The sequence below is a fragment of the Aquarana catesbeiana genome, linkage group LG06 (assembly GCF_042186555.1).
Source record: "Aquarana catesbeiana isolate 2022-GZ linkage group LG06, ASM4218655v1, whole genome shotgun sequence".
NCBI lineage: Eukaryota > Metazoa > Chordata > Amphibia > Anura > Ranidae > Aquarana > Aquarana catesbeiana.
This window is the reverse complement of record NC_133329.1, coordinates 53120462-53255482: the sequence shown is the minus strand read 5'-3', so window position 1 is coordinate 53255482 and position 135021 is coordinate 53120462. Positions and strand designations below refer to the sequence as shown.

General features: G+C 44.9%; 1 protein-coding gene across 1 annotated transcript; it reads right to left on the bottom strand.

Moving 5' to 3' along the window:
- Positions 1 to 60398: 60398 nt before the first annotated feature.
- Positions 60399 to 109706, bottom strand: LOC141148412 (malonyl-[acyl-carrier protein] O-methyltransferase-like). Its single transcript, XM_073635897.1, has 7 exons — positions 109596 to 109706; positions 78518 to 78678; positions 72270 to 72372; positions 71275 to 71385; positions 65716 to 65816; positions 63608 to 63745; positions 60399 to 61136 (listed from the first exon to the last, which is right to left on the bottom strand). The coding sequence occupies exons 1-7, from the start codon at positions 109704 to 109706 to the stop codon at positions 61046 to 61048; spliced, it is 816 nt and encodes a 271-aa protein (XP_073491998.1). The 3' UTR covers positions 60399 to 61045.
- Positions 109707 to 135021: the final 25315 nt, after the last annotated feature.

Genomic DNA, 135021 nt, shown 5'->3' with positions numbered 1-135021 from the left:
TTCTAATATGAGGCTTTTAAAGCAGATCTTCACCATTCCCACCCACTTCCTATCATCACCCACGCTGCTCCCCTTCCTCTCTTACAATCAGAACTTTTATTAATTTTTACCTTTTTTGAGGGGATACACCCCCCCTCCTGTATTATTGTCTAAGAGAGAATGGCTTATAAAGTACCCACAGCCCCCTGGGATACGCATGTTCTAGGAGGGGGCAGAGTATTCTATTGAACATATGCCAAGTCAACAGGGGGCTGATTTTCTCTTCCTTTTGCAGACGGCCCCCTGATGACACATCTGTGTGCCATGTGCATCATCAGGGGACTGGCCTCCTGATGACATCATAGAAGATGGTGGTGCAGGACCCAGTTTGCTGCACCGCTATGGCACATCCCTACAAAATACTGCTGGATTGGTGTAAGATAGGTGGGAATTTGAAAGGGGGGGGTGAGTTATTATTATTTATTATTATACAGGATTTATATAGCGCTGACAGTTTACACAGCGCTTTACAACATGAGGGCAGACAGTACAAGTACAATACAATTCAATATAGGAGGAATCAGAGGGCCCTGCTCGTTAGAGCTTACAATCTAGAGGATGTTGGTTAAGACATATGTCATCTAGCCCTTATCTTCCCAACCTGTTCCATTCATTGGATTTCAGTTATTTTAATCATGGAGGATCAGCATTACATGTGGGCTTTACCCAGGGTGGTCTGCATGCAAATACAGCCTACCTACGTACCCCATCTCCTCCTTCCTCCAACAAGGCATTTTGATATTTGCATAACTCCTCCCAAGAGCCCGCCCAATGTTTGCATCAGGGCTGAGGGCCCCTCAGAGGAGTAATGAGGCCGGGTGATGTGATATTTTCAGGAAGCCATGTACAGCACCCTGCTGGCTCCTCCCACCAGCCATGATCTGTCTGCATTGCACTGAGAAGCAAAATTAATGAATACTAAGTTTTTTTTGTTTTTTTTTTAAATAAATGTCATTAGCAAGTATGAGAGGGGGAAGCAGGAGCCAGAGAAGGAAAAATATCAAATTTCAGCATTTTTTTAGAAGCTCTGCTGTGCAAGCCATGAAAATCACATACAATCAAATAATGGTGAATGTCAGCAAAATACTACAAACATGCATGTTCTTCTGATTTTTTTTTTTTTTTTTTTTTTTTTTAACATCATTGTATTTCAGCCAGGTTAGCCCCCCCAAATCAAAAAATTTGATAAAAAGAAAAAAAAAGAAAGTATGCAGTTTGTTAGATCAGGCTAGATCAATTGTTGGTTAAACTACTGTAAACAGCGCTTGCCTCACCCCACCTCTAATAAGAACTTAATCAGCTTAATCAATAAGTTACACGGGTGAATATCAAAACAATTGTGACCGAGTGACAAATATAAATTAAGGACTCTAATATTACATACATTTTTTGGTAATAGTGACTTGATTTATACAATATAAAGTGACTTGTGATAATTTGTGCAGATACAGCAAAAACAAAGTGCTTGGTGCTCCAAAGGTGACTGTAATTCCACCACTGTGTGGTTCTGCACTCACAAGATGGGTTGGACTCCTCTGCCTTATGGCAGAAAGAGTCAACTGTATTTAGGTCTTTTGGGGGGCGGACATATTCCTCTGCGGTTTCCACCGGGCACTTCCGCTATGGGGTTGGCCTCCTACATTGACACTCAAAATCCAGGGTGTGCAGGCATGGAATATACAAACCTTTATTCAGCATAAGCATCTTATAATAAAAGTTCCTTTTAAAAAGATGTTAACAGCTCTGGTAAAAAATGTCCCTATGCAGCTATCGGTGTCTGTTGAGCAACGCTGTCTGCAGACCAGCATGTGTTCCAACATCCGTGCCGCATATGACATATCGGGACTTCAGGCTTGATGAGTTTCGTCATCGAGGTGCAACGTTATCAAAAGCAGGCCTGCCCGATATGTCATATCCGGCACGGACGTTGGAACACACGGTGGTCTGCAGACAGCTCGTGTCTTGTCTTGATCACAAGACAAGACACGAGCACCCGGTCACTAAAATTAATACAGGCAGCAGATGCATGTATGGACACACCTGCCTAGGTCTAAAGAAACACCAAGAATTTTACAAGGACTGTTTAAAATCACTTATGTTGCACTGAGCACCAGTCACAGTTTATTTCATCCAGTTTATTACAAGTGTCTGATAAATAATTTTTTATGTCAAACAATTTATAAGTATTATACATATACTATTTCAACCGCACTGTGCACAAGTCACGTATTATATGTGGTTTTGAATCTTTATTGAATATATGTAGCACAGTCACTTTGGACAATACCAATTGAGTATTTTCCCTATCCCTTCCACTCCCCCCCTCCCACCCCCACTCATAGTGGATCACCTTTCATATGGTTATTTGGTTTATATGCGATTTATATGGTATCCATTAGTCTTATTATTTAGGACAGCGCCACACCCACATATTAACCTTCTATTCACAACTGTAAACCTACCAAGACATGGCCCACCACCTAAACTGACAGGCCGGGTAAGGAGAGCATTCATCAGAGAAGCAGCCAAGAGGCCCATGGTAACTCTGGAGGAGCTGCAGAGATCCACAGCTCAGGTGGGAGAATCTGTCCACAGGACAACTATTAGTCGTGCTCTCCACAAATCTGACCTTTATGGAAGAGTGACAAGAAGAAAGCCATTGGTGAAAGAAAGCCATAAGAAGTCCCATTTGCAGTTTGTGGGAAGCCATGGGGGGGATACAGCAAACATGTAGAAGAAGGTGCTCTGGTCAGATGAGACCAAAATGTAACTTTTTGGCCTAAAAGCAAAACGCCATGTGTGGGGGAAAACTAACACTGCACATCACCCTGAACACACCATCCCCACCGTGAAACATGGTGGTGGCAGCATAATGTTGTGGTGATGCTTTTCTTCAGCAAGGACAGGGAAGCTGGTCAGAGTTGATGGGAAGATGGATGAAGCTAAATACAGGGCAATCTTAGAAGAAAACCTGTTGGAGTCTGCAAAAGACTTGAGACTGGGGTGGAGTTTCACCTTCTAGCAGGACAACGACCCTAAACATACAGACAGAACTACAATGGAATAGTTTAGATCAGAGCATATTCATGTGTTAGAAAGTCCAGACCTAAATCAAATTAAGATTCTGTGGCAAGACATGAAAATTGCTGTTCACAGACGCTCTCCATCTAATCTGACAAAGCATGAGATATTTTGCAAAGAAGAATGGGCAAAAATGTCACTCTCTAGATGTGCAAAGCTGGTAGAGACATCTCCAAAAAGTCTTTCAGCTGTAATTGCAGTGAAAGGTGGTTCTACAAAGTATTGACTCAGGGCGGTTGAATACAAATGTACCCCACACTTTTCACATATTTATTTGTAAAAAATGTTGAAAACCATTTATCATTTTCCTTCCACTTCACAATTATGAGCCACTTTGTGTTGGTCTATCACATAAAATCCCAATAAAATACATTTACAGTTTTGGTTGTAACATGACAAAATGTGGAAAATTTCAAGGGGTATGAATACTTTTTCAAGGCACTGTATACCAATGAGTGCACAATCCTAAAAATATGAAAACTATTTGACAAACAAATTGTCCACATTAATATTAAAAAAAATATTCATAAAATGAGTCCATACGTTCTCTTATGTAGATTCATGAATATCCATGCTTTTTTTACGGTAATGTAATCTCAAATAAATGACAAATAAAGCCTCTTACCAGAAGGGATGGATCTCAGATTTTAGGGATCAAACACGCTGAGTTACAATTGAAACCAACTGCGATGTTTCACTCCTTCAGCTCCACCGAGAGACCTTCCTCGTATTGTAAAAGTAACTTCAGCTGGATATAGAAATGCTTTGAATATACTCCCAACTCTACTGATAATCCTTTCTGCTTGCGTTCAGTTTAAGGCTCTAAGAGACTGGAATGTGGGGGGAGCTGAGGACTGGAGTGGGTGGGGTGGGGGGGCTGAAGACTAAGGGGACCCCCAGGCACGATAGTTAAAGGAATATTTCATTTTAATTGTTTCACTTTAAGCATCATTACTTGCATATAAGCCTTCAAAATGGGCACTTTTGATTACGCCTGTTCGGCTCCCATAGGCTTCAATGGGGTTCGCTGTTTGGGGTGTTCGGCCCATCCCTATTAGGGGGATTTACCCCCTCTATTTGTCCTGCTTTCTATTATCATTGAAAGTAAAAGAAAAAAAAATCACTAATTTTGGGTTGTCCCCAGAAAAGTAATAGTGTGGAAATCTTTCAATGGGTACATCAGTTACAGTCAGGTCCATAAATATTGGGACACAGACACAATTCTAATCTTTTTGGCTCTATACACCACTAAAATGGATTTGAAATTAAACAAACAAGATGTGCTTTAACTGCAGACTTTCAGCTTTCATTTGAGGGTATTTACATCCAAATCAGGTGAACGGTGTAGAAATTACAACAGTTTGTATATGTGCCTTCCACTTTTTAAGGGACCAAAAGTAACAGGACAGATTAACAATCATCCATCAAACTTTCACTTTTTAATACTTAGTTGCAAATCCTTTGCAGTCAATTACAGCCTGAAGTCTGGAAGGCATAGACATCACCAGACGCTGGGCTTTATCCCTGGTGATGCTCTGCCAGGCCTCTACTAGAACTGTCTTCAGTTCCTGCTTGTTCTTAGGGCATTTTCCCTTCAGTTTTGTCTTCAGCAAGTGAAATGCATGCTCAGTCGGATTCAGGTCAGGTGATTGACTTGGCCATTGCATAGAATTCCACTTCTTTCCCTTAAAAAATCTTTGGTTGCTTTCGCAGTATGCTTCGGGTCATTGTCCATCTGCACTGTGAAGCGCTGTCCAATGAGTTCTAAAGTATTTTGCTGAATATGAGCAGATAATATTCCCCGAAACACTTCAGAATTCATCCTGCTGCTTTTGTCAGCAGTCACATCATCAATAAATACAAGAGAACCAGTTCCATTGGCAGCCATACATGCCCACGCCATGATACTACCACCACCATGCTTCACTGATGAGGTGGTATGCTTTGGATCATGAGCAGTTCCTTTCCTTCTCCATACTCTTCTCTTCCCATCACTCTGGTACAAGTTGATCTTGGTCTCATCTGTCCATAGGATGTTGTTCCAGAACTGTGAAGGCTTTTTTAGATGTTGTTTGGCAAACTCTAATCTGGCCTTCCTGTTTTTGAGGCTCACCAATGGTTTACATCTTGTGGCGAACCGGCTGTATTCACTCTGGTGATGTCTTCTCTTGATTGTTGACTTTGACACACATACACCTACCTCCTGGAGAGTGTTCTTGAGAAGAGAGGTTGTGAAGAGTGTTTTCTTCACCAGGGAAAGAATTCTTTGGTCATCCATCACAGTTGTTTTCTGTGGTCTTCCGGGTCTTTTGGTGTTGCTGAGCTCACAGTGCGTTCTTTCTTTTTAAGGATATTCCAAACAGTTGATTTGGCTACACCTAATGTTTTTGCTATCCCTCTGATTGGTTTGTTTTGTTTTTTCAGCCTAATGATGGCTTGCTTCACTGATAGTGACAGCTCTTTGGATCTCATATTGAGAGTTGAGAGCAACAGAATCCAAATGCAAATAGCACACTTGAAATGAACTCTGGACCTTTTATCTGCTCCTTGTAAATGGCATAATGAGGGAATAACACACACCTGGCCATGGAACAACTGAGCAGCCTATCGTCCCATTACTTTTGGTCCCTTAAAAAGTGGGAGGCACATATACAAACTGTTGTAATTTCTATACCGTTCACCTGATTTGTAATGATGTAAATACCCTCAAATGAAAGTCTGCAGTTAAAGCACATCTTGTTTGTTTCATTTCAAATCCATTGTGGTGGTGTATAGAGCCAAAAAGATTAGAATTGTGTCAATGTCCCAATATTTATGGACCTGACTGTATGGTAACCTGGGGGTTTCCAAGGAATTCCCTTGATTTACAGGGATTTCCTCTCACTTTGTTTGCCTATGAGACAGGAAATAAAGCTAAATCTCCACAATGGGACACAGATGATGGGGAAAAAATAAAATAAAAAAATCTGACAGGGGTTGTAACCCTTCCTTGCTCTATCTAAAACGAAAAAAATAAAAAAGTTTTGCATATAATTCTACTTTAAGTCTAGATGACTTTAATGGTTCTCTCCACACTAATGTGATATTTTAGTCATAGATGGAGTCCGGCCAGCAGTCAGCCCCGTGAGGTCTTATATGTTTTGATACACCAAGAATATGATCTCCTGACTATAAAAATCTTTCACAAGTAACTTTCCCTGTCTACTGGGGAGTTTTGCATGTTTCTGCCCACCCTTGTGTGTTTCAGCTCTTCCTGTTACATTCTTCATAATATAAAACAAATATAAATCCCACAGGTATGGTGGAAACCCCTCATAATGGGCGCAGAAGGTGTACAGACCCAGGAACTCAGCACAGGGATAGTGGGATGCTGACATTTTGTTTTTGCAAGAGACCCATCTGAGTAGTCTGGCCGATATACATCTGGCAAAGAAGGAGTGGAAATGTGGTCCCTCATTTTGGTCTCTTGCGGCCGAGCCTTACAGCGGGGTTGTAGTCCTTTTTTCTGGTATGGTAACGCGCCGGTGGGTAATTGAGGTAGAGATAGGGAGATGCATGGTCTTAGACATCTCTGTGAAGGGGCAGGACCTGCACCTGATTAAAATCTATGGTCCCCAGACGAAGAGGGACAGGAAATGCTTCTTTACAAAGATTAAGCTTTTTCTTTTTATGGCCCAGCAAGTTATCTTTCGAGGTGATTTCAACACCATTACTAGGTCTAAAGACAGGAGAGGTTTCAGAGATAAGCTGGGCTATGACACCCTTTTCTCAATGCAATAGTTAGGGAAGCAGGTCTGGTAGATGCGCACATTAAGCACTGCCCAGACAGCATGGGGTTCACTTTTCAGCGAGGTAGTAGTCAGAGTAGGATAGATAGGTTTTTTTAAAGGGAGACTGCTTTTTCGGCACCTGTGTGTCAGGCAGTAGAGTTTTCTGATCACTGTATTCTATCTGTGACTCTGAATGCCCCAAACATGCCACCTAGGGGGAGGGGTATCTGGAGATTGAATTCGGCCCTCCTGGAAGACAAGAGAGTAAGACAATCCTTTGAGGATTTTTTTCAAGCACAGGTAACGTTTCTAGACTTTTGCAACAGCAAGTCAGAATGGTGGGAGCTTGTTAAACAGCGGACTGTTGGGCTTTTCAATGCCATAGGAAGAAAGAAGCAGCAAGATAAGTATATCACCTACCAGCGTTTGCGGAGGAAACTTTACCGCCTTGTTTCTAATGCAGGAGATTCTGGGCCGATCTCTGAGGTGAAGCTCCTCCTTAGGAGACATCAATATGACCGGCACGCCTCTTTGGTTCAGGAGAGGGATTATGGGAAATACCATTTGCCTGACCCTTACCAGAACTGTAAACAGAACGTAGCAGTTAAGACAGTCAATGGCCTGAGGGACAGTACGGGCTCTCTGACGAAGTCTAGGTCAGGGATCCAGGAGGTTGTCAGTTCATACTATGCCGACCTCCTGGGAGGAAGGAACTTTGATCGGACAAGGATGTTGGGTTTTTTGGACTCTACACCAGGACTGGAAAGTAATGTTCCTTTGATGAATTTGACAGATGAAATCACTGCAGATGAGGTAATCCAGGCTATTGATAAATTAGCCATCAAGAAAACGCCAGGGCCAGATGGTTTGACAGCCAAATTTTATAAATGTTTTAAGACGATCCTGGCTCCCTACCTTGCGGAGGTTTTTAATGGCTGTTTGAATGAGAGTTCTCTCCCTCCCTCCATGAGGCAATCTGCAGTGATCCTTCTGTCAAAGGGTAAAGATCCTTTGATGATTGGGAATTAGCGCCCCATTAGCCTTCTTAATGTCGATAGAAAGATTCTGGCAAAGATTTTCTTCTGGCGATTATCACCAGTTGCAGGCAGTTTGTTATCCTGCCACCAGCACTGTTCAGTCCAAGGTAGAAGCACTTTCTCAGCTGTGTTAGCTGTCCGGGAGGCCTTGGAGCATTGTAGGGCTGCTGGTTGGGGTACATTTTTGTTGACATTGGGTCAGGCTAAGGCCTTTGATCGGGTTAATCATGAGTACTTGTGGCTCCTTCTTGACAAATATGGCCTGGAGGGGCGTTTCATTGATTGGCTCAAGATTTTGTACAAAGGGGCTGAAAGCTTTCCTCTGGTTAATGGTTGGGTCGGGCAGCCTTTTGCGGTTGGCTCGGGTGTGTGTCAGGGGTGTCCATTGGGTCATCTGCTATATGTATGTGCAATCGACCCCTTAATTAGAAGGCTAGAGAGTGGACCATTGTGTGGGGTACCTTTGGGCATCGCTGGTGAGCCTCCTTTGAAGGTTGTGGCCTATGCTGATGATGATGTTTCTGTTTTTGTCTCTGGGACTGGGGAGGCGCAGGAGGTGGTCTCAGTGATAAGGCAGTATGCAGAGGCATCAGGTTCAAAGGTCAACCAGGACAAGTGTGAAGCTTTCTGGATGGGCATGGAAGGTGAGAGCTTTGTTCTCCCGGATGACTTCCTGGTGCCCCAACAAAAAATTTGAGTTCTAGACATTGATTTCGGCCCAGGTGACTATAGTTATGCAAATTAGGTGAGCAGGCTGGAGAATGCCGATGTCAAGGTGGCAAGCTGGAAAGGTTGGCCCTTTTCCTTGAGGGAAAAGGTTGATCTGATCAAGACATACCTGATTCCGATTTTTCTGTATGTCAGTTTTTTTTGCATTTTGCTAGTTTCTCTCTATACCAGGGTCTATAGTTATTTCTTCCAGCTGTTATGGGGGAACAGAATAAACCTTGTCAAAAGGAATGTGACTTACCTTCCTAGGCGGGAGGGTGGTCTAGGGATGATCAACCCTGTAGTCTTTTTCTCTCTGATGTCTGTGATGTATAATCTTGGTAACATGTTGGCAGAGAGACCGCCTGGGTGGGTTGGTATTTTCCAGTCCTGGTTTAGGCCCTTTCTGCGAGACTAGGAAAATGGTGGGCCAGTGAAAAGCCTGAGGGTCAAGCATGATAAGCTCCCGGCTTATGTTGCCCTGTGTTTGAAAATACGTCGGCAGTGGCATGTAACGGCAGGAGAATTCATATCTCTTTCAAGGAAACTTCTTGAGAAGCAGATCATGAGCTCTGCTTTTTGCGAGCCACTAGCCTTGAGGGATTGCCCAAGCCTGGTTTTTGGGGTGGGTTTGCGATTGATTAATTTGGAGAGAATCCCAATGAAGTTTAGGGATCAGGCTTGGCTTGCCTTTCATGGAAAACTATATGTGAAGGGAAACTTGAAGTTTCTTTTCACGAGTGATCGGGGCTGCCCGAGAGTGGAGTGTGGAGGAGTGGTGGAGTCCATGGATCACTTTCTACTTCAATGCCCTTTTAATATAGAGGTGTACAAGAGGGTGGGGAGGGCTCTGAGTATACCCTTCCTCCCCCATATGAGTTATGCAGAGTCGATGTATGGCATTCCAGACTCATCGGGATTATGATTTGGAAACACTTTTTTTATTTAGTCTAGTAGTCCATTATTTCACGTGGAGTGCACGGTGTCAGGTATCCTTACGGAGTAAAATCCTCCCTGTCGAAGTGGTGATGCAGGACATTCTGGGTGAGGTTGGGAAGATATAGGGTCTTGAGAAAGGCAGGTGGCAGCAGGAGGCCTGGATAAGGGCGTGGAGGAATATCAGGACTCTGTAGCTGCTGCCTGTTGATCTCAGGGTGTGCGGCTTTTCTTTGTATTCTTGTTTCACTCCCCTAGATTTTCAGATCAAATATATTTTTGATAAAAGGCTACATGCATGGTGACGGTGATGTTCCTTAGTCTGGCTCTCCCGTAGGGATTGTGTTGTGCGCAATTTGGTTTGCACCATTTATTATGTTTTTGTTTTGTATAGTCATATTCAATTATTTTGTAAACATGTTTTATTTATTTATTATGGTTTTATTGTATATAAGTTGTTGTTTGTAAGATTTTTCAATAAACAAAATGAACCCCTCATAATGGGTGCAGCAGGTGTACAGACCCAGGAACTCAGCACAGGGGTGGTGGGAACCCCTCATAAAGGCACAGCAGGTGTACAGACCCGGGAACTCAGCACAGGGATGGTGGTAACCCCTCATAAAAGGCACAGCAGGTGTACAGACCCAGGAACTCAGCACAGGGATGGTGGGAACCTCTCATAATGGGCACAGCAGGTGTACAGACCCAGGAACTCAGCACAGGGATGGTGGGAACCCCTCATAATGGGCACAGCAGGTGTACAGACCCGGGAACTCAGCACAGGGATGGTGGGAACCTCTCATAATGGGCACAGCAGGTGTACAGACCTAGGAACTCATCACAGGGATGGTGGAAACCTCTCATAATGGGCACAGCAGGTGTACAGACCCAGGAACTCAGCACAGGGATAGTGAGAAACTGCTATTCTGCTCCTTGACAGTGAGGTGTGAGGTCCTGGTACTGGTTCCTTAGCTCCTGTGCTTCCAGAGACCAGGGGCTAGAGTTGCTTCTCTGCCCCAGGAGGAATGCTGGATCCTGGGGAAGACCCTGGGGGGGGGGGCTGGATAGGCCTGTGGAAGATACAGGGCCTGGCCCAAGGAGTGATGAGTCCCTGTCTGCCTTTAGACAGAAGATTGTTGGTAAGCTGAAAAGTATTGAGAAGGAAGAGGAGAAATTGTTTTGATGGCTGAATTTAGGAAGAAAAAACAGATTCGTGCCCAGCTCTTCAACATGTCAGGCATCTGCTAAGCCCTCAATGGCGAAGGCCTCTGTCTCCCTCCTTCTGCAGCAGCAATGTGGAACATCTGAGCAGGAGGTTGAAGGTACTTGCATGCTGGAATTCATCTGTAAGCTGGAATCTCCTCCGGGTGCAGATTCCTCAGATGATGATGAGAAGATGGACACTGTTCCTCACCTTGTGAAACAGAGACCTGTAGCGAGAGCAAGATCCACCATGAAGTCTGCAGCAGCTGGGGGGCAGTCTGATCCCACCGTCAGCCATGACATCGCAAAGGTAACAACACAGCAAGCAGGTACAGTGTGTGTGCAAGATGGTGATGTGGACTTTATTAGTGACAATGGGCTTGCTGAGGGTTGTAGTGCTACGGGCAGTCAGCCCAGACCCATAGACAATGTACAGCATGCAATGCAGTCTGAATTACTTGCTGAAAACAAAGCTTCAGATGGAATTGGTGAGAGTAACTGTCAGCTTCTGGGGGAAGAGTCTGCAGTGAGGAGCTCCATGGACAATACAGAGACTTTGCCTGGACCAGACACAGTGGCTGTTCCTGTGAATGGTGGAGAAGATGCTGGGAGCAGTAGTGCTTCAACTCTCCAGGAGTCTGCAGTAATTAAGACTGTGATTGATCCCAGGAAAGAAGCTGAGTGTTCAGAGCAGGTGAAGAGGGCAGGTCCTGCCTCTGCTAATCAGAAGACTGCTATCCCAGCTGATTCAGACTCTCTGTCAGCAGGTTTGATTGTGTCTAAGGACAAGACTGCAAATGCTGGTTGTGTAAGAAAAACTTATGCTGGTATTGCTGCTACAGGATCTGGGAAGGGGGAGCAAGCCGGGAAGGAATATGAAAATGTTTTATCTTCTTCCCTGTTTAAAAGGAGGAATATTGTTCAGTTAAAATGGGAGGGAGGAGGAATTCCCCCACATAGGAGGGCAGTGGTGGATAAGATTTTGCAGATGGGGTTCAGGCCTGCAGATATATTTGCCTTGATCAGTCCAGCAGGTTCCTATGAGTATGATTTGTCCTTTATCTGTCCGAAGTCTTTGGACATATTTTGGGAGAAGTATGAGCACGTGTGTAGGGGCCTACCGGACTGGAAAGGGCTCATCCCCAAGCTTTTTTCACACCAGCCACTCATTAAAATGGTGACAGTTCTTGTCCGCAATGAGTCTATACCACTAGGGGATTTAACTGTATGGTTGAGGAGGTATGGAGATGTCCTGAGCCCCCTAAAAAAGATTTTGGACGATCGGGGAATATGGACGGGGGGATGGTCTGTACAGTTAAAATTAAAGAGATAAAGGGCATCTTGCATCCTCCTGTCCAGTGATGAAGTGCTCTCTGTGTCAGGGTATAGGACATTTGGCAAAGGATTGTAATATTATAAGGTGCATTCTGTGCAATGTGGTGGGACATCCTTACAGTCAGTGCCCTGAGGCAATACGCAACAAGCCTGAGCCCATGAGAGAGTTCTTCTGCCTGGACATGGAGGATGCTCAGAGCTCAGCAGCTGGAGTATCTGTAAGTCCATCTGAGTCTGTGCCAATACCCAATATGTCTGTGTCTTCCCAGTTGCCCCAGTATGTGTCAATACCCAGTATGTCTGTGTCTTCCCAGTCTGTGCATTTACCTAGTGTGCCAGTGTCTTTCCAGTCTGTAGGTATGGTTTCAGTTACCAAGAATGTGTCCATTCCTTCTGTGTCTTCTAAAATTGCAGAGGCAGCAACAGGTGCTGAGGCAGGTGCATCATGTGCAGTGCCAGTCCTCCTCCCAGGGCGCTGTAGGGCTTCCATTGAGGATCGTGGGGTGCAGAGGAGTGGGGAAAATGGTTTAGAGGCTGGCCTGGTGGTAGATAAGGGAAGGGAGAGTGGGGGGAAGTGGCGTGAAGGGGAGGATAGGTGTGGGGAGGCTGTTGACTCTGGTTTATCCAAGGATGATATGGAGTGATTAGAGGATAAAAGGAGGAGGGGCAAAAAGAAAAAAAAAGAGGTACAGTTACCTTAAGTCCTAAGGTTTTGCCTTTGGCAAATAAGTTTGAAGTCCTGTCAGATGATGATGATTCCCTGTGACGTCAGAAGGGGGTGTGGTTACATAACGGGTTACCCCGCCCCCTCTGACATCACAGGGAATGCCAAAGGGAAGTCCCTGTCAAGTTCCCGTGCGTCAGAGGGGGGAGGGGTCATTGAGTGGCCCCGCCCCCCTGTTATTTAAGAACCGTCACAAGAGGAGAAGCGTCATACAGTGGGAGCTTCTCATCATGCCATCATGTATGCGGAGCGGCCCGAGGAGAAGAAGGGAAGAAGATGCCGGCGCTGTGGAGGAAGATGCCGTACAAGAACACCGGAGGAAGAACCAGAAGAACCAGAAGAAGATGGAGGAAGAAACCGAAGGAAGATAGAAGATAGAAAAAAGAAGATAGAAGAAGCATTTAAATAAAGGAATTGTCAAAAACTGTCTTTTGTCATTTTTAACATTTTTGACAGTTTTTTTGTGAAATGGTAGGTACCCCCTTACCATTTCACACAGGGGGGAGGGCCGGGATCTGGGGGTCCCCTTGTTAAAGGGGGCTTCCAGATTCCGATAAGCCCCCTGCCCACAGACCCCCACAACCACCGGGCAAGGGTTGTGGGGATGAGGCCCTTGTCCGCATCAACATGGGGACAAGGTGTTTTGGGGGGGCTACCCCAAAGCACCCTCCCAATGTTGAAGGCATGTGGCCTGGTACGGTTCAGGGGGGGCACACTCTCTCGTCCCCCCTTCTTTTCCTGCGGCCTGCCAGGTTGCGTGCTAGGATAAGGGTCTGGTATAGATTTTGAGGGTGACCCCACGCCTGGTATGGAATTTAGGGGGACCCCCCACGTCATTTTTTTTTAAATTTTGGTTCGGGGTTCTCCTGTTGGGAATTCCCATGCCATTTTTATCAATTAACTTTTATGTGTATTGTCGGACCGGCAATTCATTAATAGCCGCGAGTAGTTTTAAATGACTTTTTTCCTTTGAAATGTCATTTTGCTGTCAGGCTGTTCTAAACACAGGAAACATGCGCCCCTTTACAGGCATACTATAGACACCCCCCAGGTACAAAATTTAAAGGAATATTACACTTTTATTGTTTCACTTTAAGCATTATTAAAATCACTGCTCCCGAAAAAATGTCTGTTTTTAAAACTTTTTTTTGCATTGATCCATGTCCCCTGGGGTAGGACCCAGGTCCCCAAACACTTTTTATGACAATACCATGCATATAAGCCTTTAAAATTAGCACTTTTGATTTCTCCCATAGACTTTTAAAGGGTGTTCCGCGGCTTCTGAATTTGCCGCGAACACCCCAAATTGTTCGCTGTTCGGCGAACTGGTGAACAGCCGATGTTCGAGTCGAACGTGAGTTCGACTCGAACTCGAAGCTCATCCCTACTGCCAAGTTAGTGCTGATTGGTTTGTTTCCTTGAAGGAGGTTCCCTCCTCCACTCTATTTAAAATGACTCAGCGGGTAAATATTTGATAGCGCCCTATGGGAGGGGCGAAACACGTCAACGCACGTCCGGCGGCACTGACCTCATTTCCAGCTCTGTGGAACGCATATCCGGGTCCATGGAATGCACGCCGTGAGCGGCGCCCGGATTAACCAGCCAATGCATTTTACATGCCTGTTTTTAACAAGTTTTGTAAGTACCAAATCACCTTTAGAATAATTTCATTTTAAATGGTACTTTCACTATCAGCTTTGTTTTATTTCCATTTCCTTTTGGGTACCTGTCACATCTACTGAGAACCTTCAACTAAGAATCTATTGATCTGACATGCATTCCACCTCTCCTGAATATACCTGGAGACCATCTTTTAAGCCTGAAGTGACCCCCAGACTGCAAAGCTGGGGGTCACCGCAGTCTGGTGAGTGGTGACCCATAAGGGGGTGTTTGCTTTGCACCTGAAAAGCTCGGAAGAATCTGTGTATATTTGCACCTGAAAAGCTTTGCAGCATTTGTGGTTTTCTTTCACCATGGATTCAAACACTTTTGAAATTTTTGTCACTTTATTTGGACTTTGTCTTGCTTAATATTATTTACATTCATTTACTTTTTTTTGCTTGCGAGCGTCACATTTATATATGTTTGTATATATATAACTTTTTTATGTTGTTTTTATCTATTATGGTTTTATTGTATATAAGTTGTTGTTTGTAAGATTTTCAATAAACAAAATTAACCTCTCATAATGGTCACAGAAGGTGTGCAGACCAGGGAACTCAGCATAGGGATGGTGGGAACCCCTCATAAGGACACAGCAGGTATACAGACCCGGGAACTCAGCACAGGGATGGTGGGAACCCCTCATATTGGGCACAGCAGGTGTACAGACCTGGGAATTCAGTGCAGATTAGAACCCCTGTTATGCTTTTACTGCTTTCAAGGCCTCCATTCGGAAGATTTCCTCATACTTCCTGACCAAGGGACAACCCATCACAGTACCATGAATTTGAATCATCTCCCACTCCATCCAAAACAAGAAGTACATGTTTATGGCTTGCATACATTTCTATAGCAAGTGGAAATTAGAATCAGACAAATGAATGTGAACTTACCTGAAGATGGCTGTATTCAGAGCTCACTCACCGTCTCAGTCTGAGGTACAACAAATACTTATTACATTTTTTATTATTAATCTTGCCTTTGGCAGACCTCTGTCCTTCTTCCACCCAAGCATGGGCGTCTGCAAGAGGGGGCAAGGGGGATCAAGTGCCCCCCCTCTGGCATCAGCAAGGTGACAGTGTGGGCAGTGCCGGCTAAACTGTGCTCGATGGCAGATGAACATGCACATCAGTACCCAGTCACAGATCACTGCCCAAGTCAGACCTAAAGTGCCCTTGCAGAGCTGCAGTGGGGTGCCGAGTGCTGGAACACTCCCTGCGCTCCTACACTCAGCTGAGAAGACATCAGTTGTCAGGAGGAGTGAACGCCGCCCCACAGATAATTTCTAGTCCCCACCTCCGACATGAAGTCATTCAGTAGTTGGGACAGGAAGAGGGAGGCACCGTGAGGGAGCATGCATGTTGCTGGAATTAGGTAAGTGAGCAATAGCAGACAGAGGGGAATATATGTTGCTTAACAGTGTAATGTTGCAGTGACTCTTTTCCAGTGCACTGGACTGGTTAATGTCTTGGGAACTGTGGTGGGTTTTATGATTAGGGGTTAATTAAGCCATTAGTCAGTAATATGCAGCATGAAGGGGTTAATGTACTGACACTGGCCACTAATTCAGCACAAGGCGTTAATGAACACTGCCATTGATCTCTAATGCATTACACTAATGCAGCAATACAAAGGCCACTACTGCATTAGTAATCAATAGCAGGTTCATTAACCCCTTGAGCTGAATTAGTGGCCAATGTCAGAGTTAATTCGCTCCTTCATGCTGCATGGTTTTAAATTAGTATATCACCACTGACCATCTATGCCGGGGCGAATATTGCAGCTACTGCACCAACGCTGGGGATTATTATTGCAGAAACTAAATGTGCAAAATGTGACAGTGGAAGGGGGGAGGGTTATTACCTTTTATACGATAATGACTAAGTCCCTCCCCTTCATGACATTATCAAAAGGGGCGGAGCATGGGTGACCTTAAAATGATGCCCCCCTGAAAAAAGTTCTGCAGGAGCCCATGCATCCAAGGCTGCTGTTAGAAATTATGGGGCCCCATACAGCCTTCCTGACGGGGCCCTCCAAGCCCACCCCCCCTCCCCCCTCCGAGGTACAGCAGTACAGGGGCGCTGACTTTATCCCCCTGCACCCAGAAAATGAAATAAAAGTCTGTCCTCTGCTCCCATCTCCTGGGCCCCCTTGTTGACATAATGGGGCCCAGGGAAATGTAATTTAAGTTATTGTAAGCAAGTAGGAGCCGGGGTGTGGTCTAGTAAAATCAATTTATTGATTGAGGCAGAATGTACAGTAAAGCTGCTTAGGGCCCCCATGTTTAGATGATGAGGCCTGGGCCCAATACATCAGGACCATTTGTACTGCCTTATCAGTGGCCCCGCTTCCATCTGTATAACTTTGGTGAACTTTGGATCAGACTGGCACAAAATTAATGAGACCTGGCATTGCCTTTGCCAAATACATCATCATTTACTGCAGATCAGTGGTCTGAACCCATTAATGTACAATTATCATTGGGTCTTGTACTTAAAAAGAGGAATGCTGCCCATTATAAAGAAAAAAAACACTAAAGGTCAATAAAATGACATAGATTGTCCAGTCACACAGAGGAAAGTCATCATGCTAAAGCCAAACCAAACTCCTGTGGACACTCCCTCACCTTATTAATAAAATCGGAAATTCGAAACCCCCAAAAATTTGAAAATCTGAAATAACTAATAACTTAACTATTACTAACTAATAAATTATAGGTATTGGAATTTCCTTTCAAATTTGGCTGTTAGTGAACGTAACGAATACTTATTTATCCGAAGTTACGAATTATCCGAAAAAACGAATGGCGTATCTAAACAAATGGAACGTAACAAATTAATAATAAACACAATATTAATAAAAACATTTTATCATTAATTTGTTTCATTCCATTCGTTTAGATACAGCATTCGTTATTTCAGATAATTTGTAACTTCAGATAAATTTGTATTCGTTACGTTCACTAACAGCCAATTTTGAAAGGAAATTCTAATACCTATAATTTATTAGTTAGTAATAGTTAGTAATTATTTATTATTTCAGATTTTGGGGTTTTTCGGTTTTAGAATGCCTGCATTTCCAAATTTTCAAATTCCGGATTTAAAATTTCCGATTTTTGGGGGGAATTTTTTAGAATTCAATGTTTTTCGAATTTCTGAATTTCCGATTTTTTTTTTTTTTTTTTTAATTTCCGATTTTGTTTTAGAATTTCCAATTTTTTTTTCAATTTACGAATTGCAATCATAACGAATGACCCAAAAAAAAGAAAAAAAAAAGAAAAAACAAATGAAATGAAAACTAATTAATTTTTCGGCAGTGCAAATGTCGAGTCCTGTTTGATTCAAAACTACTTGTTTTTTTCTGCCATCACTCTATGATCTGTATTGTAAGTATAATTACTTTGTAGCAATAAATACTTTATTATGGAGAGCACTATGTTTGTTTTTTTCTTCCTTTGTGTTTTTGAGCATTGGTTATCCACCAATGGGGAGACAGCCGTGTCCTGGCTATAAACATAAAATATTCTATTTTTGTTTTCTGGCTCTGTATTCATCACTCTATTAACCACATGCTGACCTGGCCATAGCCGAAAGACGGCTGGAGCGATCACTTGTAAACAAACCGGCGTCATGTCCGGTTCCTCTCTTCCTTCTCTGTACCGATCGGTACAGTGTGAGCGGAGAGGGGAGAGATCACTTGCTGCAGCGCTGTGGGCTGGATGTGTTGTGCCCACAGGGCTTATCTGTGCCCATTCCCGCACCAATCCATCCATCCTCAGAAATTCTCATCCATCCTCTGCAATACTCATCTATCCATCCCAGCAATACTCATCCATCCTCAGCAATACTCATCCCTCCTCAGGAATACTCAGCCATCCATCCATACTCAACTATCCTCAGCAATACTCATCCATCCATCCTTATCCATCCCAGCAATACTCATCCATACATCCCAGCAATACTCATCCATACATCCCAGCAATACTCATCCATCCCAGCAATACTCATCCATCCTCAGCTATACTCATCCATCCTCAGCAACACTCATCCATCCATACTCATCCATCCCAGCAATACTCATCAATACTCATCCAATGGAGCAATACTCATCAATACTCATCCAACCCAGCAATACTCAATACTCATCCATCCCAGCAATACTCATCCATCCCAGCAACACTCATCCATCCTCAGCAATACTCATCCATACATACTCATCCATCCCAGCAATACTCATCAATACTCATCCAACCCAGCAATACTCATCAATACTCATCCATCCCAGCAATACTCATCCATCTTCATCCATACTCAGCAATACTCGTCTATCCATGCTCAGCCATCCATACTCATCCATGCTCAGCAATACTCATCCATCCATCCTCAGCCATACCCAGTCATCCAATCCACACTCAGCCATACCCAGCCTCAGCCATACCCGACTCAGCCATACCCACCCATCCTATCCATATGCACCCAGCCATACCCACCCAGCCATATCCAGCCATCCCATCCATACCCACCCAGCCATACCCAGTCATCCAATCCACACCCACCCAGCCATGCTCAGCCATACCCAGCCATCCACAATCATGGCTCAACCATCCTTAGCCATCCCCATCCATGGCTCATCCATGCCACTAGAGTGGCATGGATGTAATATGTAGTCAAATTAGATTTGAAATTTATGCCCCTACAATGCCTGATGGTGCTCCCTGCTTGTTGGACCTCTGTATGTGGCCAGGGGTGTCATTTTTGCTACGTACATGCTGTGTGTTAGAAATATTGTAAAAATGGACAACTTTGTGTAAAAAAAAAAAAAAAAAAACAAAACAAAACCTTTATTTTCTTTCCACATTTTCCAAAAACTTGTAGAAAAAAAATGACATGTTCAAAAGATTAATTATGCCTCATAGATTATATGTTGGGGTGTTTTCTTTCCATAATGGGGTCATTTTTTGGGCGTTTTTATTGTCCTGTGTTCCAGGGCCTTCAAAAGTGCAAGATGTAGTCAAGAGTAACTACTAATTTATGCTCCTAGAATGCCTGAAGGTGCTCCCTGCATGTTGGGCCTCTGTATGTGGCCACGTTGTGTAAAAGTCTCACACATGTGGTATTGCCATACTCAGGAGGAGTAGTAGAATGTATTTTGGGGTGTAATTTGAAGTAATTGGGGTGTAATTTGTAGTAATTTGTAGTATGCATATGCTGTGTGTGAAAAATAACCTGATAATATGACACTTTTGTGAAATAAGAAAAAAAATCTTGATTTTGCAAAGAATTGTGGGAAAAAATTACAACTTTCGCACAGACCAAATAATATACACCGATTTGGATTATTTTTACCAAAGATATGTAGCAGTATAAAATTTGGCCAAAATTTATTATGAAAAATTACTAATTTGCTAAATTTTATAACAGAAACCTGTAATTGTCATTCAAAGTGTGAGAGCACTGAAAGCTGGCTAGGAAGGGGGTTCAAGTGCCCAGTGGTCAGGTGGCTAAAGTTTTTCACACTGCATAGTGCATTTTAAATGTATTGCCTTTAAATTGAATGCAAAGTCTATGCAGTGAATAGCTGATTGTTAAGGATAACAGTGGGTGCCGGTGTTCTGCCGAGAAAGTTCCCCTCGGTGGATAAGGACCCCCCTCTACTGCGCAGGCGCAGCGCTTGCACAGTAGGAGCCAGCGGAAATAGCCGAAGCCGAATACAATAGAAATCAGCTGTACACGGCGCCTGTAAGAGAGCCCCTCGCGGGCTCGCTTCGCTCGCCGCGCTTCGGGCACGGCCTCGCTTCGCTCGGCACTTTTTTATTCTCCCTCTATGTCCACTTGGATGGTGGGGCTTCAACCTGGACCCAGGGCGCAGGCGCCGTGTACAGCTGATTGAAGTTTTTCATCTTCGGCTATTTTCGGCGGCTCCTAGTCGTTCGTACTGCGCAAGCGCTGCGCCTGCGCAGTACAGGGGGGTCCTTATCCGCTTGGGGGAACTTTCTTGGCAAGACACCGGCTCTGTTATTTACTGGTTGTTAAGTAGCCGCCACCAACGCCCTTAACAACCAGTAATTGGCTGGTTGTTAAGGAGCTGGCACTCTATGAGTAAGCACTCAGTTTTGAGTGTGAAACGCGTCAGCTGATCCTGTACATCCTGTATGATTGTCTTGTACTTTTGATGGTCCTATCTCTACAATAAAGACAAGTTTTCTACTTTATCCATAGTGCGGCATCCAGATCTTTCTATCCAACACCTTGCTCCTTAATTGTCATGTGACCCCCAAAAATGCACCCTCGGCACGCCTACATTCCACATCTAATTTCTTGACTACCTATCACATTCGGAGGCCCTGGAGAACCAGGACAATGAAAACATCCACAAAATATTTTGGAAAGCAGACACTCCAAGGTATTTTCTGAGAGGCATAATGAGCAGGGGTGGGCTGTCCATTGTGGGCTCATGGGCGCCACCTCCCCTATCCACCACCCTCCTCATCCATGCGCCCAGCCCCTTTCAGGACACCGGGCGCATGAATTCCTATGAAGGGGGTGGGTTTTTTGAAGCACCTGATTTAGAGCCAGAGGCTCTAATAGGCTTCAAATTAGGGTGGGCAACACTGATCCTCTTCCTGGCCATTCAGGAAGTGGGTCTGATACCCGTCACCCGATTGGCTGAAAGGACAACTGATCTTATTGGACGCCTAGGAGGAGGGGAGGAGATGAACGGTGGAAGCGAGGAGAAGACACCAGAGCTGCTGCCTGATCTGCCTGCCGATGCCCCCACTGATGCCTGATCTCTACGGCCTAGATGGGGTAAGTGCCAGTGGACCAACAGACAGTGAAGGGGGTTTGAGGTGCTGTGGGAGAGGCTGCCACCACTGATAATGGGTCTTTTACAAATTTCATTTTTTACCACAAGTTTTTGAAAATTGCAGGAAAGAAAATTTAACACTGTTTTTAACGTTTTTACATGTGAGCCAATATTGTTCATTTTAATGCAATAAACAAAATTACGCTATATTGCTCTCTTTGCCATTTGTACTTATCCTCCCTGATGGCTTGCTGAAGACAACCTGTTTTTTTGATTGAAAATGTATACTTTACTTTGCAAGAAAATATACAAAAAAACAAATATTTTAACAGGGTACATTCCACTCTGTACTGCGATGCAGCGCATAAATACACTACATAACAATACATTTCCAAGCATACAAATAAATTACATTCATCTGATACCCGTCACCCGATTGGCTGAAAGGACAACTGATCTTATTGGACGCCTAGGAGGAGGGGAGGAGATGAACGGTGGAAGCGAGGAGAAGACACCAGAGCTGCTGCCTGATGTGCCTGCCGATGCCCCCACTGATGCCTGATCTCCATGGCCTAGATGGGGTAAGTGCCAGTGGACCAACAGACAGTGAAGGGGGTTTGAGGTGCTGTGGGAGAGGCTGCCACCACTGATAATGGGTCTTTTACATGCCTGATGTGTTGTGCACAGTAATAATACCCCAAAATATCATATCATGCATGACGTCACATTACCCTGAAAACATTACTTCAAAAACATGTCACAAAAAGTCATATACTGTCTGGTAGTAGCATTCAAATGGGCAACGGGTGTGATGGGGGGGTGGCGGAGGTGGGGTAGGGGAGGGAGAAAAAGAGTTCACAGGCCCGAAGCTTTATTGAACTGCCAAAGGATACACGGGGGAAAGGGTGGGAAGGGGTAAATCTTCAGACCGCCTCTTCCAGTACCAGTATGCGACAGTCCTTGATGGACATCCTCTCCTGCTGGTGGATGAGGCACTTGCTGCCACACCACAAAGCGTCCTTAAAGCAACACAGCACCCGCCAGGCACTGTCAATGTCCTCCTGTGAATGAGTTCCACAGAAGAGTCCGCTCAACACACCAAAGTGTGTGATAGCAGTCTGTGGTACAAAGTCTTTCAGTTCAGGTTCCAAGGCCCTCAACAGGTCCTGTGCAAAGGGGCACTCCCAGAAAACATGAAAAGCAGTTTCCTCCTGGATGATGCAAAAGGGGCAGTGTCTGTATCTGCACAGGTTTCTGGCATGCATGAATGTTCTGAGTGGCAACCCTCCTTGGATTGCCATCCATGCCAGATCTTTGTGCCTGTTGGCGAGTCTCTTTGAAGAAACATTCCTCCAGACCACTTTGCAAGTGGCTGAAGGGAGGCCTGGAACAGTCTCAACAATGTCCGATGCTCTAATCAACTTGTGGATAGTTTTTGGCTTCCACAAGTCGGGCTTCACTCCATGCAGCCCCAGCTCCTTAACTTGAAAGTGTCCAACTAGTACCAAGGGGTATCCCAGTTGTAGGGGATGGAGCTGTCCCATTTGTCCCATCCAAGGGACCTCCAAAGCGGCAGGAGGAAGAAACGGGACATGGAGTTACCTCCAGAGTCTACAGTTCTGTCCACCAAAGTCCTGCAGATGCAGTTGCAGGCAAAGAACACCCTCAATAGACTGTTGATGTCAGGCACGCCCTTACCGCCCTTGAGAGGTTCCTTGAACATAACCGCCCGCTTCACTCTGTCCATTTTGGAGTTCCAGATGAAGTGAAACACCACCCTGGTGATGGCCTTGCAGGTGTTAACCCGGGGGGGCCAGGCCTGGGCGAGGTACTGCAACACAGGGAGAATCTCGCTGCGGAGTACTAGTGTTTTACCTTCGATGGTGAGTTCTCGGAGGCTCCAAAGTCCAATCTTCTGTCTCATCTTGGCCAGTCTCTCCTCCCAGGACTTCAGGGCTGCGCCCTCAGCTCCAAACCAGACCCCAAGAATTTTGATGAAATCCGCCTTGATGCTGAAAGGAATGGGTGCAGAAGAAGGCAGGAACCACTCTCTGAAGAGCATGACTTCTGACTTCCCACAGTTGACCTTTGCCCCTGAAGCTTGGCCGAAGTCCTCACAGGTCTGAGCGAGTGTGTTGATGGAGCGCTGGTCAGCACAGAACACCGTCACCTTGTCCATGTAGAGTGAGCACTTGACCTCCCATCTGTCCGGTCCTGGTGCTGTAATCCCTCTGATCTCTGGGTTCCGTCTGATGCTTTGGACGAAGAGCTCTGTACAACAAACAAAAAGCAGAGGTGAGAGAGGGCAGCCTTGTCTGACCCCAGAGTGAATTGGAAAGTTGGTGACACAGCACATGGGACTACAGAGCCCAGCCATCCCTCCAAGCGTGTGTGGGCTCTCTAATGGGAATCCTGGATCTCTGGTGGTTTACTGAGGGCGAAGCATACTGCAGTTGGATATACAATATGTGGGACTACAGAGCCCAGCCACCCTCTCAAGCGTCTGTGACTTCTGTGACTTATGGGAGTCCTGGATTTCAGGTGAGTGAGAGGGCACACAGAGGGGAGTACGGATTGCACAGATGTTTTTTCCCAACATTTGGCACTTTATATTGCACATCTAAATAATAATTTTGGAGCCACACTGCAAAGTGTTTGAAGTTTAAACTTTTTATTTTATTTTGAATTTTCAATAGACTATTAGCATCTTTAGTATTATTTATATGTATTATGGTTATGATATTCTCACTATGGTTCATTGTTTGTGATAATGATTTATTAGCATAGCATGAGGCAGCGCTCCTATTTTGATCACATATTTAACCACTTGCTTACCGGGCACTTAAACCCCCCTCCTGCCTAGACCAATTTTCAGCTTTCAGCGCTGACGCACTTTAAATGACAATTGCGCGGTCATACAACACTGTACCCAAATGACATTTTTAGCATTTTTTCCCACAAATAGAGCTTTCTTTTGGTGGTATTTAATCACAGCTGGGATTTTTATTTTTTGCTAAACAAACAAAAAAAGATGGAAAATTTAGAAAAAAAAAATCATGTTTCATAGTTTGTTATAAAATTTTGCAAACAGGTAATTTTTCTCCTTCATTGATATGCGCTGATGAGGCAGCACAGGTGGGCACTCATAGGCTGAACTGATGGGCACGGACAGGCACATTTAAGGCAGCACTGATAGGCACAGTTAAGGTGGCGCTGATAGGCACAGATAAGGCGGCACTGATTGGGGACAGAAGGGGCGGCACTGATGGGCACAGATAAGGCGGTACTGATGGGCCCTAATGGGTGGCACTGATAGGTGGCATGGATTGGTGGCATGGATGGGTGGCCCTGATGGGCACAGATAGGTGGCACTGATGGGCGGCACTGATGGGTAGCACTGATGGGCGGCACTGATGGGCACTGGTAGGTGACACTGATGGGCACTGATAGGTGGCACTGATGTGGTGCACTGTTCTTGAGGCATTGATTGTGGGCACTGATAGGTGGCAGTGTGGGCACTGATGGGTGGCACTGTGAGCACTGATGGGTGGCACTATGGGCACTGATGGGTGGCACTGTGGGCACTGATGGGTGGTGCTGGTGGGCACTGGAAGGCGGCACTGCTGTCTGTTGCTAGGTGGCACAGGTGGGCACTGATGATCTGGTGGCGCTTGCCGTGATCGGGACTGATGTCGCCAGTGACCATCTTTTTTTTTCCTCCTCACGCTGTCAGCACGAGGAGAAAAAATAGCCGATTACTGGCTCTGTTGATGTCACATGATCAGCTATCATTGGCTGACAGCTGATCATGTGGTAAGGGGTCGAGATCGACCCTTTACTCCGATCTGTGATCAGGCAAGTCTCATAGACTCGCCGATCATAGAGCGCGCCGCGCGTGCCCTGCAGGGGGCGCGCAGGCCGCTCATGCACGGTGGATGGACGTCAATGGACGTCGTCCCGGCATTGCAGGTCCGCACTGTAGCCGTCATTCAGCTATAGCGCGGATCTCTAGAGGTTAAAGGCACATGCACTTTGAGAGCAGTAACCTTAGTAGATAGTTTATTTGGTAATTGTATTCATTTAAATAAAATATTTAGCGCAGGAATTCACAGATGCAGAGGCGGCTCTCTAATTAGGCAAATTAGGCGACCGCCTAAGGCCCCGCACTCACAGGAGCCTCGCGGCCGCCTGCTTGTGCTCAATCACTGATGTCGACGCTGGCAGCTCTGCCTACCCTCACTGGGACTCTGTGGCTTAGGGGCTAACTGACAAATCGGGTGCGGCCCGAGGAATATCGGCCCCAGCACGGAGGGGCTGCATCCTGGTCCGGTGGCAGCAGGTGCAGGGAGCGGGACAGTTAGGCCTCTAGGTGGCGGCAGCGGCCGTATGACAGCACCCAGCTCCAGGTGCCATCTCTACAAGGCGTGTGTGCTGGTGGCAGCATGTCCATGTGGGAGCCGCAGCTGGGCTGCTCCTTCAGCCTGCGCCGCTCACCCGATCTATCCGCACCTGCCTCCACCTGAGCTGCCCAGTGACTGAAGATGAAGGAGCTCAGCCTCCAATCTCCTGATGCCGCCTGGCCAACCAGAGAGAAGGTGAGTGCCCGTGCAGCCTTCCTGTGTGCCTGGATAAGAGGAGCGGTGGGCGGCTGCATATAGTGGAATTGATCTTTCTATATTCCTGCCACTGAATGTCTACAGGAGGGAGAGGAGGAGCAGTGAGCATTCAGCGGCTGCATGGAGGAACATAGAAAGATCAATTCCACTTTATGCAGCCGCCCACCGCTCCTCCTATCTGACTTCTTCTGCGCTCCCCATGCTCTCTGGCCCCTCCTTGTGCTCCCTGGCTCCTCTCCAATGCTCTCCACCCCCCTGCTCTCCAGCTCCCCTTGCTTTTGACTCGCATTCTTTCTGACTCCCCTCCTCTCAAGCTCCCCCACACTCTCCAGCCCCCACCCCTCCCATGCTCTCCACCTTCCCAGTGCTTTCTGCCACCACCCCCCAGTGCTCTCCAGCTCCTCCCTGTTCTTTGCCCCCCTCTCCTGCTCCTGCCCAGTGCTCTCACAGACTGGGACATGGAACACAGGAGTGTCTGCAGACAGGGCTAGGGATCTCTCTCACCTCCTTTCCCTCACCCCCCTCTTTCTCACCTCCTCCTATCTCTCTCTCCCACTCCTCCCTCTCATCCCTCTCTCCCCCCTCCCTCTTTATGTCACCCTCCTTTCTCTCACCCCTCGTCTCTCTCCCTCACACCACCCCTCTCTTTCTCACCTCCCTCCTCTGTGTCACCCCCAGTCTCTCTCACCCCCACTCACCCCTTCCCACCACTCACTCCCTCTCTCCCTCCCTCACTCCCCCTCTCTCTCTCCCCCCCTCTTTCTCCCCTACTCTCTCTCCCTCTCCCCCTCCCCCCTCTCTCTCTCCCCTCTCCCCCTCCTCTCTCCCCCCTCTCTCTCCCCTTCTCGCTCTCTCTCTCCCTCCTTCTCCCCCCTCTCTCTCCCCCTCTCTACCCCTCTCTCTCTCCCCCTCTTCCCTTCTCTCCCACCCCTCGTCTCTTTCTCTTTTGCACCCCCCTCTCTTCCACAACCCTTCTCTCTCTCCCTCACCCCCTCACTTTCTCACCTCCCTCCTCTGTCACCCCCAGTCTCTCTCACCCCCACTCACCCCTTCCCACCACTCACTCCCTCTCTCCCCCTCCCCCCTCGCTCTCTCTCTCTCTTTCCCCTCTCTCTCTCTCTTTCCCTCCCTCCCACCCCCCCTCTCTCTCCCCCTCTCCCTCCCTCCCCCTCTCCCCCCTCTCTCCTCCTCCCTCTCTCCCCCCCTCTCCACCTTCTCTTTCTTCCCCCTCTCTTTCCCTCTCTCCATACCTCTCTCTCTCCATCCCCCTTCTCTCTCTCCCTCTCTCCCCTCTCCTCTCTCCCCCCCACCTCTCTCCCCCCTTCTCACTCTCTCTCTCCCTCCCTCTCCTCTTTCTCTCTCTCTCTCCCCCTCTCTACCCCCTTTCTACCCCCTCTCTTCCCTTCTCTCCCACCCCTCGTCTCTTTCTCTCTTGCACCTCCCCTCTCTTCCACAACCCTTCTTTCTCTCCCTCACCCCCTCTCTTTCTCACCTCCCTCCTCTGTGTCACCCCCAGTCTCTCTCACCCTCACTCACCCCTTCCCACCACTCACTCCCTCTCTCCCCCTCCCCTCTCTCTCTCTCTCCCTCCCTCCTCTCTCTCCCCCTCTCCCTCCCTCCCCCCTCTCTCCCCCCTTCTCTCTCTCCCTCCCTCTCTCCTCCTCCCTCTCTCCCCCCTCTCCACCTTCTCTCTCTCCCCCTCTCTTTCCCTCTCTCTATCCCTCCCTCTCTCCCTCCCCCTCACTCCCCTTTCTCTCTCTCCCTCTCTCTCTCCCCCTCTATTCCCTCTCTCCTCCCCCTCCCTACCCCCTCTCTTCCCTTCTCTCCCACCCCTCGTCTCTTTCTCCCGCTCTTCCACAACCCTTCTCTCTCTCCCTCACCCCCTCTATTTCTCACCTCCCTCCTCTGTGTCACCCCCACTCACCCCTTCCCACCACTCACTCCCTCCCTCCCTCTCTCCCCCTCTCTCCCCTTCTCTCCCACCCCTCGTCTCTTTCTCTCTTGCACCTCCCCTCTCTTCCACAAACCTTCTCTTTCTCCCTCACCCCCTCTCTTTCTCACCTCCCTCCTCTGTGTCACCCCCAGTCTCTCTCACCCTCACTCACCCCTTCCCACCACTCACTCCCTCTCTCCCCCTCCCCTCTCTCTCTCTCTCTCTCTCTCTCTCTCTCCCTCCCTCCTCTCCCCCTCTCCCTCCCTCCCCCTCTCTCCCCCCCTCCCTCTCTCCCCCCTCTCTCTCCCCCCTTCTCTCTCTCCCTCCCTCTCTCCCCCCTCTCCACCTTCTCTCTCTCCCCCTCTCTTTCCCTCTCTCTATCCCTCCCTCTCTCCCTCCCCCTCGCTCCCCTTTCTCTCTCTCCCTCTCTCTCTCCCCCTCTCTTCCCTCTCTCCTCCCCCTCTCTACCCCCTCTCTTCCCTTCTCTCCCACCCCTCGTCTCTTTCTCTCTTGCACCACCCCTCTCTTCCACAACCCTTCTCTCTCTCCCTCACCCCCTCTATTTCTCACCTCCCTCCTCTGTGTCACCCCCACTCACTCCCTCCCTCCCTCTCTCCCCCTTCTCTCTCTCCCCCCCTCTCTCCTCTCTCTCTCCTCCCCCTTCTCCCTCCCTCTCTCCCCCTCCTCTCTCTCCCCCCCTCTCTCCTCTCTCTCTCCTCCCCCTTCTCCCTCCCTCTCTCCCCCTCCCTCTCTCCCCCTCTCCCACTCTCCGTCCTCTCTTTCCCTCCCCCCCTCTCTCTCCCCCTCTCCCTCCCTCCCCCCCTCTCTCTCCCCCTCTCCCTCCCTCCCCCCTCTCTCTCCCCCTCTCTCTCCCCCTCTCCCTCCCTCCCCCCTCTCCCCCCCTCTCTCTCCCCCTTCTCTCTCCCTCCCTCTCTGCTCCTCCCTCTCTCCCCCTTCTCCACCTTCTCTCTCTCTCCCCCTCTCTCTATCCCTCCCTCTCTCCCTCCCCCTTCTCTCTCCCTCTCTCTCTCCCCCTCTCTTCCCCTTTCTTCCCCCTCTCTACCCCCTCTCTTCTCTTCTCTCCCACCCCTCGTCTCTTTCTCTCTCGCACCACCCCACTCTTCCACAACCCTTCTCTCTCTCCTTCAACCCCTCTCTTTCTCACCTCCTTCCTCTGTGTCACCCCCACTCACCCCTTCCCATCACTCATTCCCCCCTCTCTTCCCCTTCTCTCTCTCCCCCTTTATCTCCTCTCTCTCTCTCCTCCCCCTTCTCCCTCCCCCTTTCCCCCTCTCTCCCCCTCACCCACCCCCTCTCCCTCCCCCTCTCTCTCTCCCTCTCACCCTCTCCCTCCCTCTCTCCCCCTTCTCTCTCTCTTCCTCCCTCTCTCCCCTTCTCTCTCTCCCTCCCTCTTTCCCCCTTCTTTCTCTTTCTCTCCCTCTTTCCCCCTTCTTTCTCTTTCTCTCCCTCTTTCCCCCTTCTCTCTCTTTCCCTCTCTCCCCCCCTCTCTCCCCCTCTCTCTACCCCTCTCTTCCCTTCTCTCCCACCCCTTGTCTCTTTCTCTCTCGCACCACCCCTCTTTTCCAAAACCCTTCTCTCTCTCCCTCACCCCCTCTCTTTCTCACCTCCCTCCTCTGTGTCACCCCCACTCACCCCTTCCCACCACTCACTTTCTCCCTCCCTCTTTCCCCCTCCCTCTCTCCCCTCTCTCCCCCCTCTCTCTCCCCCCCGTCTCTCTCCCTCTCTCTCCCCCCTTCTCTCTCTCCCTCTCTCCCCTTCTCTCCCGCTCTCCCCCTCTCCCCCCTCTCTTCCCTTCTCTCCCACCTTCTCTCTCTCCCTCTCTCCCCTTCTCTCCCACTCTCCCCCCTCTCCCCCCTCTCTTCCCTTCTCTCCCACCCACCTCCTCTCTCTCCCCCCTCTCCCTCCCCCCCCTCCCTCTCTCGCCCCTCTCCTATCCCCGTCTCTCTCCCTCCCTCCTCCTTCTCTCTCTGCACTGTGTTGGGATCCCCCCAGTCTCCTTCCTCCCAAGGCATGGGAAATTCTTCTCTTTCTCACCTCCTTCCTCTGTGTCACCCCCACTCACCCCTTCCCATCACTCACTCTTTCCCTCCCTCTCTCCCCCTTCTCTCTCTCCCCCCTCTCTCTCCTCTCTCTCTCTCTCCTCCCCCTTCTCCCTCCCCCTCTACCCCTCTCCCTCCCCCTCTCTCCCCCTCACCCACCCCCCCTCCTCTCTCTCCCCCTCTCCCTCCCCCCTCTCTCTCCCCCTCTCACCCTCTCCCCCTCTTACCCCCTTCTCTCTCTCCCTCCCTCTCTCCCCCATCTCTCTCTCTTCCTCCCTCTCTCCCCTTCTCCCTCTTTCCCCCTTCTTTCTCTTTCTCTCCCTCTTTCCCCCTTCTCTCTCTTTCCCTCTCTCCCCCCTCTCTCCCCCTCTCTCTCCCCCTCTCTTCCCTTCTCTCCCACCCCTTGTCTCTTTCTCTCTCGCACCACCCCTCTTTTCCAAAACCCTTCTCTCTCTCCCTCAACCCCTCTCTATCACCTCCTTCCTCTGTGTCACCCCCACTCACCCCTTCCCACCACTCACTCTCTCCCTCCCTCCCCCTTCTCTCTCTCCCCCCTCTCTCCCCCTTCTCTCTCTCCCCCTCTTTCTCCTCTCTCTCTCTCCTCCCCTTCTCGCTCCCCCTCTCCCACCCCCTCTCCCACTCTCTTCCCCTCTCCCTCCCCCCTCTCTCTCCCCCTCTCACCCTCTCCCCCCTCTCACCCCCTTCTCTCTCTCCCCCTTCTCTCTCTCTTCCTCCCTCTCTCTCTCTCCCTCCCTCTTTCCCCCTTCTTTCTATTTCCCTCCCTCTTTCCCCTTCTCTCTCTTTCCCTCTCTCCCCCCTCTCTACCCCTCTCTCCCCCTCTCTCTCCCCCTCTCTTCCCTTCTCTCCCACCCCTTGTCTCTTTCTCTCTCGCACCACCCCTCTTTTCCAAAACCCTTCTCTCTCTCCCTCACCCCCTCGATTTCTCACCTCTCTCCTCTGTGTCACCCCCACTCACCCCTTCCCACCACTCACTTTCTCCCTCCCTCCCTCTCCCTCCCTCTCTCTCCCCTCTCTCTCTCTCTCACTCTCCCCCTCTCTCCCCCCCTCACCCCCTCCCCCCTCTCTCCCTCTCTCTCCCCCTTCTCTCTCTCCCTCTCTCCCCCTTCTCTCCCTCTCTCCTCCCTCTCCCCCCTCTCTTCCCTTCTCTCCCACCCACCCCCTCTCTCTCCTCCCTCTCCCTCCCCCCTCTCCCTCTCTCGCCCCTCTCTCTATCTCCGTCTCTCTCCCTCCCTCATCCTTCTCTCTCTGCACTGTGTTGGGATCCCCCCACTCTCCTTCCTCCCAAGGCATGGGAAATTCTTAGAGGGGTGGGTTGCAACCTTGCTGGGTCCCAGATGTTTTATTTGCTGCATATGACTGATGGGTGAGGTGGGTGCCCTGGAAGTGGTGCTGATGAACTGTGTGCTAGATCCATGCATCTTTCTGCAGCCATTTTTATTGCTTGAATTTTTTTCCCCGTTATGGGTGTGAGTGGGGCCTCATGTGTAAGTTTCGCCTAAGGCCTCACAAAGCCTAGAGCTGCCTCTGCACAGGTGTGTTTCACACATTCACATACTTATCCATCATTCACATTACCTAGGGCAGTATTTCCTAGCAGCTTTGGATATTATCAGTTTCACCAGGAATAAAATTAAACACAGAAGAAATATTCACACAAGCTGACACAAGTACAGATACTGAAAGATGTCTTGATTAAAAACAACATTGTATAAACAATTAAGAACCTAGTGGGACCTAACTACTTTGTAACAATACAGCAAAGGCAAAAATCCTCCCCTGGCGGCACAGGTGGGATCTGAGTCCTAATGATGGACTTGAGGGGCATAATCTCCAGAAAGAATGGTTTGCATTCTTCAATGACCGTGAAAGGAAATAATTAGAACTCATAGTATCCAGAAAAAAAAACAGACATTAAAGAAAAATTAGGAACAGCATTGGAATCCTTACAATGCAAAGAAAAATTACAACACATGCAGGATTACGAGACCCAAAACAAAAAAAACAAGGAAATATCAAAGAGACATAAAGGATCACAAACAGGGAAAGGTATACTACACCCACACAATGTTCCACAGAAGACTATGTATCCAAAGATAAATGAGAATATGAGATCCTCACAAATGCATCCTCACTAGGGATGAGCTTCGACTCGAACATCAGCTGTTTGCCAGTTCGCTGAACGGCGAACAATTTGGGGTGTTCGCGGCAAATTTGAAAACCGTGGAACACCCTTTAAAAGTCTATGGGAGAAATTAAAAGTGCTAATTTTAAAGGCTTATATGCAAGTTATTGTCATAAAAAGTGTTTGGGGACCTGGCTCATGCCCCAGGGACATGAATCAATGCAAAAAAAGTTTTAAAAACAGTGATTTTAATAATGCTTAAAGTGAAACAATAAAAGTGTAATATTCCTTTAAATTTGGGGGGTCCCCCTAAATTCCATACCAGGCCCTTCAGGTCTGGTATGGATATTAAGGGGAACCCCGGCCAAATTTTTTTAAAAAAATGACGTGGGGGTCCCCCTAAATTCCATACCAGATTCTTCAGGTCTGGTATGGATTTTAAGGAGAACCCCGTAGCAAAATTTTTTAAAAATTGCGTACCAGACCCTTATCTGAACATGCAACCTGGCAGGCCTCAAGAAAAAGAAGGGATGATGAGAGCGCGCCCACCCAACCGTACCAGGCCACATGCCCTTAACATTGCGAGGGTGCTTTGGGGTAGCCCCCCAAAACACCTTGTCCCCATGTTGCTGGGGACAAGGGCCTCATCGCCACAACCCTTGCCCAGTGGTTGTGGGTGTCTGCGGGCGGGGGGTTTATCGGAATCTCGAAGCCCCCTTTAACAAGGGGACCCCCAGATCCCGGCCCTTCTCCCTGTGTGAAATGGTAAGGGGGTCCTCTTCTCGGGCCGCTCCGCATCCACCATGATGGGAGGCTCCCACTGTGTGATGCTTCTCCTCTTCTGACGGTTCTTAAATAACGGAGGGTGGGGCCACCCAGTGACCCCGCCCCCCTCTGTCGCACGGGGACTTGACGGGGACTTCCCTGTGGCATTCCCCGTGACGTCAGAGGGGGCGGACAGGAAAGTCACCATGCGTCAGAGGGGGCGGGGTCACTGGGTGGCCCCGCCCTCCATTATTTAAGAACCGTCATGGTGGATGCGGAGCGGCTCGAGAAGAAGGGAAGAAGACGCCGGCGCCACGGAGGAAGATGCCGGACGAGAACACCCAAGGAAGAACCAGAAGAAGAAGATGGAGGAAGAAACCAAAGCAAGATAGAAGAAGCATTTAAATAAAGGAATTGTCAAAAACTCTCTTGTCATTTTTAACATTTTTGACACTTTTTTTGTGAAATGGTAGGGGTCATTTTTGTACCCCCTTACCATTTCACACAGGGGGAGAGCCGGGATCTGGGGGTCCCCTTGTTAAAAGGGGCTTCAAGATTCCGATAAGCCCCCCACCCGCAGACCCCCACAACCACCGGGCAAGGGTTGTGGGGATGAGGCCCTTGTCCCCATCAACATGGGAACAAGGTGTTTTGGGGGGCTACCCCAAAGCACCCTCCCAATGTTGAGGGCATGTGGCCTGATACGGTTCAGGAGGGGGGGCGCTCTCTCATCCCCCCTCTTTTCCTGTGGCCTGCCAGTTTGCATGCTCAGATAAGGGTCTGGTATAGATTTTGAGGAGGACCCCACGCCATTTTTTTTTAAATTTTGGCCGGGGTTCCCCTGTGGGGAATTCCTATGCCGTTTTTATCAATGAACTTTTATTTGTATTGTCGGACCTGCAATTCATTAATAGCCACGAGTAGTTTGAAATGACTTTTTTCCCTTTGAAATGTCATTTTGCTGTCAGACTGTTCTAAACACGGGAAACATGCACCACTTTACAGGCATACTATAGACACCCCCGGGTACGAAATTTAAAGGAATATTACACTTTATTGTTTCACTTTAAACATTATTAAAATCACTGCTTCCGAAAAAACGGCTGTTTTTAAAACTTTTTTTTGCATTGATTCATGTCCCCTGAGGCAGGACCCAGGTCCCCAAACACTTTTTATGACAATAACTTGCATATAAGCCTTTAAAATTAGCACTTTTGATTATTCATGTTCGTGTCCCATAGACTTTAACGGTGTTCGCGTGTTCGAACAAATTTTTTGCCTGTTCGTATGTTCTGGTGCGAACTGAACAGGGGGGTGTTCGGCTCATCCCTAATCCCCACCATGAAACACCCAAATACAATATTCCGATACATAATACATATGAGTCACTGAGACAGGAATCCAGCCCTTATAGATCTGATGACACATCTAATTATGGTCAACAACCTCCACCTTACAGGACAGGCAACAAAGAAAATATAGAGGGAATTTTCATGGGAGGGGACACAGAGGCCCCCCATGGAGAGGAAATATGGGAGCGAGGGGCAGGGGTTACCATCAGGGTCCCCTGTATCTACCCCCTCCACCAACATACAGGGGCCCTACACACCAGGAGAGGAAAATGGACTACCACCATGGCCCCCCACATCAAGGGGGTTCCTATCAGGAAGGGAGGAATACAAACCATCACCAGGGACCACCATCTCAGGGGACTCCTGCTTACGAGGAGAGGAACTACCATTGTAGCATTTTCCCCTAGGGGACTGCTTGGATTTACCTGCTCATCTGCATCACCATGATCCTGTGAACCTTCCAACCCACATGACACTCTGGGTTCAGACATCATTGCAACACCTTTAAGCAATAAGACAGCACTCAATGCATTTGTGTTCGTTTAATGTTTGTTTACTGGAATACTTCAGTTAAGCTATGGTTGTACAAATAAGAAATGATTCAACTGAGTTTGGGATAGCAGCACAAGCTCAGCTGAATGACCACTTAAGAAATGTCAGTTGAGACAGAAGGTAACAGAATATTATATACACCTATGTACAGTAGAATACCACTCAGGCATAACCTGAAAGGATAAAACAAGTTAAGCAGCAATACTGACAATACTTCTTGAAAGAGAAACCCAGGGCGGCCTGTCTAACCTCTGATTCTAACGAGAGATGCAGCTAAACATGAATGGTGTAAGGGCCCTTTAAGTAGCAATGACAGAATGTCCCCGTTGCAGATCTGATGGTATTCATCGGCAGTCGGAGCTCACTAATTGTATCCAATAGGGTATAGTAACAGAGTGGTAGTATATCTTGTGATGACTGTAGCTAAGAGTTATGTACAGTGTTCAAATAAAGGTGCAGTGAAGTGTTCCCAAGTAGGGATGAGCTGAACACCACCCATCAGAACATGCGAACAGGCAAAAAATTTGTACAAACAAGCAAACGCTGTTCAAGTCTATGGGACATGAACATGAAAAACCAAAGTTTTTAAGAGGCTTATATGCAAGCTATTGCCATAAAAAAAGTGTATGGGGACCTGGTCTCGCCCCAGGGGACATGTATCAATGCAAAAAAAGTTTTAAAAATGGCCGTTTTTTCAGGAGCAGTGATTTCAATAATGTTTAACCACTTACGGACCGCCGCATGCGGATATATGTCCTAACTTTGAAGAGGAATATCGTTGTTATGGCAGTAGCTAGCTGCCATAACTCCGGTATCCTCTTCTTCAGCCGGCGGTCCGCTTTTCGATAAGAGTGGTCTCTGTGGTGGATTCACCGCAAGATCACTTTTATCAGCAGCGGGAGAGGGCCCCCCTCCCGCCATACTCCGGTGCCCTCGGCAGCGGCGGAGGCGATCGGATGTTGCCCCTTTCTGGGTAAGGAGACGAGTGAAGGGGGAAGATGGGAAGATGGCCCCCACCCGTCTCCATAACATTGCAGGGTCACTTCCGCGCACAGCTCTTAAAGGGACATTTTTTTAAATTGCATTTTAGTGCAAATATGAGATCTGAGGTCTTTTTGACCCTAGATCTCATATTTAAGAGGTCCTGTCATGCTTTATTTCTATTACAAGGGATGTTTACATTCCTTGTAATAGGAATAAAAGTGACACCATTTTTTTTTAAGGAACAGTGTTAAAATAAAAGGTAAAATAAATAAGAAAACACAATTTTTTAAATGCGCCCCGTTCCCCTGAGCTTGTGTGCAGAAGTGAACACATACGTGAGTAGCACCCGCATATAAAAACAGTGTTCAATCCACACATGAGGTATCGGTAGAGGGAGAGCAATCATTCTAGCCCTAGACCTCCTCTGTAAATCAAAACATGCAACCTGTAGAATTTTTTAAACGTCGCCTATGGAGGTTTTTAAAGGGTAAAAGTTTGTCACCATTCCACGAGCGGGTGCAATTTTGAAGCATGACATGTTGGGTGTCAATTTACTTGGCGTAACATCTTTCACAATATAAAAATATGCTAAAATTCGGTGTGACAAAGTATTGCAATGACCTCTAGGGTGTTAGGAAAAAAAAAAATTTAAATCAAAAATTCCTAATCAATCAACAAGTTATTTCACTCCATGCCTAAAAGATCCATGGCAATAATTACCTTAGTAAACATCCAGATACTGTTATTATTGTATTTGAAAAGGTTTTCATTAAAATCACTATATCAATGGATTTTCCATTTGTCCACTACATGGCACCAGTTTATAAAAATGTAGTGTGTTAATGCAGGGGTCTCAAACTGGTGGCCCTCCAGCTGTTGCGCAACTACAAGTCCCATGAGGCATTGCAAGGCTGACAGTAACAAGCATAACTCCCACAGGCAGAGGCATGATGGGACTTGTAGTTTTGCAACAGCTGGAGGGCTCTCAGTTTGAGACCCTTGTGTTAACGGATTATATACAAATTTTAGTTTTAACTTAATTTTAGTTTATTTTTAATTTTATGTATTATGAATTTATCTATTTCCGTTATGCATTTCCCTATTTGTTACCCTGTTTCCCCGAAAATAAGACCTAGCATGATTGTCGGTGATGGCTGCAATATAAGCCCTACCCCCCAAATAAGCCCTAGTCAAAGTCCTTGTAGGTCTTCTTTTCAGGGTAGGGCTTATTTTCGGGGAAACAGGGTAGGGCTTATTTGGGGGGTAGGGTTTATATTGCAGCCATCACCGTCAATCATGCTAGGTCTTATTTTTTGGGAAACAGGGTAGGACAATCTTGTCTAAGTTCTATGATATTTGGGTGTACCAACATGGATGTTTTGGTGGAGGTGAAGTCTGCACACAGAGGGGAGCACGGATTGCACAGATGTTTTTTTCCCAGCATTTGGTACTTTATATTGCACATCTGCAAACTTTTTATTTCATTTTGAATTTTCAATGGACTATTAGCATTTTTAGTATTATTTATATGTATTATGGTTATGATATTCTCATTATGGTTTATTGTTTGTGGCAATGATTTATTAGCATAGCACGAGGCAGCGCTCTTATTTTGATCACATATTTAAAAGGCACATGCACTTTGAGAGCAGCAACCTTAGTATATAGTTTTCATTTGGTAATTGTATTCATCTAAATCACTAACTTAACTAACTAACTTATTTAGCGCAGGAATTCACAGGTGTGTTTCAAACATCCACATACTCATCCATCATTCACATTACCTAGGGTAGTATTTTCTAGCAGTTATGGATATTTTCAGTTTCACCAGGAATAAAATTATTAACACAGAAGAAATATTCACACAGGCTGACACGAGTACAGATACTGAACAATGTCTTAAACAATTAAAAACATTGTACAGGGCCTTGCAAAAGTATTCACCCCCTTGGCATTTCTCGTGTTTTGTTGCCTCACAACCTGGAATTAACATGGATTATTTGAGGATTTGCATCATTTAATTTACAGAACATGCCACAACTTGGAAGATTTTTTCTTTATTGTGAAGCAAACAATAAATAGGACAAAAAAACAGAAAAAGCCAACGTGTCATAACTATTAACAGTCATAACTATTCACCCCTCTAAAGCCAATACTTTGTAGAGCCACCTTTTGCGGCTATCACAGCTCCAAGTCGCTTTGGATAAGTCTCTAGGATCTTGCCACATCTTACCACTGGGATTTTTGCCCATTCCTCCTTGCAAAACTGCTCCAGCTCCTTCAAGTTGGAAGGTTTGCGTTTGTGAACAACAATCTTTAAGTCTGACCACATATTTTCAATGGGATTGAGGTCTGGGCTTTGACTAGGCCATTCCAACACATTTACATGTTTCCCCTTAAACCACTCAAGTGTTGCTTTAGCCGAGTGGTTGGGGTCATTGTCCTGCTGGAAGGTGAACCTCCGTCCTAGCCTCAAATCACACACAGAGTGGTACAGATTTTGCTCAAGAATATCCCTGTATTTAGCACCATTCATCTTTCCTGCAACTCTGACCAGTTAACCAGTCCTGACTGCTGAAAAACATCCCCACAGCATGATGCTGCCACCACCATGTTTCACTGTGGGGATGGTGTTCTTTGGGTGATGTGATGTGTTGGGTTTGCGCCAGACATAGCATTTTCTTTGATGGCCAAAAAGTTCAATTTTAGTATCATCAGACCAGAGCACCTTCCTCCACACATTTTGGGAGTCTCCCAAATGCCTTTTCGCAAACTCAAAATGTGCCATTTTATTTTTTGCTGAAAGTAATGGCTTTCTTCTGGCCACTCTGCCATAAAGCCCAACTCTATGGCTTATTGTCGTCCTATGTACAGATACTCCAGTCTCTGCTGTGGAACTCTGCAGCTCCTCCAGGGTTACCTTAGGTCTCTGTGCTGCCTCTCTCATTAATCCCCTCCTTGCCCGGTCCTTGAGTTTTGGTGTGCGGCCGTCTCTTGGCAGGTTTGCTGTTGTGCCATGTTCTTTCCATTTGGTTATGATAGATTTGATGGTGCTCCTAGGGATCCTCAAAGATTTGGATATTTTTTTATAACATAACCCTGACTTGTACTTCTCAACATTGTCCTTTACTTGTTTGGAGAGTTCCTTGGTCTTCATGGCAGTGTTTGGTTAGTGGTGCCTCTTGCTTAGGTGTTGCAGCCTCTGGGGCCTTTCAAAAAGGTGTGTATATGTAATGACAGATCATGTGACACTTAGATTGCACACAGGTGGACATCATTTCACTAATTAGGTGACTTCTGAAGGTAATTGGTTGCACCAGAGCTTTTTATGGGCTTCATAACAAAGGGGGTGAATACATATGCACATGCCAATTATCAGTTTTTTTATTTCTGGAAAATAGTTTTATGTTTATCTTTTTCTAATTTTACTTCACCAACTTAGACTCTTGTGTTCTGATCCATCTAAACTGTTAGTAGGAGTTTGAGAAATAATGACTTTGCATATAATTCTCGCTGTTGGTTAGGAGTTTTGAAAAATTTTAGAAGCAGTGTTTATATTATGCTGCTATTGGGTCACAATTGCATTCAACGTGTCATGTAATTTTGCTATTGCTATGGAATATATCTGTTCTTCTGCATATAAAGCACATTAGAACTGCTCTCCCACTCAGGTCAGTCTGGTTAGTTGAGGTAAGTTGTTAACTTGCTGGACAAAAGTGTTTGCAGAATTGGATTAGCAAGATCAGGATAGGCAGTTATCATTTAATGCCTTAGGCCATTCCCATTGCCCAATAGAGCTGATTCAGCAATTTCAACTATTCACAAGGCATTCCTTTCTTTTTTTTTTTTTTTTGTTGCATGTGAATGGCTCGCCTTTTTTAGAATCATAATTTAAATCTGTCCCTAAAAGATGTTGATGGTGCAGGATATGCAGCTGCTACATAGGGAGTGTATCAGGAGGTAGATGGGCGTCCTGCTCTTTATGTCCATCTTGTTCTTTGCATTTATTACGCAAGTCCTCGCCTTTTAAAATAGAAAAGAAAAATATATTAATAGTATGAATAGTTGACATACAAATGTTTTCTGGTGCGGAGGCTTTTGTTTCCCTCCTGTTAAAATTCCAATTCTCTTGCAGGGTATATGGGTATGTATTTGGAAAAGTTGGCTGATCATATTCCCTATTTGCAAGTAGGGATGAGCTTCGAGTTCGAGTCGAACTCATGTTCGACTCGAACATTGGCTGTTCGCAAGTTCGCCGAACAGCGAACAATTTGGGGTGTTTGTGGCAAATTCGAATGCCGCAGAACACCCTTTAAAAGTTTATGGGAGAAATCAAAAGTGCTAATTTTAAAGGCTTATATGCAAGTTATTGTCATAAAAAAGTGTTTGGGGACCCGGGTCCTGCCCCAGGGGACATGGATCAAGGCAAAAAAAAGTTTTAAAACGGCCGTTTTTTCAGGAGCAGTGATTTTAATAATGCTTAAAGTCAAACAATAAAAGTGTAATATCCCTTTAAATTTTGTACCTGGGGGGTGTCTATAGTATGCCTGTAAAGGGGCGCATGTTTCCCGTGTTTAGAACAGTCTGACAGCAAAATGACGTTTCGAAGGAAAAAACCCATTTAAAACTACCCGCGGCTATTGCATTGGCGACAATACACATAGAAGTTCATTGATAAAATGGCATGGGAATTCCACACAGGGGAGCCCCGAACCAAAATTTAAAAAAAAAATGACGTGGGAGTCCCCCTAAATTCCATACCAGGCCCTTCAGGTCTGGTATGGATATTAAGGGGAACCCCGGCCAAAATTTAAAAAAAAAATGACGTGGGTTTCCCCCTAAATTCCATACCAGACCCTTCAGGTCTGGTATGGATTTTAAGGAGAACCCCGCGCCAAAAAAAAAAAAAAAAACGGCGTGGGGTCCCCCCAAAAATCCATACCAGACCCTTATCCAAGCACGCAACCTGGCAGGCTGCAGGAAAAGAGGGGGCGACGAGAGTGCGGCCCCCCCTCCTGAACCGTACCAGACCACATGCCCTCAACATTGGGAGGGTGCTTTGGGGTAGCCCCCCAAAACACCTTGTCCCCATGTTGATGAGGACAAGGGCCTCATCCCCACAACCCTGGCCGGTGGTTGTGGGGGTCTGCGGGCGGGGGGCTTATCGGAATCTGGAAGCCCCCTTTAACAAGGGGACCCCCAGATCCCGGCCTCCCCCTGTGTGAAATGGTAAGGGGGTACTTACCCCTACCATTTCACTAAAAAACTGTCAAAAATGTTAAAAATGACAAGAGACAGTTTTTGACAATTCCTTTATTTAAATGCTTCTTCTTTCTTCTATCTTCCTTCATCTTCTTCTTCTTCTGGTTCTTCTGCCGGCGTTCTCGTTCAGCATCTCCTCGCGGCGTCTTCTATCTTCTTCTCCTCGGGCCGCTCCGCACCCATGGCATGGGGGGAGGCTCCCGCTCTTCTCTTCATCTTCTTCTTCATCCTCTTCTCTTCTTCCTTCTTATCTTCTTCTCTTCTTCATTTTCTTCTCCGGGCCGCTCCGCGCCCATGCTGGCATGGAGGGAGGCTCCCGCTGTGTGACGGCGTCTCCTCGTCTGACGGTTCTTAAATAACGGGGGCGGGGCCACCCGGTGACCCCGCTCCCCTCTGACGCACGGGACATGACGGGACTTCCCTGTGGCATTCCCAGTGACGTCACAGGGAAGTCCCGTCAAGTCACCATGCATCAGAGGAGGGCGGGGTCACCGGGTGGCCCCGCCCCCCGTTATTTAAGAACCGTCAGACGAGGAGACGCTGCCACACAGCGGGAGCCTCCCTCCATGCCAGCATGGGTGCGGAGCGGCCTGGAGAAGAAAATGAAGAAGAGAAGAAGAGAAGAAGGAAGAAGAGAAGAGGATGAAGAAGAAGATGAAGAGAAGAGCAGGAGCCTCCCCCCATGCCATGGGTGCGGAGCGGCCCGAGGAGAAGAAGATAGAAGACGCCGCAGAGGAGATGCTGGATGAGAATGCCGGAGGAAGAACCAGAAGAGCCAGAAGAACCAGAAGAAGAAGAAGATGAAGGAAGATAGAAGAAAGAAGAAGCATTTAAATAAAGGAATTGTCAAAAACTGTCTCTTGTCATTTTTAACATTTTTGACAGTTTTTTTGTGAAATGGTAGGGGTAAGTACCCCCTTACCATTTCACACGGGGGGGCGGGATCTGGGGGTCCCCTTGTTAAAGGGGGCTTCCAGATTCCGATAAGCCCCCCGCCCGCAGACCCCCACAACCACCGGCCAGGGTTGTGGGGATGAGGCCCTTGTCCTCATCAACATGGGAACAAGGTGTTTTGGGGGGCTACCCCAAAGCACCCTCCCAATGTTGAGGGCATGTGGCCTGGTACGGTTCAGGAGGGGGGGTCGCACTCTCGTCCCCCTCTCTTTTCCTGCGGCCTGCCAGGTTGCGTGCTCGGATAAGGGTCTGGTATGGATTTTTGGGGGGACCCCACGCCGTTTTTTTAGGGGTTTTTTGGCGCGGGGTTCCCCTTAAAATCCATACCAGACCTGAAGGGTCTGGTATGGAATTTAGGGGGAACCCCACGTCATTTTTTTTTATTTTGGCCGGGGTTCCCCTTAATATCCATACCAGACCTGAAGGGCCTGGTATGGAATTTAGGGGGACTCTCACGTCATTTTTTTTTTAAATTTTGGTTCGGGGTTCCCCTGTGTGGAATTCCCATGCCGTTTTTATCAATGAACTTCTATGTGTATTTTCGGCAATGCAATAGCCGCGAGTAGTTTTAAATGGGTTTTTTCCTTCGAAATGTCATTTTGCTGTCAGACTGTTCTAAACATGGGAAACATGCGCCCCTTTACAGGCATACTATAGACACCCCCCAGGTACGAAATTTAAAGGGATATTACACTTTTATTGTTTGACTTTAAGCATTATTAAAATCACTGCTCCTGAAAAAACGACCGTTTTTAAAACCTTTTTTTGCATTGATCCATGTCCCCTGGGGCAGGACCCAGGTCCCCAAACACTTTTTATGACAATAACTTGCATATAAGCCTTTAAAATTAGCACTTTTGATTATTCATGTTCGTGTCCCATAGACTTTAACGGTGTTCGCGTGTTCGAGCGAACTTTTTTCCTGTTCGCATGTTCTGGTGCGAACCCAACAGGGGGGTGTTCGGCTCATCCCTATTTGCAAGTGTGAGTTCTGTTGGACATCCTTCACTTGGAAGGGAATGATTTAATTGGATTTAAAATATCAGACCTTCTAAATAAAATGGGAACTATTCTGTCTACAAATAAGTGGTTTTACTGTACAGTTACCACAAAATTGATTGATTTTCTGATTTACTGTATACTCATTATTAGTGTAGAAAAATTGGGAAATTACTGCGCTAAACCAATATGGCTGAAGCTGCTAACACCAAAACAAACAAGGTCCAGAATAAATGTGGAAATCCAAGTGTAGCAGTTTGAAATACTGAGACACATAACTCTCTATATAATCTTTATTTGTAATATATACATTCATAGAACATATCCACATGGCAAAAACAATGTACCTGTTTTCTTACCTACAATATGTATAATATGCAATGTAACAGTTATCAAGTTTATATGCAAAAGCCAACATAACAGGTATGCACCATTTGATTAATAAAAACCTTTGTTCAATGTAAAAAAAAGAAAATCAAAGTGTAGCGCTAAATATACTCGTGACAATCTATAACAATAGTGAACTTGAAAATATTGAAATATGTAAAACATGAAATATAACATACAGTAAAACCTTGGATTGTGAGCATAATTCATTCCAGAAACATGCTTGTAATACAAAGCACTCTTATATCAAATTTTCCCATAAGAAATAATGGAAACTCAAATGATTCGTTCCACAAACATTTATTGATAAGTCTTTCAGTTTATAGTCCATATAAAAAAGATTACAGCAATGTGATAGGTTGTGTAACCATAAAATGTTCATCCACAGATGGAAGCTTCCACAAGGGGATTAGAAGTAAAACCCATCAGGCAGGGCCGGATTAACATAGGGGCTGATGGAGCTGCAGCTCCAGGCCCCTGCCTTAAAATCGGCCCTCACAGCTAGTAATATAAGCCCGACTTTCTCCTGCCCATAAACGTCTATGGGACAGGAGAAGCTGTGTGTAAATGGAGGGGTGTCTGGCTGCATCTGGGTTGGCTCACTGTGTTTAGTACAGCGTCACAGTGCACAGTTCCCCCCCTACACAAATGGCTCTGCCTTCCCCCTCCCCTCTCTCCTCTCTCTCTGTGTGCAGTGAAGGAGCCGTGTGGGTTTGGAAATTATGAACAGAGCAGCCGGCAGATAGAAGGTGAACTGAACAGATATCTGAGTGATGAGCTTCCAACCATCCAAGTGTGACCTCAGTGACTGGACTCTTATCTCCCTTCTCTCCCCCTCTTTTACCTTTATCTTCAGCAATGGCTCTTATAACTGCAGTCAATATGTAGATTTGGCTCCTTGTGCTTTTAGGAAGGGTTCACACTGCTTTGCTGTGTTTTGGCCATTGCTGGTGTATCCGCAGTTTTCCTGCGTTTTACCCACAGTCCTATTGATTTCTATTAGGTTGCATGTTTTTTCTGAAAGCGCACCAAAATCAATAGGACTGCAGCTAAAACTGCAGATACACAAGCAGTGCGCCCAAACTGCAGCACACCAGTGTGAGCCCAAAGGCTGTACACACCCCCCTCTATAGAACTTGGTCTAATCAATACTCCTGGCATTCATTTTACACACAACCATACCATCCCAGATCAGGAGGGGTGGGGGCTTCAGGGATTTGTTTGACTATGCTGGCCCTGTCCCTTCTACCCATCCTGGAAGAGTCCTGGAGGGAGTGGCAGGCTGCTGGTGGCAAGTGACACGCTGTATCTGGTGACAGGTTGTCAGTGGCAAGTGGCACACTGTATCTGGTGAAAGGCTGCTGGTGGCAAGTAGCACACTGTATCTGGTGGCATGCTGCTGGTGGCAAGTGACACGCTGTATCTGGTGACAGGTTGTCAGTGGCAAGTGACACGCTGTATCTGGTGACAGGTTGTCAGTGGCAAGTGACACGCTGTATCTGGTGATAGGCTGCAGGTGACAAGTGACACGCTGTATCTGGTGATAGGCTGCAGGTGACAAGTGGCACACTGTATCTGGTGGCAGGCTGCTGGTGGCAAGTGGCACACTGTATCTGGTGGCAGGCTGCTGGTGGCAAGTGACACACTGTATCTGGTGGCAGGCTGTCAGTGGCAAGTGACACACTGTATCTGGTGGCAGGCTGCTGGTGACAAGTGACACGCTGTATCTGGTGATAGGCTGCAGGTGACAAGTGGCACACTGTATCTGGTGGCAGGCTGCTAGTGGCAAGTGGCACACTGTATCTGGTGGCAGGCTGCTGGTGGCAAGTGGCACACTGTATCTGGTGGCAGGCTGCTGGTGGCAAGTGACACACTGTATCTGGTGGCAGGCTGTCAGTGGCAAGTGACACACTGTATCTGGTGGCAGGCTGCTAGTGGCAAGTGGCACACTGTATCTGGTGACAGGCTGCAGGTGACATGTGGCACACTGTATCTGGTGGCAAGTGGCACACTGTATCTGGTGGCAGGCTGCTGGTGGCAAGTGACACACTGTATCTGGTGGCAGGCTGCTAGTGGCAAGTGGCACACTGTATCTGGTGGCAGGCTGCTGGTGGCAAGTAGCACACTGTATCTGGTGGCAGGCTGCTGGTGGCAAGTGGCACACTGTATCTGGTGGCAGGCTGCTGGTGGCAAGTGACACGCTGTATCTGGTGACAGGCTGTCAGTGGCAAGTGGCACACTGTATTTGGTGGCAGGCTGCTAGTGGCAAGTGGCACACTGTATCTGGTGACAGGCTGCAGGTGACATGTGGCACACTGTATCTGGTGGCAAGTGGCACACTGTATCTGGTGGCAGGCTGCTGGTGGCAAGTGACACACTGTATCTGGTGGCAGGCTGCTAGTGGCAAGTGGCACACTGTATCTGGTGGCAGGCTGCTGGTGGCAAGTAGCACACTGTATCTGGTGGCAGGCTGCTGGTGGCAAGTGGCACACTGTATCTGGTGGCAGGCTGCTGGTGGCAAGTGACACGCTGTATCTGGTGACAGGTTGTCAGTGGCAAGTGGCATACTGTATCTGGTGATAGGCTGCAGGTGACAAGTGGCACACTGTATCTGGTGGCAGGCTGCTAGTGGCAAGTGGCACACTGTATCTGGTGGCAGGCTGCTGGTGGCAAGTGGCACACTGTATCTGGTGGCAGGCTGCTGGTGGCAAGTGACACACTGTATCTGGTGGCAGGCTGCTGGTGGCAAGTGACACACTGTATCTGGTGGCAGGCTGCTAGTGGCAAGTGGCACACTGTATCTGGTGACAGGCTGCAGGTGACATGTGGCACACTGTATCTGGTGGCAAGTGGCACACTGTATCTGGTGGCAGGCTGCTGGTGGCAAGTGACACACTGTATCTGGTGGCAGGCTGCTAGTGGCAAGTGGCACACTGTATCTGGTGGCAGGCTGCTGGTGGCAAGTAGCACACTGTATCTGGTGGCAGGCTGCTGGTGGCAAGTGGCACACTGTATCTGGTGGCAGGCTGCTGGTGGCAAGTGACACGCTGTATCTGGTGACAGGCTGTCAGTGGCAAGTGGCACACTGTATCTGGTGGCAGGCTACTAGTGGCAAGTGGCACACTGTATCTGGTGACAGGCTGCAGGTGACATGTGGCACACTGTATCTGGTGGCAAGTGGCACACTGTATCTGGTGGCAGGCTGCTGGTGGCAAGTGACACACTGTATCTGGTGGCAGGCTGCTAGTGGCAAGTGGCACACTGTATCTGGTGGCAGGCTGCTGGTGGCAAGTAGCACACTGTATCTGGTGGCAGGCTGCTGGTGGCAAGTGGCACACTGTATCTGGTGGCAGGCTGCTGGTGGCAAGTGACACGCTGTATCTGGTGACAGGCTGTCAGTGGCAAGTGGCACACTGTATCTGGTGGCAGGCTGCTAGTGGCAAGTGGCACACTGTATCTGGTGACAGGCTGCTAGTGGCAAGTGGCACACTGTATCTGGTGACAGGCTGCAGGTGACATGTGGCACACTGTATCTGGTGGCAGGCTGCTAGTGGCAAGTGGCACACTGTATCTGGTGGTAGGCTGTGGTTGGCAAGTGGCACACTGTATCTGGTGGCAGGCTGCTGGTGGCAAGTGGCACACTGTATCTGGTGGCAGGCTGCCGGTGGCAAGTGGCACACTGTATCTGGTGGTAGGCTGTGGTTGGCAAGTGGCACACTGTATCTGGTGGCAGGCTGCTGGTGGCAAGTGGCACACTGTATCTGGTGGCAAGCTGCTGGTGGCAAGTGGCACACTATCTGGTGGAAGGCTGCTGGTGGTAAGTGACACACTGTATCTGGTGGTAGGCTGTGGTTGGCAAGTGGCACACTGTATCTGATGGAAGGCTGCTGGTGGCAAGTGGCACACTGTATCTGGTGGCAGGCTGCCGGTGGCAAGTGGCACACTGTATCTGGTGGCAGGCTGCCGGTGGCAAGTGGCACACTGTATCTGGTGGTAGGCTGTGGTTGGCAAGTGGCACACTGTATCTGATGGAAGGCTGCTGGTGGCAAGTGGCACACTGTATCTGGTGGCAGGGAGCTGGTGGCAAATGGCACACTGTATCTGGTGGCAAGTGGCACAATGTATCTGGTGGCAGGCTGCTGGTGGCAAGTGGCACACTGTATCTGGTGGCAAGTGGCACACTGTATCTGATGGCAGGCTGCTGGTGGCAAGTGGCACACTATCTGGTGGAAGGCTGCTGGTGGTAAGTGACACACTGTATCTGGTGGTAGGCTGTGGTTGGCAAGTGGCACACTGTATCTGATGGAAGGCTGCTGGTGGCAAGTGGCACACTGTATCTGGTGGCAGGGAGCTGGTGGCAAGTGGCACACTGTATCTGGTGGCAAGTGGCACAATGTATCTGGTGGCAGGCTGCTGGTGGCAAGTGGCACACTGTATCTGGTGGCAAGTGGCACAATGTATCTGGTGACAGGCTGCTGGTGGCAAGTGGCACACTGTATCTGGTGGCAGGCTGCTGGTGGCAAGTGGCACACTGTATCTGGTGACAGGCTGTCGGTAGCAAGTGGCACACTGTATCTGGTGAAAGGCTGCTGTTGGCAAGTGGCACACTGTATCTGGTGGCAGGCTGCTGGTGGCAATTGGCACATTGTACCTTTTGGCAGGCTGTGGGTAGCAAGTGGCACACTGTATCTGGTTGCAAGTGGCACACTGTATCTGGTGGCAGGCTGCTGGTGGCAAGTGACATGCTGCATCTAGCGGCAGGCAACTGTGGAAAGTGATACGCTACATCTGGTGGCAGGCTATGGGTGGCAAGTGACAAGCTGCATCTGGTGGCAAGTGACAAGCTCAGGTCCCACTGATTCTGCACGATGGTGAGTTGAACTATTTCACTATATATTACAATGTAGTAACTGAAATAATGGAATTTGATCATCCTGACACCATATCAAGCATGGTGTCAGGATGATTGATTTTAAGTACTAACACCAGCCATTTGCCTGACAAATCACCTCCACCGCCGATTTCCCCGCCAACCCCGAGACTACATCCCCCACCCTCATCTTTTTTTCGGAAGAGGGGGTTGTCTCTGAATGACAGTTTGGAAATGTGGTCTCCCTATGTTGCTGCTGGTGAGAGACCGCATAGCAGGTGGTATTGGTGGTGTTGCTGCTGCTCAGAGGCTGCACAGCTGGTATTACTGGTGAGAGTATATTTAATTCGTTTTAGCGAAAAATTGTTTGCATTTTCATTTTGTTTCCATAAAAAGGCCCACCGAAATTCTCAGCACCAGGCCCATGATGCTCTTAATCTGGCCCTGCCATCAGGAGCTCCAGAGTATAAAAGAAAAGAGAGGCGCCTCTAAGTGTAGCAATATGGTTACATTTAATGAAGGTACAACATTTAGCAACTCACATGGTTGATGATTAAAAGAGGCACATCTAAGCATGCAGGCATCCGGGGTAAAGCTGTCCACAGATTATCCTCTACCACCGGATCTCTCCGCTGTCAGTCTGCAATTGTGACAGGGAAGACTACCCTGCAGTAGAGCGATCCGAAAGCGAGGCTTGAAGGGCTCATGGAGCGCAGCGTGGAAGGGATGACGTTGATGGTGGTGTGGGGGATGGTTTATGCGGACAGCTTTACCCCGGATGCCGGCATACTTAGATGTGCCTCTTTTAATCATCAACCATGTGAGTTGCTAAATGGTGTACTTTCATTAAATGTAACTATATTGCTACACTTAGAGGCGCCTCTCTTCTCTTTTATACCCAGTTGTGATATGACGCTACTTGTATATCAAGACATTGCTTGTATATCAAGTCAAAGTTTGTTAAAAAATTTTGCTTGTCTTGCAAAATGCTCTCAAACCAAGTTACTCTCAAACCAAGGTTTTACTGTATAATATATATGTATTGAAATATGAACATGTGAATGTGATAATCACATAACCAAAAGAAGTAATCAGTGAAGATACTGTCCAAACAATGGAGGAACAAGGTAATTTAGTGCCCAGGGCAAAGATGCCAAATTGTGCCCCCACCCTTCCCTTAAGGTTAGGGTCAGGGCACCTCCATCCCTGCATAAAACCATTGTACCCAGGGCAGCTTGCACCGTTTAGGAGATATTCAGAGTGCATGCAGCCAATGACATCATCGGCACATGTGCTCTGAAGGTCTTGCTTACAGAGCCGGACCTTCAGAGCCTGTGCCCGAAATGGCGGAGTGACATCATCGTGGCTCCGGCCAATCAAATAGTTGGAGCTCGCAAACCTGGAAGACAAAGGGGGAAGATGACTGTCAGTGTGAGGTGAGAAGAGCCGATTAACAGCACTTCCGTGTTTACATGTGATCGGCTGTGTTTGGACACAGCCGATCACAGGGTAAAGGTAAAGATCCATGTCATCAGCTCTTTACAGAGATTGGGGTTGCGCCGTGCCTTCACACCATAACCCTATATATGTACTGTTGATGAATCAAGTGAAGCCTGTACATCGTCAAGGTGCAAGTGGCTGACGCTGTGTTCAAATAATTCAGCTGACTCCTGCATGCATGATGCGTGGGCTATGGCAGGAATAGATGATGACAAGGAGGCAGCATAAGCCACTCTGGCAGCTGCAGTGGACTGCACACTAGTCTCTGCTTGGGTGATGGAGGATGAGGAGGATGAGGATGAGGATAGTGTAGTAAGCCAGTCCACTACCTCAAAAACACCAAAACACCTTGAAAATGTGGATAGTGCTCAACTCCCTTTCTTTTTAACCTTCTATAGAAAACTTAAACTGTAGCATAAATTCAAAAATCTGATATGTAACCCAAAAGTATAGCAATATAAAAAAAATATTATATCAAAGGAGAAAAATGTACAAAAAAATTCAGCTTTTATTGCAAAAAACATATAAAAGACATATCACATGACATATCACATCTGATTCATTGATGTAAAATTGGTTGTCTGAAATCAATCTAGGCACTCACTATATATATATATTTAAATTGCCCATAGTATGAATTTAAAGAGGGTGGCCACCCCTAAAATGTATATATTGACTGAAAGAGTCCATCAAAAGTCTAAAAGGTGGTAAACATCCATATAAAAAAGGAAAAAAAATTCTTCTAAGTTTCACTCATCCATTTTTCGCGGGAATTTTCCTTTAAGAGAACTTGTAGAAAATTGCTTTGCTTATTTTGTATGGTCATATATGGCAGTGGTCCCCAACCTTTTTGGCACCAGGGACCGGCTGCGTGGAAGAAAATTGTGCCAAGGCCAGGCAAGGGGGGTAGGGGAATGTACGCACATTCGGGGGGGGTAAGCGAATTTAGCGGGCAATTTATCAGGGTAATAGATGGTGTTCTGCTGTTGGTACTTCAATCATCACGGCACCATGGTTGGTATGGTGTCAGAATGAATGAAGCGCATTATTACTTATATTACATTGTAATATAAATGAAATAGTTCAACTCACCATAATGCAGAATCAGTTGGAGCCCTGAGTGTGTCACTTTCCACGTCACCTGCCACCAGATGAGGAATGCCACTTGCCACGTCACCTGCCTGTGCCATCAGTTGAGGAATGCCACTTGCCACGTCACCTGCCTGTGCCATCAGTTGAGGAATGCCACTTGCCACGTCACCTGCCTGTGCCACCAGATGAGGAATGCCATGTGCCACGCTGCTTGCCACCAAATGAGGAATGCCACTTGCCACGCTTGCCTGCCACCAATTGAGGAATGCCACTTGCCACATCACCTGCCTGTGCCACCAGATGAGGAATGCCACTTGCCATGCTTCCTGCCACCAAATGAGGAATGCCACTTGCCACGTCACCTGCCTGTGCCACCAGATGAGGAATGCCACTTGCCACGCTGCCTGCCACCAAATGAGGAATGCCACTTGCCATGTCACCTGCCTGTGCCACCAGATGAGGAATGCCACTTGCCACATCACCTGCCAGTGCCACCAGATGAGGATTTTCACTGCACTGGTGACACTGGTTCAGTGATCATTCTTGAGTGAGGGCAGGAGAGCAGATATGCGGGGCGGGTGGTGAGAGATGATGTCATCTCTCTGCTCCCCGCCACACCTCTGACATTCTGTATGCTGTGAGGGCAGAAGAGCGGTAATGCTAGGCGGGCAGGGAGAGATGATGTCATCTCTCTGCTCTCCGCCGCACTGCCGACATTCCTCATGCTGTGAGGGCGGAAGAGCGGTGATGCTAGGTGGGCAGAGAGAGATGTCATCTCTGCTCACCAGCTCGCTTCCCTCACGGTGACTCAAAATATCATGCCGCCTGCCGTGGCCCGACTGCAAAGACGCTACGGCCCAGTAGTGGGCCGCGGCCCGGGGGTTGACGACCCCTGATATATGGGATCTCTGTCAGAAAGTGATCATAGTTCATTAAAGGTAAGAGAAATCTTCAGTACCATTATGAAGAGTTATGCAATATAGTCCAGTGCTTTAAAGCGGAGGTACGCCCACCACTGCAAAAATTAAAAGCCAGCAGCTGCACATACTGCACGCAGGTAAAGGAACCCGGTTATGGCTTCACACAAGGAACCCTACTGCACATGCGCGAGGCTCCGCTCCTCTCTCCTACTGGCCCAGTGGCAGGGAAGGAGGAAGGAGCCAAGCATTCAGCTAAGTGGTGATGTCAATATCCATGGCTGTGGCTCCCGGAAGTGGGAACAAGATACCTGTCAAAGATAGGTATCCTGTCCCCCCTCCCCCCTGAAAGGTGCCAATTGTGGCACCGGAGGGGGGGGGGGAACAAATGAGTGGAAGTTCTACTTTTGGTTGGAACTCCGCTTTATTAAGCCAATCAGGAGGTCCACATGGTAATTAGAGAGTCATGGTTCAGAACACCTGTGGTCCAGGGGAGATAATTGACAAATGAGAGTTGGACCCCACATATATGTCTCCCTTACACAGGTGTAGGTCACAATTTTTTTACAATCCCTGGTCTAGAGGAAGTCACATGCTTAAAAGATGAAACTGTCAGAAGAACTTCCCTTCCCTCACAGGAATTTGTGCCATGTGGCACACAGTCAGTCAACACTTGCTCTGAGCCAAATTAACTTTTTCAACAGTGTAGCATGCTGTATACTTGTACACATTTCATTATTTATGCTGCTCTATAGCTGGCACAATCATTACACAATAGTCCCACACAGTATCCCTGATCCAAATAAAGACAAAGCTCCATACGTAGTAAATTGTCACTTGTTGTATTCCATGTACATAAGGATAGATATTGAAATCTAAACAAGTCTCTTAAATAGTATATCGGTGCTTATCAATCTTGCAGCAGGTAGTATCCCCTCATGTCATCACTTTCTCACAGATGTGTAGAAACCATGGTGCCTTTAGGTAGGGTCATCAGTCCACCACCTCCTCAGTCCACCACCACCTCTGCATGCCGTAGATGGATAGCAAAGGCAACATCACTAAACAGGGGAAAGGATGCCTTGATGGATGGACCACATCCACCTTTGCCTGTGGACACATACACTGCTGGCCCCCCTCACCGTGCCACGGGAACATCTGCCTCTCCTTCTTGGCCTCACAGACATGATGGGGGGGCTTATTGCTGAAATGTAATAGAGAAGGAGAAATGTATACTTTGATGCACTTTAATCAATAGAAAGTGGGGTTTTGTGCCCTTTAACTTGCGTACTCACTACACCAGCAGGAATATGCAGTCAGGAGAGGCAGAGCCTCATGTGCCATAAACATGAAAAAAAAACTTTGAGTGTCGTAGCTCAGTGACCTGGGGTCACAGAGACCCCAAATTTGGGGGGTAGGTAGCCCAACCCCACCACTGGACGAAATTTGGGGCTCCTATCATGTATGGTTTCGGAAATATGGGGGTTCCTTGTGCAGCCTGTCAGAAGCTGTATACAGAGCGGCCAGTTTAAATACAAGCTGGTACACTCTGTTTGCAGCAAACTGAGAGGGTGAGCTCACCGTGCCTCTCCTCGCTTCTTGTCAGAGGCACTGAGCTCAATGGACAGCTTGGAGTCTTGGACCAATAGTAAAGCGCCATTGGTCCAAGCTGTCCAATAAAAATGATGCAATGGAGGCACGCCTCTCACTGCAGTGTCATAGAAGGCGGAATGTGTCTAAAAGACAAATGCTCCCTTTCCACTTAGCCCTCTTAACTGGAAGGAAAAAACTTGATTATGTGTATAAGATTTACCTACAATCCCATGTGTTTCTCACACAGTTAAGAGGGAGAATGAGAATAATCTGCTGCATAAAAGGTTCTGTTATATTCAAGCTAAATCCTATTTTATTATGCTATATGGTATAACATAGTTTTTTTAATTATTTACTGTGAAATTACTGGTTTCAAAACTTCAGTAATGTGTCTGTTAAGCCATCTACTTGAGTACAGTTCTTTGAAAATATAGTAAATTACCTTAAAAATAATATATATTATTTGTATATTACTTAATTAACCCCTTGCCGCCCAGGCCAATGCTGACACTTCTCTCCTGCTAGAAAAATTACTCAAAACACTCAAATATATTAAAACAAAGGAAAGAGAGAAGTGGGACTTTAAATGAAGCACACAGTAGTAAAAGAGTAAGTCAAGTGACTAAAAAATATTGTTCATTTATTTGGTATAATCCATGGTAAGTTATAAAACATTTTGGGCATAAAACCTCTAAAAATGCTATGGGCATCAAGCCTCTGCACAATAAACCATGGATTAATGGTACACAAATTACACAGTAAATCCAATAGATAATCATATTGAGCACAAATGACTATTAAAGCGTATATATATATTTCATGCTGTAGTTAGGCCCAAAGTGGCCTAAGTGACTATCACATACCTGGTGGAGACTGGAATGTGATGGAGGCCTCCCTTGCCAATGTTACCAATGTGCACACGCACACATACCCGTGCGTGATGAACTGGCATTACAGGCATTCTGTAGGTCCTCTGCTTATGAATATTAGCACGGGTGCAATGTGTGCGAGCATGAGCGGGTATCCGCACTGGCCTTTTGGTGGTGGAGGTCTGGTTTACCTTACAGTGACCTTGGTAAATAGATAAAAAACTGTTGATAAAAGAATTTTTTGCCGTAATGAATAAATTATGGATATAGGTAAGATCATATAAATCTTGATATTCCATGATTGAGATGAAATGATAATAATTAAAGGCTCTACGTGTTTTGCGGTGTTACAACCGCTCATCAGGAGCATACGTCATGGAATAATTCTAAAAAAAATAGGAAAAAATTAAAAAATGAATGAATAAATAAAACGGAATTGGAGGAAATATGTAGGAATAGTTTAGTATAGAAATAAAAGAGTAAAAATGCTATTAGAGGTTTTATGCCCAAAATGTTTTTTAACTTACCATGGATTATACCAAATAAATTAACAATATTTTTTAGTCACCTGACTTACTCTTTTACTGCTGTGTGCTTCATTTAAAGTCCCACTTCTCTCTTTCCTTTGTTTTAAACTATTGATAGGGATGGAGGAATCAGTTCTTGCCTAATTTAAAGTCCCAAAACTTACTTTTCCTATTTTATTACATAACCCAAATATATGTTTTTTTATCAGACATTTATTTGCAGTTTTTTTATCAGACACCCTAGGGAATAAAATGGTGGTTGTTGCAACTTTTTATGTTACATGGTATTTGCGCAGCAATTTTTCAAATGCTTTTTTTTTTTTGGAAAGAAACCGTTTCATGAATACATAAAAAAAACACTAAAAATCAGTCTGATTTTTTTTTGTATAATGTGAAAGATGAAGTTATGCAGAGTAAATAGATACCCAACATGTCACATTTTAAAATTGCGCACATTTGTGGAATGGTGCCAAACTTCATTACTTAAAAATCGCCATAGGAGATGTGTTAAATTTTTTTACAGGTTACATGTTTAGAGTTACAGAGGAGGTCTAGTGCTAGAAGTATTGCTCTCGCTCTTAGACATGTGCAGGATGAAAAAATTAGTTTAGTTTAGTTTCGTTTCGATTCGTTATTTAACTTAATTCGTTTAGTTAAATTCGTTGCATTCATTACATTCGTTTTCGGAATTCGTTTCGTTTCGTATTCGAATTCGAAAAAATTCGACCGCATTCGAAAAAATTCGACCGTATTCGAAAAAAAACTATCAAATTCGAAAAAATTCTAACACATTCGAAAAAAACTGTCAAATTCGAAAAAATTCTACCACATTCGAAAAAAACTATCAAATTCGAAAAAATTCTACCACATTCGAAAAAAACTATCAAATTCGAAAAAATTCTACCACATTCGAAAAAAACTGTCAAATTCGAAAAAATTCTACCACATTCGAAAAAAACTGTCAAATTCGAAAAAATTCTACCACATTCGAAAAAAACTATCAAATTCAAAAAAAAGTTACTACATTTGAAAAAAATATTAAATTCAAAAAATTTCTACCACATTCGAAAAAAACTATAAAATTCGAAAAAAACAATAACTGAATTTGAAAAAGTAAACTATATATAACCATTTTGCGAAATTTGAAATTCGTATAGAATGAAATCGAATTCCAATAGAAAAGATTAGGATAGAATAGAAAGTATAAAAGAATAGCATAGAAAAACAATAGATCAGAATAGAAAAAAATATAATATATTGTATTCTAAGCTTTTCTATTTGAATTCGAATTCATTCTGTACCAAATTCCAATTTTGGAAGATGGTTAAATATATATTTTATATTTTTTTTCTATTCTGTTCCATTGTTTTTCTATGCTATTCTTTTCTATTCTATTCTAAACTTTTCTATGCGAATTTGAATTAATTCTATGCGAAATTCGAATTTCGGAAGATGGCTTCTAAAATTAGAATTTCGTATAGAATGAATTCGAATTTGAATAGAAAAGATTAGAATAGAAATAGAATAGACTAGAAAAACAATAGAACAGAAGAGAATAAAATATAATATATATATTATATTTTTTTCTATTCTGTTTCATTGTTTTTCTATGCTATTCTTTTTTATTCTATTCTAAACTTTTCTATTCGAATTTGAATTCATTCTATACGAAATTCGAATTTCGGAAGATGGCTTCTGAAATTCGAATTTTGTATAGAATGAATTTGAATTTGAATAGAAAAGAATAGACTAGAAAAACAATAGAACAGAACAGAATAAAATATAATATATATATATTATATCTTATTCTATTCTGTTCTATTGTTTTTCTAGTCTATTCTTTCTACTCTATTTTAATCTTTACTATTCAAATTAATTTTATACGAAATTCGAATTTTGGAAGATGGTTTTTTATATATATATATATATATATATATATATATATATATATATATATATATATATATATAAAATATTTGTTCTATTCTGTTCTATTGTTTTTCTATTATTTTCTATTATATTCTGATCTTTTCTATTTGCATTCAAATTCATTCTATACAAAATTCGAATTTCGGAAAATAGAAATGAAATCAAATTCTAATAGAAAAGAATAGAATAGAAAAACAATAGAACAGAATAGAAAGAAATATTCTGTTCTATATATATATATATATATATATATATATATATATATATATATATATATAAAAATAAATAAAATCATCTTCCGAAATTGGAATTTGGTACAGAATGAGTTTGAATAGAAAAGATTAGAATAGAATATTTTATATTTTTTTCTATTCTGTTCTATTGTTTTTCTATGCTATTCTTTTATATTATTTTCTGTTCTATTCTAATCTTTTCTATTTGAATTCAATTCCAATTTCGGAAGATGTGTGTGTATATATATATATATTTTTTTTTTTTTTTTTCTATTCTGTTCTATTGTTTTTCTGTTCTAGTCTTTTCTATTAGAATTCGATTTCATTCTGTTTCTGTATAACCATTTTCGGAAATTTAAATTTCGTATAGAATGATTTCGCATTCAAATAGAAAAGATTAGAATAAAATAGAAAAGAATAGAAAAGAATAGAAAAACAATAGACCAGCATAGAAAAAAAAAAAAAAATAAAAAAAATATATATAAATATATATACCGTATTTATCGACATATAACACGCACTTTTTTCCCCTTAAAATCAGGGGAAAATCATGGGTGCGTGTTATACGCCGATCCCTTGCGATCCTGAGCTGACAGATCTTCAAAATCGCCGACCGCGATTTGAAAATGGCGCCGAAATACACAGAGCCGGTCCTCGGCTCTTCTCGGCCACTTTCGGCTTCACTCGAGCGCCACCCGAACCTAGCCGAGTGTACTCGGCTAGGTTCGGATAGCTCCGCTCACAGTCACGCCCATCCCGGGCGGGACTACGAGTGGAGCCGAAAGTGAACGAGAGCCGCCGAGAAGAGCCGAGGACCGGCTCTGTGTATTTTGGCGCCGGCGGCACCATTTTCAAATCGCGGTCGGCGATTTTGAAGCTCAGGATCGCAGGGGATCACAGGATTTTCAAACTGCGAGCTGCAAGGCTGCACTGGGGCAAGGCTGCACTGGGGCAAGGCTGCACTGGGATAAGGCTGCAATGGACACTGGGAAGGCTGCACTGACAAGGCTGCACTGACAAGGCTGCACTGACATGGCTGCACTGGGGCAAGGCTGCACTGAGAAGGCTGCAATGATGAGCATTTAAATGTAAGTTTTTTTCCCTTCAACTTCCCTCCTAAAAGTTTTTTTTTCCTTAAAATTCCCTCCTAAACTTGGGGTGCGTGTTATACGCCGGTGCGTGTTATACGCCGATAAATACTGTAATTTTTTTTGTATTATTCTCTTCTATTGTTTTTTTATGCTTTTCTTTTCTATTATTTTATATTCTATAATAGTCTTTTCAATTCAAATTCATTCTATACGAAATTCGAATTTCGGAACATGGCTTCTGAAGTTTTTAATTTCTTATAGAATGAATTCGAATTTGAATAGAAAAGATTAGAACAGAAAATAATAGAAAAGAATAGACTAGAAAAACAATAGAACAGAATAGAAGAAAATATAATATATATTGTTTTTCTAGTCTATTCTTTTCTATTATTTTCTATTCTATTCTAATCTTTTACATTCAAATTTGATTCCGAAATTCGAATTTCGTATAGAATGAATTTGAATTTGAATTGAAAATACTATTATAGAATATAAAATAATAGAAAAGAAAAGCATAAAAAAAAATAGAAGAGAATAATAAAAATTTTACATATATATATATATATATATATATATATATATATATATATATATATATATATATATATACATATTCTATTGCTTTATTATTTTATATTCTACCTTATTGTTTTTTTTAGAAAAACGTTTTCTATTTTTTTTAATTCGATTATGTTTTCGAATTCGTTCGTTTTTTTTCGGATTCGTTTAAATTCTTTACTTTTGTCATTCGGAAATTCGGATGCATCCGAATTTCCGAATAATGAAAAATTTGTCCGAATTTCGATTCGGAACGAAACGTAATGCACATGCCTACTCGCTCTAATGATCATGGCGTATGTAACCTGTGTGTATCTGGCTCTGATACTAGCCAGTGCTTCACCAGTCACTGACCTCACCGCATGTCCCTGCACTACACAGACACACTGCAATATACTGCAGTAAAACTGCACTGAAATCTACTTTGTTAAACGTGCACTAAAATATACTGCAGGAAACCTTCCCTGACAAAATAACCTGACACTAAAGTAAAGATGAATGGTCACATTACACTCACACTGAACTATCACTAGATTTGCATGAAACTGATATTCTAAACTAACAATAGAATCACAATAGCACACTAACTCTCTAGCAGCACTGAACGGAGCCCTTGTTCTATCTCTCTCCACACCGATATCACACTGCAAATAGCCGTTATGAGAATATTTTTTATAGTGTGGGGCGGGACTAAGAGCAATGAGCCATGATTGGATAGAGTCATCATCACTTACTCTAATCATGGCTCTGACACTGCTCTGTGCTCTTACTGGGCAAAGCTTCCATTGCTTCAGCTAATCAGGGTTCCAATGTACTGTGCTGCAACACAGTGCATTGTGGTCGTTCGGTGGGCCGAACAAGCGATCGAATGTCCTGATAATTCGAACAGCCAATATTCGGCCTGAACTCATGCTGGGGCCGAACGGGTCACCCAACTCTAGTAACCAATCAGCATCTAGGTTTTATTGTCAAAGCATCACTGAACAAGCTGAAGTTCGAAGCTGATTGGTTACTGGTCTGGTTGGTCACCAGATTCTGTGTGCACCAATTTGAGCAGATCTCCCCCCATTGAGAGGAGGATCCTGAGCATACATTTTCACAGAATACCTCCTGACAAAGAAGAAAGCCAGAGGCTACAACATAGTTGTTTAAATGGGTTTAAGTAAGAGATGCCAGGAGATGGTATCATACCAGGCTCCCAATGCTTTTTTTCATCCCCTCTTACCTGTTAAGTATGTTTTCTGGAGACAACTCTGCAAATCTGTTCACCAAATTTAGCCTTGTACCACAAACTGAAGTCTGCACTGCCATATTCCCTTCCTTATTTATCAGGAGCCGGCTATCTCTTCCATGTTATTGTAGCCAGCCCTCAATGATGCGCCAACTTGTCTTCCTGCCAGCCGCTGTGTGTCCCTGCTCCTGCAGCTTCTTAATTTAACCTCTTGTCACTACCAGGTCATAACACCTGAGAGTGGTAGGAAGGGTTCCTGATCATCCTGAACACTGTAATTGGCTGCACATTGATGACGTCATCTGGAGACTGTCCTACCAACTCCCTATCGTCGGTAGTTGACCATGAGCAGTCAGTGACAGTTCAGTCACAATTCTAGTGGTGCTGATTGAATGCCCCCCAGAACACCACAGGAATCCATATATGCAGAAGATGGGTGTTAAGTACCACCTGCCACATATGTGCCTAAAGCAGCCATGAAAAGGTTAATCAAGAACTGTAGACCGCAAGTCATAATAAGGTAAAGGTAAGGTTCTTTATAGGCACTGGTGTATGGGACTGAGCTATTAGAAGGGATTCATACACAGTGGTAGTTGAAGATAAATGATCACAAAAAGATACACATTTTTACATTTAGAAATGTTTTTCTTTATTTGGACTTTTTACTTCATTGTCACATTTTGATAATTTTGTCTCACTGTTAACTCTTAGGTGTATACATTTACTTATATTTATATATATATATATATATTTATATTTACTATGATTTGATTTTATACAGAGCAGATTGTGCTAGATTTTTCCATTTGTACATCTGATATATTGAGACTGTTAAAGTGGTTGTAAACCCTTACAATCCATTTTTAGAAGATATCTCCTAAACCTGCACGTTTTAGGAGATATGCCCTGCATCTACATGTGCCGATGTCATTGCACATGCGCACTGAAACAAAGGCATGCACATGCCATTTGCTTCAGTGAGAATGCCATTACTGGCGGCTCCCGTATGCATGCGCGGTAGTAATGTAATCTCGGCTCCGGCCAATCATAGCGCCGAAGCAGCGGTATCTGAAAGTAACTCTGCAGAGAAATGTCACCAGCCAGTGCTGTGTACGGGCCTCACAGCGGGAGTTTCGATCTCAGATGAGTATTAAGTAATGAGCTAGTATGCTATGCATACTAGCTCATTATGCCTTTGTCTTGCAGGTCTTTTTTTCCCCATGTGGGTTTACAACCAGTTTAACAGAACGTTGATATGGTAAAATTCTGATTAGCGGGGTCTCCAGCCATGTCTTGCAGGGTTCAGCATTCGTTTTCAAAACTCTTCCTTCACTGCGGTTTAGAAGCCAATATCAGGACATTTTGTAGCCAAACTTCAACCTCCATTTCACTGGAGGACGTCCCCATGAGCCGAAGGAACCTGAAACAGGAATCATGTACAGTATAGTCTGAGAACATTCCCAAAGATTAAATCTTTCCAAACCTAACTCCACTCAAAACTATTTTTAGGTGGCTTCCAATGGGGTTAAAGGCTCAGGCAACCTTTTTGGATCATGCTAATATTACATTCATATATAGAGTGTAACGTGAATCATTGATGCATATTCCATCCCCAAAACCCACATCACCATCTTCCTGTGAAGTCCTGTTACTTTTTATATAATTTAGGGGGCTGTCTGTCAGGACTGTGGATAAGGCCATACAGCTGTCCCCCCTGTACCAGGCCCCCATCAGTTCAAAAGGGGGGCTCAGGAACCTGCTGAGCAGGAGAACAGGCTGTACTGCCCTATCGCTGACACTGATCCTCGTGAGGCTCTCCCTGTAGTGCTCCCGGCTTCTCCTCCTCTCCCTCTGGCTGGAAATGGAATATCCAATGGAATATCCGCTCATGTGTACATGAGCGGATATTTTTTTGCACAAAAGTTATAGCGTCTACAAAATAGGGGATAGATTTATGGCATTTTTATTTTTTTTACTACTAATGGCGGTGATCTGCCATTAGTAGTCACTTCTTTGTCTACACTTCTGGTTTCTCTCAGCCTGGCTGTGAAACGCAAGCCGCACCACGCCGGCGATCTCGGAAGTAACTTTATGTTCATCGGAACGGAGCATAGCAGCTCCTTATAAAACTTTGTATTAGAACTTTACTTTAATAAAATACCACTGTGGTTCCATGGATTCACACTATAAGGCTCATCCTTTACCTTACATATGGGAACGCCCGTTGGTGGAGATCCTTGAAGCTGCGTCCGGAGAGGTGGAACATATCAGAAAGCATTCCAGGTGACATCGTGTGTTAGAGGGGACCAACTCCATTGGAACACATCTACTACGCCTGTTACCCCTGCAGAGGTGGGGCGCTCCAGTGAGTGCAAGCACAATAGGGGAAACAGCTGAGAGTGGGGACCACTGAAGATTCACCCAATTGCACAACATTGATCCCTTGCACAGGATCACTTCCCACAGACTGTTCTCCTACAGTGTATATATATATATATATACACCTTTCTTTTTGTCATATATACTTGTGGGACTTATTATTGCAAACATATATACATTTGATTGCTGTATATCTTTGGGACTTATTATTTGGGATTGGCACCTGTCACTTTCATGTCTACACATCACATTTTTATTCTTTTAGATAGTGTGTTACATTGCACCCAACACCCACTAATATCTTTTGAAGAAGAATAGTTTTTGATTAAGTTTTTTTGATGAAGTTTTTTTGATGAAGTTTTTTTGAAGAAGTTTATTTATATCATATGCCAGTTAGACTCTGATTTCTTATTCTGTGCACACATATATTTTTTCTCTATATATTTTCATTCAATTTATTTGTGTTAGTGTGTAGAGGTTCATACTTACCTTTCACATTAACTCACTCCACACGTTGAGCTGGTAATTTTTTATTATAGTGGATTGGATTTATTTTTAGTACAGTGTATATTTATTATGCAAACAGCGCCATTCCCCTGCAAGAGTTTTTTCCATTTTTTAGGACCCCACCTAGGTGGTGTTAATAATTAGGGGGGGCTGCGGTTCTCCTTTTCCTAAGCGTGGATTTCTTGCATTTCTTTATATATTTTCTGAAAGCAGACACTCTAGAGCAGTGATGGTGAACCTTGGCACCCCAGAGGCTTTAGAACTACATTTCCCTAATGCTCTTGCAATAGTTCTAAAACATCTGGGGTGCCGAGGTTCGCTATCACTGGCCTAGAGAATAAAACAATGGTAGTTCCAACTTTTTTGTCACACAATATTACCACAAAGGTCTAGAAAGTGCAAAATTTCAGTAAAGCTAATTTTAGGGCACATGTGTAGACGCCCCTACGCGTGCGTTTACATTAATACGTATGGATTATGTGAGGGTGGGGAACCTCAAAAATAGGCAGACTGTCTAGTCTGTTTTTTCTATACTATTGTTTTGTATTCTATTCTTTTCTATTCCATTCAAATTTGAATTGATTATATTTGAATTTTGGGAAATGGTTATATTATATTGTTTTTTTTAAATTATATTTACTATTCTATTCTATTCTATTCTTTTGTATTCAAATTTATTCTATTTGAAATTCAATTTTCTGATGGTTATATTCTTTGTTATTCTGTTTCCATTATACTCTAGTCTGTTTTTATTTTCTATTTTGTTCTGTTTTACTCATATTCTATTCTTTTATTTTCTGTTATATTCTTTTCTAGTCTATTTTTTTTCTATTCCTTTATTTTATATTCTATTTAATTCTGTTTGAAAGTTGGAAAACTATTTGATACCACTTGCATAGCTAAGATCGCTCTGTCCTCAGGGTGACAACACTGCTGTACAATTTGTTCCTTCCTTGTCCTCTGTTCCCTGCTGTCTTTTCCTGTCCCATTCACCTCCATTCTCACCTTTCCTCTGCTGTTCTCATCATTTCCTTCGCTTCCTCAGGCTTAGTCTGAAGATAGATCGGGTACATGGGGTAGGTCTGGATAAAACCCAGCAGCCTTGCCAATGGCATTTGGATCTTGGTCACAATGTTTTCTATTCTGCAAAGTCAAACAGCACTGTGAGTTAATGAAGAGGTTAAAACAAATGCAATCTCTACATTTATATTATCAGTTATTTATATAGTGGGATCCTATGCTGTGGCGCTGTACGAGGGATATAAACAAGGATAAATAGAGATAGTACCAATACATACAAGCCTGACAACTAATTGCAGCTTCTGCAGCACATATATAGTATATTGTATGTTAGTAATACATTAAAGCCCAGCTCCGGGAAATGTGAAAATCCCTTGCAGTGTTGCGGAGTCTGCACTGCAATGTTAATTGCTCGTTTATTCTAAGGCTGGGTTCACACTATTGCCACATGCAGCTCACAGCAGGGGGTCTGGTGTGTCTCCATTCACCATTTCAGGTCCAATTTCAGACAGAATTTTAGGCTAAATTCGGACCTGAAATGGACCAAATACAAAAAATATAAGTATGGAACTTTAAGTGAGGCAGGCTGTACACAGTGTAAAAGTATCCATTTATTGACATGAGTAAAAGGATGTATAACAATGTACATGAGGGCTGAATGCTCAAAGCATGCAAAAAAGTACTACTATGTTTCAAGTTTAGTTTACTTGATACTCATGTTTGGCATGTTTTGAGCATTTACCCCTCATGTACATTGTTATGCATCCTTTTGCTCATGTCAATAAATAGATACTTTTACACTGTGTTACAGCCTGCCTCACTTAAAGTCCCATACTTTTATTTTTTTGGAGAGAGAGAGAGAGAGAGAGATTCCCCTTTCCTTGTATGCATAAAACAGACCAAAAGACACACAGGACCACTGTGCAAAAATCACACCGGAGCTGCTCCGGAGATGTGTGAACTGGCTCCATAAAGCCAATCACAATCTCCTGCTATTGGAATTGGGAAAGCAGCCTAAGGCAGAGTAAAAGCATTTCTCCCTACCTGATCCTCCGCTCCCCTGGCAGATGGCGTTCCCCTATACTCTTGCAGTGGATTTTTCCTTGGCATCATCACACCCAATGCAGGGCTATGGACCCCATATCAGTCTTGATAATGTCAGGACCTTAGAATGCTGGAGTGTGATGTAGAAGACTCTGAGACCAGGCCTAGCAGCATGGAGGATTGAGTATGTAAATAGTTTATGTTCCCTAGACCTAAACAAGCAAGTAACTCTTGTAATGTGGGAGGAGCCCCTCTGCAAGGGATCATTTTTAAGTTTCCTGGAGTTGGCATTCAAATGATAAAATATCCCAGATCTGGCAATCTTACAATCTACCCCAGCCAAAGAGCAGAGGCATCAGGTCAGAGAAGAATTAAACTGTATATGTGTATGCCTAGGCAGATAGAGGAGGAAGCAGTGCTGGCTCAGAATGCTGAATATAAGGTGCTGGTGTATAATCCAGTGGTTGTCACTTCAGACATATCAGAGAGAAAACGGACCAGGATGCTCAACAGAACATAAGATGCATATAATCCAAAAGAGAAGGTGACACTCCCAAAGCTTGAAAGGTGATCACTCAGTGATAAAGTCTATTTGGAAATATCAATAAACTACAAGCTTGTCAAATGTTCTGAGGAAGGGGAGCTTCAGCATGAGCTTGTTGAGTGTTCACCTTCCAATCCCCCTTATCTTTTCAGTTATAAGGTGTGTCTTGTCAGATAGTGGAGGAGGAAGCAGTGCTGGATCTGTAGACTTTCCATGAAAAGTTAAAGTTGAAAGTTTTATACATCCAGTGCATTGCGCACACAGTTCTATTTATTTATAAAATAATGTTAAATTAAAATAGCAAAAAAAAGCAGATTATATTCTTGTAATCCTGAACAGAAAATAAAATTGACCCTTAAAGCTATTTTCTGAACAAGATTGGCAGTATGACATTGTAAATTCCCAATGTTCAGAACCCCTTAAAGGGCAGGGGGAGCCGGTGACCAGAGGTTACCACATATTAGATGATACATATTAGATGATTGATATATAGATGCAGTCGGACCTTCTTTTGTCAGTGTATGGGATGGATTCATACATTTCCTTGTATCCATTCCTGAGATGTTTAATCTTCTCATGCTCATATGGGGCCAGACTAGCTTCCATCTGAAAAATAAGTGAAATCTGTCTTTTTACACATGGAGACAATAAGTCTTTCATGACTGACCTGCATTTAGGATAGGTTCACGTCTATGAGACTGCACAAAAATGAAAGATAAAAAACACACACGGGATGGGGTCCCCCAGGGCCATACCAGTCCCTTTAGGTCCAATATGGATTTGGATAACCCCCCACACCAAAATAAAAAAAATGGCGTGGGGTCCCCCCAAAATCCATACCAGACCCTTATCCGAGCATGCAGCCCGGCAGGTCAGGAAAGGGACAAGTAAGCACCCCCCAAAACATACAAGGCAGCATGTCCCCCACCCCAAAGCACCTTGCTCCCATGTTGATGGGGACAAGGGCCTCTTCTTGACAACCCTAGGCTGTGGTTGACAGGGTCTGCAGGCAAAGGGCTTATTGGAATCTGAAAGCCCCCTTAAAAAAAAAAAAAAAAGGGGGGGGCCCAGACATACCCCCCATGTGAATTGGTATCAGGTACATCATAACCCTACACATGCACCCCAAAAAGCAGTGATATGTAAAGAAAGAAAAAAATTTAACCCCCAAGAGCCAGTTTTGACAAGTCCCTTATTGAAAAGAAAGAAGACCACTCTGGGCTTCTTTTTCAATAAAGGACTTGTCAAAATCAGCTCTTGGTTTTTTTTAACATTTCACTGCTTTTTGGGGTGAATGTACCCCTACCCATTCACCTAGAGTGTGCTGGGATCTGGGGGGCCCCCTTGGTAAAGGGGGCTTCCAGATTACGATAAGACCCACCCACAGACCACAACAACCACAGCCCAGGGTTGTTGGGAAGAGGCCCTTGGCAGAGCCCCCCTCAAATCACTGATTCCCCCCCATGTTGAGGGCATGCAGCCTGGTATGGTTTAGGAGGAGGGGCTTGCTCGTCCCCTCCCTTTCCTGACCTGCCATGCTGTATGCTCAGATAAGGGTCTGGTATGGATTTTGGGGGGACCCCACATCATTTTTTTAAAAAATTGCTGAGGGAGGGGTCAGGCTGTCAGTGCTCATACCATATGCTGCACACTGCATCAAATTGGTCTACATGGCTGGCATCCCAGAAGGAAGCCTCTTCTAAAAGATGATACACAAGAAAGCCCACAAACAGTTTGCTGAAGACAAGCAGACTAAGGACATGGATTACTGGAACCATGTCCTGTGGTCTGATGAGACCAAGATGAACTTATTTGGTTCAGATGGTGTCAAGCGTGTGTGGTGGCAAACAGGTGAGGAGTACAAAGACAAGTGTCTTGCCTACAGTCAAGCATGGTGGTGGGAGTGTCATGGTCTGTGGCTGCATGAGTGCTGCCGGCACTGGGGAGCTACAGTTCCTTGAGGGAACCATGCATGCCAACATGTACTGTGACATACTGAAGCAGAGTATGACCCCCCCTTCGGAGACTGGGCCGCAGGACAGTATTCCAACATGATAACGACCCCAAACACACCTTAAGACAACCACTGCCTTGCTAAGGGTAAAGGTGATGGACTGGCCAAGCATGTTTCCAGATTTAAACCCTATTGAGCATCTGTGGGGCATCCTCAAATGGAAGGTGGAGAAGCGCAAGGTCTCCAACATCCACCAGCTCCATGATGTTGTCATGGAGGAGTGGAAGAGGACTCCAGTGGCAAGCTGTGTAGCTCTCGGGAACTCCATGCCCAAGAGGGTTAAGGCAGTGCTGGAAAATAATAGTGGCCACACTAAATATTGACACTTTGGGCTCAATTTGGACATTTTCACTTAGGGATGTACTCACTTTTGTTTTCAGAGGTTTAGATATTATGGCTGTGTGTTGAGTTATTTTGAGGTGACAGCAAGTTTACACTGTTATACAAGCTGTAAACTCACTACTTCACATTGTGGCAAAGTGTCATTTCTTCAGTGTTGTCACATGAAAAGATATAATAAAATATTTAGAAAAATGTGGGGGTGTACTCACTTTTGTGAGATACTGTATAAGCAGTGGCGTCGCTACGGGGTGGCTTATGGGCCATAGCCCCGAATCTGGGGCCCATAGCCCCGAGTCTCTGCAGGTGTCCCCAAGGGGACGGGAGGTTCTCTGGGGACCCTGCTGTAAGTGGGGGCTCTCTGGGGACTCTGGTGCAAGGGGGAGGCTCTCTGGGGACTCTGATGCAAGGGGGAGGCTCTCTGGGGACCCTGATGCAAGGGGGAGGCTCTCTGGGGACCCTGATGCAAGGGGGGGCTCTCTGGGGACCCTGATGCAAGGGGGGAGGCTCTCTGGGGACCCTGATGCAAGGGAGAGGCTCTCTGGGGACCCTGATGCAAGGGGGAGGCTCTCTGGGGACCCTGATGCAAGGGGGAGGCTCTCTGGGGACCCTGATGCAAGGGGGAGGCTCTCCGAGGACCCTGATACAAGGGGGAGGCTCTATGGGGACCCTGATGCAAGGGGGGAGGCTCTCTGGGGACCCTGATGCAAGGGGGAGGCTCTCTGGGGACCCTGATGTAAGGGGGGGCTCTCTAGGGACCCTGGTGTAAGGGGGGCTCTCTGGGGACCCTGATGTAAGGGGGGGCTCTCTGGGCACCCTGATGTAAGGGGGGGCTCTCTGGGGACCCTGATGTAAGGGGGGGCTCTCTGGGGATATATACACACACACACGTATATTACTGTATATACATGTGTATGCCTGCCCAAGCGTATGACTTTCTTTAGTACGCTGCTATGGGCTCTAGCCCCAGATCTTTTGTAGATCTAGCAACGCCCCTGCTCAGTTTTAGAAAGATTGAGTTTGAGGATGTCACACCACTTCCTCAAACTCAGTCTTTCTAAAACTGAGCTTGTAATATTTCCTCCTCCCCAATCCCCTACCCATGACTTTACCATTGAGATCAACAGCACAACCATTGGTCCTTCCACACAAGCCAAGGTGCTGGGTGTAATCCTCTTGCCGACTTAACGTCCACAACATTTCCAGAATTTCCCCCTTCCTGATTACCACCACCACAAAGCAACTTAATCACTCCTTGGTTATTTCCAGCCTTGACTACTGCAACTCCCTCCTTATTGGTCTACCTTTACACAGGCTATCCCCCCTTCAGTCTATTATGAATGCTGCTGCATTTCCCTATCATCACAATCTGCAGAGTGACAACATTGCATGCTTCACATCATCAGAAGAATGGTGTTTCATTTTATAATCTTTCTTTTTTACTGGTGAAAGACATTTACAGCAAAGGAACGTTTATGTATGGACGTTGCATAACATACTGGATATCTGACTGTTCATTGATATAGATTAATCATATTTGTTCCAAATTGGTGGTAATTAAGTTTAATGTTTGTCCCAGCAATTATTATTCCCTTTTTAATATCGTGAATTGTTTTTTATCACACATGGGTGCAAATGTTATGGTCATATAAATGGTCCATGATCACACTCACTTAATCAACAGCAGCGCAGCCTTTCTTTGTACAGTATTTTGAAGTGGAGGTTGTCTCACATTTATGGTTGCAGCAGCATTAATTATTTCTTGTCTTCACAGACACAGGTTTTTTTTTTTTTGCTTATTGAATACTTTATAGGATGGCTCTTGCCCCTCTCTGCCAATCCCTCGCTTCCACTACCCCACGGTATAAAATTCAAAATACTAAACCACAACATCGCTTCCAGCTACATCACCAACCTCATCTGCAGATATTGCTCTCTCCACTCTAGTTACCTCCTCCCACTCTCACCTCCAGGACTTCTCCAGAACCTCTCCCATCCTCTGGAACTCCCTGCCCCAGCAAGTCCGGTCAGTGCCTCCTCTGTTCGCCTTTTGGCGATCCCTGAGAACTCATTCATTCAGGGAAGCCTACCCCAGCTCCACTTAAGAACTGTACCCAAATCACTTCCATCAGATCTTCCCTGCAGCTTTTACCTTTTGTACCTCCTTCCCTTCCCTTTAGACTAAACTCCACCAGCAGGAAGAGCTCCACCCTCTGGGTAGGCGTCATATTATGTTCACCCGTTCCCCACTCCTGCGTGTCCTAGGGTGAATACCAAAAGAAAGCTTATTTGTGTGAAAAAAAAAAAAATTTGCTTGGGTACAATGTAGCATGACCGAGTAAAGCCGCGTACACACGACCGAATGTCCGACAGAAAAAGTCCGACAGAAGCTTTTCATCGTATATTCTGATCATGTGTGTGCCTTATCACACTTTTTTTTTTTTAAATTCTGACGGACCTAAAAATAGAACATGTTCTAAATATTTCCAACTGAACCAATTCCTATTGGGTAAACTGCTCGTCTGTATGCTGTTCCGACGGACCAAAAACGACGCATGCTCTGAAGTACGAGACGGAAGCTATTGGCTACTGACTATTGAACCTCCTTTTTTCTAGTCCCGTCTAGTCGTACGTCACCACATTCTGGAGGGCCGGACTTTGGTGTGACCGTGTGTAGGCAAGACCGCATGAATGGAATTCCTTCAGAGAAACCTTCAGAGTTTATTCCGACGGCAAAACCGGTCGTGTGTACAAGGCATAATTTTCATTCAACATGTGAGAGCGCTGAAAGCTGGAAATTGGTCTGGGCAGGAAGGGGGTATAAGTGCCCTGTGTCTCCCTATATTGAAGTGGTTAAACACTGACTGGGTCTCTTTTCTTGGAGTTGGCTGTTATGCATTAATGGGTTTGATTTACTAAAGGAAAACAGACTGTGCACTTTGCAAGTGTGGTTTCTCCAGAGTTTAGTAAAAGAGCTGAAGCTTCACTTTGCAAAGAATACCCAATCATATGGAAGGAAAGAAAAAAAAGTTTTTGCTTGCACATGATTGGATGATGGAAGTCAGCAGAGCTTCCCCTCTATTTACTGAGCTCTGGAGCAACTGCACTTGCAAAGTGCACAGTCTATTTCCCTTTAATACATCAACCCAAATGTGTCTATATATACACAACTAATTTATTTAATGCATACTGTGCACTGAGTAATCCATTTCAGTCAACACTGGACTCTAAGTGAAAAAAATATTTACAAGTACCTACTGATTAATATTGTATTTAAAGCAAACATCTTAACACATAGGATCACTGCAGCTGACCAAAGGTTTTAAAATCAGATCACACAAAAGGTACCAACATATACTATATTCATGCTGAGGGGCCCCAAAGCCCCCAGATTATGTGTATGAGGACTACCAGCAGTACAATGCACTGCCACTTTCTGACCAATGGAAGTATTTTACATGGAGTAGGAGGGGCATAGCTCTGACTTTGGAGTCAGTCAATATTTGCATTTTGAGCATCCCAGACTTGGAAGTCTCCAGAAAGTTCGGCACAGTGAAGAAAGCGAAGTGCAGGTGCCCGGTGCCAAATTTCCAAATTCATAAATCAGACTTATGCCAGGTTTTCTTATCACTCACAAAGACAACAGTGATCTCAGACAAGGCAGTATATAAGACAAGGGACACTGAAAACACAAAGATATTCAGTACTTACCTCTGCAAAGACTTGAGTCATCTGTTCTGAGCAGTCCTTGTAGTGAACTTCTATACTGGGCAAGAAGGTGAAGATAGCAAGGCAGCCTCCTGGCTTTAAGATCCGATCGACCTGAAATAACATCTACATTAATATATCAGCAAAAGTGTGCCCCTTTAAAAGTTAAAAATTATATTTTAGCATATAGAGTTCAGTGATTCGGGAAAATAATGTTTAGCAGTGTATAGAATGCAGAGGTTTGGTGTATAAATATAAAGCACAGGGTATAGAGTGTAGCAGTTCAGTGTATGTAGGGGTGTAGCATAGGGGCAGAACAGACATGGCCCCGGGTACAACACTTAGGGGGGCTCATTTTGTACCCACCATCCAGAGTCAGCCCTTCGTTCGTTTGTATGTTCAATGATCCCAACCCACATAATTGCTCACAAGCAACCCATATCCTCCTTCACCTCCTATATACCAACTGGGTGCTCAAGCCCAGAAGTCCACTCTTGATCCACTGACAGCACACACTGAAAACTCCTGCCAGAAGCCATGGCCCTAAAATGGTACACTCATCATTAAGCCCTGTGATGGGTGAAAAGCGTTAGAGCATGGCTTCCAGCAGGAATTTTCAGTGTGTGCTGTCAATCGATTAAACAGCAGCGGAACAGAGGCTTTTAGTGTGTGGCCTGTCTTATTGGAGTTTAGTTTGGTGTATGTATTGCACAGCACAGTAAACAGATTGCAGTGATCCACTGTATGCAACATACAGCACAGCATACATATAGCAGTTTAGGCTATGTGAGCAAATCATAATGTACAAGGTGCAGAATAGAGCAAAAATGCATAAATTGTACAGCCGTCTGCAGTATTAAACATGCAGCACATTGCTCAGGAGTCCAGATTATGTTAACATGCAGCACAGTGTACAGAATCCACGGTCAGGTGTATGTAACATACAGCACATTTTTCAAGGGGCAGCAGATAAAATGAAAAAAGAAGACTGTTTTTACCTCTTTTAGAAACGGCTCAATTGTAAAATAATGGGCAGCAATACTTGATGTTAGTAGATCGACAGAAGCGTCACCAATTGGCACCTCTTCAGCTGGACAGATACTGCAGAAAATGACAGATTAGACTTTTAGTAGTGACACCATCTGGTTGGATTGAAAGCCCAACCCTGGGCTCTGTGCTTCTGACTTTTCTGCCTCATCCCTTCCCAGATAACACAAAGGGGTTGGTCTGTTTATAAAGAATTCACTGAAAAAAAAAAATCACTCAATGAATCCTTCACTGACATGCTCCAGTCACATTCACCCTTTTTACACTAGAATGAATGTGTACCAGGCCAATAAAGCAGACAGTAAACCACCAACAATTTCACATTTACAGCTAAAGTTCCTCCTTAGTGGTGAACTGTGTTCATTACACACTAGAAGGGCCACATTTTTTTTTATTTTTACAAATGTAAACAAACAGCATGCCCCCACCATTCCCCTAAAATATAAGTTAGGTATACCCACCAAGCACCCCAACAATGTCCGTTAGGAATACCCACCAGTTATTGCAGCACTATGTCACACTTTGCATGGTAAAATGCCAAATGTCCCCCTGTTGGGTTCACGGAAGAACTTTTTCGAACATTGCAAAAGTTCAGAACCGAATAGCGAACCCCATTGAAGTATATGGGGCCCAAACTGGAAAAATCAAAAGTCACTATTTTGAAGGCTCATATGCAAGTAATTGGGCATACAGTAGTTATGGGGGGGGGGGGGGGGTCTGGGTACTGCCCTGGGGAACATGCATCAATGAAAAAATAAAAAGTTTGTAAAAAACTATTTTTAAATGAGCAGTGGTTTACTGATGCTTAAAGTGAAACCATTAAAATGGGAAATAAAAATGAAAATTTCCTTTTAAATGTATTGCCTCGTGTGGTCTACTTAGTCTGCCTGTAATGTATCACATCTGTACCGTAGATAGAGCCTGCTGCTGGCAATGACATTTATAAAGTTAAAAAGGGACTTTCCATTCAAGCTCTCTTTATTTTATAAACAACAGCTCAGGGAGGCAGTCTGTATGATGGAGGCCACAATTTAGTGCACTCGGGATTAGAGATTTTTTGGATAAATTCTTGTGTCTTTCGCAGACTTTGGATAGAAGTAACAAGTAAGGAAAAAAATGGTCTCAGGGTTACAGTGTGAAGGCATCACCAACACCCAATCGAGGTTCTCTTGATTAAAGCAAGAATCGGACTTGCTGTCAAAAGTTGCAATGATAGGCACTTGTCAAACAGGTGCGGAAAAATTGGTCTTTGGGTGTTAATAGTGCCCGTGAAAGCTACACCAAAACATTTCTTACAGATGAAAACACCCACAATGCTAGGCAGCCTAGAAGTCCTGCAGAGATTCCACATCCTAAAAATACTTAAAATTTGCTGCTGGTAATCCAGGACTGATTCATTTTGATAAAAGTCAGACGGTCCACAAAGTCTGTGGACAGGCACATTCTATTATCAGTAACAAAAGCTCCAGCACCACTAAATGCCATTCGGAAAGCATGGCTGCAGGGCAGCCCAGCAGCTCAATGTCACATGGGGCAAGTTCGGGCCAGTGGTCTATACTCATGTGACAGTAAGCCAGTGGATCTTTGACTGGAAAGCTCTCCATCTGTTTTCGCCCCTAGATAATCGCCCACCATTTGATGCAGAAGTGGACAGCACTGGACAAAAAAAAAAAAAAGAGAAATGCATCACTTTCTCCACCACTCCTCCTCACCAACAGAAGCCTCAAAACTACATTTTCCACAACACTGTAACCTACCAGAGTCAGGTAAAGCACTATATAAACTCCTCTTTAAAAGTCGTCCAAGAGATTATCGTCTGCACTCTGTGAGGACGGGATAAGTTCTGAGACTTTCCCCTTGTAATGGTGGTCAAGGAGGGTTGCTAACCAATAGTAATCCTTCTTTATGCCACGTATGCTTGGGACCTTTCGCAGGCTTTGAAACATGAGGAAGCCCATGCACTGCAAATTTGCAGAGGCATGAGAAGCAGACTCCTTGGGGTCACTCAGGATTACAGTATCTGAAACTCTCTCCTCCCAGCCACATACTACTCCCAAGGGTTCTGGGGATGGAAAACCCTCTTACTGTTTGACGTAGGTCTTCATCTGCTTCAAAGACTCCAAAACTGGAGGGGGTAGAGCTGACAAATCTTGCATCATCGCCAGCTGTATGGAGACATGGGGGCACAACAAGTTGCAGCACTGAGCCCTGTCCTGCATTCTTCTAAGTTGCTAGCAGAGTTACCCAGTGCGCTGTGAATTAAATATATTGTCCCTGCCCATGCTTGCTGGACCATGTGTCATCAGTAATGTGGACTTTGCTGCTGACTGCCTTGCCCAACGATGCCACAACATTGCCTTCCATGTGATGGTGGTAGAGAGCTGGAATGGCCTAACATGAAGAGAAATTTGTGACTGGGAACCTGTCATTGTGGTACAGCACATTCTGCAAATTCACGAAGGGGGCAGAATCCACCAGATGGAAAGGCAGAAGTTTTAGAGCCAGCAGCTTTGACAAGCCTGCATTTGGACGCTGGGCATGTGGGTGGCAGTGACTTTTTTCCGCTGGAGCAGATAGGGCAGAGAAATTTGCCAGCTATAGTCTACAGCTGGTGGTGTGCTGCTGGCAGATGTGCTGTAAAGACCTGAGACACCCTGCGCTATACCATCATCCCTGTCAGTGGAGGCTGCTGAGAGGTCATGAGTAGGGATGAGCTTCGAGTTTGAGTCGAACTCATGTTCGGCTTGAACATCGGCTGTTCGCAAGTTCCCTGAACAGCGAACAATTTGGGGTGTTCGCGGCAAATTCGAATGCCGCGGAACACCCTTTAAAAGTCTATGGGAGAAATCAAAAGTGCTAATTTTAAAGGCTTATATGCAAGTTATTGTCATAAAAAGTGTTTGGGGACCTGGATCCTGCCCCAGGGGACATGGATCAATGCAAAAAAAAGTTTTAAAAACGGCCATTTTTTCAGGAGCAGTGATTTTAATAATGCTTAAAGTCAAACAATAAAAGTGTAATATCCCTTTAAATTTCGTAGCTGGGGGGGTGTCTATAGTATGCCTGTAAAGGGGCGCATGTTTCCCATGTTTAGAACAGTCTGACAGCAAAATGACATTTCAAAGGAGAAAAAGTCATTTAAAACTACTCGCGGCTATTGCATTGCCAGTCCGACAATACACATAAAAGTTAATTGATAAAAACAGCATGGGAATTCCCCACAGGGGAACCCCGAACCAAAATGTAAAAAAAAAATGACGTGGGGGTCCCCCTAAATTCCATACCAGGCCCTTCAGGTCTGGTATGGATATTAAGGGGAACCCCGGCCAAAATTTAAAAAAAAATGACGTGGGGGTCCCCCTAAATTCCATACCAGACCATTCAGGTCTGATATGGATTTTAAGGGGAACCCCGCACCAAAACTAAAAAAAAAACGGTGTGGGGTCCCCCCAAAAATCCATACCAGACCCTTATCGGAGCACGTAACCTGGCAGGCCACAGGAAAAGAGGGGGGGATGAGAGAGCGCCCCCCCATCTGAACCGTACCAGGCCACATGCCCTCAACATTGGGAGGGTGCTTTGGGGTAGCCCCCCAAAACACCTTGTCCCCATGTTGATGAGGACAAGGGCCTCTTCCCCACAACCCTGGCCGGTGGTTGTGGGGGTCTGCGGGCGGGGGGCTTATCGGAGTCTGGAAGTCCCCTTTAACAAGGGGACCCCCAGATCCCGGCCCCCCCCTGTGTGAAATGGTAAGGGGGTACAAAAGTACCCCTACCATTTCACTAAAAAACTGTCAAAAATGTTAAAAATGACAAGAGACAGTTTTTGACAATTCCTTTATTTAAATGCTTCTTCTTTCTTCTTTTTTTTTTACATTTTGGCCGGGGTTCCCCTTAATATCCATACCAGACCTGAAGGGCCCGGTATGGAATTTAGGGGGACCCCCACGTCATTTTTTTTTTACATTTTGGTTCGGAGTTCCCCTGTGGGGAATTCCCATGCCGTTTTTATCAATTAACTTTTATGTGTATTGTCGGACCGGCAATGCAATAGCCGCGAGTAGTTTTAAATGACTTTTTTCCTTTGAAATGTCATTTTGTTGTCAGACTGTTCTAAACACGGGAAACATGCGCCCCTTTACAGGCATACTATAGACACCCCCCAGCTATGAAATTTAAAGGGATATTACACTTTTATTGTTTGACTTTAAGCATTATTAAAATCGCTGCTCCTGAAAAAACGGCCGTTTTTAAAACTTTTTTCTTGCATTGATCCATGTCTCCTGGGGCAGGACCCAGGTCCCCAAAAACTTTTTATGACAATAACTTGCATATAAGCCTTTAAAATTAGCACTTTTGATTATTCATGATCGTGTCCCATAGACTTTAACAGTGTTCGCGTGTTCGAACAAACTTTTTTCCTGTTCACATGTTCTGGTGTGAACCGAACAGGGGGGTGTTCGGCTCATCCCTAGTCATGAGGTATAGTAGGGGCATACTGAGATGAGTAAGGAGGAGGGACAGATTTGTGCCCCTTGTGTGGCTTTTAGGTGCTCTTGTCAACGGGCTGAGTGGTGGGAGGTTAAATGCTTGGTCAAGCATGTGGTACCCAAATGACTGGTGTTTTTGCCACGCTTGAGACAAAGTTTGTAATTAGTAACAGTGCAATCGGCTGCACGTGTACTATAAAAGACCCAGACATCTGAGCTGTGGGAAGTGGGCCAGGAGAAAACAGCTTCACAATGTGATGGAATAGGGTGGCTGCTCTCCACTCTTCCATGATGGCTGCGTTCCTTGGGGTTGTGCCTCACCCTCGCTTTCCTCCTCTGCTCTATCTGGCACCAAAGTCACGTCAGTGACCTCATCATCTCCTCCATCCTCATTACCTCTGGAGACAACTTGGCAATATGCTGCAGCTGGGGAACATGAATGCCAATTTGTGTACCAGTGTTCTCCCCTCTGTAGGCTCATGTTCCAGCCTTCAACCTCAGAACCAACATCTGAATCAAGTAATGGCTGCGCATCATTAAGGAACAAGTGGCTGACCCTGTGTTCAAATAACTCAGCTAACTCCTCCATGCCTGATGCTGGGGCTATGGCAGGAATAACTGTGGACAAATAGGCAGGTTTAGCCACTCTGGCAGCTGCAGTGGACCGCGCACTAGCCTCTGTTTGGGTGACGGAGGATGATGGTTTAGTAAGCCAGTCCACCACCTCCTCTGCATGCTGTGGCTGGATGGCACGGGCAACATCACTAAACAGAGGGAATTATGCCCTGCTTGAGGACTGACCATGTCCACCTTTGCCTGTGGACACATACGCTGCTGGCTCCCTCAGTGCCATGGGAACATTTGCCTCTCTTTGTTGGCCTCCCTGACATGATGGGGGGGGCGCTTATTAACAAAACGTATTAAAGATGTGGAAAGGTGTACGTGGATGCACTTTAATCAATGGAAAGTTTGATGAACTTTAACCTGATTACTCACTACACAGAAACACTCCACTGACACCACAATATACTGCAGTAAAACCGCACAGACACATTACAATCTACTGCATTAAATATGCAATAACGCATTCAAATATACTGCGTTAAATGTGCAGTAATGCACTGATATATACTGCAGGAAACCTGCCCTGACAAAATAAACTGACACTAAAGTAAAAATGAATGGTCACACTACACGCACACTGAACTATCACTAGATTCACACTAAACTGATATTCTACACTGACAATAGAATCACAATAGCACACCAACTCTTGTAGCACTGAAGGGAGCCCTGTTCTATCTCTCTCCACGCTGATATCACACTGCAAATGGCCGCTATAGAAGAGAATATTTTTATAGTGTGGGGTGGGACTAAGCGCAATGAGCCATGATTGGATAGAGTCATTACTTTCTCCAATCATGACTTTGACAGTGCTCTGTGCCCTGATTGGGCAAAGCTTTCATTGCTTCAGCCAATCGGGGCTTCCAATACACTGTTCCGAACAAAGGGTCGGACGCCCTGATAATTCGGGTGTTCCTCAAATGGGCAAACAGCCAATGTTTGGCTTGAAATCATCCTCGGGCCAAACTGTTGGCCCAACTCTAATCAGGAAAGGGGCTACTTGGTTGGATGTGTTCTCCCCACAGGCCAAATGTTCCTAGTCCTCCCCTGAATGTAACTAATGAAACAGGTTTAGAAGGTCCCCACCTGTATGTGACATTGGGTAACACTGTGGCTTTCCTGGCCTCTTCTGCCTGAGCCTCACTGATGTCAATTCCGAGAACTTTCTTGAAGTATGGAGCGAGAATTCTTGTGTTCTGCCCCGTTCCACAGCCAGCGTCCACAGCAAATCCATATGGTTTGGAAAACTAGGAAGACAGAAACATCTATAATAATACATCACAATGACACTGGTGTTTTCAGTTTAACCTCTTGCTGCCCACATCATTCATGCATACTGTATATGTGGTTGCTAAGAGGGTGGGCTTTAAAGCTCTTACACTGCACAAAGGAGTCCATGGAAAACCAAGATTTGTACCGAGAACACCCTCACTACATGCCCCCAGCACAGTCATAGCCACAGTATAGCCAGCTCTCCGTCTCTATTCCCAATCAGAGGCTGGTGGGACAGGCTTCCAATCAGGTGCCAATGGGTGAGAGCCAATCACAGTGGTCACGTGATTATCCTCGGCATAAAGTCCCATTTAAAGGGATGCTGAAGCTGGGTGGGTTACATTTATAAGTGTCATTACAATTTTTTTTTTTTTTTATATTTGGTTAAAAATGATTCTCATCCTCCACCTCACTCCCTACACAGAATTTGTGTTTATTTTTTTCTTTCTTGGGAGCGGGTGCCATTTTCTGACAGGCCTAGGTGAGAACTATGCAACTTGGCATCATACGTCCCAGGAAGCCGTGGGATCAAATTTTAAGCGCCGCACAATCTTTCACATAAGCAGTGGGAGCTGGCTGTGATTTCCTGAGAAAAAGTAAGTCAGCTCCCAGATTCAAGTTGGTGGCAACTGAGAACTGGCTGTGGGAAGAAAGTGCTGGACTCCAGGGACTGTTAGAGCCCATTCACACAGGGGCAAGACAGCTTCCAGCGTGTCTTTGGGAGGCAACTTGGACACGACTTGAGTATGAATCACAGCGTGACTTGAGGGCAACTTACAACACAACTTGAAGTCGCCTCCAGGACAGGGAACTTTAAAAGTGGACAATCAGAGCTTATCAGCTGTGTGTGAGACGGAGGAGGCTGGCTGTTTAGTGGAGTAAATTACTCTGTTTCCTTTCTGCTTCCTGTAAAGTTGCCTCAGTATGAACGGTGATCCAACTTGGAGGCAACTTCCATTGAAATCAATGGGTACAAGTCGCCTTCTAGTATGATTGAAGTAGTACAGGAACCTTTTCTGAAGTCGGAGCGACTGCAGTAGTGTGCATTAAGACGGATCCATTCACTTACATTGATTTTTTCATGCAGTGTGACTTGAGGCGACTAGGGGCGATCCAAAGTTACCCCTGTGTGAATGGAGCCTTAAGCATCTTGGCTGTGCTACAAAAAAAACACCCACACACATACCTAACTTTTATTAAATAACACTGCTCAGTTGGGAATATACAAAGATACAAATTAACATATTGTTACTTTTAGATCATTCTGTTCATTCATCTGCAGATCAAAGGGATAAAACTTCAGTCTGTAGATTATGTCAGTTAAAGCAATCTGACAGGTAAAAATAAAAATGTTCCTTTGTTTACACTCCTTTTTAACCCTTGGTTTACTCTAATCAGCCCTCATTTATTCCTTAGTATCCTTTCTTCAACCATTTTCCTTCTGATTTTTTTTGTTTGTTTGTTTTATTTTATTAAGAAGATCCAGCCCTTTTATGACATTTTTGCTTACAAGTTAAAATCTGTATTTTTTTACTAGACAATTACCTATAACCCCCAAACAGTTTTTTGGGGTTTTTTTTAGCAGAGACGCAAGAGGAAAAAAAAAAAAAAATAAAAATAAATAAAACAGTAAAAGTTAGCCCAATTTTTTTTTTTTTGTATAATGTGAAAGATGTTACACCGAGTAAATAGATAACCAACATATCGTGCTTTAAAATTGTGTGCGCTCGTGGAAATGTCGACAAACTATGGTGCTTAAAAATCTCTATAAGCCACACTTTAAAATCCTTAGGAATTTGAATGGAATGGACATAAAGCAGCTGCTTGCTGTAGGGGCACTTGGAGGGAGGGAGGGGCCAGGAGCACTGGCAAGGGACCCAAGAAGAGGAGGATCTGGGCTGTTCTGCGCAATACCTTTACACAGAGCAGGGAAGTGTGAAAAAAAATAATATGTTGCAAGACAAGATCATGAAAAGAAAGCCTAGTTTGTCTTTAAAACAATATATGTATTACCTTGTTATATTAATGACAAAGTTATGAATTATCAGGTCCATTGCAGAAATGTAAAAATTGCTCTGGTCTGTAGGGAGTGAACAAGTATGGGAGGGGAAGTGGTTAAGATAACAAGCTAATCATATAAACAAAAGGCTTTCTTCTGGTGCTGTTGTCTTGCAAAAACATTTTTTTTGCGTGTAATCCGAAAAAAAAAAAAAAGTGTAACAAAGTTTAAAACAAACCATCTTTGTTGGTGGTCCGGAAGATTTAACCCCCTTCATGACCAGACCATTTTTTGTGATACAGCACTGCTTTACTTTAACCGGTTGGTGTCATGCGGCACTGTAACCAAATAAAATATAGGTATTTGAAGACCCAGCGGCACTTAACCAGCACCAATCCCCTCCGCCCCCTCCGGGGGGCAAGCAGCAGTTAACTGGCCCCCTCCGCCCACTTACTGTCTGCCCGGAACTTACCCCATCTTGGTGGTGGGTTACGGGCTGCGGGTCACGCAGCAAGCTGTGGGTCAGGTAGCTGGTGACGAGCTGTGGGTCAGTGGCTTTGTCGTCTTCTTAGATCATGGTGTATCCCACCAGGCGTCTCTTCTCTCCTCCTGTTAGGCATCCGATAGGATTGCCTGTCCTTTCAGACAATCTTGTGTCAGATCTCAGACCCGCTTCCTGATTGGCTAGGAGGATTAGTGTGGTGATAACGAATATTCATTTGTTATCACACAAATGGGTGAGCTTAATGCGCAGTGCTCTGCGCCCGGAGCCCAACATTTTTTTTTTTAAGCATGTGATTAGAGCCAGGGGCTCTAATAGGCTTCAAACCCCCCCCATAGGAATCTATGCATCCGGCAACCCTGTATGGGAATCAGGGGGCCAGCACCCATGTGCCCCCTATGGATGGGCCGCCACTGGAGCAGAAAGTACTGTGAGTGTGTACATTACAGGGCTCCCTCAGATCACCATCCCCCCAGAACACTATGTGGATTACAGGCCTCTCATAGTCAGACCACCATCCCAGAGCACTGCTCATTACAGGCCACCCTGAGTCAAACCACTGAAGTAGCCTATGAAGCTCTACTGAAAGGTCTGCTGAAAAACATATTTAATGGGAAGAGTTTCCTTTTTTAATGGATTGTGCTGAGTATTATACATAGCTGATAAGCAGAGCACAGATTATGCAATTTTCTCTCCTTAATTTGCTTGACACAGTCAGTGTTGATGGTGGAATCCCTCCCACAGTGCTATTGTGTTCTGCTAGTGGGGAGCCTTTGCTAGCTTCCATAATCACTGGCAGTAATCACACATAAAAAGATCCAACAGGCTGGCTGTACCCAACTCAATCGATGGATCGACTTGGGTCTAACCATTAAGCCCACAGATTGATTAAATCTTGTCCCGTTCCTTCAAAATCACAAGTTTTCCCATAAGGAACAGAACTGTGCTTCCTTTTTATCAGATGCATAGCAGTGCCATTAAATGGCACCCCAATGCATCTGCTAATGCACACATTTTCATGGGCCTCAAACTTCATGGTGCCGCAGCACCATGCGGTTCGGTGTGCGGCATCTTTTGAAAAGGGTCAGGGACTTTTCCAAGTTTCCCACATTTAGGACACTTATTCAAATGAAGGGGCTGCCCAAGACACAGAAATACACGCACGCTCAGTCGCACTTGTAGGTGTGACCCTAGCCTAACTTTATTTTCTCTCAAATTTTATCACTCGCAGTCACTATCAAGCCTCACAGATCCCTTTGTGCATTCTGTCATGATTCTATTAACATTCAACTGTCCAGTAAATGTGACAATGTGACAGGAGGATCATCCCCCCCCCCCCGATATACAAAGCCTCCCAGTGGCAGCATGTGTATAGCCCTATAAGTCTGCCTTTGTAGCCCGGGGGTGTTAAAACATCCCACCAACCCCAATTTTAAAAAAGGCCTTAAGGCTCATTCACAGACAGATGGGTTGTGGTAAAAGCAGGCAGTGTCAAACGCCATCAGTGATTGTGGCACATCTGAAGGAACCCTTCAGTCTCATTACCACTGAGCTCCCTAGAGTCCTTTAGTTCCATGCACCCCACAGAGCCCAACTTCCAGCTCCTCTCCTTCATACCACTGACTTAGATGCCAATCTGTCCTTTTCAGACTGACACAGTGGCATTTTTTATTCCAGTGACAACACAAGGACATTTTTTTTTCCTTTCAGTGACACCATGGATGCAGGGACATTCTTTAGTTTGTGTCATCACTGACGCAGGGATGTTTGCTGTCTGACCATCGCCACTGTTAGCCCCATATTTATGCACCAATTTTAAACTATTCAGTTTACTGCAGTGTAACACAATTGGTACCATTTTGGTACACGTCACATACATTACAAATCTAACACTACGGTTACCCTATCCTGAGGGGGAGTGTCAGTGTTTGCCATTTTCACCCTGGACACCAGATGACCTTGTCCCAGCACTGATCCCTCAGACCTGAGACCACCATCCAGCACTGTTCAGCATTACAGGCCTCTCAGAGTCAGACCACCTTTCCAGAGCACTGTGCAGCATTACAGGCCTCCCCTCAGACCACCATCTAGAGCACTGTGCAGCATTACAGGTCTCTCTCATACCACCATCCAAAACACAGTGCTGCATTACAGGCCTCCTCAGACCACCATCCAAAGCACTGTTCAGCATTACAGGCCTCCTCACTGTCCTCAGACCATCCAGAGCACTGTGCATTGCAGGCCTCCTGCTCACTGGCCACATCCAGGCCTCACCGAGGCGGACTCAGGAGTGAGCCACTCCTATTTTACCATCTCCACTGCTGCACAAACTATACAGAAATGTCAGCATCTGACTGGCAGAAAGAGAAGATCTATGGATGTATTTTACATTTGATGTTAAGGACAAGGCCATTTGAAAACCATGTGAAGCGACACTCGCTGGTAAAAATATAAACTTGAAGCGTCATTTGCTGACAACTCGAAATTCACACAAAAAGGTAAACATAGCACGCTTAACTCCACTTAAGTTAGGAACAGTCTTATCTATGTACAGTACAGGGAGTTTGTTGTGCACTGAGTCTTTATGGGAGTGGTTTCATATCTATCAGCTGCTGCTTTCCTGGAATGGAAGTATCTCATATTATAATAAATTATATATATATATATATATATATATATATATATATATATATATATATTATTTATTCACTTATTCACTTTATTCACTTATTCAATTTTCTCATGGCACAGGGCGTCTAAAGGCCTAAGGCCGGCCCTGGGAAGGGTCGTACATGTATGTTATAGGTGAGACAAATTAGAGTTGACTGTGTGGGGTGAGAAAAAGTAAAATCAGAATACCTTGACCTCCAAAGATGGGACAAGTCAGGCCAGTGCACCACAGCAAACTATTTGCACTGCTCTTTTAGGTACTTCAAAATACAAAATTGACTCTAAGAAACAACATGCCACTGAGGCCTGTGAGAAGGCCATAGCAAAATGCATTCTGTGCACCGGATTATCAGTCAGACTGATCTGCTGCTCTATGCTGCCTGTTTAGGGAGATACTCTGCCTGGGTCTTCTGCAGCTGAAAGACTGGCTGCTTAGATGTGGGTGGTGCTTCTTCCACTTCCTGTGATTTTTCAATATTCTCCTCTTCCACATCTTTAGAGTAAGACAGATCCTCATCTTGTAAGTAAGTGGGGCAATTTGGATTTTCTTACGGCACAGGCATACTCCTCTGCCTTCTTAAGCAGTTCCTGAATATTTTCATCCGCCACATCAATAAGGCTTTTTACAGACAGTAGGTTTGACAAAACAAGCAGCTGCTGCAAGCACTGGCGAGAACATTTCATCAGTTACTTAGATCTAAGAACGAATGAAAATGTTGGTTCAATTCTTTCATTCTCTGTGCAATTGTGGCACGGTCTTGGTAGCTAGTGTTGTGTTTAAAGTCCTCAAGGTGGCTGACTGGAGTAGATCAAAGAGGGAAGGGACAGCCAGGGACATGGAAATGGTGTTACTCAGGAGGAGGGTTTTAGTATGTTCCGCTCCCGAAAGGCAGCAGGTCATGCAATGATGTAAGCTTTTTCCATTTAACAAGGGAGAAAGCTGTCCCTGTGTCCCATGTTTGTGATTTGTCAGACCAACTCCTTCAGTTTGAGGAGTCTTGCGATCATGTTGAATGTACTACTTGACCAGCGTGTGGGGCAGTCATTTAAAAGAGTAAAGCCACAATGCTTCAATATCTTCAGTGTTGTTCACTATTGATCTTGCTTTATCAAAGATTCCCCTAACATTTGCTTCCTTCTGCTTCAAGATGAGACCACACGGTGTGTGGTCCAACAGCTTATGGGAATAGTTTTACACGAGTTTCAAATAAAGTGGGAAAAAATAAAGATACACCAGTAGAGTAGAGCAGATAGCCCAAAGATCAGTCATCTCATATCCTTTTGATAATTGAGTGTAGCGTCATGTAAAGATAAAAAAATAAATAAATAAAAATGGCTCACCGCAGATCATTAATTTTGGACTCTTACAGTCAGGTTCTGTCATGGGGGAGTCTTCCTTCCTAGAGCTGGGTGGTTCTTCTGCTGCTGTGGTTTGTTTAAACGCTGCTACCATATTACTCCTATTGTCTGTTATAACTGGACTCTTACAGTCAGGTTCTGTCATGGGGGAGTCTTCCTTCCTAGAGCTGGGTGGTTCTTCTGCTGCTGTGGTTTGTTTAAATGCTGCTACCATATTACTCCTATTGTCTGTTATAACTCTTAGTATCTTCCTCTTTGGTATGTCTTACTCGTGCAAGCATTTGTCCACAGTGATTTAATTGCAGTGTGGGGGTGGCAGTAGTAACGGGTGCTCTATTTTTTGGGGCAAACAAACCTCCCAACCCCCCCGTTTGGTCAGTTGGTCAAATAGGGGTACTAATATACCCCAATGTGCTCATATGTTATAAATGCAATCAGTGACAGCAGTACCGGGACACCGCTATCCAACGTCAAGGGCAAGGATGCAGAATTGCGCCCCCCTCCTCCACTATTAATACATGCCATAGCATGGGTGTATCACCCTGCATCAATTTTTAGGCCCCCTTTTAGGCCCCCTTTTTCTTCACTGCACACAGGGTGATTGCCCCTCCTGCCCACCCCTTGTCCCAGCCCTGAGTGACAGGCAGTAGAGCAAGCTGGGCTCTTTTCTTACCTAGGTATTAGCAGGCAGGTTCATGACTGTACAAGAGGGACATACATGCTCCAGCCATCCTCCAGGTAGGTAGGTAATAGAGTCGGGTCCTTGTTGAGTACCAGATGAGAACTTTCCCACTGATCACACTGACCTTCCCCACATCCACTGAGCTGCTGTTGCAGGTTAATGCCCCAGGAACAGAGAGGCAAGGCAGGAGCAGGCACATCATCTCTGTGCATAGATGATGACAGGTGGCATCATTAGCTGGTAGTAACCTGTTAGGGCCCCATAACAGGGCAGCATATCAGCAGTGCAGAGTTCAAGGCGTGTCAGGGGGACTTGCTGCCTCATTTATTCTAGAGCTGAGCCTTAGTACAGTCATGTCTGCTTTGTCTTTGCCTTTTACAAAAGGGGGATTTATGATTTCCCCTCCTAGCAACCCAGAGCTGCTCCTGGAATCACAGGCAGCTAGCAGCACAAAGGAGCCAGGATCGCATTGTGAACCGCCGCTGGCCAATATGGTTGCTTCACCTCTCGACCAAACGGGTTTCAGGACTCGCTTCCTGATTGCCGGAAGAGAAGCAGAAAGACAATAGCAAATATTAATTGGCTGTTGTCACACAACTGGGTGGGCTTGGGGCACAGTGCTCTGCGCCCTATGCCCACCCTTTTTTTAAGGCAATTAGAGCCTCAGGCTCGAATCACGTGCTTCAGAAAAAAAAATCCCATTGAAATTCATGCTTCCGACACCCTGCATGTTCAGGTTTATTTTGTTTAATGAAAAGAAAAGTAGCATGCACTTATAGCAATGAATGAAGCTGTGACTCAAAAAAAGCAATATTTTTGAACCAAAAAGTAAAGATGTTATATAACAGTAAAATCTGTCTGTCGTTTGTTCAAACCATACCATAAATGACATTCTAGGTGTTTGTTTGTTTTTTTACTCCAGGAATGTATATTGAGTAGGGATGAGCCAAACACCCCCCCCCCGGTTCAGTTCGCACCAGAACCTGCGAACAGACGGAAAGTTTGCGCAAACTTTAGAACCCCGTTAAAGTCTATGGGACTTGAACGTTCAAAATCAAAAGTGCTAATTTTAGAGGCCAATATGCATGGTATTGTTCTAAAAAGGGTTTGGGAACCCGGGTCCTGCCCCAGGGGACATGTATCAATGCAAAAAAAGTTTTAAAAACGGCTGTTTTTTTCGGGAGCAGTGATTTTAATGATGCTTAAAGTGAAAAAAATGAAATATTCCTTTAAATATCGTACCTGGGGGGTGTCTATAGTATTCCTGTAAAGTGGTGCGTGTTTCCCGTGCTTAGAACAGTCCCTGCACAAAATGACATTTTTAAAGGAAAAAAAGTCATTTAAAACTGCTTTCGGCTTTAATGTAATGTCGGGTCCCAGCAATATGGATGAAAATCAGTGAGACAAAATGGCATGGGTACCCCCCCAGTCCATTACCAGGCCCTTTGGGTCTTGTATGGATATTAAGGGGAACCCCGCACCCAAATAAAAAAAAGGAAAGGCCTGGGGCCCCCAGGCCCTATATACTCTGAACAGCAGTATACAGGCGGTGAAAACAAGACAGGGACTGTAGGTTTGTTGTTAAGTGGAATCTGTTTGTAATTTTGAACTGGTACATTTTAAAGTGTAGCTCCAGCCAAAAAATCAATTTTTAAGCTTTTTGGAAAACATAGGGAAGGGTTATCACCCCTATAACATTTGTTTTGCTGTCTGTGCACCTCTTCAGAAGATTTCACCTCACTTTCTGTCCCAATGACAAATGTTTTTTGAAAATTTGGGGTTTTTAATGAAACAAGGATTGGTGATAAAGCATCAGTGGATCAGTGGAGAGGAGATATGTTTTTTCCCATAACTTTTACAGGAGAGAATTTACCTTCCTAGGTGTAGATTTCATCTCACTTTCTGTTGTCTCCTTCCGTTTTCAAGTAGGAGTCGTTTGTAAGTTGGATGTTTGAAAGTAGGGGTCTGCCCTATATACTTTGCAGAAATTAGGGCCTTAGGTGTTGGTGTTGCCACAACACTGTAAGCCCTCACAGTTACTCTTGGTGGGCGCAGGAACGGGCCCTGCTGTGAAATATTAGATCAAGAATTGTAATGACATGCCATTGTTGAATAGGGCAGAAAAATTGGGCCTTTGGTGGTGGTGGTGTTTCCGCCTCAACACTGTAATGCCCCGTACACATGATCGGACATTGATCGGACATTCCGACAACAAAATCCTAGGATTTTTTCCGACGGATGTTGGCTCAAACTTGTCTTGCATACACACGGTCGCACAAAGTTGTCAGAATTTCTGATCGCCAAGAACGCGGTGACATACACCACGTACGACGAGACTAGAAAAGGGCAGTTCTGAACCAAGCGCAGCACCCTTTGGGCTCCTTTTGCTAATCTCGTGTTAGTAAAAGTTTGGTGAGAGACGATTCGCGCTTTTTCAGACTCATGGTTTTCAGATTGTTTTCTGCTGTTCAGTTTGTGCTTGTGGGTTTGTATCTGCTCTTCAGTGCATGCAGTCAGTTCGTATTGGATTATTCAGTGCGTTCTTGTCCGCACATTGCTGTTTTTCAGGTCGCTCTTCACAGGCCTTGCTGTTCTTCAGTGCGTTCTGTTACTTCATTCTGAGCAGCCGACCATTTTCTAGCCATTTTGCGTATACGTACTCCTCGTAGAGTTTGTGCTGTGTGGGGGCTTGGTGTTGGGGTCCTTACCTTGACACAAGTCCAGTCCATGAACAGGGTGGAGAGGCGTTCATGGACCAAGAATTGGTTGCTCCAGCGTGACCAGTTCTGTCACATGCCTTTGCTCCGTGTGATCCGTGACAATAATCCTGATGATATCAGGAACTTTCTCCGGATGACGGACCCCGTATTTGACAGTTTGTTGGCTTTGCTGACCCCCTATATCAGCAGGCAGGATACCTGCATGAGGCAAGCCATCACTCCGGAGCAGAGGCTAGTCGCCACCCTGCGGCACTTGGCGATGGGGAGAAGCCTGCAGGACCTCAAGTTCTCGACAGGCATCTCCCCCCAGGCTCTGGGGATCATTATCCCAGAGACCTGTTCTGCCATCATCCAGGTCCTGCAGAAGGACTATATTAAAGGTAAGATTTTTATCCTTTTATATCACATTTTATTGTATTTAATGTTTGATAATATATTGTATTTCTTTCCTCATTCCCTAATTACCATGATTGTAATATGCAGTGAATGTCCCCTTTGTCCTCATACATGCTGGATTTTTATGTAATTATTTTTTTTGTCCTTCATGCATATTTGCCTTCACTTACCTCCCCAGCATGCTCTCCTGGCCCTATATTCACCTCATGTAGTCACTTAACAGTGTATTTTGTCAGCTCCATAGCAGTGCTTTACCCTAAAAACCCCCTAAAATGTTTAAAAATGTGATTTGTGCTTTAAATTCAGGCAGAGTGCCAGAGGCTTTTTTTTGGGGGTCCCCAAATCATTTGGAACCCTCCCTTCCCCCAACTGCTAAGTCAGCTGATACCAATTCTCTATCCATCCTCAATCATCTATCTGCTGACTTTGCCAAACCCATATACACTATACCCATCTCTTTTGTGGTCATATTTATGGATGAATTCCCCAAAGAATGTAGTGTAAGGGCCTCTATACTTTAAAATGGTACTGTTTGAAGTTTTTGTATACTATTATTATCTTGATAGGTAATAGCAGAATGTCCACATGTGCTAAAATGTGTACAATGTATATTTATATCTTTGTATTATGACACTTCTTACCTGTCCTGTGGGCTGTCAATAGTGTAACTAAGGAGGGGCTGGCCAAAGTAATACACATTATTTAGGCATTCATCTCTCAATGAAGTGGAGAGGGTTACCTGTCCAAAAGATCCCCCCCTAAAATGTTAGAAATGGCCCATGAGAGGGGGAGGGGGAATCTGATAGGTGGACCTTATACCTTGGTCTTTCAAAACTCCCTAAAATAAATGTTATACTGATGTTGGCCAAGAATATTTGTGTCTAATCTGCTTTCCCTGTTTAGGTGCAAAATGATTAATTTTTTTTTCTTGTTTGACTCCACAGTTTCCTTCCAACCCACAGGAATGGCAGACTTTGGCCTCCCACTTTGCCCAGCGGTGGGACTTTCCTAACTGCGGAGGGGCAATTAATAGGAAACATGTCCACATCATCCCACCACCCTACTCGGGGTCATACTATTATAACTACAAGGGGTTCAATAGTATTGTAATGTTGGCGGTGGTGTCGGCTACTTATGAGTTCCTGTATGTGGATGTGGGGAAGAATGGCCGGATGTCCGATGGTGAAGTCATCGCCCAGACGGAGTTCTACAGGCATCTCCAGAATGGCAGCTTGGACTTGCCACCTCCAGAAGACAATGTGGAAGGACTCCCATTTGTCTTTGTTGCGGATGAAGCGTTTGCGCTGGGGGACCATCTTATGCGGCCATTCCCTATGAGGACCCTCACCCCGGACCAGAGGGTTTTTAATTACCGGCTGGCCAGAGCCAGAAGAGTGGTGGAGAACACATTTGGAATCATGGCCAGCTGGTTCCGCCTATTTCTTACACCCATACACATGGCGGAGTACAAACTGAATCATATCATCCTGGCATGCTGTGTTCTACACAACTTTTTAAGGCAAAATTCTGCCAACTATGCTGCCTCAGTTGGGCCCGAGGCCTAAATTCATAATGAACCAACCCTGACGGCGCTTGAAAGTGGCCGTCCTGGCTTGTCCCCCCTGAGTGCCCATGAGGTCCGTCTTAGATACCTTGATTACTTTGCGGGTAGGGGGGCCATCAATATGCCAGACAATGTCTGAAACATTTTTAAAATAAAAAAATAATTTTAACTACTAAAATCTTTGGTGACATTTACTGCTTGTGTTTCTTTTAACTGACCCTGACAGAAATGTGGTTAGTCCTGAAAATGGCGTGATTGTGACCCCCATTGTCACAGAAAACACCAATTTGAGCACAACAAAAGTTTGGGAGCGTTGAAACAATAATCCACACATTCTTGATTATCAATCTTTTTAATACCAGCAGAATCACATGTGCATTTATCAAAGGTTTTTAAAACAAACCAACATGTTTGTTGTATAACAATTTTTTGGGTCACATTACTAAAAGTAGAAATGTCCATTTAAGGTAAAACAGGCATGTTTAAAACCATCAAGAAAGACACAAATCTGGAACTTACAACGTTCAACTTTTAAAGAAATTGAAGGCAATATCAGACCTGAGTATTTATAAACTGTGTTTGATATTGCTTTCAGATGGGATGAAGTCACCCCTGGAAAAGCCAAATTTTGAAGATGCACACAAATTGCCGAATGTCAACATGTGCTACCTGCCATCATGGGGGATCAAGGGATGTGTTTTGGGGGTGCAACCCCTTCCTCCCAGCTACTTTATTATAGAGGAAACGCATACATTGATCTCCCGTGATGGCAGATAGCACATGTTGACACACTGTGTACATCTTCAAAATTTGGCTTTTCGAGAATATGTAAAAAAATGTGAGAAATTTTTAGATTCCAAAAAGCACAAAAAAGGGAAGGGATTTGGAGGGGTTTTAAACTTGCCCTAAAACATTAATGATGTTCTTCATTTTTTTTGAACATCATTGATGTTTTTCAGGATGTTTTCAAAGTCCCTATTACACCCCATGATCTTCCCGATCAGGATCTGGGCACTTTCAGAGGTGAAATGACCTGCATCCACAACATCACGATCACCTAAAAAGATAGAAACAAAACACACCATGTATTATAAATATGCCGGCATCCATCTCTTACCTGAGCCTGTGGTCGCAGACACTCACCTGTTATGACAATTTCCACCACATCGCCTTCCTTCTCCTGTTGTCTTTGGTGGGTCTCCACTTCTTCCTGAGGTGGGGGGTCTCTGGTCTCCTCGGATGAGGGGTGTCCTCCGAGTCTTTTCTCCCCATGTTAAAAAAAATAGGTATACTTAGCACACAGATATTTCATGGCAGAATTCCAAGTTGAAGAGTTCCAAGATGAAGAAATATTTTTTCCCTTTGTCAAGCTTGAATACTTACCTGTTTTGTACAAGCTTCTCAGATGGAGACACCCCTATATTATATACTGGAGCACCTGTGTGGGCCCCCTAATAAAAAGGGTGTTCTTGTGTCCCACACTAGTGCTCCAGTGTCCAGATGTGAAAACTGAATTAGGTGGTGTATCCACGCAACGGAAAATAAATTGGAATAAAGTACTGGACTGCTGCCTCCACAGACGTAATTTCCACCAAAGTGGAAACAACGAAATGGTGAATAAAGGGTTAATAGTGGGTGTGGCGCTGTCCTAAATAAAACTAATGGATACCATATGAATCGCATATAAACCAAATAGCCATATGAAAGGTGATCCACTTGAGTGGGCCACCTGTCTAGGTCTAAAGAAACACCAAGAGTTTTACAAGGACTGTTTAAAATCACTTATGTTGCACTGAGCACCAGTCACGGTTTATTTCATCCAGTTTATTACAAGTGTCTGATAAATAATTTTTTATGTCAATTAATTTTTTATGTCAAACAATTTATAAGTATTATATATATACTATTTCAACCGCACTGAGCACAAGTCACGTATTATATGTGGTTTTGAAACTTTATTGAATATATGCAGCACAGTCACTTTGGACGTTGCCAATTGAGATTTTCCCTATCCCTTCCACTCCCCCCCCCTTCCACCCCCACTTAAGTGGATCACCTTTCATATGGTTATTTGGTTTATATGCGATTCATATGGTATCCATTAGTTTTATTTAGGACAGCGCGACACCCACTATTAACCCAGATGTGAAAACTGCTGCTGGGTGTCCTCTCCTTACACAGAATCTAGTTTGCATTACATTCTACTTACAAACCCATCTAGACAACAAAATTATTTGAATAGAAGTAGGGCCGAAAAAATGGATTCAAATGCATATGGCCAAAACAATGGCTTTTCCTTTTAGCTTTTCAATTAGCCTTTTCTGTCACTTTTTAAATAGCTTTTTTTTTTTTTTTTTTTTTTTTTCTTCTTTGGTTCCTTCAGGCTATTAAGTAGGGGGAGGGGTGATTGCTCACAGGTGCCTGCAGTCTATATAACTGTGTGTAGGACTCATCCTGAGCCTGCTCATTGGGAGATTGCTGGAACTTATACCAAGTGGAACTTTTCTAAGTGGTGAGTTAAAACCAGAGTTTAAAACAGGAGATTATAACAGGGGTCATAGTACCTGTGTAGTGTGAGTACATGAGTGTTGTCTGAGTAGTGTGTGTGGATCGTTAGTACTTGTGTATTGTGTATTGTATACTTGAGTATTGCGAGTGTACATAGGTCTGCGACTGTTCTGCGATTGCACGTAGGTCTGTGAGTACCTGTGTATTGTCTTGTTGTGTACCTGTGTATTGTCTTGAGTATTAGTGCCAGGAAGCTAGCTGTTAGGTAATTTGGACAGGGTAAAATCCCCAAATCCTCACTAAATTTAATAGGTACGATGCCCGGCGGGTGTGGAGAGGCGACTCTTTGTACATCTTGCCGCATGTATGCGTTCCTTGATCATCAGATCGAGGGCGAATACTGCTGTGCAAAATGTAAGCACATTGTTTCCCTGGAAGCCCAGGTTCTGAATCTGGGGAAGCAACTGTCAGCACTGAGAAGTCCCTCCATACTAAATGAGAGCCAGGAACGTACACGGCAGGTGCCGGCAGGGGCCAGCACAGAGGCGGGTGGAGACAAAGAGGTGCTGGCACTAGCAAAGAGTAGATGGGTGACAGTCAGGAGGGGTAGAGGGGGAAAAGCCAGGGAGGCCGATCCAGGACTGGAGCATCCCAATAAGTACGCTACTTTGAGTGTCATTGGTGAAACCAGTCAGGGACCAGCACTGCTGGAGATGAGGGACTCTCCTAGCTGCCGGGGGAAGAACTCCTCCAGTGAGAGTGGGGGGGCAGCAAAGGGAAAGGAAAGACAGATTCTGGTGGTAGGGGACTCAATTCTTAGAAGGACAGAGAGGGCAATCTGTAACCAAGACCTGAAGCGCCGAACAGTATGTTGTCTACCGGGCGCTCGGGTTCGGCACATCACGGATCTTGTGGACAGATTACTGGGAGGGGCTGGGGAAGACCCGGCTGTCATGGTGCACGTTGGCACCAATGACAAAGTCAGAGGCAGATGGAGTGTCCTAAAGAACGATTTTAGGGACTTAGGAGCTAAATTGAGGAAAAGGACCTCCAAGGTAGTATTCTCAGGAATACTACCGGTACATCGAGCCACACCAGAAAGGAAGAGGGAGATTAGGGAAGTAAACAAGTGGCTGAAGAGCTGGTGTAGTAAGGAGGGGTTTGGGTTCCTGGAGGACTGGGCCGACTTCTCAGTTGGTAACCGGTACTATAGAAGGGACGGACTGCACCTAAATGAGGAGGGTGCAGATCTGCTGGGAAGGAAGATGGCCAAAAAGTTAGAGGGGTTTTTAAACTAGGCGATGGGGGGGAGGGTCCAGAGGCAGAGATAGCCAGCGCGGAAGATATTCCAGAGGCTAGTATTGGGGGCATTAGTGGTAGGTTAACCAAAGCACAAAAACACAAGGTGAGTATAGTAGCAAGTCCCAGTTGCAATCTCGAAACACCCAATACGAGGACAATATGCGACCGGTCTAAACTATGTGGCATGTTCACCAATGCCAGGAGCATGGCGGACAAGATGGGTGAACTAGAGATACTGTTGTACGAGGAGGATTTGGATTTTGTGGGAATTTCAGAGACCTGGTTCAACAGCTCTCATGATTGGCTGGCAAACATTCAAGGGTATACCCTATACCGCAAGGATAGAGAGGGTAAAAAAGGGGGAGGGGTATGCCTATATATCAAGAATAATGTACAAGTGAATGTGAGAGATGACATCACTGAGGGAGCTAGAGAGGAGGTGGAATCCTTATGGGTAGAGCTCCAAAGGGATAAAGCTAAGGGGAAAATAATACTGGGAGTATGCTATAGGCCCCCAAACCTGAGGGAGGAAGTGGAGACGGATCTCCTATCACAAATTGGATTAGCAGCAAGATTGGGAAGTGTTATCATAATGGGGGATTTTAATTATCCAGACATAGACTGGGCGGAGGGAACCGCACATTCATTTAAGGCTCGCCAGTTCCTTAATGTCTTGCAGGACAATTTTATGGGTCAGATGGTAGACGCACCAACTAGAAATAAAACATTACTGGATCTACTGATTACCAACAATACAGACCTGATCACGGATGTGGAAATGCGGGGCAATTTAGGTAACAGTGATCACAGGTCAATTAGTTTCAGTATAAATCACACAAATAGGAAACATAAAGGGAATACAAAGACACTGAATTTCAAAAGAGCCAACTTCCCTAAACTACAAACCTTGCTAAAAGGCATAAACTGGGATAAAATATTAGAAACAAAGAATACGGAGGAGAGATGGGTTTGCTTTAAGAGCATATTAAATAAGGGCATTAGCCAATGTATCCCATTGGGTAATAAATTTAAAAGAGCGAACAAAAGTCCTGGATGGCTTAACTCCAATGTAAAAATGCATATAAAAGCAAAGGAGAAGGCCTTCAAAAAATACAAGGTTGAGGGATCATCCTCAGCATTCAGACTTTCTAAAGAATGCAATAAGAAATGTAAGCGTGCAATTAGGACAGCTAAGATAGAACATGAAAGACACATAGCGGAGGAGAGCAAAAAAAATCCCAAGAAATTCTTTAAGTATGTAAACAGTAAAAAAGGGAGGACAGACCATATTGGCCCCATAAAGAATGAGGAAGGACATCTGGTTACAAAGGATGGGGAGATGGCGAAGGTATTGAATTTATTCTTCTCCTCAGTCTTCACGAGTGAATCGGGGGGCTTCAGTAACCAAAACTGCAGTGTTTATCCTCATGACACAACACAGGAAGCACCTACATGGTTAACAGAGGACGGAATTAAAATTAGACTTGAGAAACTTAACATTAATAAATCACCGGGACCAGATGGCTTGCATCCGAGGGTACTTAGGGAACTCAGTCAAGTGATTGCCAGACCGTTGTTCCTAATTTTTACAGATAGTCTACTGACTGGAATGGTACCAGCTGATTGGAGAAAAGCCAATGTAGCACCTATATTTAAAAAGGGCCCAAAATACATCCCTGGGAATTACAGACCAGTTAGCCTAACATCGATAGTATGTAAACTCTTGGAGGGGATGATAAGGGACTATATACAGGATTTTAGTAATACGTACGATATCATTAGCAGTAATCAGCATGGATTCATGAAGAATCGTTCTTGCCAAACCAATCTATTAACCTTCTATGAGGAGGTGAGTTGCCATCTAGATAAAGGAAGGCCTGTAGACGTGGTGTATCTGGATTTTGCAAAAGCATTTGACACAGTTCCCCATAAACGTTTACTGTACAAAATAAGGTCTGTTGGCATGGACCATAGGGTGAGTACATGGATTGAAAACTGGCTACAAGGGCGAGTTCAGAGGGTGGTGATAAATGGGGAGTACTCAGAATGGTCAGGGGTGGGTAGTGGGGTGCCCCAGGGTTCTGTGCTGGGACCAATCCTATTTAATTTGTTCATAAACGATCTGGAGGATGGGATAAACAGTTCAATCTCTGTATTTGCAGATGATACTAAGCTAAGCAGGGCAATAACTTCTCCGCAGGACGTGGAAACCTTGCAAAAAGACCTGAACAAATTAATGGGGTGGGCGACTACATGGCAAATGAGGTTCAATGTAGAAAAATGTAAAATAATGCATTTGGGTGGCAAAAATATGAATGCATTCTATACGCTGGGGGGAGAACCTCTGGGGGAATCTAGGATGGAAAAGGACCTGGGGGTCCTAGTGGATGATAGGCTCAGCAATGGCAGGCAATGCCAAGCTGCTGCTAACAAAGCAAACAGAATATTGGCATGCATTAAAAGGGGGATCAACTCCAGAGATAAAACGATAATTCTCCCGCTCTACAAGACTCTGGTCCGGCCGCACCTAGAGTATGCGGTCCAGTTCTGGGCACCAGTCCTCAGGAAGGATGTACTGGAAATGGAGCGAGTTCAAAGAAGGGCAACAAAGCTAATAAAGGGTCTGGAGGATCTTAGTTATGAGGAAAGGTTGCGAGCACTGAACTTATTCTCTCTGGAGAAGAGACGCTTGAGAGGGGATATGATTTCAATTTACAAATACCGGACTGGTGACCCCTCAATAGGGATAAAACTTTTTCGCAGAAGAGAGTTTACCAAGACTCATGGCCACTCATTAAAATTAGAAGAAAAGAGGTTTAATCTTAAACTACGTAGAGGGTTCTTTACTGTAAGAGCGGCAAGGATGTGGAATTCCCTTCCACAGGCGGTGGTCTCAGCGGGGAGCATTGATAGCTTCAAGAAACTATTAGATAAGCACCTGAATGACCACAACATACAGGGATATACAATGCAATACTGACACATAATCACACACATAGGTTGGACTTGATGGACTTGTGTCTTTTTTCAACCTCACCTACTATGTAACTATGTAACTATGTAATGGTGTTTTCTAGGCCGAAAGAACAATGTTTCATATGAACGAACAATGTGCCCATGAACATGAAAGTTGACATTTTCAACTGTACAACAGTAAAGAAAAGCACATGGAGCAGCACAAACGTAATAAAAAGAAAGAATAGGAAGACAGGACAACTACTTACTTTTTTGTAGCACTCTCCTGATCCTTCTGTACTGCTCGTGCTCCCTTAATTTCAGGTCCGACCACTGCTTCCTGAGCTGATCCTTGGATCGCCGTACCCCGAAATTCCGGTGCAGACTCTTGACTACTTTTGCCATGATCTTGGCCTTTCTGACATCGGGGTTGGGGTAGGGTCCATACTTCCCGTCATAGTTGGCCTTCTTCAGGATGTCTACCATCTCCAACATCTCCCCAAAGGACATATTTGACGCCTTAAATCGTCTCTTTCTAGATCCAGACGTTTCTGGCTCCGGGCTTTCCTCCTCCTCGTTGGTGTAATTATCAGACACCTGCCGTGTCTCCGGCATGTGCTCTTCCCCACTGCACCGAACAAGAAGGGGTGGGGAATAGACTAGAAAGAACGTCAGGAGCGGGTAGAGTTCACGCATGTGCAATGTATATAAAGCGTAACATGCGTGCGTCTTAGGTACGATCTGTGAGCGGAAGAAGGAGTATCAGAGGCGCCGATCGTGATAACGAAGGTAAGATTTAAAATTGGGCCTATACTGCTTCTAGATTGAGGCCTGTATTTGGACAAGTTTAGAAGACTTTAGGCTGACATTAGGGTTTGTCTTGTGTTGTGTCTTGCAGTTAAAATGGATATCCTGAAGGATCATGACTTTATGCCAATCTTCATAGATATGTTCAGGGAGCTGCCCTGTCTGTGGCAGATATACCACCCTGATTATAAGAACCAAACAAAGAGGAAGGCAGCGCTGGATAATTTGCTGCAATTTGTGAAGTCTGTGATCCCCACGGCAGACATCACCTATTTGAAGATCCTAATTGGTGGCCTGAGGAGCACATATCTAAGGGAGCGCAAGAAGGTCCAGGATTCCCAGAGATCAGGAGCAGCAGATGACATTTATGTCCCCAGGCTGTGGTACTATGACAGGCTGCATTTTCTGGCAGGTCAAACTGAACCCAGGCCAGCACTCTCCACTCTTCCTTCCATGCTTCCTTCCCCCCCCAGCTGAGGCTTCTGACGCCCAACCTGGGCCTTCCAGGCAGCAACATGTGGAGGAGCCTAGCTTGAGTCAGGCATAGCATTCTTCTAAATATTGCTGGTTGTCCAATCAATGATGTTAAATATATGTTAGTTTGGAGTACTAATTTATGATTGTGATTGATGAAGCAAAAACTAAAACAATGTCCCTTTTTCACACACAGCAAAGTCTCAGCCAGGAGGTGGCCGGGCCAAGCAGGCTGGCCAATACCCAGGTCCGTCCCCTCCGCCTTCAAAGAAAAAGTGGCAGGAAGAGATGTAACCTGGAGGAGGCTGCCATAGGCCTATTTTGGAAGGCTACTGAGGCCCTCAGAACACCCCACAGTGTGGAGGAGGACTTTGCTGCCATAACTGCATGCAAAATTATGCAGATGGAGGAGGGCCAACAACTCTTATGTGAGTTTTTAATTTTGGAAGCTCTAAATAAGGGGTTGAAGGGCCAAATCACATGTGCAACCCACATTTGTCAGCTCACCCATAGTTCTCCTCCTCCAGGTCCTCCTCCTCCTCCTGCCACACCTCCAATACCAGAGCCACAGCCAGGAAGGAAGCATGGAAGGAAGACCAGAGAGTGATGGCCTGGGTTCAGTCTGGTCTGGCAAAAGATGCAGCCTCTTGTATGACCACAGCCTGGGGACATACATGTCATCTGCTGCTGTTCAGGATCTCTTAGACTTCTGAATAATTGATGTCTGCCTTGGGGGTGAAAGGCTTCGCCAATTTCTGATGTTTTTCCAACGTTGCCTCCCTCTTTGTTTGGTTCTGAGTCCTTAATAAAGGAATTTTTGTTTCAATTATACTCGCCTATGTGTGTTTTCCTTCAAAAAGAACAGTTTGTGAGTACATTTCAAAAATACAATGTGAAATTAACAAGAGACACCAACACCAAGCAATCTCCTTGAGATTAAATAATACAAAATAATAATGGTGTTGTGGTAACTTGACACACAAAACACACACAAAAATATTTTGGAGTAAAAAAAAAATGAATAACCAAAAAAATCAGCCTTGAAAAAAAGCAAAGCAAAAAAAATTTTTTTAGATGTGACAAATCAAAATATATTGAGAGAATCACGATAAATAATAAAGAAAGAAGTTTGTGAGAAGTCTGTGTGAATATGAGCAGCAAAACTACTTCATTCTTCTAGCATTATAAAGAAGAAGAGAGTGCGCTGTATTAAACTATTTTAAACATTGTAGCCTGACAAAAGTGCTCTATCCATTCCGAACGCTAATTTTACCAGACCGAGCTGTTCCGTCTCAGAATTTCTTCTGAGCGTGCATGGCACTTTGTGCGTCGGAATTGTCCACACACGGTCAGAATTGACGCGATCGGATTTTGTTGTCGGAAAATTTTATAGCCTGCTCTCAAACTTTGTGTGTCGGAAAATCCAATGGAAAATTTCTGATGGAGCCCATTTTCCGTCGGAAAGTCCGACCGTGTGTACGGGGCATAAGCCTTCACAGTTACTCTTGGTGGGCGCAGGAATGGGCCCTGCTGTGAAATATTAGATCAAGAATTGTAATTACATGTCCTGTTGAACAGGGGCTGAAAAATTAGGCCTTGGGCACTGGTGCCACAACACTTCAACCCCTCACAGATACTCTAGTTGGAGCGCAGGAATGAGCCCTGCTGCAAAGTATTGCATCAAAAATTGTAATTACACGCCTCTGTTAAACAGGGGCTGAAAAATTGGGCCTTAGGCACTGGTGCTGGTGCCACAACACTGCAACCCCTCACAGATACTCTAGTTGAGCGCAACAACAAACCCTCCTGCAAAATATTGCATCAAAAATGTAATTACACGCCCCTGTTAGACAGGGGCTGAAAAATTGGGCCTTAGCCACTGGTGACGGCGCCCAGAACCAAAAATGTTCTTACAAGCCATCAGCATGATCATTGAGGAGGAAAAGGATAATCACTCAGCATAACAGGATAGTCAATCAGCATCAGCATAGGCAGTCTTGAAGGGATCTGACATTTAAAAAAAAAATTATTCGGCTACATCAGCATCAGACTGATTAATTTTTATGAAGGTCAGTCGATCAACTGAGTCGGTGGACAGGCGTACCCTGTGATCGGTTACAAAGCCTCCAGCAGCACTGAATGTTCGTTCCGAAAGAACGCTGGATGCAGGACAGTCCAGTAGTTCAATTGCATACTGTGCAAGCTCTGGCGGGTGATCCATCCTCAAGACCCAGTAACCCAGAGGATTTTCTGTGGGAAAGGTGTCCATGTCAAATCTTGCCCCTAGATATTCCTGCACCATGTAAAACAGACGCTGGTGATGGTTGCTGGAACCGATCATACCTTGGGGCTGCGGACTAAAAAATTGTCTGAACGCATCGGTCAGACGGCCACCTTCTCCACCACTCCTTTGAATGACCAAAGCCTCAGCAACATGTTGTCAAGGAACAGGAGTTTGTAACCTCCCGGTCTCTGTGAACCCGTTGCACAGACCTTTCTGCAAGGCCTCCCGAAGAGGTTTCATCCTCTGCTCCCTCTGCAATGGCAATATAAGGTCCGCAACCTTACCCTTGTAACGTGGATCAAGGAGGGTTGCCAGCCAGTATTGATCCCTCTCCTTGGTACCACGAATACGAGGATCCTTCTGCAGGCTTTGCAGGATCAGGGAGGCCATGCAGCATAGGTTTGCTTAGGCATTCGGTCCGGAGTCCTCTGGGTCACTAAGGATGACATGATCCGCAGCCACCTCCTTCCAGCCATGTACAAGTCCATGGGTTTCTTGGGCCTGTAAATGATCCCTTGAAGACTGCTGCTGATGCTGAGTGCCAGGCTGCACCTCCATGCTGACACAATCCTCCTCCTCGTCCTCTTCCTGTGTGATCGGCGGGCACGCAGGAACACTGTCTGGATAAAGGGGACCTTGAGAGGTAAGAAAGTCCTCCTCTTCCTCCCTCTGTTCTGCCTCAAGTGCCCTGTCCATTATTTCACACAGCGTGTGCTCCAACAGGTGGACAAGAGGTACAGTGTCACTGATGCATGCACTGTCACTGCTCACCATCCTCGTGGCCTCCTCAGATGTTTACAGGACAGTGCATGCATCCCTGATCATAGCCCACTGGTGTGGGGAAAAAAAACAAGGTCCCCTGACCCTGTCCTGGTGCCATAGTCGCACAGGTACTCATTGATGGCCCTCTGCTGTGTGTGCAGCCGCTGCAGCATGGCCAACATTGAGTGGGCATGTCACAGATTAGGCCGTTCTTGGGCAGGTTAAATTCCATTTGGAGGTCAGCCAGCCGAGCACTGGCATTATATGACCTGCGTAAATGCACACAGATTTTCTTTGATTCATCAAAAAACAAAAGGGTAATTCATATAGTAATGCTTGCGGGACCTATGGTCTCACTGGACCTTAGGGGTAAGATGCATAATAACTTGAAAGGTCTTGATAAAATTGGTAAGGACACGGCAAACGCTATATACCCTTTTGTGTTTTGATGAATCAAGAAATTTAATGCATCTTACTATGAGAGATTATTATTTATTTTTAATATGTTGTCCAGTATATACCATTGTCATCACAATATATGTTTACATGGACTATATTAAATGGTTCAATCAGTATATTTATGTTATTTTGTACCATTGTTATCAGAATCATGTATTTTATTCTAGCTCTTCAATAAAATTCCTTTTTATTCATCTAAGTATCTACTGTATTTATCGGCGTATAACACGCACTTTTTCCCCCTTAAAATCAGGGGAAAGTCGCAGGTGCGTGTTATACGCCGATCCCGAGCTGCACAACTTCAAAATCGCCGACCGCGATTTGAAAATGGCGCCGCCGGCGCCGAAATACACAGAGCCCGTCCTCGGCTCTTTCCAGCGGCTCTCGTTCACTTTCGGCCCCACTTGTAGTCCCGAGCGGAGCTATCCGAACCTACTCGGCTAGGTTCGGATAGCTCCGCTCGGGACTACGAGTGGAGCCGAAAGTGAACGAGAGCCACCGGAAAGAGCCGAGGACCGGCTCTGTGTATTTCGGCGCCGGCGGCGCCATTTTCAAATCGCGGTCAGCGATTTTGAAGACAGGGGATCGAAGGCTGCACTGGGCAAGGCTGCACTGGGCAAGGCTGCACTGGGGAAGGCTGCACTGACATGGCTGCACTGACATGGCTGCACTGGGGAAGGCTGCACTGGGGAAGGCTGCACTGGGGAAGGCTGCACTGGGGAAGGCTGCACTGACATGGCTGCACTGGGGCAAGGCTGCACTGAGAAGGCTGCAATGATGGGCATTTAAATGTAAGTTTTTTTCCCTTCAACTTCCCTCCTAAAAGTTTTTTTTCCTTAAAATTCCCTCCTAAATTGGGGTGCGTGTTATACGCCGGTGCGTGTTATACGCCGATAAATACGGTAATTGCTGCCCGGTGCTTCATTCAAAGTCCCACCCTTCTTGTCCCTATACCTTTTCCTCCTAATGCATATGGGATGGATATGCATGATCTTACCAGGGATGGAAGCACTTGACCCTATCATGTCATGGATTCCTGAAAGTCCCTATTTTCTCCAATTTTCCTCACTTCATTGAATATGTCTGGTCAAGCATGTGGTGCCCAAGCGGGAGATGTTTTGGCCACGCGAGATACGCTTGAGACATATGTTGCAAATAGCAGCGGTGCGATTTGATGCACTCGTCTCAAAAAAGGCCCACACCACAGAACTTTTGGAATAATGGGCAGAGACAGCAATACCCTGCAGAGCTCTGCGGTGTGATGCAGTCGTGTGCTGCCCTTAAGCTGGCCCCTGGAGGGCATCCTGCCTCATTGGTGATGTGCCTCCTCCTCCTCCTCTCTCCTATCAGGCACCCACATGGAGTCAGTGACCTCAACATCCCCTCCCTCCTCATCACTGGAGCAAACTTGGCATTATGGGAACATGACTGCCAGATTGCTGTCCTTCTTGGGCACACCCTCTCTCTGGGCTCACGTTACTGCCTTCCTCTAGCTGGGTACCATCATCGGAGCCTTCAAAACGCTGGGCATTCTCCTGGAGAATGTACCCAACACTGTGGTCAAACAGTTCGGGGGACTCCTCAGGAGGACATGGTGGGGCTAGGGAAGGAGTGACTGATGCCATTGACCTGAGGGAAGAGGCCGTGTTGGCAGCTGCTTTGCCAGACAAAGTACCCTGAGCCTGGGTGAGAGGATGAGGAGGATGAGGACAGCTTGGTCATCCACTCTACCAAGTCTTCTGCATGTTGCGGCTCAGTACGGCCAGCTGCCGAAAAAAAGGCCAAGCGTGTCCCACGGCCACGTGCTGATGAGGATGCACCTTCTCGATGACCAGCACTGTTGCCTCTAGACACAGAGCCTGCTTGCCCTCTTTTATTGGCTTGTGACTGTCTGCCTCTCCTTGTTGGCCTTCCAGACATACTAATGGCCTGCAGTGAGATGTAGCTGCACAAAGCTGGGATGTATATATATATACTGATACTGCAGCTAGCAGAATCAACTGCCTGCCTGTAGCATTATTAGTATGAGAACACCAGCAATTGTCTTCAGGTAGCTTTAGGTGCACACTGTGCAGAGGACACAGTACACTAACTGTAAATGCTGTAGCTGCCTGCCTGTGGTATTAATAGGAGCAGAACAACAGCAATTGATTTCAGGTAGCTTTAGGTGCACACTGTGCAGAGGAAACAGTACACTAACTTATAAATACTGCACCTGCTTGCGGTACTAATAGGATTAGAAGAACACAACCAATTTTCTTCAGGTAGCTTTAGGTGCACACTGTGCAGAGGATGCACTAAACTAACTTGTAAATACTACAGCTGTCTACGGTACTAATAGGATCAGAAGAAAACCACCAATTTTCTTCAGGTAGCTTTAGGTGCACACTGTGCAGAGGACGCACTACACTAACTGTAAATACTGTAGCTAATAGGATTAATAGGATCAGAAGAACACCATCAATTTTCTTCAGGTAGATGTAAATACTGTAAAAACACCTGCCTGCAAGTAGGCAGAGAATAACAGGAACGGATCTAACTAAACTGAATACAGTAATATATATACAGTATATATATATACACACACACACACACACACACACACAAACACCAATATATATATTTATATATATATACACACACACACACACACATATACACACATACACAATACACTGTAAGTGCAGCTAGCTGACTCGCCTGTCTACTCTATCTAACTTAAATCAAATGACACTGTCTCTGTCTCTCTCTCTCTCTTTCTCTCAACGCCGAAACTCACTACAAAAGGCTGACGTGCAGGCGGCCATATATAGTGTGGGGCGTGTACTAAACCCCTTGAGCCATAATTGGCCAAAGCCACGCTGGCTTTGGCCAATTACGGCTCTCTGTACAGACGGCGCTGTGATTGGCCAAGCATGCGGGTCATAGTGCATGCTTGGCCAATCATCAGCCAGCAATGCACTGTGATGCCACAGTGTATTATGGGCCATGATGCGCCACTCGAATTTGGGCCCATATCGTTCATAATTCGACGAACGGTCGAACATGGATTCGACTCGAACATGAAGCTCATCTCTAATAATGAGTTTTGAAATTCTAGAGAAATGCTTAATACATTACAATTTAACTAAACACATTCAATTTTAGTCAAGTAAAATGTACTGGAGATTTTAGTCAACTTAATATATGTGTTCGCAATGCGCTAATGAAAAATACCTGTTCTTGCGGCCACTTAATATTCAATAAGCATGCAAATGAGATAAAACAACTGTCAATGTAAAAAGACAACCAATTCCACAGTAGCGAACTAATCAATCTAAAAAAATCATAAATATTAACATTATGATATAATCAACATAAAAGCCCATACATAATAAAAAGAGTCCATATAGCATATCCAAAAAATATATATGCTACAACATATGCAAATCAATATGGTAATAAAGTCCAACTTGTAATGATGAAAACATATGTGAAACAATAGTGCAACAAAATCTTGTTGATTCACCAAAATCCTTCACCAAAGTGTTACATCACAGGGCATGGGGTACACAGCAGGGCACATCATGGGGCACAGGGCACATCAGGGGGTACACAGCAGAGCACATCACAGTGCATGGGGCACACAGCAGGGTTTATTATGGTGTACACAACAGGGCACATTGATCACAGCATGGTGCATCACAGGGGGCACAAGGAACATTAGGGTGTACACAGCAGGGCATGGAGCACACAGTAGGCACATCATGAGACACAGGGCACATCAGAGGGTACACAGCAGAGCATAAGGCACATCACAGGGCACACAGGAGGTCATATTAAAGGGCACATTAGGCGGTACACAGCAGGGCACATCAGAGAGTACACATTGCAAATTATGTGGTACACAGCAGTTCATGGGGCACATCACAGGGCACACAGTAGGGCAAATCATGTGGTACACAGCAGATCATTGGGCACATCACAGGGCATGGGGCACATAGCAGGGCACAAAGCAGAACACTGGGCACACAGCAAAGTACATTCCTGCACTGTGTCTCTCAGGGTAGCCATCAGAAATTTTGGGGTCCCTTACACCCCCCCTGGTCTGACCGCCAACATTCCCCAGGGCCCGCCCACTGGCTATCCCACCAAATCCGTCCACTGGCCAGGGGTGTACACATGTTGCAGTCGCAGCAGGAATTATATTCCCTGTGACATTTACCAGGTGTAGCCTGCCAAGCATGACCCATTCAAGTGAATGGGGCCACTCTGCAAACACCCTGCAACTTGGATTTAGTGTGAACGGGGGCTTAACCACTTGCCTACAGGGCACTTACACCCCCTTCCTGCCCAGGCCATTTTTCAGCGCTGTCACTCTTTGAATGGCAATTATGCGGTCATGGTACACTGTACCCAGATGAAATTTTTATCATTTTCTTCACACAAATAAAGCTTTCTTTTGGTGGTAATCACTGCTGGGTTTTTTATTTTTTACATAAAAAAAAAAAAAAAATTGGAAAAAAAAATGCTTTTACTTAGTTTCTCTCAGTAAATTTTGTAATTAATTAATTTTTCTCCTTCACTGATGTGCGCTGATAGGCTGAACTGGTGGGCATTGATGAGGTGGCATTTATGGGCACTGATTAGGTGGCACTGATGAGGAGGCACTAATATGCCACACTTATGAGCACTAATAGGTGGCACTGGTGGGCACTATAATAAAATAGCAAATCTCCGCGCTTAGTAGAGAAAAGAAGGTGTGCAGCCTCCCCTAATAAACCCGCTAGAGGGCTAATTAATATAACGTGAATGAAAAATGGGGTGAAAATGGCGCTCCCTATTTATGTGAACTAAATGTGTACCAAGATGCAAAACCTCTACTGTGATGCACTATAAGTGATACCTTAAAACAAATAAAAATAAAACTACTCCAACATATAAAGTTCAGTGATACCACTCAATATTAGGCATAAAAACATTAGTGTGCCACTCTGTGCCACATATGTATCATATCAAATCCAATTATAGTAAACATAACATTAATCAAAATCCAGAAAATAGTCCAAAAAATATTAATCCAAAAATGATAGTGAAAACAATCTCATAAATGCTGAAAAAATAAATATAAAAAATAAAATGTTTAAGATTAAACGAGAGTTAATCAGAAAAAAAAATATGAGAGCAAACAGGTTGGTGTGCAAAAAGATTTTGCTAGATACAGTTCAAACTGCTGGTGACTCTTGTGCTCAGATCAACCGGTGACGTCTGTGCTCCCCTACGGTTCCCCACTTACTAGCTTCCCATACCCCTACGGGGGTAACAGGCATTAAAGAGCATCAGAGGTGGTCTTCGTGGATGGTCTCCTGTGGTCCCTCTGTCAATGATCCAATTACCACTAACGCTGGACTTCCGGAGCAATCAGTCATGCAGCCCAGCCTCTAACACCATAAGGGGGAAGCGATTTTTCTCCTGCAAACAATCACCACATAAGCATCCAGCATGCATGAGTAGAGAGCTCCACCATTTGTTGCCCAAAAATGCCATAAAAACATTGGAGCTCTCTACTCATGCATGCTGGATGCTTATGTGGTCATTGTTTGCAGGAGAAAAATCGCTTCCCCCTTATGGTGTTAGAGGCTGGGTTGCATGACTGATTTCTCCGGAAGTCCAGCGTTAGTGGTAATTGGATCATTGACAGAGGGACCACAGGAGACCATCCACGAAGACCACCTCTGATGTTCTTTAATGCCTGTTACCCCCGTAGGGGTATAAGAAGCTGGTGAGTGGGGAACAATAGGGGAGCACAGAAGTCACCGTTTGATCTGAGCACAAGAGTCACCAGCAGTTTGAACTGTAACTCTCGTTTAATCTTAAACATTTTATTTTTCTTTTTTTCTTTTTTATTTTTTCAGCATTTATGAGATTTTTTTTCACTATCATTTTTGGATTAATGTTTTTTGGACTATTTTCTGGATTTTGATTAATGTTACGTTTACTTTAATTGGATTTGATATGATACATATGTGGCACAGAGTGGCACACTAATGTTTTTATGCCTAATATTGAGTGGTATCACTGAACTTTATATGTTGGAGTAGTTTTATTTTTATTTGTTTTAAGGTATCACTTATAGTGCATCACAGTAGAGGTTTTGCACCTTGGTACACATTTAGTTCACATAAATAGGGAGCGCCATTTTCACCCCATTTTTCATTCACGTTATACTGGTGGGCACTAATAGGCGGCACTGGTGGGCATTGATGGACAGCACTGATAGGCGGACCTGATAGCCAGCACAGACTGGCATCACTAATGGGCACTGATTGGTGGCACTTTTCATATGACGGCATCCCAGAACGAGAGCCGCACCACCCTACTGTCATTTGATGGTGGGCGGGTGGCAACTAGTTAAAGTGGTTCTAAAGGACGAAGGTTCTTTTTACCTTTGTGTATTCTATGCATGAAGGTAAAAAACCTTCTGTGTGCAGAATCCCCCCCTTGATAATCACCTTATCGTGATCCAGTGATGTGCACAAGCACTGAAGCTCTTCCAAGTCTCTCCCTCCTCATTGGCTGAGACAATGGCTCCCACTGCTGTCAATCACAGCCAGTGAGGAGGTAGTGGGGGGCAGGGATGAGCCGTGCTCTTGGTGTCTCAGACACACAGGAGGTGGATCAGGAGTGAGCATGCAGGAGTGCCCCCAGAGCAAGCAGCTTGCTATGGGGGGGCACTCAGCAGGAGGGAGAGGCCAGGAACACCAGTGGGTGACAGAAGACGAGGATCAGGGCTGCTCTGTGCAAAACCATTTTATTGAAAGCACATGTCAATAGAAGGTCATCTGCAGATAAATGAAACAGATCAGATATAAAAGTCACAATGTTACTTTCTATCTCCTCTGATCAATGGTTATAAACAATATGACTTTGTATCTCTCTATCACCTGTCTGATCCAGGTTTATAAACAATGTTACTTTGTATCTTTCTATATTGTGGTCCATTTTTTTACAGCATCATCTATTATAGCATCTGTATTTACACAGTAACTGCAATTTTCACAGCTAGGAATTGTGGGCAAGTCAAAGAGGAGAAATAGAAGGACAGGACATACTACATACCCCCAATATGTTTAATTTAATTTGTTTTTATTTTGGGGTGTGTGTAGCACACTAAGGCATCTATTTATTAAACAATCATTGGCTGAATGTCAAACACATTAGTTCAATTTTGTGGTAATTTCTGCATATACAGTAATCCCTGTGATAGTTAGCACCATCTAGTGGCCAAAATGTGGTGTATTTTCTCATTGAGGTAGAAAGCTATACTACACGTTAGCCACTAGATGGAGCTGACGATCATAGGGATTGATTTATTAGAAAAATTACAGCCAAAAAGTACTTCTGTTTTGAATTTTACAAGTGGCCTATTGTTTTTAGCTGGGCATATACCAGGCAGAAGCCGTCACTCACCCTTTCATCCACGTAACTGAAGATGAGGTCTATTATTTCTTGTGATGGCTCAAATCTGAATTTCTGATAATCAGCTGCTTGCTCCTTTCCTTCAAACTGCCTTGTCAACATTTTGGACTCAGATTACCTATAATGATAAAACAGAAGAGAACAAATATTTTTTATATATATATGTATATATATATATATATATATCTTCTGGGGGTGGGGGTCCTTTTTTCTTTGCAGATACACTGTCACTTTATCCTGTATGGGAAAGATAAAACTGTCTCTCTTCAAAGTGGACCTGTACCAAACGTCAATAATTCGGATTGAAAATATGATAAGAAAAAAAATGCATAAGCTGAGGTTACTATGTAGAAAAGTAATCATTAGATTCTGAGTCATTGACAGCTGAAGTTCTAAGCAAATTTCAATTTTTTTGGCCACACCTCTCAATGCCTCTATTGGTCAGTGAGGCTGTCCCTTACATTGGTATAGGAAATCTTGGGAGGGGGCATAGTTAATCTAGAGACTTTTACAGAAAAAGGTGAGATTTGCATGTGACTTTAGCTTCCTGTATATCTAGAGGTTATCTTGCATGTGACCTCGGCTTATGTGTATTTCAGAATGAATTGCCCAGATTTATAACAGCCTTACCATGAGAACCTGATGGATCTGCACTTTTTAATATGAGACTTTTAAAGCAGATCTTCACCATTTCCACCCACTTCCTATCATCACCTACGCTCCTCCCCTTCCTCTCTTACAATCAGAACTTTTATTAATTTTTACCTTTTTGAAGGGATACACCCCCCCTCCTGTATTATTGTCTAAGAGAGAATGGCTTATAAAGTACCCACAGCCCCCTGGGATACCCATGTCCTAGGAGGGGGCAGGGTATTCTATTGCACATATGCCACGTCATCAGGGGGCTGATTGTCTCTTCCTTTTGCAGATGGCCCCCTGATGACACATCTGTGTGCCATATGCATCATCAGGGGACTGGCCTCCTGATGACATCATAGAAGATGGTGGTGCAGGACCCAGTTTGCTGCAATGAGGCCGGGTGATGTGATATTTTCAGGAAGCTATGTACAGCACCCTGCTGGCCCCTCCCACCAGCCATGATCTGCCTGCAATGCATAGAGAAGCAAAATGAATGAATACTGTTTTTTTTTGTTTTTTTTATTTAAATAAATGTCATTAGCAAGTATGAGAGGGGAAAGCAGGAGCCAGAGAAGGAAAAATATCAGCAGATTTCAGCAATTTTTTTGAGAAGCTCTGCTGTGCAAGCCATGAAAATCACATACAATCAAATAATGAAATAATGGTGAATGTCAGCAAAATACTACAGCATGTTTTTCTGATTTTTTTTAAACACCATTGTACCTCAGCCGGGTTATCCCCCCTAAATCAAAATTTTTTTTTTTTTTTATATAATCAAAAACTTATGCAGTTTGTTAGATCAGGCTAGATCAATTGTTGGTTAAACTAAACAGCGCTTGCCTCACCACACCTCTAATGAGAACTATCAGCTTAATCAATAAGTTACGCTGGTGAATATCAAAACAATTGTGACCGAGTGACAAATGTAAATTAAGGACTCTAATATTACATACATTTTTTGGTAATAGTGACTTGATTTATACAATATAAAGTGACTCATGATAATATGTGCAGATACAGCAAAAACAAAGTGCTTGGTGCTCTAAAGGTGACTGTAATTCCACCACTGGGTGGTTCTGCACTCACAAGATTGGTTGGACGCCTCTGCCTTATGGCAGAAAGAGTCAACTGTGCTTTAGGTATCTTTGGGGGGGGGGGAACCTATCCCTCTGCGATTTCCACCAGACACTCCCGCTATGTGGGTTGTCCTCCTATGCTGGCACTCAAAATCCAAGGTGTGCAGGCATAGAATATACAAACAGAGGTCTCTTCATAGTGTAAGATTCTTTAACCACTTCCCGCCCGCCCTATAGCGGATTGACGTCCGGGAAGTGATTCCGTTATCCTAACTGGATGTCATATAACGCCAGCAGGATAACATGCCGCCACGCGTCCCCGTGGGCGCGCATCATGGCGATCGGTGGAGCGGTGTGTCAGCCTGATCACGCTGTCAATGGGAAGAGCCGTTGATCGGCTTTTCCTCACTCGCGTCTGACAGATGCGAGTAGAGGAGAGCCGATCAGCGGTTCTCCTGATAGGGGGGGTCTGCGCTGATTGTTTATCAGCACAGCCCCCCTCAGATCACCACACTGGACCACCAGGGATCGCCACTAGGACCACCAGGGAAGGGGCAACATGTGGATGGCCAGGTATGTACCCCATGGCTATCCACATGTGCCCAATGTGCCCAATCTGTGCCAATCAGTACCCACAAATGGGCACTGATTGGCACCATTATGTTCCAGATCTGCCCAGCAGTGCCCCCAATATATGTTATCAGTGCCACCTGTCATTGCCCATCAGTGCCACCTATCATTGCCCATCGGTGCCACCTGTCAGTGCCCATCTGTGCCCATCAGTGCCAATCAGTGCCCACCTATTAGTGCTCATCAGTGCCACACATCAGTGCCACCTATAAGTACCCATCAGTGCCACCCATATGTACCAATCAATGCCACCTACGAGTGCCCATCAGTGCCGCCTATGAGTGCCCATCGGTGCCACCTATGAGTGCCCATCAGTGCCACATACCAGTGCCACCTATCAGTGCCCATCAGTGCCACCTATCAGTGCCCAGTGGCGCCTATCAGTGCCCGTCAGTGCCACCTCATCAGTGCCACTTCATTGGTGCCACCTCATCGGTGCCCATCAGTGCCGCCGAATCAGTGCCCGTCAGTGCAGCCATATCAGTGCCCGTCATTGAAGGAGAAAACGTACTTATTTACAAAAAATTTTAACAGAAACAAAGAAAGACTTGCTTTTTTTCAAAATTTTCTGTCTTTTTATATTTGTTGCGCAAAAAATAAAAACCGCAGAGGTGATCAAATACCACCAAAAGAAAGCTCTATTTGTGGGAACAAAATGATAAGAAATTTGTTGGGGTACAGTGTAGCATTCAAATTGCGACAGCGCTGAAAACTGAAAATTGGCCTGGACGGAAAGGTGTCTAAGTGCCTGGTATTGAAGTGGTTAAAAACCTTTATTCAGCATAGGCATCTTATAATAAAAGTTCCTTTTAAAAAGATGTTAACAGCGCTGGTAAAAATGTCCCTATGCAGCTATCGGTGTCTGTTGAGCAATGCTGTCTGCAGACCAGCCTGTGTTCCAACGTCCGTGCCGGATATGACGTTTTCGGGACTTTAAGCTTGATGAGTTTCATCATCAAGGTGCAACATTATCAAAAGCAGGCCTGCTTTAATCTCAGCTGTTCTATGAAGCTTTCAGGAGGTTTGTTAGAGAACCTTAGTAAACAAACAGCATCACACCAGATAGGTCAGGGATAAAGTTGTGGGAAAGTATAAAGCAGGGTTAGGTTATAAAAACATATCCAAAGCTTTGAACATCTCATGGAGCACTGTTCAATCCATCATCCGAAAATGGAAAAAGAGTATGGCACAACTGCAAACCTCACAAGACATGACCTTCAACTGAAACTGACAGGCTGGGCAAGGAGAGCATTAATCAGAGAAGCAGCCAAGAGGCGCATGGTAACTCTGGAGGAGATCTGCAGAGATCCACAGCTCAGATGGGAGAATCTGTCCACAGGACAACTATTAATCATGCATTCAACAAATCTGGCCTTTAAAGAACAGTGGCAAGAAGAAAGCCATTGGTGAAAGAAAGCCATAAGAAGTCCCATTTGCAGTTTGCAAGAAGACACAGCAAACAAGTGGAAGAAGGTGCTCTGGTCAGATGAGACCAAAATTCAACTTTTTGGCCTAAAAGCAAAACGCTATGTGTGGCAGAAAACTAACACTGCACATCACCCTGAACACACCATCCCCACTATGAAACTATGGTGGTGACAGCATGATGCTGTGGGGATGCTTTTCTTCAGCAGGGACAGAAAAGCTGGTCAGAGTTGATTGGAAGATGGATGGAGCTAAATACAGAGTCTTTACAGAGTTTTGCAGACTCTAAATATAGAGTCTGCAAAAGACTTGAGACTGGGCCAGAGGTTCACTTTCCAGCAGGACAACAACCCTAAACATACAGCCAGAGCTACAATGGAATGGTTTAGATCAAAGCATATTCATGTGTTAGAATGGCCCAGTCAAAGTCCAGACCTAAATCAAATTGAGAATCTGTGGCAAGACTTGAAAATTGCTGTTCACAGATGTTCTCCATCCAATCTGACAGAGCTTGAGATATTTTGCAGAGAAGAATGGGCAAAAATGTCCCTCTCTAGATCTGCAAAGCTGGTAGAGACATCCCAAAAAAGACTTGCAGCTGTAATTGCAGGGAAAAGTGATTCTACAAAGTATTGACCCTGGGGGGCTGAATACAAATGTACCCCACACTTTTCACATATTTATTTGTAAAAAATGTTGAAAACCATTTATCATTTTCCTTCCACTTCACAATTATGTGCCACTTTGTGTTGGTCTATCAAATAAAATCCCAATAAAATACATTTACGGTTTTGGTTGTAACATGACAAAATGTGGAAAATTTCAAGGGGTATGAATACTTTTTCAAGGCACTGTATACCAATGAGTGCGCAATCCTAAAAATATGAAAAATATTTGACAAACAAATTGTTCACATTAATATTGAAAAAATTATTCATAAAATGAGTTAATAAGTTCTCTTATGTAGATTCATGAATATCCATGCTTTTTCTACGGTATGTTCTCCCACAATAAATGACAAATAAAGTTTCTTACCAGAAGGAATGGATCTCAGATTATAGGGATCAAACACGCTTAGTTACAATTGAAACCAACTGCGATGTTCCACTCCTTCAGCTCCACCGACAGACCTTCTTCGTATTGTAAAAGTAACTTCAGCTGGATATGGAAATGCTTTGACTATACTCCCAACTCCACTGATAATCCTCTCTGCTTGTGTTCAATTTAAGGCCCTAAGAGACTGGAATGTGGGGGGGGGGCTGAGGACTGGAGTGTGGGGGGAGGCTGAGGACTGGAGTGTGGGGGGAGGCTGAGGACTGGAGTGTGGGGGGAGGCTGAGGACTGGAGTGTGGGGGGGAGGCTGAGGACTGGAGTGTGGGGGGAGGCTGAGGACTAAGGGGACCCCCCAGGCACGATAGTTAAAGAAATAGTTAATTTTAATTGTTTCACTTTAAGCATCATTAAAAATCACTGCTCCTGAAAAAACAATTGATACATGTCCCCCAGGGCAGTACTCAGACTCCCATATCCCTTTTATGGCCAATTACTTGAATATAAGCCTTCAAAATGGGCACTTTTGATTACGCCTGCTTGGCTCCCATAGGCTTCAACGGGGTTCGCTGTTTGGGGTGTTCGGCCCATCCCTATTAGGGGGATTCACCCCCTCTATTTGTCCTGCTTTCTATTATCATTGAAAGTAAAAGAAAAAAAAATCACTAATTTTGGGTTGTCCCCAGAAAAGTAATAGGGTGGAAATCTTTCAATGGGTACATTTAGTTATGGTAACCTGGGGGTTTCCAAGGAATTCCCTTGATTTACAGGGATTTCCTCTCACTTTGTTTGCCTATGTGACAGGAAATAAAGCTAAATCTCCACAATGGGACACAGATGATGGGGAAAAAAATAAATAAAAAAATCTGACAGGGTTATAACTCTTCCTTGCTCTATCCAAAACGAAAAAAAAAAAAAAAGTTTTGCATATAGTTCTACTTTAAGCCCGGGTTCACACCTATGCGAATTAGAGGTGCGTTTCCGCACCTCTAATTCGCATAGCAGGAGAATGTGACTGGCTCCCTATGGAGCCGGTTCACATGTCTCCGGGGCGGCTGCGGTGCGCACTGCACAAAAACGCTGTGCGTCTTTGGCTGCGTTTCAGGGACGAATTCAGGCATAGAATCGGCCCTGATTCGTCCCTGAAACGGTGAACAGGGACGCACAGCGCTCCTGTGCGGTCCGCAGCGCATTATAGTGTGAACCCGGGCTAAGTCTAGATGATTTTAATGGTTCCCTCCACACGAATGTGATGTTTTAGTCAGACCAGCAGTCAGCCCCTGATGTCTTATATGTTTTGATGCACCAAGAATATGATCTCCTGACTATAAAAATCTTTCCCAAGTGACTTTCCCTGTCTACTGGGGAGTTTTGCATGTTCCTGCCCACCCTTGTGTGTTTCAGCTCTTCCTGTTACATTCTCCATAATATAAAACAAAAATATAAATCCCACAGGGATGGTGGGAACCCCTCATAATTGGGCACAGCAGGTGTACAGACCCGGGAACTCAGCACAGGGATGGTGGGAACCCCTCATAATGGGCACAGCAGATGTACAGACCAGGGAACTCAGCGCAGGGGTGGTGGGAACCCCTCATAAGGGCACAGCAGGTGTACAGACACGGGAACTCAGCACAGGGATGGTGGGAACCCCTCGGGCAGCCCTTTGCGGTCGGCTTGGGTGTGCGTCAGGGGTGTCCATTGAGTCCTCTGCTATATGTGTTTGCAATCGACCCCTTCATTAGAAGGCTAGAGAGTGGACCTTTGTGTGGGGTACCTTTGGGCATTGCTGGTGAGCCTCCTTTGAAGGTTGTGGCCTATGCTGATGATATTCCTGTTTTTATCTCTGGGACTGCGGAGGTGCAGGAGGTGGTCTCAGTGATAGGGCAGTATGCAGAGGCATCAGGTTCAAAGGTCAACCAGGACAAGTGTGAAGCTTTCTGGATGGGCGTGGAAGGTGAGAGCTTTGTTCTCCCGGATGACTTCCCGGAGTCCCAACAAAAAATTTGAGTTCTAGACATTGAATTCAGGTCAGGTGACTATGGTCATGCAAATTGGGTGAACAGGCTGGAGAATGCCAATGCCAAGGTGGCAAGCTGGAAAGGTTGGCAGCTTTTCTTGAGGGAAAAGGTTGATCTGATCAAGACTTACCTGATTCCGATTTTTCTGTATGTCAGTTTTGTTTGCATTTTGCCAGTATCTCTCTATACCAGGATCTATAGTTGTTTCTTCCAGCTGTTATGGGGGAACAGAATAAACCTTGTCAAAAGGAATGTGACTTACCTTCCTAGGCGGGAGGGTGGTCTAGGGATGAACAACCCTGTAGTCTTTTTCTCTCTGATGTTTGTGAAGTACAATCTTGGTAACATGTTGGCAGAGAGACCTCCTGGGTGGGTTGGTGTTTTCCAGTCCTGGTTTAGGCCCTTTCTGCGAGACTGGGAAAATGGTGGGCCAGTGAAGAGCCTGAGGGTCAAGCATGAACAGCTCCCGGCTTATGTTGCCCCGTGTTTGAAAATGCTTCGGCAGTGGCAAGTAACAGCAGGAGAAGTCAGATCTCTTCCAAGGAAACTTCTTGAGAAGCGGATCATGAGCTTTGCTTTTTGCGAGCCACTGGCCTTGAGGGATTGCCCAAGCCTGGTTTTGGGGGTGGGTTTGCGATTGATTAATTTGAAGAGAATCCCAATGAAGTTTAGGGATCAGGCTTGGCTTGCCTTTCATGGAAAACTATATGTGAAGGGCAACTTGAAGTTTCTTTCCATGAGTGATCGGGGCTGCCCGAGAGTGGAGTGTGGAGGAGTGGTGGAGTCCATGGATCACTTTCTACTTCAGTGCCCTTTTAATATAGAGGTGTACAAGAGGGTGGGGAGGGCTCTGAGTATACCCTTCCTCCCCCATATGAGTTATGCAGAATGGGTGTATGGGGCATTCCAGACTCGTCAGGATTATGATTTGGAAACACTTTTTTTAGTTAGGATTAATTACGAGTGTATCATCGCATAGTGGTCATGCGGATACAGGGTGCATATGTGTGCCACGTCTAATATAAATTGTTTAGAGAACGTGAAAGTGTGGGCAGGCACCAAGACTTTATAGGCACAATAAGAATACTTATATCATTAAAAGTCTAATTTTTATTTCAAAAATATATGCTAAAAACGGGGAAAGACAAAAATAGGATTAAAACTGAATATAATATACATCGTTTACAGAATATGCACTCCATACACAGTAAATCGAGAGACAACGGAACTACAGGATCAGTAAGAGATACAGGCAACTTATTGGTCTATATAGTTACAGTACATATCGTTGAATCGAACGCCATGTGATGGTGGTAGTCAAGATTCTGTATAAACTCATAAGCTCAACATGTTGCGCGCCTTAGCGCTTCTTCAGGAGCATGCAATACGAAAACCAGGTCAATGTGGAAACTATAATTTAAGAAAGGGGGAGGATGGAAAACAAAACCTCAGCCGTTTCCCTAATACACAAAGGTAGTTCCCAGCAATTAGGTGGAACAGGAGAAAAAAAGAGAGTTATCGGTCACAGACTGACTTATAGGTTTCATCGAGGTATATGAACATAATAGTTCCCTAGGGTGTTGTACGGTTCTGTCCCCAGTCTTGCTGAGTCTAATTGTAGAACTTGTAAATATAGTGGTAGGTGGTGGAGCATCAGACCGCCATCACACCACAGATAGTAGTTTGTGTAGAGTGTTATTGTGCACAATTTTAGTCGTATTGTAGTGTTGGCTGCTATCTTGATGTGTTGGATTGGCGCGGTATTTCACATATCCATTTGCTGGAGGAATATCAGGACTCTGTAGCTGCTGCCTGTTGATCTCGGGGTGTGCGGCTTTTCTTTGTATTCTTGATTCACTCCCCTAGATTTTCAGATCAAATATATTTTTGATAAAAGGCTACATGCATGGTGACGGTGATGTTCCTTAGTCTGGCTCTCCCGTAGGGATTGTGCGCAATTTGGTTTGTGCGCAATTTGGTTTGTAGGGTTTATTATGTTCTTGTTTTGTATTATCATATTCAATTATTTTGTAAATATGTTTTATTTATTTATTATGGTTTTATTGTATATAAGTTGTTGTTTGTAAGATTTTTTAATAAACAAAATTAACCCCTCATAAAGGGCACAGCAGGTGTACAGACATGGGAACTCAGCACAGAGATGGTGGGAACCTCTCATAATGGGCACAGCAGGTGTACAGACCCAGGAACTCAGCACAGGGATGGTGGGAACCTCTCAGAACAGGCACAGCAGGTGTACAGACCCAGGAACTCAGCACAGGAATGGTGAGAAACTGCCATTCTGCTCCTTAACAGTGAGGTGTGAGGTTGCTAGTTCCTTAGCTCCTGTACTTCCAGAGACCAGGGGCTAGAGTTGCTTTTCTACCCCAGGAGGAATGCTGGATCCTGGGGAGGACCCTGGGCCCTGGGGGGGGGGGGGGCCTGGATAGACCTGTGGAAGATACAGGGCCTGGCCCAAGGAGTGATGAGTCCCTGTCTGCCTTTAGACAGAGGATTGTTGGTAAGCTGAAACGGATTGAGAAGGAAGAGGAGAAATTGTTGATTTTGATGGCTGAATTTAGGAAGAAAAAAACAGATTTATGCCAAACCAAACAGCAAGAAGAGACCAGCTCTGAGGCCTGAGTTGAAGCACTTGGAACAAGCTGTGAAGAAGCAGAAAGAATTGGTGAGCTCTCTGAAGGAGAATAGTGGAATATTTAAAGAAAAATATAGAAATGAGGAACGATTCAACCGAATGAGAAGAGGAGCTGCTTCCTACATAGAAAATGACCCACTAAGTGAGGGGATGCAGGTACTGACAGAGTCAGCAGAGAGTGAGAAAGTGGGCCCAGAGGATGAGCCCAGCTCTTCAACATCTCAGGCATCTGCTGAGCCCTCAATGGCAAAGGCCTCTGTCTCCATCCCTCTGCAGCAGCAATATGGAACATCTGAGCAGGAGGTTGAAGGTACTGGCATGCTGGAATTCATCTGTAAGCTAGAATCTCTTCTGGGTGCAGATTCCCCAGATGATGATGAGAAGATGGACACTGTTCCTCATCCTGTGAAACAGAGACCTGTAGCGAGAGCAAGATCCACCATGAAGTCTGCAGAGGCTAGGGGGGTAACATTGTAATTGACAATGTTGTCCAGCATCTGCCATCCTCAGCTTTCCTGGGGAGAGACAGGCTGACCATCTTCTACCCGGGCCAGCCAAAGCTCTGCAATAAGTGTGGGGATAAAGGGCATCTTGCATCCTCCTGTCTGGTGATGAAGTGCTCTGTGTCAGGGAAATTTGGCAAAGGATTGTAATATTATAAGGTTCAATCTGTGCAATGTGGTGAGACATCCTTACAGTCATTGTCCTGAGGCAATACACAACAAGCCTGAGAGAGTTCTTCCGCCTGGACATGAAGGATGCTCAGAGCTCAGCAGCTGGAGTGCCTGTGAGTCAATCTGAGTCTGTGCCAATACCCAATATGTCTGTGTCTTCCCAGTTGCCCCAGTCTGTGCCAATACCCAGTATGTTTGTGTCTTCCCAGTCTGTGCATTTACCTAGTGTGCCCGTGTCTTCCCAGTCTGTAGGTAAAGTTTCAGTTACCAAGAATGTGTCAGTTCCTTCTATGTTTTCTAAAAGTGCAGCAGCAGCAAGAGGTGCTGAGGCAGGTGCATCAAGTGCAGTGCCAATCCCCCTCCCCCGGCGCTGCAGGGCTTATATTGAGGATCGTGGGGTGCCGAGGAGTGCGGAAAATGGTGAAGAGGCTGGCCTGGTGGTAGATAAGGGAAGGGAGAGTGGGGGGAGGGGGTGAAGGGGAGGATAGGTGTGGGGAGGCTGTTGATTCCAGTTTGTCCAATGATGATATGGAGTGGTTGAAGGATAAAAGGAGGAGGGGCAAAAAGTAAAAAAAAAAAAAAAAAAGGAGGTACAGTTACCTTAAGTCCTAAGGTTTTGCCTTTGGCAAATAAGTTTGAAGTCCTGTCAGATGATGATGATGAAAGGGACTCGTTTAGGTTGAGTACGGCATCCTCTATGGATGATGAGTATCAGGGTGCAATGAAGCACGCTGGTTCTCCAGGGAGAGGGAGTAGTCAGGCTAAGCGACATCTGCCTCAACTACCCTAATGGCAGTTCCCACTCCATTTTTTTAAAAGGCTACATGCATGGTGAAGGTGATGTTCCTTAGTCTATGTTGTGTGCAATTTGGTTTGCACCATTTATTATGATGTTGTCGTTTTGTTTTTTTTTTGTATAGTCATATTGAATCATTTTGTAAATATGTTTTATGTATTATGGTTTTATTGTATATAAGTTGTTGTTTGTAAGATTTGGGCACAATAGGTGTACAGACCAGGGAACTCAGCACAGGGATGGTGGGAAACTGCCATTCCGCTCCTTGACAGCGAGGTGTGAGGTTGTTGGTTCCTTTGCTCCTGTGCTTCCAGAGACCAGGGGCTAGAGTTGCTCCTCTGCCCCAGGAGTGATGCAGGATCCTGGGGAGGACCCTGGTGGAGGCCCCCTGGATAGGCCTCAGCCTGTGGACGACACTGGGCCTGGCCCAAGGAAAGATGAGTCCCTGTCTGCCTTTAGACGGAGGGTTATTGAAACGCTGAAGCGGATTGAGAAGGAAGAGGAGAAGTTGGTTGCTTTGAAAAATGAATTTAAAAAAAAAAAAGCAGATTTGTGCTAAAGTGTTCAGCAAGAAGAGACCGGCTCTGAGGCCTGAGCTGAAAGACCTGGAACAAGCTCTGCGGAAGCAGAAAGAACTGGTGAGTTCTCTGAAGGAGAATAGTGGAGCGTTTAAAGAAAAATATAAGAATGAAGAAAGATTCAGCCAAATGAGAAGAGGAGCCGCTTCCTGCATGGAGGGTGAGGAGACCAGTGAGGAGATGCAGGTACAGACAGCAGAGAGTGAGAAAGTGGGCCCGGAGAATGAGCCCAGCTCTTCAACACCTCAGACATCTGCTGAGCCCTCAATGGTGGAGGCCTCTGTCCCCTTCACTCCCCAGCAATGTGGAACACCTGAGCAGGAGGTTGAAGGTTCTGCCATGCTGGATTTCATCAATAAACTTGAATCCTCTCCAGGTGTGGCTTCACAGGATGGTGAGGAAAAGATGGACGCCATTCCTAGCCCTGTGGAAGAAAGACCTGTGGAGAGACAAGGTGCAGGTACAGTGTGTGTGCAGGATGATGGTGTGAACTTTAATGACAATGTGCTTGCTGAGGGTTGTAGTGCTGCAGGCAGTCAGCCCAGACCCATAGACAATACACAGCATGCAATAACATCTGCTAATAACTGTCAGCTTCAGTCTGCAGAGAGGTCCATGGACAATACAGAGACTTTGCCTGGACCAGGCACAGCAGCTGTTCCTGTGAATGGTGGAGGAGATGCTGGGTGCAGCAGTGCTACAACTTTCCAGGAGTCTGCAGCAGCCATGACTGTGATTGATCCCAGGAAAAAAACTGTGTTCAGAGAAGGGGGAGGGGGAGGGTCCTGCCTCTGCTAATCAAAAGACTGCTATCACAGCTGATTCAGACTCTCTGCCAGCAGGTTTGAATGTGTCTAAGGACAAGACTGCAAATGCTGCTGGTGTAAGAAAAACTTATGCTGGTGTTGCTGCTACAGGATCTGGGAAGGGGCAGCAAGCAGGGAAGGAGCATGAAAATGTTTTATCTTCCTCCATGTTTAAAAGGAGGAATGTTGTGCAGTTAAAATGGGAAGGCGGTGGAATCCCCCCACATAGGACAGTGGTGGATAAGATTCTACAGATGGGGTTTACACCCACAGATATCTTCACCCTGATCAGTCCGGCAGGTTCCTATGAATATGATTTGTCCTTTATCCGTCCGGAATCTTTTGACATATTTTGGGAGAAGTATGAACACGTGTGTAGGGGCCTGCCGGACTGGAAAGGGCTCATCCCAAAGCTTGTATCACGCCAGCCCCTCATTAAAATGGTCACAATTTTGGTCCGCAATGAGTCTATACCACAAGGGGATTTATCTGTATGGTTGAGGAGGTATGGAGACGTCCTGAGCCCCCTAAAAAAGATTGTAGATGATCGGGGAATATGGACGGGGGGATGGTCTGTGCAGCTAAAATTAAAGGTTGTTGATAATGTCGTCCAGCATCTGTCATCCTCAGCTTTCCTGGGGAGGGACAGGCTGACCATCTTCTATCCAGGCCAGCTAAAGCTATGCAATAAGTGTGGTGATAAAGGACATCTTACATCCACCTGTCCAGTGATGAAGTGCTCTCTGTGTCAGGGTATAGGACATTTGGCGAAGGATTGTAATATCATCAGGTGCAATCTGTGCAATGCGGTGGGACATCCTTACAGTCAGTGTCCTGAGGCAATGCACAACAATCCTGAGCTCATGAGAGAGTTCTTCCGCATGGACATGGAGGATACTCGGAGCTCAGCAGCTGGGGTGCCTGTGAGTCCATCTGAGTCTGTGCCAATACCGAATGTGTCTCCCCAGTCTGTGATGCCCCAGTCTGTGCCAATACCTAATGTGTCTGTGTCTCCCCAGTCTGTGCGTTTACCTAGTGTGCCCGTGTCTTCTGTAGATAAGGTATCAGTTGCCAAAAATGTGTCCAATCCTTCTGTGTCTGTGTCTTCTAAAATTGCAGAGGCAGCAAGAGGTGCTGAGGCAGGTGCGTCAGGTGTGGTGCCAACCCCCCTCCCCCGACGCTGCAGGGTTTCTATTGAGGATCGTGGGGAGGATGGTGGAGAGGCTGGCCTGGTGGTAGATAAGGGAAGGGGGAGTGGGGGGGGTGTGAAGGGGAGGATAGGTGTGGGGAGGCTGTTGAGTCTGGTTTGTCTAAGGATGATATGGAGTGGTTGGAGGATAGGAGGAGGAGGGGCAAAAGAAGGAAAAAAGTGGGTTCAGTTACCTTAAATCCTAAATTTTTGCCTTTAGAAAATAAGTTTAAGGTCCTGTCCGATGATGATGATGAATGGGACTCATTGAGTTCTGCATCCTCTATGGAGGATGAGTGCCAGGGTGCAATGAAGCGCGCTGGTTCTCCAGGGAGAGGGAGTAGTCAGGCTAAGAAACGGCTGCCTCAACTACCCTAATGGCAGTTCCCACTCCGTTAAAAGTGGCAACCATTAATGTTGCCAGCTTAAGATCAGTAAGTGCTCGTCATATGGCCTTATTTTTGCTCAGCGAGTTTGATGCTGACATTTTGTTTTTGCATGAAACCCATCTGAATAGTCTGGCCGATATACATCTGGCAAAGAAGGAGTGGAGACGTGGTCCCTCATTTTGGTCTCTTGCGGCCGAGCCTTACAGCTGAGTTGCAGTCCTTTTTTCTGGTATGGTAACGTGCCGGCGGGTAATTGAGGTAGAGATAGGGAGATGCATGGTCTTAGACGTCTCTGTGAAGGGGCAGGACTTGATTATCTATGGTCCCCAGACGAAGTGGGACAGGAAATGCCTCTTTACAAAGATTAAGCCTTTTCTTTTTACGGCCCAGCAGGTTATCTTTGGAGGTGATTTCAACACCATTACTAGGTCTAAAGACAGGAGAGGTTTCAGAGATAAGCTAGGCTATGACACCCTTTTTCTTAATGCGATAGTTAGGGAAGCAGGTCTGGTAGATGCGCACATTAAGCGCTGCCCAGACAGCACAGGGTTCACTTTTCAGTGAAGTAGTAGTCAGAGTAGGATAGATAGGTTTTTTTTAAAGGGAGACTCTGCTTTTTCGGCACCTGTGTGTCGGGCAGTGGAGTTTTCTGATCACTGTATTCTATCTGTGACTCTGAATTCCCCAGACATGCCACCTAGGGGGAGGGGTATCTGGAGATTGAATTCGGCCCTCCTGGAAGATGAAAGAGTAAGACAATCCTTTGAGGATTTTTTTTCAAGCACAGGTAACGATCCTAGACTTTTGCAACAGCAAGTCAGAATGGTGGGAGCTTGTTAAACAGCGGACTGTTGGGCTTTTCAAGGCCATAGGAAGAAAGAAGCAGCAAGATAAGTATATCACCTACCAGCGTTTGCGGAGGAAACTTGACCGCCTTGTTTCGAATGGAGGAGATTCTGGGGCGATCTCTGAGGTGAAGCTCCTCCTTAGGAGACATCAATATGACCGGCACGCCTCTTTGGTTCAGGAGAGGGATTACGGGAAATACCATTCGCCTGACCCTTACCAGAACTGTAAACAGAGCGTAGCAGTTAAGACGGTCAATGGCCTGAGGGACAGTACGGGCTCTCTGACGAAGTCTAGGTCAGGGATCCTAGAGGTTGTCAGGTCATACTATGCCGATCTCCTGGGAGGAAGGAACCTTGATCGGACAAGGATGTTGGGTTTTTTGGACTCTACACCAGGACTGGAAAGTAATGTTCCTTTGATGAATTTGACAGATGAAATCACTGCAGATGAGGTAATCCAGGCTATTGATAAACTAGCCATCAAGAAAACTCCAGGGCCAGATGGTTTGACAGCCGAGTTCTATAAATGTTTTAAGACGATCCTGGCTCCCTACCTTGCGGAGGTTTTTAATGGCTGTTTGAATGAGGGTTCTCTCCCTCCCTCCATGAGGCAATCTGCAGTGATCCTTCTGTCAAAGGGTAAAGATCCTTCGATGATTGGGAATTGGCGCCCCATTAGCCTTCTTAATGTCGATAGAAAGATACTGGCAAAGATTTTCTTCTGGCGATTATCACCAGTTGCAGGCAGTTTGTTATCCCGCCACCAGCACTGTTCGGTCCAAGGTAGAAGCACTTTCTCAGCAGTGATAGCTGTCGGGAGGCCGGGAGGCCTTGGAGCGTTGTAGGACTGCTGGTTGGGGTAAATTTTTGCTGACATTGGATCAGACTAAGGCCTTTGATCGGGTTAATCATGAGTACTTGTGGCTCCTTCTTGACAAATATGGCCTGGAGGTTTTTAATGGCGGTTTGAATGAGGGTTCTCTCCCTCCATGAGGCAATCTGCAGTGATCCTTCTGTCAAAGGGTAAAGATCCTTCAATGATTGGGAATTGGCGCTCCATTAGCCTTCTTAATGTCGATAGAAAGATACTGGCAAAGATTTTCTTCTGGCAATTATCACCAGTTGCAGGCAGTTTGTTATCCCGCCATCAGCGCTGTTCGGTCCAAGGTAGAAGCACTTTCTCAGCAGTGATAGCTGTCGGGAGGCCGGGAGGCCTTGGAGCGTTGTAGGACTGCTGGTTGGGGTAAATTTTTGCTGACATTGGATCAGACTAAGGCCTTTGATCGGGTTAATCATGAGTACTTGTGGCTTCTTCTTGACAAATATGGCCTGGAGGGGGGTTTCATTGAGTGGCTCAAGATTTTGTACAAAGGGGCTGAAAGCTTTCCTCTGGTTAATGGTTGGGTCGGGCAGCCCTTTGCGGTTGGCTTGGGTGTGCGTCAGAGGTGTTCATTGAGTCCTCTGCTATATGTGTTTGCAATCGACCCCTTCATTAGAAGGCTAGAGAGTGGACCTTTGTGTGGGGTACCTTTGGGCATCGCTGGTGAGCCTCCTTTGAAGGTTGTGGCCTATGCTGATGATGTTTCTGTTTTTATCTCTGGGACTGCGGAGGCGCAGGAGGTGGTCTCAGTGATAGAGCAGTATGCAGAGGCATCAGGTTCAAAGGTCAACCAGGACAAGTGTGAAGCTTTCTGGATGGGTGTGGAAGGTGAGAGCTTTGTTCTCCCGGATGACTTCCCGGAGCCCCAACAAAAAATTTGAGTTCTAGGCATTGAATTCGGCCCAGGTAACTATGGTCATGCAAATTGGGTGAACAGGCTGGAAAATGCCGATGCCAAGGTGGCAAGCTGGAAAGGTTGGCAGCTTTCCTTGAGGGAAAAGGTTGATCTGATCAAGACTTACCTGATTCCGATTTTTCTGTATGTCAGTTTTGTTTGCATTTTGCCAGTTTCTCTCTATACCAGGATCTATAGTTGTTTCTTCCAGCTGTTATGGGGGAACAGAATAAACCTTGTCAAGAGGAATGTGACTTACCTTGCTTACAATCTTGGTAACATGTTGGCAGAGAGACCGCCTGGGTGGGTTGGCATTTTCCAGTCCTGGTTTAGGCCCTTTCTGCGAGACTGGGAAAATGGTGGGCCAGTAAAAAGCCTGAGGGTCAAGCATGAACAGCTCCCGGCTTATGTTGCCCCGTGTTTGAAAATGCTTCGGCAGTGGCAAGTAACAGCAGGAGAAGTCAGATCTCTTCCAAGGAAACTTCTTGAGAAGCGGATCATGAGCTCTGCTTTTTGCGAGCCACTGGCCTTGAGGGATTGCCCAAGCCTGGTTTTGGGGGTGGGTTTGCGATTGATTAATTTGGAGAGAATCCCAAGGAAGTTTAGGGATCAGGCTCGGCTTGCCTTTCATGGAAAACTATGTGTGAAGGGCAACTTGAAGTTTCTTTCCATGAGTGATCGGGGCTACCCGGGAGTGGAGTGTGGAGGAGTGGTGGAGTCCATGGATCACTTTCTACTTCAATGCCCTTTTAATATAGAGGTGTACAAGAGGGTTGGGAGGGCTCTGAGTATACCCTTCCTCCCCCATATGAATTATGCAGAATGGGTGTATGGGGCATTCCAGACTCGTCGGGATTATGATTTGGAAACACTTTTTTTAGTTTGTCTAGTAGTCCGTTATTTCACATGGAGTGCACGGTGTCAGGTATCCTTACGGAGTAAAATCCTCCCTGTCGAAGTGGTGGTGCAGGACATTCTGGGTGAGGTTGGGAAGATTCGGGGTCTTGAGAAAGGCAGGTGGCAGCAGGAGGCCTGGATAAGGGCGTGGAGGAATATCAGGACTCTGTAGCTGCTGCCTGTTTATCTCGGGCTGTGCGGTTTTTCTTTGTATTCTTGATTCACTCCCCTAGATTTTCAAGATCAAGTATATTTTTGATAAAAGGCTACATGCATGGTGACGGTGATGTTCCTTAGTCTGGCTCTCCCGTAGGGATTGTGTTGTGCGCAATTTGGTTTGTACCATTTATTATGTTCTTGTTTTGTATTATCATATTCAATTATTTTGTAAATATGTTTTATTTATTTATTATGGTTTTATTGTATATAAGTTGTTGTTTGTAAGATTTTTCAATAAACAAAATTAACCCCTCATAAGGGCACAGCAGGTGTACAGACACAGGAACTCTGCACAGGGATGGTGGGAACGCCTCATATTGGGCACAGCAGGTGTACAGACCTGGGAATTCAGTGCAGATTAGAACCCCTGTTATGCTTTTACTGCTTTCAAGGCCTCCATTCGGAAGATTTGCTCATACTTCTTGACCCAGGGACAACCCATCACCGGACCAGGAATTTGAATCATCTCCCACTCCATCCAAAACAAGAACTACATGTTTATGGCTTACATACATTTCTATAGCAAGCGGAAATTAGAATCAGACAAATGAATGTGAACTTACCTGGCGATGGCTATATTCAGAGCTCACTCACTGTCTCAGTCTGAGGTACAACAAATACTTATTACATTTTTTATTATTAAGCTTGACTTTGGCAGACCTCTGCCCTTCTTCCACCCAAGCATGGGCGTCTGCAAGAGGGGGCAAGGGGGATCAAGTGCCCCCTCCCCCCTGGAATCAGCAAGGTGACAGTGTGGGCAGTGCCGGCTAAACAGTGCTCGATGGCAGATGAACATGCACATCAGTACACAGTCACAGATCACTGTCCGAGTCAGACCTAAAGTGCCCTTGCAGAGCTTCAGCGGGGTGCCTAGTGCTGGAACGCTCCCTGCGCCCCTACACTCAGCTGAGAAGACATCAGTTACACCTCTGTCAGGAGGAGTGAACTCCGCCCCACAGATCATTTCTAGTCCCCACCTTCGACATGAAGTCATTCAGAAGTCGGGACAGGAAGAGAGGCACCGCGAGGGAGCGTGCATGTTGCTGGAATTAGGTAAGTGAGCAATGGCAGACAGAGGGGAATATATGTTGCTTAACAGTGTAATGTTGCAGTGACTTTTCCAGTGCACTGGGCTGGTTAATGTCCTGGAACTGTGGTGGGTTTTGTGATTGGGGGTTAATTAAGCCATTAGCCAGTAATTTGCAGCATGAAGGGGTTAATGTACTGACACTGGCCACTAATTCAGCACAAGGTGTTAATAAACATGGCCATAGGATCTCTAATGCATTACACTAATGCTGCAATACAAAGGCCACTACTGCATTAGTAATCAATAGCAGGTTCATTAACCCCTTGAGCTGAATTAGTGGCCAATGTCAGTGTTAATTTGCTCCTTTTAAATTAGATTAGTTTTTATTTTATTTTTTTATTGTATTTTACTTATTTCAGGTACTTATATAGCGCCATCAATTTACGCAGTGCTTTACATATACATTGTACATTCACATCAGTCCCTGACCTCAAGGAGCTTACAATCTAAGGTCCCAAACTCACATTCATACATACTAGGGCCAATTTAGATAAGATCCAATTAACCTACCAGCATGTCTTTGGAGTGTGGGAGGAAACCGGAGTACCCGGAGGAAACCCACGCAGGCACAGGGAGAACATGCAAACTCCAGGCAGGTAGTGTCATGGTTGGGATTTGAACCAGTGACCCTTCTTACTGCTAGGCGAAAGTGCTACCCACTACACCACTGTGCCGCCCAGTTTTAAATTAGTATATCACCACTGACCATCTATGCTGGGGCGAATATTGCAGCTACTGCACCAACGCTGGGGATTATTATTGCAGAAACAAAATGTGCAAAATGTGACAGTGGAAGGGGGGAGGGTTATCACATTTTATACGATAATGACTAAGCCCCTCCCTTTCATGATGTAAAGGGGTGGGGCATGTGTGACCTTAAAATGATGCCACCCCTGAAAAAAGTTCTGCGGACGCCCATGCACCCAAGGCTGCTGTTAGAAATCATGGGGCCCCATACAACCTTCCTGACGTTGCCCTCCAACCCCACTGCCACCCCCCCTATGGGTGTAACAGTACAGGAGCACTGACTTTATCCGCCTGCGCCCAGAAAATGAAATAAAAGTCTGTCCACTGCTCCCATCTCCTGGGCCCTCCTGTTGACATAATGGGGCCCAGGGAAATGTAATTTAAGTTATTGTAAGCAAGTAGGAGCCGGGGTGTGGTCTAGTAAAATCAATTTATTGATTGTGGCAGAATGAACGGTAAAGCTGCTTAGGGCCCCCCTGTTTAGCTGATGAGGCCTGGGCCCAGTACATCAGGACCAGTGGCCCTTCTACCTATATAAACTTTGGTGAACTGTGGTGAACTTTGGATCAGACTGGCACAAAATTAATGAGACCCGGCATTGCCTTTGCCAAATACATCATCATTTACCACAGATCGGTGGTCTGAACCCATTAAAGTGGTAGTAAACCCGCTGACTTTTTTTTTTTCCCTACACCTGTAAGGGAAAAGGCCTAATGAGCTAGTATGCACCGCATACTAGCTCATTATGAGATACTTACCTTAGAACAAGGCGCCGGCATCTCACCCGGTCCACGCCGAGGGAGCTGACATTTCCCCTCAGCGTGCCTTCCAGGTATCGCAGCTCCGGCGCTGTGAGTGGCTGGAGCCGCAATGTCGTCACTCCCACGCATGCGCACGGGAGACTTTTTTCCGGCAAGGTCCGGCGGCTGCCTGGCTTTCAGCCGAGAATCCCCTGTGCGCATGCGCCACTGCAGTCAGTGGCTCATTGCGAGGGGAATATCTCCTAAACCGTACAGGTTTAGGAGATTTTTTTTTACCTACAAGTTTAAAAAATAGGTATACAACCTCTTTAATGTACAATTATCATTGGGACATGCACTTAAAAAGAGGAATGCTGCGCCATTATAAAAAACAAAAACAATAAAACACTAAGGTCAATAAAATGACGTACATTGTCCAGTCACATAGAGAAAAGTCATCATGCTAAAGCCAAACCAAGCTCCTATGGACATTCCCTCACCTTTATAAAATCGGAAATTCAAAACCCCCAAAAATTTGAAAATCGGAACCAATAATAACTTGACTATTACTAGCTATTAAGTTATAGGTATTGGATACTCCTTTCAAATTTGGCTGTTAGTGAACTAATGAATACGAATTTATCCGAAGTTACGAATTATCCGAAATAATAAATGCTGCATCTAAAGGAATGGAACGTAACTAATTAATAAATTACAATATTAATAAAAACATTTTATGAACATGTTTCGTTTCGTTCCGTTTGTTTAGATTCATTATGGCATTCAGATAATTCTGAGCTTCGGATGAATTTGTTTTTGTTACGTTCACTAACAGCCAAAATTTGAAAGGAAATTCTAATGCCTATAATTTATTAGTTAGTAATAGTTATTAGTTATTTATCTAACTAATTTAGTAACTATTTAGTAAAATTTCTGCATTTCTGAATTCTCAAATTTCTCATTGCAAATTTCCGTTTTTTTTAATTTTTTTAATTTCCAATTTTTGGGGGAATTTTTTAGACTTTGATTGTTTTCAAATTTCTAAATTTCCAATTTTATTTTTGTTTTTTTGAATTTCCGATTGTTTCCAATTTTTTTTTTTTCAATTTACGAATTGCGATCATAACAAATGACCAAAAAAAAAAAAACAGAATGAAATGAAAACGAATTCATTTTTCGGCAGTGCACATGTCTAGTCTTGTTTGATTCAAAACTACTTTTTTTTCTGCTATCACTCTAGGATCTGTATTGTAAGTTTAATTACTCTGTAGCAATAAATACTTATTATGGAGAGCACTATGTTTGTTTTTTTCTTCCTTTGTGTTTTTGAGCATTGGTTATGACCCTGAGTTTGAGCAGCTTGTATGGTTCATTGTTTGTGGCAATGATTTATTAGCATAGCACGAGGTAGCGCTCTTATTTTGATCACATATTTAAAGGCACATGCACATTGAGAGCAGAAACCTTAGTAGATAGTTTATTTGGTAATTGTATTCATTTAAATCACTTATTTAGCGCAGGAATTCACAGGTGTGTTTCACACATCCACATACTCATCCATCATTCACACTACTTAGGGTAGCATTTTCTAGCAGCTATGGATATTTTCAGTTTTACCAGGAATAAAATTAAACACAGAAGAAATATTCACACAGGCTGACACGAGCACAGATACTGAACAATGTCTTAATTAAAAAGAACATTGTATAAGCAAGTAAGAACCTGGTGGGACATAACTACTTTGTAACAATACAGAAAAGACAAAATCACCCCCTCAAGCCCTAATGATGGGCTTGAGGGAGATAATCTCCAGTAAGAATGGTTTGCATTCTTCAATGTCAGTGAAAGGAAATAATTAGAACTCATAGTATCCAGAAGATCTACCAAACTTAAAATGTTTAGAAAATAAAAAAAAAACAGACATTAAAGAAAAATTAGAAACAGCATTGGAATCCTTACAATGCAAAGAAAAATTACAACACATGCAGGATTACATTAGTAAATTGGATAATGAGACCCAAAAGAAAAAAAAAAAAAAGAAATATCAAAGAGACATTAAGGATCACCAGCAGGGAAAGGTATACAAATGGCAAGTTGATAAAATAACAGAAGAAGCAGTATCCATGGAATTATCGGCAGATAGAGAATCCACTCATTCAGCCAACTTCCACCCCACACTACACCCACACAATGTTCTGCAGAGGAATATGTATCTCAAGATAAATGAGAATGTGAGATCCTCACAATAGCATCCTCACCATGAAACACCCAAATACAATGTTCTGATACACAATACATATGAGTTACTGAGACAGGAATCCAGCCCTTATAGATCTGATGACACATCTAATTATGGTCAACAACCTCCACCTTACAGGACAGGCAACAAAGACAATATAGAGGGAATTTTCATGGGAGGGGACACAGAGGCCCCCCCATGAAGAGGCAATATGGGAGCAAGGGGCAGGGGTTACCATCAGGGTCCCCTGTATCTATCCCCTCCACCAACATACAGGGGCCCTACACACCAGGAGAGGAAAATGGACTACCACCATGGTCCCCCACCTCAAGGGGGTTCCTATCACGAGGGGAGGAATACAAACCATCACCAGGGACCACCATCTCAGGGGACTCCTGCTTACGAGGGGAGGAACTACCATTGTAGCATAGCCCCCTAGGGGACTGCTTGGATTTACCTGCTCATCTGCATGATCCTGTGAACCTTCCAACCCACCTGACTCTCTGGGTTCAGACATTGCAACACCTTGTTGCAAGCAATAAGACAGCACTCGATGCATTTGTGTTCTAGTAATGTTTGTTTACTGGAATACTTCAGTTAAGCTATGGTTGTACAAAGAAGAATTGGTTCAACTGAGTTTGGGATAGCAGCACAAGCTCAGCCGAATGACCAATTAGGAGATGTCATTTGAGACAGAAGGCAACAGAATATTATATACCCCTTTGTACAGTAGAATACCACTCAGGCATAACCTGAAGGAATAAAACAAGTTAAGCAGCAATACTGACAATACTTCTTGAAAGAGAAACACAGGCCAGCCTGTCTAACCTCTGATCCTCATGAGAGATGCAGCTAAACATGGATGGTATAAGGGCCCTTTAAGTAGCAATGACAGAATGTCCCCGTTGCAGATCTGATGGTCTTCATCAGCAGTCGGAGCTCATTAATTGTATCCAATAGGGTAGAGTAATAAAGTGGTAGTATATCTTGTGATGACTGTAGCTATACAGAGTTATGTACAGTGTTCAAATAAAGGTGCAGTGAAGTGTTCCCAAGTAGGGATGAGCTGAACACCACCCATCAGAACATGCGAACAGGCAAAAAATTTGTACAAACAAGCGAACACCTTTAAAGTCTATGGGACATGAACATGAAAAAAAGTTTTAAAAATGGCAGTATTTTCAGGAGCAGTGATTTTAATAATGTTTAACCACTTACAGACTGCCGCACGCCGATATATGTCCAAGCTTTGAAGAGGAATATCGTTGTTATGGCAGCAGATAGCTGCCATAACCCCAGTATCCTCTTCTTCGGCCAGCGGTCCACTTTCCAATAAGAGTGGTCTGTGCGGTGGATTTGCCGCAAGATCACTTTTATCAGCCATCTCTCCAAGCATGTGTGGGCTCTGTTATGGGAATCCTGGATCTCTGATGGTTTACTGAGTTCGATGCACACTGCAGTTGGATATACAGCATGTGGGACTACAGAGCCCAGCCACCCTCTCAAGCGTCTGTGACTTCTGTTATGGGAGTCCTGGATTTCTGGTGAGTGAGGGCACACAGAGGGGAGCACGGATTGCACAGATGTTTTTTCCCAGCATTTGGCACTTTATATTGCACATCTGAATAATAATTTTGAAGCCACACTGCAAAGTTTTTGAAGTTCAAACTTTATATATCTCATTTTGAATTTTCAATGGACTATTAGCATCTTTAGTATTATTTATATATATTATGGTTATGATATTCTCATTATGGTTCATTGTTTGTGGCAATGATTTATTAGCATACTGTAGCACGAGGTAGCGCTCTTATTTTGATCACATATTTAAAAGCACATGCACTTTGAGAGCAGCAAACTTAGTATATATTTAAGTGAATACAATTACCAAATGAAAACTAACTTATTTAGCGCAGGAATTCACAGGTGTTTCACACATCCACATACTCATCCATCATTCACACTACTTAGGGTAGCATTTTCTAGCAGCTATGGGTATTTTCAGTTTCACCAGGAATAAAATTATTAACACAGAAGAAATATTCACACAGGCTGACACCAGTACAGATACTGAACAATGTCTTAAACAATTAAAAACATTGTACAGTGCCTTGCAAAAGTATTCACCCCCTTGGTATTTTTCGTGTTTTGTTGCCTCACAACCTGGAATTAACATGGATTGTTTGAGGATTTGCATAATTTAATTTACAGAACATGCCCACAACTTGGAAGATTTTTTTTTTTATTGTGAAGCAAACAATAAATAGGACAAAAAAAAACAGAAAAAGTCAATCTGCATAACTATTCACCCCCTAAAGTCAATGCTTTGTAGAGCCACCTTTTGCGCCTATCACAGATTGTGAACAGCAATCTTTAAGTCTGACCACAGATTTTCTATTGGATTGAGGTCTGTTCTTTGACTAGGCCATTCCAACACATTTACATGTTTCCCCTTAAACCACTTAAGTGTTGCTTTAGCAGTGTGTTTGGGGTCATTGTTAGCAGTGTGTTTGGGGTCATTGTCCTGCTGGAAGGTGAACCTCCATCCTAGCCTCAAATCATACACAGAGTGGTACAGGTTTTGCGCAAGAATATTCCTGTATTTAGCACCATCCAGCTTTCACTCAAATCCGACCAGTTACCCAGTCCCGACTGCTGAAAAACATCCCCATAGCATGATGCTGCCACCGCCATGTTTCACTGTGGGGATGGTGTTCTTTGGGGGATGTGATGTGTTGGGTTTGCGCCAGACATAGCGTTTTCTTTAATGGCCAAAAAGTTCCATTTTAGTCTCAGACCAGGGCACCTTCCTCCATACATTTTGAGAGTCTCCCACGTGCTTTTCTGCAAACTCAAAACGTGCCATTTTGTTTTTTGCTGAAAGTAATGGCTTTCTTCTGGCCAATCTACCATAAAGCCCAACTCTATAGAGT

Bases quoted from the DNA above. Each gene is read 5' to 3' on its own strand.
- LOC141148412 (XM_073635897.1), bottom strand. From the start codon at position 109,706: ATGTTGACAAGGCAGTTTGAAGGAAAGGAGCAAGCAGCTGATTATCAG. The intron at 65,817-71,274 runs GTAAGTACTGAA...CTTATTTTTCAG, and splicing joins TGACTCAAGTCTTTGCAGAG to ATGGAAGCTAGTCTGGCCCC. The intron at 63,746-65,715 runs GTCCGACTGCAT...TTGACTTTGCAG, and splicing joins CCATACACTGACAAAAGAAG to AATAGAAAACATTGTGACCA.